At 43.1% G+C, this 138,771-nt stretch overlaps 3 protein-coding genes across 3 annotated transcripts; 2 read left to right on the forward strand and 1 right to left on the reverse strand.

Annotated features, from left to right (window-relative positions):
• Positions 1-6,553: 6,553 nt before the first annotated feature.
• Positions 6,554-118,248, forward strand: LOC132648666 (ribitol-5-phosphate xylosyltransferase 1-like; the record flags this gene model as incomplete). Its single annotated transcript, XM_060370891.1, has 5 exons — positions 6,554-6,644; positions 7,900-8,002; positions 20,967-21,281; positions 23,744-23,914; positions 117,843-118,248. Coding segments are annotated over exons 1-5 (1,086 nt in total), but the record flags the coding sequence as incomplete, so codon positions are not given.
• LOC132648692 (sentrin-specific protease 2-like) lies at positions 56,267-56,986 on the forward strand (the record flags this gene model as incomplete). Its single annotated transcript, XM_060370904.1, has 1 exon — positions 56,267-56,986. A coding segment is annotated over one exon (720 nt), but the record flags the coding sequence as incomplete, so codon positions are not given.
• Positions 118,249-124,352: 6,104 nt separating the features above from the next.
• LOC132648632 (sentrin-specific protease 2-like) lies at positions 124,353-125,072 on the reverse strand (the record flags this gene model as incomplete). Its single annotated transcript, XM_060370854.1, has 1 exon — positions 124,353-125,072. A coding segment is annotated over one exon (720 nt), but the record flags the coding sequence as incomplete, so codon positions are not given.
• Between the last annotated feature and the right edge of the window lie 13,699 nt (positions 125,073-138,771).

Genomic DNA, 138,771 nt, shown 5'->3' on the forward strand with positions numbered 1-138,771 from the left:
CACTGACACCATTCAATTACTTGGCACTGAAGCGAAGCAATGTTTCTATAAGTGACACTGTTTGGCATTACAGAGACCCTGGTGAAATCAAGTGTGTGTAAGGCATTGTCTCTCATTTTTAAAATGTTTCCTGTTAAAGTCTGTTGAAGCTGAGTGTGGTGGTCGAGGAGAGGAGGCACCATGAGTTTGAGGGCAGCTGAGCCACACAGCATCTCTCTCAACAGGAACAGTAAGAGGCACAGAGTATAGCGATGATCAAATGCAGTTGGTGTGTAGAAACTGCTCGGCTGCTGTGGCTGAGGCTGTAGGCCGAATGCTTCCTGTGGTACCTATGCTGGTCTCAACCCCCGGGAGGAAGCACTCCTCCTTTCTTAGCCTCTAGATGCTTCAACTATAGGCCCGAGGTGGTTTGAATTTGTCCCCATAGGCTCTGCTGTTTGAGTGTTTAGGCCTCTTTCTGTTTGTCTCTCGGTGGTTGCTGTCTCAGTATGGAAGCCCTCACTGCTGCTCCACCCCCATACCTGCCTGCCACCCTGTGTGACACCGTGGTGGCCATGGACTCAACCTCTGAACCTGTGAGCAAGCCCCTGGGGAAAGGCTTTCTTTTGTAAGCTGCCTTGGTCATGGTGTCTCTTTACAGCAACAGAAGAGTGACTAAGACAAGGCCTAAGCCAGAGGCCCTTCTGTTAAGCAATTTTAAATAATCATCTCAATAAGAGTTTATTCCATTCCAGGGATCTAAGAACTAACACATTTTAAAGATGAGGAAACTGAGGCCTAGGTAGGTAGTGATTTTTTTTTAATATACTATTTAGCAGCAGAGCTAGGATTCACCCCTGAGTCCTCTGTACCTCCGACTCCATTCTGGGCTCAGGCAACAATTCCTCTCTAGTAGTTCAGTCTCTTCTCTCACATTGCTTTTCTCAGGTACAAATACAGAATAAGCCCCAACAGCACCATGGGTGATAGGAATCCCAGGTCCAGGCTAAAGAGATGGCTCAGAGTTCAAGAGCACTGGCTGCTTTTCTAAAGGTCCTGAGTTCAATTCCCAGCAATCACATGGTGGCTCACAACCATCTATCATGAGATCTGGTGCCCTCTTCTGGCCTGCTGGCACACATGCAGGCAGAATACTGCATAATAGATAAATAAATAAATCTTTTTTACAAATGGGGTATTCACATTACATTAAAAAATATGAAACGAAGAATTCCAGTTCCATTTAAATGAGTCCCACTTAAATGTGACTTTGATTGTGACCCCTTCAGGCTGCCTGTGTCAGCTCTTGCTCTCCCCAGGCTGACCCATCCTTTCTCTGTCAGTTATCATTACAGGACACCAATCTCTTCATGGCACTTCTCTGCTTAAAAGGCTCCCGGTGCTCTGCATGGCACAGGAGGGCTCCCCTGGGTGGCTCTGACCTTCCTTTCTGGATTCTGCACTGGGCATTCTGGAGCTTCTCTGTACACCGGCTCCTTCTTCAGATCCACATGCCATCAGGGCAGCACAGAACTGAGTTTCAGACCCCGAGGGCTCAGTAGTGAGTCTTAGCCCGCCCCCACTTCCTAGCATCAAAAAAATCACAGTCTAATCTCATGTGCAGTACACAGAAAAACAAGTCCTTTGGTGCTGGAGCCCAGCTGCCAGAGAGCTTAGCTAGAATGCCCCAAAGCCTGGGTTTGTTCCCCAGAACTACAGAAAACCAGTTGTGGAGGTATCTGCTTATAATCTCACCATTTAGTGGGTAAAAACAGAGGCATCAGGAGTTCAAGGTCATTCTTTCCTACTTTGCAAATTTGGGGCCATCTTGGGCTCCATGAGATCTTTTCTCTATAAACAAGTTCAAGGCCAGCCTGGTCTACATGAGACCTGATGTCCAAAATAAAAGAGCCGTACTCTTACATCCTATTCTGATATAGAACAGAACATTGCTAAAAATTAAATTGAGGCAATTAGCAAGTTAAAAAATGCCAGCTCAGTGAACCTGTGTATGTTTAAAAAATGTGGATCTTTGAATGGATCTCTGGAAAAGTTATTTGCAGTGACAGAGGGTAAAATCTGTCTTTTCTCTGGAATGCATTTTCCTCTCTCATAGATGGCCAAATACTTACTATTCAACCTTTAAATGCAGGAACAGGGGGCTGCAGAGTGATGGGTGGGAGGTGGGTAGAGAGGTGGAGGAGGGGTGGTGATGGCTCAGGGATAATCTTGCATGTATGAGGCCTTGGTTAATTCCCCACCACTGCAAACTAACAATCAATTGTTGAAGAGCTGTTTTTCTATAACACCTTATTCCCCAACCTGCCTCACACACAGTCTGCTTTTCCTCCCGTCCATCTCCCCAAGTCCTGAACTTGGATAACAGTATTATTCCCACAGCCTGCAACTCTTTATTTATGAAATACACGGTTAAGATATTTCAGGACAGCTGCCTAACGCCGACTCCCCGTTCTTGGTTTATGTTTGTTCACCAAGGTAGCAGTCTAAAAGTCTCTCAGACCCTTAGATCTTGCAGTGAAAACATTTTGGCATCAGACACGCCTTTGCTATCTATCACTCAGCATTTGATAAACTGGTTGAGAGGAGCCAGAAAAGGTCCTAAAGGGTAAACACAGCCGGATGAAAGCCAGCGACACCTAAGTGTGAACTATGCCAAGTATACTGCTCTTTCCCTGTCATCCTAGTACCTGAGCTACATCTGGGATCGAGAGGGCGATGGTGCTTAGGCAGTTTTCCTCCCTGCCTCAACTGGACAGCTTCGCCCTCTTGTGCTTTTTGACAGGCAGGTCCTTCACAATCCAATGTTCAGTTGACTCCTGGTGTCTAGCATCTTGGATTCTTTAAGGGCGACACCCAACTCTGGACTTCCTCCACCGGAAAAAAACTGTGGAGGGCCCACACAGAAGGGGGCAAGAAAGTCTGTCCCTAGGTTCAGAGGAGTCTCTGGGCGCAGACCACCACGTGGAGCCCAGGAGGAGCCAGGCTCAGCGGGCTCCGCCCAGGGCGGTCACCACTGGTGCGCGGGCCCCACTCGGATTGGCCACAGGGGCCTCTATCTTCCAGAACGAGCTCGGAACCGGGACCGGGGCGAGGGCAGGGAAAGGGTCGGCCCGGAGCGTGGTCCCCTCGGGCGACAGGGCCCCACCTCGCCAAAGTGCGGGGGCCCCTGCAGCCACGGCCGTCCCTCCAGTGCCGCGAGCTCATGGATGAGCACGCGCCAAGGGCTGGGCGGCCGCCGGGCGGGGCGCGGCTCTGCATGCGCGTGTGGCTGCGGCCTCCAGGGGGCAGCAGCGGGCAGTAGGCGGCGGAGACCGAGCCCAGGCGCCAGGCGACCTAGGCAGCAGAGGACCCTCTTGGCGCCCGCTCCGGAGACGCGTTCCTGGCTGGCGCTGAACTGAACGCGTCAAAACAAGATTAAAGAGTTTTGTTTGTAATGAAATGAGTTGATTAGTTTTTAAAAAAAAAAGAAAAAAAAAGGAAAAAAAAAGCTGTTACATTTTATTTATTCACTTTCCTGCCAATTGTAGCTCCCTTCCTCCTCTCCTCCTGATCCCACCCCCTCACTCTTTCCCTTGCCCCCTTCCCCTTCTCCTTAGAAAGTGGGAGCCGCCACCATCACCAACCCACGCCAGCATATTGAGTCGCCCTAGGGCCGCATGCATGTCCTATCAGCAGAACTGACAGTGCCACGTGACTTTTGGCATCCACATCACTGTGGCAGTGTACACGTCTCCCACAGCGAGGAACAGTGCTATTTGTCTGGGTTTAGCCAGGTGTGACAAGTGGAAGACATTAGCACAGCCAACCATGATGAAGGAGGAGGTCACTCGCACTTCAGAGAGCAGGAAGAGTAGGGAGGGGACAAGCCTCAGTGCACAGCTGATGGGGCCAACACAGAGAAATCTTTCTTTTTATCATCTTTATTCCATTTGTTCCCTCAGTTGGAGTGACCTAGAAACAGCTTGCTCATAAAAGATTAGCCACATTTACGAACACAGATATCTTTAATAAGAAACCCAGAATGCTCTTTGTAACATTCTTTTTTTTAACTCAGAACAAACATCACAAATTCACTGATACATAAGCACCCAACTTCTATAATCTATTTTTTTAAAGAGTGTTACCATTTGTTAGACTAGATCAGAAATCTCTAATACAGTGGTCATATATTTTAAAAGTCTGCCTGCAGTGCCCTCTTCTGTTAACTATAGGTAAGTGCAGTTTCCCATCTGCCTTTTAGAAGATAGTTATTTTGGCAGAACTGTTCAGCTGCAAAAATTTTGCAAATTTTGGACAGTTTATTTCTACTGACTTCTTTTGTATTAATTAAGGTTTACTCATTTTGTTCTACTGACTTCTTTTGTTGCTATGCTAAGAAGCTATAGCATTGAAGAAATGTATTACAGAGATTGAGTTCTTTTGTAAACCCGCAAGATTTATGATTTGTAATAATGTTTCTCCAGGTTGACTATGTTACCATCTTCCAGGAATGGTGCCTGTTTGTAGGATGACCTATGCCACTCAATATTAACCAGTACCTGCTCGTGGTAGCCGTCAGTCACACACAGGGGTCATCTACAAGACAGAGGTGGCCACACACTGCATTTGACAAAACCAAGTTTCTGTTTGCTCTGCCACATTGCTAAAACAAGTGATGAGGATGTAGGGTGCTAAATAACTACTCGCTGCCTGCACATGTGTTTAAGAACATGCTTCAGATTCCAATAGTTTTCTAAAGAGAGATGCAAGTCAGTTTTACTGGACACTATCCATGAGACAAAAAAACAAAACTTAACCAAGCAATTTTAGATGGCCAGAGATCAGACCAAACAACAGGAAAAGTACATAAGATTCTTCTGTGGGGATGAAAAAAAAATGTTAATAACTAATTAACACTCCTCAGGTACTAATAACAGGGGATTAATAACACCACAGGTACTGAAAAATAGAATGTATGGTATCATAAATTTTAGATGTTCTCTGGGTCAAAATACCAGTAGTTTATTATGAAGAGGATAAGTAAAAAAAAAAAAAAATTAATGTATGATTTAAAATTTAAACTAAAGAACCTTTGTACTCTTATCAACATTTATAAAAGTTTTTGTGCTACTAAACCTGCCCAGGTTTCTCAGAAATCACAATAGAAAATAACTAAGTTCACATGAAAAAAAATAAAAAATGAAACAAAAAGATCCAATATGCATATAAATAAAGAGTTTAATTAAAGACATTAGAAGATCCAGGCTGGAGAAAAGGCTCAGTCAGTAAAGTACTTGCAAAGAAGAACAAGATCCAAAGGTCCCAGTTCTGTCCCAGGACACAGTAATCCCAGGGATGGAAAGGCAGAAGCAGAAAGATCCCCAAGGTCCCTTCGTATCTGTCCTGGCTAGTCTTTTGTTAACATGAGCTAGAGTCATCTCAAAGGAGGGAGCCTCAATTGATACATAAGCTACAGCTGTAGGTCATATTCTTAATTAATGATTGATGAGGAAGGGCCCAGCCCATCCTGAATGGTGCCATCCCTGGGCTGGTGGTCCTAGTTCTCTAAGAAAGCAGGCTGAGCAAGCCATGAGGAGCAAGCCAGTAAGCAGCACCCCTCCATGGCCTCTGCATCAGTTCCTGCCTCCAGGTCCCCGCCATGCTTGAGTTCCTGTCCTGACTTCCTTCAGTAATATGTAAGTCAAATAAAGCTTTTCCTCCCTGACTTTCTTGTTGGTCACAGTGTTTCATTGTAGTAATAGCAGCCCTAACTAAGACAAGTTGGTACCAGGATTGTAGGGTGTTGCTGTGAGACTGAGCTGACCTTGATGTTTTGGGAGGATTGCAGAAGGACTTAAAACTTTGGATGAAAAAACCATTGAGTGTTGACAGCTTAGTGGGCAGCTGTTGGAGCTTGGAAGATAAGGATGTTGAGAGCGGTGCTGACAATAGAGGCCTGGCTTGTCCAGTTTCAGAGGAAAGCAAAGACTCTGCTGGGCCATTTCTGTGAGGAATCTGTAGTGTCTGAACAGCTGGAGCTGAAGAATCAGCTGTGATTAACAAAAGACCAGCAAGCACCGTGGAAGAGAAATCTTTGTGTGACTGAGACAATCAGTGATCATCAGCCCCAGCTGAGAAACTAGCAGTGCTTAAGAGCCCAGCATCATTAACGTAAAGCCTTCTGGAAAGTGTTTTCTCCGGGTCAACACACAGGTGCTGTGTTCCAGAGGTGGCCAAGCCTGTTGGCAACAGAACTTGGTAGTGTACGAGTCACCCAGGTGGTACTGGTTTTGAAGGCATGAAGGAGTGTTGAGATCAGCTGAGACTTGGCTCTGTAGGAAGCCAGGAGAGGCCACTGCTGAAGGTGCAGACTCACAGGCAGTTGAAGACCCAGGATTAAAGGGACCATGCAGAGAGCCTTTGAGAGGCTATTGGGGAAGTCCATCCCACTTGCAGTAACATAAGATGACCACCAAGAAGAGCAACAGCAATGGAATAGAGCCTTCTGGAGCTTAGAACACAAGCTGTGTGTGCTGCAGGGGGTGGGGCTGGAGAAGTGACCCAAGCCCCGTGGATGAGCCCAGGAGATCGTCTGCAAATATTAAACAAACCCACAAAAGAGAAACACGAACACAGTGTACAAATCTGGGGCAAAGTAGCCATTGGTATGTCAGTGTAAGAGGAAAAGCTTGAGAAGACAGTGTAAACTGTGTCCTGTCCTGGTTTGGAATTCGCTAGATTGTGTATTTCCTTTAACGAAGTCAGTTTCGGGGAGTCTGTTCTTAAGGCAATGTAGGTTTTCTCTAGTGTGTTCCTTGCTCTCTTCTGAGTCTTGCTCACTAAATGAACTGTGAGCATCTGAATTATTCTGCAGTCTGTTTCAGGCAATCTAAAGTAGACTTTGCTTATAAAAATAAAAAAAAATTACTCTTCAGAGTTCTTCTAGCCCCACCAGTTCCCAGTTTCCAAGCCCCTTCCACATGTAACTGTTTGTTACAGTGGCACCTGCCTTCCAGGTACCATGTTCTACCCACATAGCACAGTTTGCTGAGGCTGCTGTGGTGAACTGCCCATGGAGCGATTGAGAATGTTACAGTTTCTGCCTTCCTCAAGGCGGGAGTCTGTGTCTCTGGAAGGCTCTGCACCTCAGCAGCTAGGTCACATTGAGACACTCTGCTGTGTAAGACAATAGTCACAAGATCTAGAGATTAGGGTATGACCTGGAGAAGCGGGGCATTATTTAGCCTGACACATTTGGATGTTTTATCCAATGGCCCACATTTTCACACTGGTTGTTAGTGTGGCTTTAAGAGCATGGCATAATGGAAATGGACCAAAGAATATCTTTCAAAATAACTGACAAGGGGTTCTCAGAGGTTGTAGGCCTGCATATTAATGTTACCTCATTTAACAAAACAAAGCATCGTGATTGCCCTTAGGAGACAGGATGAAGTGTCAGCTTGCAGAACAGATCATGCCTTCAAGGACGTCTGAGCAAATGGGGAGGTGATATCTATCCCCTTGACACACTGAATGCTTTGGTGTACCTGTGGCTTCAGCGCAAGACATTTAGTCTCTCCACTCACGATATTAAATTAATTCTAATAATGATGGTATTTTAGTTTATAATATACATTTTGCTTCAGAATATGATTGGTAGCCAGTGTTCAGTGACATTTTGGGTTCCTTGGTATAAGTAAAATGTCCTGTCATCTTTACAACTACAGCCACTGAAGTCTACCCCGCATACAGTAAGCTGCCACACAGGACCCAGGATTGTCTCAGTCACAGCCTGCAAGGACCATGGAGAGAAACGTCTCAGCTCAGAGTCAAAAGAGAAAAGAATAAAACATACATTTTCCTAACATTCTAAAACGGCTAAGACAGCAGAATTGTCTGGTTTTGTTCTTTGTCTACCAGGTTTGTATCTGTGGGAACATGTTTTCGAAGGCACTCTTGATCCCCCGGACGTGACTGTGCAATGTAGGGAAGGACAGTTGATTGTAGGAAGAACACAGTACAGGTACTGTTAGACAACACTGACCTTGCCTGCTGGGTGAGGCCTCATGGACCTACCAGAGGGAATATACTCTCATAAGTGTGCTCTATATTTTATCATATAGTATGCACAGTATATTTATACTTCTATAAACCTATTTTATATATTTATGCTTTAGGTTGGGAAGAATACAGAAATCTATCCTGGGAATGAATAAATAAATAAATAGGTCCTGCTTACACTTTAGTAAAGGTTGTCTTATTAAATTAGACATTTCAAGGTAATTTTGGAGGGAAAGCTGGAGACCTGTCTCAGTGGAAGATCAGTTGCCTGGCATGTGCCAGGCCCTGGGTTCAGTCCCCAGTGCAGAGAAGAGAGAAACTAAAAGTCTGTAAATAAATCCTGGGGAGTCTTATTTCACCTTGGTTTTAGCTGATGATATGGAAAACTTCATGTTCCACATTTCATACACTTGACTGGTAAATGAACACAGTGTTCTATGCCTTAGAGGACGAAAGTAAACATTACTTTCATGATTTTCTTTTCATTCGTAGTTAGGTTAACCTGGAAATACTCAGAGTCCAACTTTTACTTATGAAAACTTTTTATGTCATATCTACTATGATTTATGTAATTATGTAGGCTCTCTTTTTTTCCAAAATTCAAAATGTTTCTGTTTTGATTTTTAGATTCTAAAAAACCAGTGCATTGGCAAGACTTTCAAGGATTTTACTTTTATTTAACGTACTTATCACTGTATAATTTCTTAATTTTCAAATAGAATTAAGATGACTTTAATTAAAAAAACATAGTTTTATCATGAAGGTACTGTTTCCAGTTGGCTTTTAATGGAAATAAATATTAGTTGTTTTTATATTAGTTGTTTTACTTCTTTTGTTATTGTTGTTGTTTCAAGACAGTGTTTTTCTGTGTAGCCTTGGCTGCCCTGGACTTGCTTTGTAGACCAGGCTGGCCTCAAACTCACAACGATCTGCCTGCCTCTGCCTCCTCAGTGCTGGGATTACAGGTGCATATCACCGAACCCGGCTTGTCCCAGTTTGTCTTCAATTAAATATTTTATATAATGTTAGTACATGAGGACATGAGGACATGAATACATGTTAGATCATGAATATTCTCTCTCTTAACTAGATGCTCAGGCATCTTTACCCCTTCTCTCTCAGGCCTTCCCTCACCCTGAGCTCTCTGGGAGGTGATCTCCCTACTCCAGGATGTTCTGTGCAATCCATCCTTCTCTTCTCAGACCATGTTCTGTCAGGTGCCGCCTCTCTCTCCTTCATTTTCCACCCCCACTACTTTCCGTTGATCCTCATCCGGAACTTCAGAACGGTTGTCCACACTCACTGTTTTCACTTCCCAACTGCTCATTCCCTTGCACTTTGACTCCCAAAGTTCAGAACACTTCTGCGGCAGTGATTGCTTGGGGCAGCAGATGACAGTGTGAGTTATGGAGCATGTCTATTCCTTTTATGAAGACTCTTAAAAATATATTGCAAAGAAGAAAATACAACATTCTCCCACTTGCTAACCACTCAGACTTAATATATCTCAGCTGTCAGGAATTCTTTATGTTTAACTTTCCTCCTAACAGAATTGGTTCCAATAAAAGCCTTTTCTTTGTTTCCTACTCTTTTTATTCTTCACTAAAGAATTGCTATTAGGAATTTAATGTATAATCTCACTCACATTTTTATATTTCCACTGATGGAAGATATATAAGTATTTTTCAATACTTATTTTTATGTGTTGGGAGCCGCATGATAGTCTCGCCAGCAGAAACACATGCGGACACAGGAATCCTCCTGCAACAAAATCTTTATTACAGTCACGTGATGGAAAGAGGAGAGGACAGAGAGCCGGATGTGGTGCTGTTTATATAAGCCCAGGTCGCACCTAAGTGACGTGTCAATATCCTGATTGGCTGCTCACTCTTTACCCTGCCTGGTGACTCGGGCCCAGCATGCTTAGCGTGCTTACACAATTTGCGCATGTGTACTGGAGGCTGTTTACAGTTTTGAGGGTGGAATGTCAACGCCATCTAGTGGCATCTGAGTCTCAGCTCTCCACATCCCCCTTTTGTTTTAATAAATGAAAACTGCCTTAAAGCCTATATAAGCATGGTACAAGAGGGCCCTAAGTTCGATCAAGCGAACTCTTTTTTTGGGGAGTAAGTGATCAAGAGCTTTAGATTACTCCCTTACCCCACCACGTGCAATGGAGAAAGGTCCTCTGGGTGCAGGGGCTAAGGGAGAAGATTAAAGAAGGAGGTGACACCCATTCCCGTGCAATGGAATAAAATTCCAGGGAGTGCAAGGGCTGTCATTCTCCTATTTAGGTACCATAGCCGCTTAGGCAAAGGCAAACATTGAGACTTGGATCACTCATCGACTCAGTGCAATGGGTAAAACCCCTGAGGTACATCGACTGAGTGTCACAGTCTGTTTTAATTTTTTAACATGGATAACCAAATTTTTGGGAGATGATCCTTGTTCCAAGGCTGCTAGTACTTGCGTGATTGCGACCTAGTCAGGTTTGTTTTGGGTATTGAGTTTGCAGAACAACCAGAGTAAAAAACACTAAGCCACGACATAGCGCTGCACCAAACGTTCCAACCCCCACCCAATCTTAAATTAAGAAAAGGCAGAAGAAACCCAGGGTAAAGCCAATCTGTGGGCAATGAATCCACTCGAGTAGAATTAGTGGTCATCCTCACCGCCCTTGACTCTTTAAGCAGTAGCAGGTGTATCTGTTGAAATATCATCTGCAGCTGTCACGAGCTTTCGCGTGAGGCACTCCGGTACCCAGAATGGATTGTTTTCTTCCTGTGGGAAAACACAGACAGCTCCCCTGGATCTTATTAAAATAGGATCCGGGCCTTTCCACTGACCAGTTAAGACATCCTTTCATTTAATCATTTCCTTGGGCCTATTAGGCCCTGAGTAGTGGCGATCAGCCGCCGAATGGCCTTGACTGTCCAAATTTAAAAAATTGAGTGTGAAGAGTGCTAAGGAAACGGTCACTCGTGGCACTGAGGGCAGAGCCTCCTGGACTCCTCCCTTTTGTTTTATTAAGTAGGATTTTAGGGTGCGGTGAGCACGTTTAATAATACCCTGACTTTGAGGGTTTTATGGGAGACCGGTTAGATGGGTTATTTCCATCTGATGACAAAACTGTCTAAATTTTTGAGAAGTATAGGCTGGCCCATTGTCAGTTTTTAGAATTTTGGGCTTTCCCCAGGCACTCCATGCCTCTAGGCAATGTTGAATAACATGGGCTGCCTTTTCTCCAGTCAGGGAAGAAGCAAACATAACTCCAGAGCAAGTATCAACAGAAACATGCAAATATTGAAGTTTACCAAAAAATGAAATGTGGGTAACATCCATCTGCCACACTTGTAGTGGACAGATTCCTCTGGGATTAATCCCAACATGAGGCATAGGTAAGAACTGACAGCAATTTTGACATTGGGTAACAATATCTCTAGCTTTTTTTCTAGTAATGTCAAATCGATGACACAATGTCTCAGCTGTAACATGAAACCTTTTATGAAATTCCTTAGCCAATTTTAAATTTGAAAGGAGGGCAAATGCAATCATCTTTGTGGCTCGATCTGCCAGGTCGTTTCCATGGGACATGGGCCCCGGTAGACCGGAATGAGCCCTAATATGTGTAATAAAAACAGGGGATCTTTTGGTAATTAAGGCAAACTGAATCCTTTGAAAAATTTTTGCAAGCTTGCTAGACGCTTTAATTAATCCAGCAGCCTCTAAGATTTTGGTTGCATTTACCACATAACTAGAATCAGAAACAATATTTAAAGGACCTGGAAATTTTTTAAAAACTTCTAGCACTACTAAACATTTCACAATTTGAGGCAAGGTCTCATGATATTGCTTAGAAATAACTTTATTATTAACCACATAAGCTCTTATTCCTGTTTTTGACCCATCTGTATAAACTACCAATCCATCCCGAAGTGGTTTTTGTGATGTTACATGCGGGAAGACTACCTCCTGAGTTAAAGCAAATTGCAAAATAGGATGTCTTGGGTAATGATTATCAATTGAACCACTAAAGGAGGTAACTAGCACCGCCCAAGTATCAGAGGTAGCAGTTAATACCTGAACTTGGTGAGCCCTATAAGGCACTATTAAAGACTTTGGCTCCTTCCCAAAGTATGTAATGGCTGTTTTTAACCCACGAAGTGCGAGTTGAGCGACTGCATCTGGATACCATTCAATAATTTTTGTAGGAGAAGCATTGGGATGAACCCACACTAAGGGTCCATCTTGCCATAATACAGCAGTTGGTAAATGTTTAGTTTTAATGACACACAGGTCAATGGTCTTAGTTTTATCTACACGTTTTAATTGGGCATCCTGTAAAGCAATTTTTACCACTCGCAGGGCGTGGCTTGCAGCCGGTGTTAAGGCTCTGGGTGAAGAAATATGAGCATCCCCTTCCAAAATATCAAATAGCGGTTTTAATTCAGCAGAAGGAATCTTTAAAAACGGCCTAAGCCAATTTATATCACCTAATAATTTTTGAAAATCATTTAAGGTATGTAAATGATCCCTGTGAATTTCTATTTTTTGAGGAACAATTTGTTCTGGATAAATAACAGTCCCTAGAAAGGAACCCACTTTTGAAACTTGGACCTTTTCAGTGGCAATATGCAATTCCCATTGTTGCAGGGTTTTTTGCAACAAAGGATACGCATCTTGTAAGATGGCTAACTCCTCATGGCACAAGAGAATATCATCCATATAATGAATCAGCAACAAGGAAGGAAATTGCTGTCTAACTGGTTCAAGAGCCATCTGCACATACAATTGACACATGGTGGGGCTATAAGCCATGCCTTGAGGTAGGACTGTCCACTGATATCTTTGGTCTGGCTCATTGTGATTAACAGCAGGTAGGGTAAAGGCAAATCTCTGTCTGTCTCGTGGGCACAATGGAATAGAGAAAAAACAATCCTTGATGTCTATTATTATAATTCTCCATTGCTTAGGCAGGGCTGAAAGCAGAGGCAAGCCTCGTTGCACTGTTCCAAATAATCGCATCTGTGGATTAATAGCCCTCAGGTCATGGAGAAGCCTCCACTTTCCTGATTTCTTTTTTATAACAAAAATGGGTGTATTCCAGGGGGAAGTAGATGGTTCCAAATGACCAAGCTGTACCTGTTCTTTAACCAGCCTTGTAGCGGCTTCTAGCTTTTTAGAGGAAAGGGGCCATTGAGGAACCCATACGGCTTCCTCTGTGAGCCAAGATATGGGCATGGAACCCTCAATGGCAGTTAATGAAAACCCAGGCCTTGTTTTCCTGTATTATTTTCCTGTGAAATCGGGTGCAATCTCCCTTGTTCCTGTTTACCAAGGCCTTTTCCTTCCTTATAACCCATCCTTTTTATTATATCAATTGCCTGTTGAAAGTACTCATTGGTCAATGTTAATCCTAAATCCTGCAAAATATCTCTTTCCCAGAAATTGACAGGGAGAGGAAGAACATATGGTATGAAACTTCCTGTTTGACCTTCCGGTGCTTGCCACCTCAAAGAGCATGAACTAACTGCAGGGCTGGCCTCATATCCCAACCCTTGTAAGGAGTGGGATGATTGTGTAACAGGCCACGCCTTAGGCCACCAGGTGGAAGAGATAATGCTTTTATCAGCCCCTGTGTCCAAAATACCAGTAAAACCTTTTCCTTCTATTTGTAATTGTAAGGTAGGTCTGGTCTAAAGATCAACTACCAAATGAGCAAAATCTGTTCCTGTGGAACCGAGTCCTCTTGTGCCCCTTGGTGTTTTGGTAGATGGAAAACAGTCATGAAGACTTGGGAGGAGGACTAATTGAGCAATCCTTTCTCCAGGAGAAATAGAAAATATGCCTTGGGGGCAGGAACAAAGCACCTGGAGCTGTCCCGTAAAATCCTGATCTAAAATTCCAGGATGGACCATAAGCCCTTTTAAAGTGAGAGAAGAGCGACCCAGAATAAGACTGACACTTCCTTCAGGCAGGGGACCTTCAAACTCCACTGGGACAGGTTGCACCCCCATGTGTGGCATTAATAAGAATTAGGAGGTGGAACGGAGGTCCAGGCCTGCTGATCCTCTTGTTGCTCTATAGCTGGATAAGCCCTCCTGCTGTCTGTCTGTGTCCCATTTTTTGAGACTTGGAGCCCTGAAATCCGTTTTTTGGAATATTTTCATTTCTCTCATTAGGGGGGGGTTTCATGCTGGATAAGCTTTCCCTGAATATCTCTAATTGAACGGCACTCATTAGCCAGTGATTGCCCTTTTTACACTTTGGGCAAAGTCCAGGAACCTTCTTTTGCACAGACACACGACAGTCTCTCTTAAAATGACCCATTTGCCACAATTAAAACAAACATTATTATTTTCAGAACTTGGGCGGTTATTGCTCTGTAATATAGCTTCCGCCAGCCCGGTGTTGGTAAGCGGGCCTCCGAGTCCTCGGCAAACTTTTATCCAGTCTGTCAGTCCTTTGTCCCTTCTGGGGGTAATGACTGCCTTGCATTCTGGTGAAGTATTTTTATACACCAGTTGTTCTATCATTGGCCGGACCCTTTCCGGGTCTCCAAATATCCTGCCTGCTGCATCCGTCATTCTGGCCACAAATTTTGGGAATGACTCCTGAGGACCCTGGATAATTTTTGTTAAATGGCCCTCGGTCCCACCCTTCTTTGAAAGGGCCTTCCATGCTTTAATTGCAGCAGCAGATATTTGGCCATACGCTCCCCAATCATAATGTGTCTGTTGCTGGACATGCGGACCTTGTCCTGTTAGTAGCTCAAATGTCCAGCGTCGTTGATTGTCTTCTGCATTGGCATTAGCACTAGCTTGGGATTGACAGGCATCATACCATAGGGCTTTCCATTCCAAATACACTCCCATATTAGGGAGGGCAGCTTTCACTACAGTCTGCCAATCATTTGGGGTCATTGCTGTAGAGCCTAGCCTCTCAAGCTGCGTAATTGTGAAATTAGCATCCACCCCGTACTTATTAACTGACTCTGCCAGTTCCTTGACTAGAGGGTAATCTACAGGTACGTGGACACGGCCTCCCTCCACATCTTCAAATACTGGAAAATCTGAAAAATTTTGTGTCTATCTTCTGTTGAAAAGAAGGAATCAGGACAGTGCCTCCCGGTGTAGGATGGGGGAGCACTAGAGACAACGGGAGCGGCCAACTGAGAAAGTGCGCCCTTCCTGTTCCTCATACTACTTTGCTTTTGATATAATAGTAACGGCCGCTCATCCGGATGGTATCGTTTTTCCTCATAGCGGGCTGCTTCCCCCTCCAAATCCTCTTTGCCAGAGGGATATAGCTGCTCAAATCCCAGGGTGTTCTTTCCCTGACCTCTCTCTTCCACGGCTTTAACGTCCACAGAAGGGTCTTTTTTCTTAGAGACGTCTCTATTTCTATCCATTGGGGCCCCTAATCTATTCTCACGTCCTGATTCTGGCATGTCGTCTCGCATCTCCCCTACCATTATTAACCTTTTGCTAATCCCTTTCCTTCCGAGGCAGGCCTCAAGTTTGCACGAAACCAAAAAAAGGAGAGCTATGGCAGCTATCACAGCAGGGAAGGCCATAAGGGCTTCTGCTAGCCGAAATGAGAAACGGGATAAATAAAGATCGAACGTGTCTTTCAAGACAAACCTTAATGTTGCGGATCTGAATTCCTCCCCACTAACGGGGGCTCTCCTTACCCAGCATTGGCGGTAGCAGGCTCCCTGCTCCCGGGTTTCAGCACCAGATGTTGGGAGCCGCATGATAGTCTGTGTGCTGCAGGGGGTGAGGCTGGAGAAGTCACCCAAGCCCCTTGCAGGATCCCAGAAGATCATCTGCAAATATTAAACAAGCCCACAAAAGAGAAACACGAACACAGGGTACAAATGTGGGGCAAAGCAGCCATTGGTAAGTCAGTGTAAGAGGAAAAGCTTGAACAGTGTAAACTGTGTCCTGTCCTGGTATGGAATATGCTAGATTGTGTATTTCCTTTATGAAGTCAGTTTCAGGGAGTCTGTTCTTAAGGCAATGTAGGTTTTCTGTACTGTGTTCCTTGCTCTCTTCTGAGTCTTGCTCACTAAATGAACTGTGAGCATCTGAATTATTCTGCAGTCTGTTTCAGGCAATCTAAAGTAGACTTTGCTTACAAAAATAAAAATAAAAAAAAGTTACTCTTCAGAGTTCTTCCAGCCACCCCCATTTCCCAGTTTCCAAGCCCCTTCCACATGTAACTTTGTTACAGTGGCACCTCCCTTCCAGGTGTTCTACCCACATGGCACAGTTTGCTGAGGCTGCAGTAGCGAACTGCCCATGGAGTGATTGAGAACGTTACAGCTTCCACCTTCCTCAAGGTGGGAGTGTCTGTGTCTCTGGAAGGCTCTGCACCTCAGCAGCTAGGTCACATTGAGACACTCTGCTGTGTAAGACAATAGTCACAGGATCTAGAGATTAGGGTATGACCTGGAGAAGAGGGGCATTATTTAGGCTGACACATTTGGATGTTTTATACAATGGCCCAAATTTTCACAATGGTTGTTAGTGTGGCTTTAAGAGCATGGCATAATGGAAATGGACCAAAGAATATCTTTCAAAATAACTGACAAGGGGTTCTCAGAGGTTGTAGGCCTGCATATTAATGTTACCTCATGTAACAAAACAAAGCATCGTGGTTGCCCTTAGGAGACAGGATGAAGTGTCTGTCAGCTTGCAGAGGGGATCATGCCTTCAAGGATGTCTGAGCAAATGGGGAGGTGATATCTATCCCCTTGACACACTGAATGCTTTGTTGTACTTGTGGCTTCAGCACAAGACACTTAGTCTCTCCACTCACGATATTAAATTAATTCTAATAACGATGGTATTTTAGTTTATAATATACATTTTGCTTCAGAATATGATGGGTAGCCGGGGTTCAGTGACATTTGGGGTTCCTCGGTATAAGTAAAATGTCCTGTCATCTTTACAACTACAGCAACTGAAGTCTGCCCCGCATACAGTAAGCTGCCACACATGATCGAGGATTGTCTCAGTCACCGCCTGCAACTGACCATGGAGAGAAACGTCTCAGCTCAGAGTCAAAAGAGAAAAGAATAAAACATACATTTTCCTGACATTCTAAAACAGCTAAGACAGCAGATGTGTCTGGTTTTGTTCTTTGACTACCAGGTTTGTATCTGTGAGAACATGTTTTTGAAGGCACTCTTGATCCCCCGGAGAAATAGGACCATTCCCTTCGCAATGGAGGGAAGGACAATTGATTGTAGGAAGAACACAGTACAGGTACAGATAGACAACACTGACCTTGCCTGCCGCGTGACGCCTCATGTATCTACTGGAGGGAATATACTCTCATAAGTATGTTCTATATTTTATCATATAGTATGCACAGTATATTTATACTTTTATAAACCTATTTTATATCTTTATGCTTCAGCTTGGGAAGAAAACAGAAATCAATCCTGGGAATGAATAAATAAATAAATAGGTCCTGCTTACACTTTAGTAAACGTTTTCTTATTAAATTAGACATTTCAAGGTAATTTTGGAGGGAAAGCTGGAGACCTGCCTCAGTGGCAGATGAGTTGCCTAGTATGTGCCAGGCCCCGGGTTCAGTCCCCAGTGCAGAGAAGAAAGAAATTAAGTCTGTAAATTAATTCTGGGGAGTCTTATGTCTGTTTTGGTTTTAGCTCATGATATGGAAAACTTCATTACATACACTTGACTGGTAAATGAACACAATGTTCTATGCCTTAGAGGACGAAAATAAACATTACTTTCATGATTTTCTTTTCGTTCGTAGCTAGGTTAACCTGGAAATACTCAGAGTACAACTGTTACTTATTAAAACATTTTATGTCATATCGACTATGATTTACGTGATTATGTAGGCTCCCTTTTTTTCCAAAATTCAAAATGTTTCTGTTTTGAGTTTTAGATTCTAAAAAACCAGTGCATTGCCAACACTTTCAAGGATTTTACTTTTATGTAACTTACTTATCACTGTATAATTTTTAATTTTCAAATAGAATTAAGATGACTTTAATTTAAAAAAAACATAGTTTTATCATGAAGTTACTATTTCCAGTTGGCTTTTAATGGAAATAAATATTAGTTGTTTTTATATTAGTTGTTTTACTTCTTTTGTTATTATTGTTTCAAGACAGTGTTTTTCTGTGTAGCCTTGGCTGCCCTGGACTTGCTTTGTAGACCAGGCTGGCCTCAAACTCACAACGATCTGCCTGCCTCTGCCTCCTCAGTTTTGGGATTACAGGTGTACATCACTGAACCCGGCTTGTCCCAGTTTGTCTTCAATTAAATATTTTATATAATGTTAGTACATGAGGACATGAATACATGTTAGATCATGAATACATGATCCAGTCCAACCTGCATTCCCTCCCCTCCAGTTCCTTCTCTGTACAACCCACCACTTCTCCCTTCAACCTTATGTTCACATGTGTGCCCACATACACACCTCGGCAGCCTGCAGCTACCAGCTGGTTTTGAGAACAGGTTTATGTGGAAGCTCATTGATTAGGCTAGGCTGTCTGGACAGTGAGCACCAGGGATCTGCCTCTCCATCACGACATCAGCCTTTCATCTTAGTTCAAGAATTGTCCTTAGGTCCTCATGCTCACGGCACAAGCACTTTGCCAACCCAGCTAGCTCCCTAGCCTGTCATTGCTGACTCTCTCAAAGGAATCATGCATGCAGTGTAAACAAGTATTTAGCCTCATTGTTCTAATCTCATTGTAGGTTGTGTGTATACTCCTAAGCTTCACACTAGTTAGATTTCACTGCTTGAAAGAGTAAGTGGATCTTAGTGGCAGGAAGGCTGTCATAGAATGTGCAACACCTTGGGTTCAATGGCCAGTACAAAAAAAAAAAAAAAGTGAATGTCTATTGCATGCATAAATTGCTTTCTGTGTTTATAGTTGAGCAGTGAACATGTCAGTGGACTAACATTGCAGAGACGTTTCTGGAATTCAACTAGTCTATAGAATGGAATATGTGAGACTCTCATTTCTTCCCTGAAGGCACAGTCATGCGTGTCATCCTTAAGCGTATAATTACTTGGTATTACCACAGTGATAGAAAACATTGTTAACTACCACGAAGAAAGTCTAAGCCCAGTTTTCCTTTCTGAGGTTTGTACGCAAGATTTTACAATCATGGAAGAAACCTTGTTCTTTCCTCTTAGAGAACTTTGTAGTCAAGTTCTGTGACAGACTTTTGAAATACCTTATTAAAAAATGAAAAGTAGTAGATAATGTATGCAAAGTGAATGAAGTCTCATGGAATCGCAAGTTGTAGTCTCAGTCAAGTTACACTGATGCTAACTTAAGTGAGTTTCAAAACTCTACTGTTTGCACAGTTACTTCGACTGAAATGATTCCTCTGGGCTCGCTATATGGAAGTGCTTACTCTGAAGATATTTTTCAGTTGAAGCAAGCGGTAGAAAAATATATTGAACATTGTAAGTTCTGATGCTTACACATATGCTGAGTAACCCACAAGAGCAAATTAGAATTCTGTACATGATTATTTTCAGTTAATGGATTTTCAGTAATAACCTTAGATAATTAGAACACAAAGAACACAACACTCATTCTGTACATTATACTACTCATACACAAGCCTTATTTTTATAATGTTAGTGTATAGTAGGAAATTTTCATGTTTTAAACTAAGGGTTGGAAATACAGCTCAGTTGGTAGAACTCTCACTGAACATGCGCACATCTGGCCTTGGTTCCCAGCGCCACATGGACAGGGAGTGGGGCGCACATTCTTATTCCTAGCACACTGAGAGTGAGGGCATCTGTAATTCTCTCCCTTAACTAGATGCGCAGGCATCTTTACCCCTTCTCTCTCGAGCCTTCCCTCACCCTGAGCTCTCTAGGAGGTGATCTCCCTACTCCAGGATGTTCTGCGCATTCCATCCTTCTCTTCTCAGACCATGTTCTGTCAGGTGATGCCTCTCTCTCCTTCATTTTCCTCCCCCACTACATTCTGTTGATCCTCATCCGGAATTTCAGAATGGTTGTCCCCACTCACTGTTTTCACTTCCCAACTGCTCATTCCCTTGCACTTTGACTCCCAAAGTTCAGAACACTTCGGCGGCAGTGATTGCTTGGGGCAGCAGATGACAGTGTGAGTTTTGGAGCATGTCTATTCCTTTTATGAAGACTCTTAAAAATATATTGCAAAGAAGAAAATACAACATTCTCCAACTTGCTAACCACTCAGACTTAATATATCTTAGCTGTCAGGAATTCTCTATGTTTAACTTTCCTCCTAACAGAATAGTTTCCAATAAAACCTTTTCTTTTTTTCTTACTCTTTTTATTCTTCACTAAAGAATTGCTATTAGGAATTTAATGTATAATCTCACTCAGATTTTTATATTTCTACTGATGGAAGATATATAAGTATTTTTCCATACTTATTTTTATGTACTTTCATATTTACATAAAATTATCCTTTAAGGGCTGGTAAGATGACTTGCCAGGTAAAAGTGGTTGCCCTTAACTCAGACAACCTGAATTCAACCCCAAGTTCTGCATGGTGGAAGGAGAGAACCAACTCCTCCAAGTTGTCCTCTGGCTGTCACAAGCACGCCTTGGCACGCATGCACATAAATCCTTTTAATTATGCTCAGAATCTCCTGAAGCTTGATGCATTCCTTTACATTGTATCTTAATGCCTTGCCTTCAGTGAAGAAATGAGAGTCCACTCTCATATACTAGCTGAATTTCTACATCCAAAGCTTTCTATTATTCTGTCCCACTTGCTCAGAAGAACTTGCATTATACAAATTGCACTTCCAACAAGAATATTAATTAAATCTTATTCTAGATTTTATATAAAACGATTGAAATTTCCTTTGTTCAGTTTTGTTTATCTCTTGCTTGTGGTGTGTTGTTTTCAACAGCTTCATCACTTGCCCGGGTGTGGTTCCAGGGTACTTCTCCATAGACGTGGACAATGTGGTCCTTGTGTTAAATGGAAGAGAAAAAGCAAAGATCTTCCATGCCACCCAGTGGTTACTTTATGCACAGAATTTAATGCAAACCCAGAAACTGCGGCATCTGGCTGTTGTCTTGCTTGGAAATGAATACTGTGACAATGACTGGATAATGCAGTTCCTCAAAAGAAATGGAGGCTTTGTGGACCTACTTTTCATAACATACGACAGCCCTTGGATTAATGGCGCAGATGTTTTCCAGTGGCCTTTAGGTGTAGTAACGTAAGTACAAGATAAGAAAGGCATCCCTCGGGTGTTCTGAAGAGAACGGGGAAGATGGTGTTTTATTTTATTTTATTTTTAAACTCATAATGTGAATTTGAATTTATTTGGAATTTGCAAATTTGTTTGTAGATTTTATACAGACTTAGATAATTAGTAACATGCTTGACAATTTGGCATAATAGAATTTATGACTTTAGCCTCCCCATGTGCTATTAAGCAGAAATCCAAATCTAGTCAGTTATCTTTTCCTCTGATACACTGTTATATTTGATTATGAAATATTTGCATATTTGAAAGAAAGTGGTAGATTTAATGCATCACACATGAAGATGGTGTTTTAAATGGCAGTAGGTTCACTGGTGATGAAGCAGGCCTATCTTTCCTACCATCAAAAAGAGTGGCCTAGAGCCTCAGTGGCAATAGTAACTACTTTGTTGTATTTTACCGTCTTCTGAGGAGAAATGAAGAGTACTTGTTTGTTCTAAAAATGGATATAGGATAAAAATTTAAGCTTAATAGTGCCCTGAAGAGAGGTTTAGCAGAGAATGAACAAAGACAAAGCCATAATTCTAGTTTAAACAAATACTGTTGTGGCAATATTTTTATATACTGTATAGACTTCCCTTGGGTTTGTGATTGGCTGACTTGATGTTAATCTCAACTGTAAAAGCAGAGGTTAATTAAATGATAGTTTAGGATCCTCAATATATAATCATCCTCCAGTTTAAAAAAAATGGAAAACATTTTTTAAACTTTCTGTGGATAGATTTTTAATAGTAAGAGATAGGCTCTCAGTAGTATATAAACTTTCTGAGGTCAGGAGTTTTCTTCCCAGATTTAAAATAGTTCTGTAGAAATGGGCTATAGAGGTGGCTGGGGCAGTTAAGAACAATTACTGCTCATATAGGAAACTCAGATTCAGTTCTAAGCACCCACATGCTGTGTGTCTCATAGCCATGTGTGATTACAGTTCCAAGGCTCTGAATCCCTGTTCTGAACTCTGTGGGTGCTTGGCTACACATGGAGACAAGCAGGCACACAAATATACTAATATACACATAAATTTAAAAAAAGTAAATTTTAAAATAATGCTTATACACAGTAGGTACTCACATATTTGTTGAGGAAATGAATCATCTCACTGATAGAATTAAATCTGACATTCGTTATTATGTCACTGGTTACCACCATGTCTTAATTCAGACTGCTTTAGCTGTACAAATGTCACTAGAGAAATGCCAGGGACAGGTATTCCCACCCCTATGTGGACAACATTCCAGGCGAACAGGTTTAGGCTGGGACCAGCCTTAAAATTTCAAAAACTTTGTAAGTACACCCAACCTTCAGAAAAATCTATTTATTGAAAAGAGCCTGTATTTGTAGAAATGTTTATACTTTTTCCACATTGTATGACATCACCTACTCGCCTAATAGAAGACAGAATCATAGTCATTTTGGTGTTGCCAACCTCACCCTGTTCCCGATGAGGAGACATTGGGAAGCATCCGGAAACCTTTTGGTTGTCTCAACTGAAGAGGGGGAATTATAACAACTGGTGTCAAGGGGGTAGAGCCCAGGAATGTTATTAAACATGGTGCAGTGTATGGCAGTCTTTAAAACAAAAAGTTATTTGACCCAAAATGCCATAATAATCTTGTGTACAGGATAGACTACAGGCACACATTTATATGCAAACCAGTGCCCATGGAATGAGCCCCCTCTATAGAATAACAGGTTTGTTGTAAGCAGTGATTAATATATCTTCTAGTAAACTGCTGATAGTCCTAACATCTGTATAACCAAATCACCACATAGAGACTGGCTTTATTTAGTTAACCTAGAACACAGTGCTGGGCAATAATTACTCCATCCTAAACATCCAAGCCCTCATAGTTTCCTAACATTTAGATTTCCCATGTTATACTTGCTTTTTGTGAAATATTATGTCCAGGCCATCTCCACGTAGTTCCAAGATCTCTCCTCCAGCTCTCTCTCCTAGCTCTCCTCTCCTCCCACTGCCCTCTGGCTCCTCCCCTCTTTCCTGTCCTCTGGCTCCTTTCAGCTCAATATTGTGTCTAATTTCTTTATTTTGGGATGTTTGCACACAGTTGAGACAGTATGCTTAAAATAAGTATCACAAGGCAATATCCAGATTGAAACCAGACAGATGGGGGGGGGGGGGAATCAGCATTTGAATGAACAAGGGTAAGGTGTATACATTTCAAAAGAATGTTATACCAACACAGGTTTTATTCATTGTTTTATTCTTTGGAATTTTTTTGAAATTAACTCTTCAGAGATCATGATTATAACAGTATATTTTCTTTTTAGTGGACAAATAGGACTGTTTATGTCTATGGTGTACAATGTGCTTAGAAATCATTGTCCTTAACAGATGGCTTAACAAGCCAAGCTGAGGGGCATCCTACCATATAGTAATTCATTACTTGCTTTTATAGATACAGAAAGTTTCCCGTTGTTGAAGCCAGCTGGTTGATGCTGCATGATGAGAGGCCCTACATATGTAATTTTTTAGGAACTGTCTATGAAAACTCATCAAGACAAGCACTGATGAACATTTTGAAACAAGATGGAAGTGATAAACTTTGTTGGGTTTCTGCAAGAGAGCAGTAAGTTCAATGTTTGCATGGTTCCTTCCTGTTGCTCTCCAATCCAAATGTCACCTTGTGTACAAATAGGTTTCCAGAGAAACAGTGGTAACTGCTTATTCCAGCCTCCTGTCTAAAGGTACAGTAGTAACTAAAACGTAGGAAACTGGCTTTTCTCCAGTCTTTCCCATTATAATCAGGAAGCAAGTATTGATGGAGTAATGAAAGTCATTTTGCAATAATTTCTTTTGCTATTAAATAAACACATGGAGTATAAAGCTGAGTGGCCAGGGAATGGATGCCTAAAACATATGCTTCTAGATCTAAAAATTTATTTTTTAATTGTGACAGAAATTGCCTTCTAGATGGATATCACTAATTACTATGAATTTAATACAATTACTGTTAATGTAATTGTATTAAATTCATTTACTCTGAGTTACCAAACAACTTCCAAATGACAAAAACCATCTTACTCATAAAAACAGTGAAAACAAAACAAAAACAGTGCCCTCATAGCACTTGTTGGAGGAGACAAGTAAAACAGTGTGTGTCAGGAGATGGTAATGACGTGTGAGAAGAGAATTAAAGACAAGAAGGCCACAGAGAGGACTGAGGTGGAGGGTAGAACATTTGTTTTCAGGTAGCGAAGGAGAGCACCAGGTGGAGGGCTATATTATATACAGGCCTGAAGAGGGCACAAGAGTCAGCAGGGTCCATTTAGAGAGGGGAGGCAAGGCAAAGGACATAAGGCAGGGGGGTGCTTACACAGCAGCTGAAGGGCTGGTGAGTGAGAGGTGGTATGAGAGAGCAAAGTCTTACTGGAGGACAAGCACTAATAAAATGGTTCTGGTTGAGCTGAGCTAGAGGTCAGGTAGTACCCTCTGTGCTCCTGCTGCTTCTAGACCATTCTGTCCTTCTGCACCCGGAACCCCAGTTCTCAGTCTCATGCCAGTGTGTATAACTGGAACTCTGTAGCCCTGAGCCTTCACCTTCACCTTACCTCCCTGATTCCTTAAAGACTGGAGCTCCATTGCCCCTCTGGCTGACACCAGTCTTGTCTGAATTCTTGGTGACTTCTAAGTCTAGCCAATCCTTCTATCACCTTGGTATAAGGTTTCTTTCCTTTCTCCCCTTCATAGATCATAGGCTTCGATCAGCCATTTCCTGTTATGGTCATTTCCTAAATGACCACTTGCATTTCACATACCACAATGTTTCTCCATGACCTGGAATTCTAGCATTTCTGTTGGTAATCATCCTATCTTGCCATTCCAACTCATTCTCTGTAATGGGACTCCACAGTTCAGCTGGAATTTACAACATGGTTTTTACTATGCCCAGATTGTTCTTCCTGTCCCTGTATCAACTTCTGAATTACACAGCTTAAATTCTACAGTCAACCAGCCCTGCATATATGTTCCCCTTTCTAATTCCCCCATCTAGCGAGCCCTACCTGTCTAGTCTCCCCTTCTGCCCACCCCATAGCCATACTCACGCAGCTGTGCATAAGTTTAGACAGTCTGAAAGCTGAAGAACCCATCACTCCTATATTTCCTAAAGTATCCCCCCTTCGTCCTCAAAGACTGCTTTATACCTTCTGTCCTAACCTCTTGACACCTCCTCAGTCTCCCTTTAGAGATTGGAGCTTATTTCACTAAGAGAATACGAATAGAAAAGAATGCTAGGCTCAGCTTCTGCATGTATGTGGCCTATATATTCATTCCATTCTCAAGACCACAGCCAGATTGATTGTTAAAATGTTTATTGCTTATGTCGTTCCCTCTTCAGAACACTACAGTTGAGTCTTCTGTAAGCAGACTTTATGGTTTTTGACTGCTCACCTAAGTTCCCCTACTTCCACCTTGCTGGCCTCCCTGCCAGTTCTTGGGGCTTCAGACTTTCTAGAAAATGTCCTGACTTAACTCAAAGACCTAATGCCCACCACTGGATAAAGCACAGCTGCATCAGAGTAAGACAAGAGGACACAGCACTCCGGAAATACGATTGAATGAATATTACCCATTCGAAGATTGATCACTGGATATTTTTAAATATAAAGTAATAAAATGTTCAGATTATTTCCAAATGTTCAAAACAAAAAAAAAAACTTTTCTTAGGTAGTCTTACGTAGCACAGGCTGGCCTCAAACTCGGTATTTAGCCCAGGATGATGTTAAACTCCTGATTCTTCCTATGCCTCCCAACTTGTAGAATTAGGGAATTATATACCCAGTTTATGGATAGATGATGATCAATACTAGGTCTGAGTTCTAGCAGCTGGGCTATACCCACACCCCCAAACCTTAAAGAAGTTTTAAGAAATGTGTTTGGCCCAACATTTTCAATGCCTCTCATATTTATCATCTCTCTGATGTGTTCACATTTTTTATAAATGACATTAAAAGATTTGCTTCAAAAAAGATGCCATAGGAAAGTAAAACCTTACAGGGATTTCCTTGTTGTTTGTTTAATTTCCTAGGTGGTAGCCTCAGGAGACAAATGAAAGTCTTAAGAATTACCAAGATGCTTTGCTTCAGAGTGACCTCACTTTGTGTCCTGTAGGAGTGAACACAGAGTGTTACAGAATATATGAGGCCTGCTCGTTTGGCTCCATTCCTGTGGTAGAAGATGTGATGACAGCTGGCCACTGTGGAAACATGTCCAGTCACCACAGCGCTCCTCTGCAGTTACTCAAGGCCATGGGTGCCCCCTTTATCTTCATCAAGGACTGGAAGGAGCTTCCTGCCATTTTAGAAAAGGAGAAGACTAACTTTACAAGAAAAGATTCAAAGAAGAAAAATGTTACTTCACTGGTACCAATACTTCAAAACAGAACTAAAGTGGAAATTTACTAATATTTTAGAAAGCTCATTTTTTAATCAATAATAAAGGTTAATCATACCTAGCTGTAAGTGTGTGTTCCTAAGAGTTAATATGTACAGCACTTGATAAGGTGGCTCCATCAACTCAGTTTCACAGAAGGGACCAAATGTTCTCCTTTTTGGCTACTGCTGTATACAAGATCAAAGAAATGGCGATATTTTACTGAGGCTGACCTGGCAAGATCCTTAAGTGGTTAAAGGTGCTTACTGCCAAGGCTGATGAGCTAAGTTCAGTCCCCCAGAAACTACACGGTAGGGGAGAAGTGAGTCTCATGGGCTGTCATGTGACCGCCCAACAGCATGCACACACAAACACATCAAATAGGTGGATAGATAGATTGGTGGATGGATGGATAGGTAGACAGGTGACTCAGGTTCAATTCTACCGAGATCAAGAAGCCAGCATTTACTGACCGTGCTCAATGACTTTAACCCACTTTAGGGGCTGGAGTGCTGGCTCAGTGTTTGAAAGTGCTCACTATCCTTGCATATAGCCTGAGTTCAGTGCCCAGCATGCATGGCACACACTCAGCCATCTGTAAGTATTGCTCAGTAGGTCCTGACATGTTCTTCTGTCTTCCATGCACACAAGTGCATATGACACATAAAATAAAGAACTAACTTATAGAGTACTATTTAATAGGGCTGACATCTGGTCATGTCAGTAGCAGGATATATGCTGAACAATGGCTGCAAGGTTAGATAGCATCAATGAACTTAATGGCTCTTCTATACAACATGGAAATTATTTTAATATAATTGAAAGGTGCCTGAGTGGGTGTTACATGCTTTCACAAACTGTATCAACTCTGAGGTGATTTGTATGTGAATTAGCAAGTTGTGGCTAGTACACAATGTATACAGTCCCAAAACATTGCACTTGATAACACGTTCTATTTTATGTACCGATATTAGAAATTGCAAACTTTAGGGAAACAGCATTATATGTTAAAACACTGGTTATTGCAGTCAGAAAAAAAAAACATTAAAAACTTCAGTTTCCATGAGGATTTTTCTCAAGCCAACTAACTGGTCATACTCTCTTCTCAGAATGAAAAGCATCTGTGTCCTTAACATAGTAACAAGACAGCCGGCAAGAACAAGTTTGGAAAGTTTATTTTGGCTCATAGTTTCTGACATCTGCAGGGTACCAAGGCCAGAAAGGAGGCAAGAATAGATGAATCCAGGCTAGCAGAACTGTCAGGCATCAACTATTTGCATCATGGCTGACCAGGTAGAAGAACGCCAGACTACAGAGAGGTGTGTAAAAGTCTCACAGGACCTGCTTTGCCAGCCAGTCCCCTTCTAATGGCTCCACAGCCTTTAGAACAGACTCCATGCTGTGACTAGAGTTCAGGACACTGAGTGTTCATCCTAGGAAGATGGCAGGATAGTGTAAGCATGGAAGGTTAGGAGCCAACAGTTGTCAACTTGGCAATACCTGAGACGCCAGGTCATGTTCCTGGAGCTGTTAGCTTACTGCTGCTTGCTGTCTTACAGAAGATGGTTTGATGACACTATCTTAGCTGGTGATTGCTGTGTGTCCCATCAGTCCAGCAGCCAATTACCTTGGATCTCAGGCTGAAAAAAGAAAGAAAGGATTTTCAGTGTTTATTTGTAAGAGTGTCAGGTCTATCCCTTTTTGCAGAATTGAATTTGTGATAAAAGGAGGGAAACAGGCAAAATAGATGCTTTGGGGGAGCTTGAGGAAATTTAAAAGGTGATCTAAAATCTTTTACAACGGGTTCTGCTGAAATCATGCTAAAAGTTCAATAGTACTATTATCCACCGAAATACCTTTCAAAACTTGTCCAGACCAACAGATACAGCTGTGTTCAGTCAACATAAAACAGATACACTGAACTGGATAGGAGAAAGAGCAGGCAACAGCTCTGTACTTAACTGGCACAGGAGATGAATTTCTGAACAGAACACCAATCTCACAGGCACTAGGATAAATGGAACCTCAAGGAACTGTAAACCTTCTGTAATACAAAGAACACTATCAATTAAAGTAGAACCCTACAGAATGCAAAAATATTTTTACCAACTCCACACCTGATGGAGGACTAATATCCAAACTATGTAAAGAACTCAAGAAACTGGATAACAAAAAAAAAGCAAATAATCCAATTAAAAATGGAACGGGGGCTACAGGTTAGTCAAAAGATGGACACAGGCACTAAACCTCTTTGCAAAGGAACTTATTAGGGTCCCAGTTGACAATGTGACCAACTGCTTGAGCTCCAGCTACCAACTAGGTCTTCCTATATATATCAACTATACCCTTGAATTGTGGAATACATTATGAACTCTCTCCTTGCTTTGTCAAAACATTTTTTCATAGTAAACAAGAAAAGGAACTAATACGGAAAATCGGTAATGGGAGTTGGGCTGTTGTTACAATACCCTGACCATGTGATTCTTAATACTTTGGAAGTGAGTTGCAGAAGAAATGTGGAAGATTGGAGAACTTCAGGCAACAAAGCCCTTAAGTACTATAATCAGAACTTGATGTAGGATGCTTGAATGACAGAAATGCTGATGGGTTATCCCCTAGCTATCTGGTCCCTAGGTTGTGTCAGAAAATCTTGAATGCATCATAAAAGTAGCAGTGGGAGCATAATCTTATAAAGTATGTTCTGGACATCTCTGGACTTTATAAAATAAAGACTTCATAATACCATTATAAATTATGCAATGAACAGAAAAGGTTGAACTATTACATGTAAAACTGATTATTATGAAACTGGAACTATTGAGGCTAAATACTAAATCACAGTGAGGATGTGAAGGGGAATAATACTCTTAATGAGTAACAAATTAATTTCAGTTTAATCTGTACCAAAAATGTTAAAGTAGCTTTAAGTTGAGTACCCTTTTTCGAATAAACAGTTTGGTACAGCACTTAAAACAAGGCTGAGACTTATATTTGAAGATACCAGTGTTGAAAATGTACATTTGGAAATACTTCATTCAACTTCCAAAAACACAGATCTCCGTACTTTCAGAAAACAAAGCTTTTTTATTTCTTTATCTATTTATTAAAATTTTAACAAAGAAGAAACTTCATTCAGATGCTAGCACCAGATACCCCCGGTGTGAAGACTGTGCCTGAGAGTGCTCTCAAGATGCAGTCCCAAGGTACAATAATCATGTGTTCCTAAAGGCTCACAGGCTGTGTCCATCCTGGCCTTGTGCACCTAGAGGCAGGAACACTGGCAGACTTCCTGCCTGCATATCCTCAGACACCTCCATCTAGGTGCAGTCAAGGGCAAACAAGCTTATTCACAGGAGTGACCACACACTGTCTGTATCCTCCATGAACAAGACCAGGCAATCACAACAACAACCCCAAGCATTCTGAGACCTCCTCTGTCCTTGGACAAGTAGGACTTACAGGCTAGACATTCTTTTTGTTTGATAGTTCTCTTAAGCACAGTAACTTTAAACATAATGTTCACCATCACTTCCATCCCCCACTTAAGTTGTATCCTGAGTCAAGTTCTTGACCCTGTGGTGGTTACCTGTGAAAGGAACAGGCTAGCTTTACAGGTTTCTTTATGAATTCTGTACCCCATATTAATTAAACTAAGTTCTCCTGGTAGTTTTCCAGAAAGCAGAAGGACACAGACAAAAGGAGAAGTGGGTGAATGGGGACAAGACCCACCCTGCTGCAGAAGAATGTCCAGGCCTGCAGTATGAGATAGGGTGCCTGGCAACTGGTCCGATGGCCACAGCTCCCCCATCCAGGACATTCTGGGTGTAACTTGAAGATCAGATATCCACCAGATGTCGGGGGCAGGCCTGACTGGACGTGGGTGCCTAAAAGGAACCAATGATATTAAAAGTCAACTACCCCATAACCCCATTCACCCAATCATGTACTGCCAAGCTTGCAACCCCCATGCCTCCCTTGCTTTTTCCTTTAAAAACCCCATGCCTTTGTCTCTCGGGGCTGTTCCCTGCTCACTTGCAAAGCAGCCCCATCACTCACTGGCCTGAATAAACCTCTTCTGTTTGCGGCAAAAAATCTCCAAGTTACCTTCATCTGTCTCTCTGGTAATTGGGCTCTCGGTGGGCCTAACATCTGTTCACATGGGGATTTAATAAACATCAGTATACTGGCACCCAGACCAAAATTTCTGTATCTAGTTAAGACATTTATGATACACAAGCCAGCGATGATCAGCAGAAGCAGAAGTGTCTGGTGTTCGGCAGTAGCTGAAGACAGAGTTATCACCCGGAAAATCAAAGAAATGAGAATGGCAACCATGGGCTTGCCCTGTTCTGGGTCATTTTTCTGTCTGCAGTGTACGGGGTTTGTTTGTTTGCTTGTTTTTGTTTTTGTTTTCCTGAGAGTACAGGAATCTCTAATGATTGCTGAGTGGTTTGCATAGAACAACATTTTCTCTTACAGCCACACAATCACATCCTTGTTCTGCAAAGAGTATGGTGAGTGCTCTATCATGTTGCAAAACTGCTTCAGCTAATGGATCAATCTGCTGATGGATCTTGAACTAGTTGATTTTTACAGGTACCTTTTTATTTATTTATTTATTTTTTTCAAACAAGGGAGCCTGGAGGTCAGTATGAGCTAGCCTGGTTTGTTGGGTAGGCACTCCAAGTAGCCATTTGTCTTCCTTGCCAGAGAGTTTCCTTTGGACTGAACTTTTTCAGTCTTTTTTTGAGGATAAGGGTGACATAGATGCTTTTGTAAATGGGCCTCAACTGAAATTAGGATGCCATTGTAGGGGCCCAGGAAGGCTGGAATGTTAATCAAAGCCTGGGAGGGGATTCATTCAGGAAATGGGGCACTCATCAGAAGCATCTGGTTTCCTGATCAAGGTAAAAGACAGGAAGCAATCACGGCAGCTGGACTGGAGCACATCACCTAGCAAGCCCAGGCTCTCCACTTTTGTAGGACTGCCTGGGGCTTGGGTGCTGTAGATCACTTTTGGAGTGCTTTGTTGTCTGATTCTGGTTCCTGGGTGGTGACTGTCAGGTGAGTGGAAATCTGCTGAGACATATTCAGACTAGGAACAGAAGCTAAAGTTAAGGAACTTAAAGGAAACTCTTACATTTGGAGCACCCCCCAAACACACACACACACCTATTCCATCAGGAACAGGCAAAAGTTGGGGAATTTTAGTCTGTTGATTGGAGTTCAATTGACCTGTGACAGGTAGATAGATCCAAGTTGCAAACTCCGTGAGGCTCACATGAATTATTTTAAGTTACAAAAGAGGAACTTCTGGAGCCTTCTACTTTTAAGTCATAATAAAAGCTTGGGGATTTAAAAAAAAATTATCTGGGGTTAAAAAAATCAACATTCTTTTCTTTGTCCAGAGGTCTGGACAGAGGTGGTTTTAACATGATGAGAAGTAATTTTAGGTATCAGAACTCCATTGATTACTATGTTAAAACTTTGAATTTTTGAAGTCTTGATATCACATTTTTTTTTTGTTTTGTTTTGGTTGTTCTGTTTGGTTTTTCAAGGCAGCCGTGGCTGCGATATTGAGCTTCTCCCAGGAGGAGGACAGGTCTTGGCTAAAGTGCCCTGTCTTCAGGTCAGAGGTTTGGAACGAGAGCAATCTCAGCATGCAGATGTATGAACAGGTTCTGGCTTACACTGTTGGATCTGGTCTCGGACATCTGCTTTCCAGTTCTCTCGGAAAACCTCACTACACCATGCAAGGAACAGCAGGCACAGGATCTTGAGAAGTATGTTCAAAAAACTCCAAACGTTATTAAATAAAAACTTTAATGAATAACAACACAAATGTAAGATTTACTGCTAATAAAAAATTAAAGTTTCCTGTATAAAAATAGATTATCATGTAGTTGGCAATATTCACACTAAATATATTAAGTCTATACCAATAGTGGGGCTAAGATGACAGAATATAAATATTAACATGACATATTAAATTTCAGCTTAATATATACAAAGAAAACATCTTAAAAATAGCTTGAGAATATATATATTTATATATATAATATATAAAAGATATTTTTATTTATATATAAATATTTGTTTATTTACATATATATAAATATATATATTTATTTTTTTGGAATAAACAGTTTAGTACAGCCCTCAGGAGGGTGAGGCTTCAAGGAGTCCCGGGTTTACAATGCACATCTAGCATTAGTTACTCCTCTCCGGAGAATAAAATAGGTGTCTTTACTTCCAGGCTGGGAAGTATCTTGAGATGCCTCCGGTGCGTTTCTTACTTCTCCTGGATTGCTCGGGTCCCGTGAACAGCAGCACACTGTGACACTTCTGTGGTAGCACACAGTACCGGAAGCAACCGGAGATTCACTCGGAGACAGGAAACTGGTGGCCTTCCTTTCAGAGATAACTAATGCAAACAAGCAGTCGAGAACGAAAGGCCGAAAAGCACCGGAAGTCGTCCACTGCCAGTTAGCTAAAACTTGTGAACAAGAACAGCAAAATTCAATCCAGCATCGACCTCAGTCACAGATAAATCTTGAAAGCCACATGCTTGTGAGCATGCGCTGTGCAGGCCGGATAGTTTCTGACTTTCGGTGGGCACACGTGTCTTCTGTTGTTGTTGTTTCTGTCCCGACAGGGTTTGTCTGTGCAGCCATGGCTGTCCTGGCCGCAGTCTTTACACTCAGAACTTGTTCAAGGCTCTTCCACACCCAGTACCTGCAGTCCTTAGCCTCACCTGGGAAAGAGCTTGGAGCAGCTGCTTCGCAGTGGCCGCCAGGGGGCGCTGCTACAGTAAGCGCTGGTGCAGGATCTCCCACACCATCTTCTTCCTGAACAGAGGCATGTGCTGCTGGGAGAAGGTGATGGGCTGGCCCCTGGAAATGTAATCTGCATATTTACAGGCGAACACGCCGCAGTCACCCCCGTTCAGCTGCTGAGGAATCTCCTCTGCCAACATGCTACATTACATTACATTACTCAGCAGGGCTCAGGTCGCTGTTCCTTCTCGCTTTGCTCTCCTCCCGCAGATAGCAGAAAAGCAGCTCAAGGATGTCGGGTCTCTTCTGTCCCAAGGAGTCCAGGTAGACAATACTCTTCTTTCTTAGGTCTGTGACCACCAGGCTCCAGTGCATGCCCAGGTGAACTGGGACCAGGAGAAGTTCCTTTGCAAAGATGTTTACTGCCCGGGTCCATCTTCTGACTGACCTGTAGCCACCAGACTTTAACTTGGTGTAAAAGAAGGTATTAAATGCGTGAAGTGCCGGGTAGCCTTGACTTTGATTTCTTTCCATGAGAAGATTCATGTAAAAATTGATGACTTTGTCGTTGAGCCACTGGGTGTTCCTTAGGGTCCACAGGTCTCCTCGAGTCATTTGCAGTTTGAAGACACAGCTCAAGAACTCATCTTTTGACCCAGGGCCTAGAACACTGCCGATTTCTTTCTCCATGTCCACTGTGATATCAGGACCACAGTCCAGCCCTCTGCCCTTCTCTTGGTCTTCAAGAGCCTTTTTCTTGACCTCAGGTGTTGACACTTTGCTGCTGGGCATGCCATTGCTGACACTGTCTGTGTAGATTTGAGGTGTTTCCGATTCATGATTCTGCCCTTCAGCACAACCTTTGAGAGTCTTGGAGGTGTCCATGGTGCTTGTGTGAGTGCTGTGAGGGCCAGAGCTCACGGGGACGTCAGGTTGGAGGAGTTCCAACAGCCCTGGGCACTTTTCATTGTGGTTTTTCTGAACTTCTTCCTCCCTGTTGCTGTGGGGGGGCTTGAGACCCTGGCCTCCACCCACAGACTCCTCAGTCACAGCCTCTTCCTCAGGGCCTTTGGCACACTCTGGGGCCATTAGCTGTAATGGACCCTTTTCCTGGGGTGTCCATATTCGGCTCTTGTCAGGCTCTTCATCCCCAAGCTCTGTTTCATGCTGTTCCTGTTTCAGCTTCTTCCAGGACTGGACTGGCTCTTCGGACCACACATCATCCTCTTTGTCTTCTTGGCATTTCCTCTTCTGGCCTTTCTCTGGCTGTTCAGGGCTCATTCTTTTACCCTGCTTGCAAGGCTGCCTTATAGAGGGACTACTTGGATTGTCTTTGCCCAGGTGTTGGCTGCCGGCCGCAACACAGCTTTCTGATGTCCAAGTCAAAGTGCAGGTCAGCTGGGCGTTCTGTGGGAGTTCTTGGGTTGTCCCCTTGATGGCTGAAGGGTCCTTTAGTCAACTGGGAGATGTCTTATCCACACCAGACATGGTGGTTCAAGGTCAGAATCCACAGGGGAAGAGCACAGGTTTCTTTTGGCGCTGGGGTCAATTAGGCCACCAAGACAGAAGGAGGTGGCAGTGTCAAAGGACATTTCTCACATAGCTGATCTTCTCTAATCTTGTCTTTCAGGTGGCATTTCCTCAGTCCCGCTATAGAAAGGTCTGTGGAGTTCCCACTCTGCGTTTTGTTTTTCCCTACTGAGGGAGAAGGATCGCTCTAGGGCACAAGGAGCCTCTGTAGAACCTGAAATTGTGGAAATCACAATGAGTGTCAGAGACTTTCAGCCAAAGACAGCAGTCAACACACGTTAGAAGCAAGACTACTGTGTGCCTCCCTCCACTGTCACCAAGGCTCTGGAAGGCCAGTTTCCACAAGCTGGTTATGATGTGGTTTTATGCACCAGGGCAACATTCATTGGTGAATGGAGGCCCTGCCCACTATCCCCAGGTCTAGGGTCTTAAAGCTTGTTTTCATTCCTGGAATTCCTGTTGGAACTCCTGCTGGCTGAAGCAAACCCAAGATCAGTAAGAACTCAGAGGAGCAGAAGTTCAGCACATATAATGAATAAATAAATGTAAAAACCCCCAAGTGCTGGGATTAAAAGCAGTAGCACCACTGCTTGGCTGGAGAGATCTTTTTAGGATGACTCAGCAGATATGGCTCCGTGGTAAAGAGTGATGCTTTTCTAGAAGACCACACTTTGATTCCTAGCCCTGTCTTTGCAGCTTACAATCAGCTGTAACTCCAGTGCCAGGGGAGCTGACACTCTCTTCTGGCTTTAAGCAGGAAACCCACACACACACTGCTCTTACACATGTGAAAGTAAAACACTCATACACATTAAAAATAAATCTTAAAAAAATAAAACCTAGGATTTGTACTAAGCCAATTTCTCTCTCTTTTTTTTTTTTTTTTCCAGAGAAACAGTGTACCGGAGAACTAAGTAAAAATCACTGCTAAAATGTACAAAACAAAATTAGAAAAAAAAATGTAATAAATGAAAGATAGTTATCCCTTGTAAAAGCTTTTAGAAATAGTTTGAGAAGCTTCTATGTCCTTAAACCTTGAAAGACGGAGGCCAAACCATGAGTTTAAACCTGCTTGTAGCTGCTTTTCTCACTCCCAAAAATCTAGATACATAACCATATCTCCATAAAACTCATATAACATGTGATTGATCAGTGGCGAAGCTTTGTAGATTATATTTGATTTGATCGTTGCCAAACAGAACTGAGGACCAATGAGATGGCTCAGCCCGGTTAGCTGCTCACTGGCAACTCTGACCAGTTCAGGGCAATTCCTGAGTCACACAAGATAAAAAGACAGAACCCAGTCACCCGAATTATTCTCCGACCTCCACATGTGCTGTGGCAAGCCAGCAGTTGCCGCACCCTCAACACAAATAAATGACCGAACTGCAATAAACTCTGAAAGGTGAGCGAAGACAGCGGCCTTTTATCCTAGTGGATCACTGTGGAATGGCTGTGCCTCTCACCCTGCAAATTCAGGCAACCGCCACAAGAGGGCAGAGAGAAACCACAGAGAAGAGCGCGCCTCTCAGCTCTTTCCTGCCTTCCTCTCTTAACCAAAGGAGCTTCTCAGAGCAGAGAACCGCAAGGGCAGAACCAAAGCATGTGGACAACTGGGCACCCCTTGTTTACAAGGCTGGCAGGCTTAGTCAGGGATCTAGAGAGTAACAGAACACACACACACACACACGATAGATAGATAGATAGATAGATAGATAGATAGATAGATAGATAGATAGACAGATAGATGAGTTTAGATAGATGACTTACAGGCTGAAGTCCAGCTAGTCCAGAGATGGCTGCCTATCAATGGAAGGTCCAAAAGTCCAGTAGTTTTTCAGTCCATGAGTGTGGATGTCTCAGCTGGTCTTGAGTAAAGGCCAGAACTCTACACAAGTAGACTGCAAGGACAGTGAAGGAATGGACTTCTTCTCAGCGAGGCAGTAACAGGCAAATAGCAAAAGCTCCCTAGTTCCAGCGCCTTTTATAGAGGCTTCTAGCGGAAGGTGTGGCTTGGATTAGAGGCACGGCTTCCCTGTTCAAAGATGAGGATTAAAATTAAGCAAGGAATCCCTCACAGGTGTGCCTTTTCATTTTGGGGTTTTACATAATACCAGATAACTGGAATCCAGTTGACAGTCAAGAATGGCCGTCACAGCCGCCTTTCCAAACCCCACTTCATGTTCTGGACACAGTTTGACATTTTTGACATTTAACCTTGTGTTCTTTCTTTCTGTAGCTTCTGGTGTGTGTTTGTCTGTGTTCACGTGTGTACATGTGTGCATATGTGTGTGTGTGCCTGTGTGCAGGCTTGCTCAAAAAAGTCAGCATGTGTGGGCTGAGTTGTGGGGCAGCAGACCTGGGCTGGAGTGGAGTGGAGCTCACTTGGTGGAACGCTTGGCCCAGCAAATAAGAACCCTCGGTTTGCTTCCCAGACCACACACAAATGCATGTGATGGGGCACGCCTCTTCTCCTAGCGCTCTGGAAGCAGAGGCAGGAGAACCACAAGTTCAAGGTCATCTTAAGCAACGTGGGGATTTCACAGTCAGCCTTGGATACAAAGAGCCCCGAATGATAAAATACAGGATATAGGAAAGGAGGTTGTAGATCAGCAATTACTGAGTGTATGCCTTGCATAAACAAAGGCCACGGTTTAATCCCTACCACCTACAAGATCCCCGTAGTTTGTTCAGTCTACAAAGCTGGCTGTCTAAGCTGGTCCTCAGTGTATGTTGAAATCCCAAAGAAGTAGGCTGTAATGCCAGTGAAGAAATGCCTCAGCAGCAAGATGGATGAACTTGCCAGAGAAAGGGAGGGTGAGTGGACAAAAGGCAAAGACTCCCTTCTTCCAGGATCTTTTATGCAGGCTTCCACTGGAAGGTGTGGCCCAAATTTAGGGTGGGTCATCTGACCCCAAAGGATCCCTCTCAAATGACCCAGTCCAGGAAAATCCCGTTTGACCGGGGCCAGCTTCATGGAGGGTACACCGATTAGATGCCCAGTGCAGAACAGCCTCCTGGAAGCTCCTCACACCAGCAATGTTTTATGGACTTAGCAGGTTATATTTGGGAATATGCATACTGATATACATATTTGCAATGCCATAACAATTAATGAAATGAGAGGAGGCCATGGATCTGAAGCACAGTAGGGAGGGGAAATGCCAGGGTGTGGAGGGAGGAAAAGGAAGGGAGAAATGTAATTATAGTATAATTTCGAAAATCTTTTTAGAAAGTTAAAAAAAAAAAGAAAAAGAAGGTTCTAAAATAAAAAAAGAAAAGAAAAGAAAATTCCTGACAGATGTGCCCAGGTGTTTGAGTTTTAGTTGATTCCAGATGTGATCAAGATGACAACCCGAGATTACTCATCATACATGACATACACACAATGGAAGAATTTTCATATGAAGAAAAATTATGGCTGAACATGGATAAGGTATGTCAAGTGAAATAAACCTGATAAATGTTGTATTATCTCACCTCTGTGAGATAAGATAATCTGAAAATCTCTGGTTCATGGAAGAGAAGAAAACAATGATGGTTTCCCAAGTCTGGGATGCGAGCAAAAGGAGGGGAAGACAGACCTCAGACACAGGTTATGGGTTTTGTGCTTAAAAGCTCACCTTGAGAAAAGCTGAGGGCTACCCTAGGATCCTGAGTGCTCACTGTAGTTGCCAGCTCACTAATATTTTCTATCAGCTTGAACCCTGTGTCCAAGCAGTTTTTCCTGGTGGACACACCACAATTCTACAAGCCTGATTTAATTTTAAGTTTTTCTATTTTAAATTATCATTTAGCAAGAGAGAGAGTATGTGTGTGGACAGAGTATGTTTGTAGAGAGCATAGGTGTGTACAGTGTGTGTGTGTGTGTGTGTGTGTGTGTATACATGTATGAGTGCATGAATGTGTCCCATTGTGTATTTGTGGAGGCCAGAGGACAAGCTTTAGAAGCTGAGCCTCATTGCATGCTGGATCCCAAGGCTACATCTCAGGTTCATAGGCTCACCTGACCAGCACTATTACCCAGTGGACAATCCTGCTGACCCCAGGCCTGCTGTAGCAACAATGAAACAAAAAGTTAGGAAGGCATGAGATAAGGGCAATGCCACCTGGTGCTTGTAATCCCAGCTTTATCTGTACCTGCCCATTTACTTTATCTTTTTTTTTTCTGTCTTGTACTGAAGAAACAATTAGTTTTTAGAGATGTGTTCAATGAAAAATGTCTTGTCAGCACCATCACGGGCACTCAGGTAGTAAAACTCTTGATGTGCTTTAGTTCTGAGCTTCACATAAGTAGACTCACCTGGAGAAATTTTTTCCCCAGTCAATATTTGGAACTTATGGTGTCTTTGCTCCTCAGAATGGCCTTCGTAGCACACCTCCTCAGAGCTTACTGGAACTTCAGCATCTCAGTCTTTCCTCTGAAGAAGGACGAGATCTCCCTGTGCCCCATATGCGCATTGGTCCTGAGAAGTGTCGTCTTAAGTGTAAAGTGGTGTGTCTGAGTCTAAGACAGACTCTAAAGTGCTCTGATGTTGGTTATGACATGTCCCAGGACTGGATCCCAGACACTATCACTGAACGTGTAAGTGCATGCAGCCCTAAGGCGACTTGATATGCTGGCGTGGGTCGGTGATGGTGGGGGCTCCCACTTTCCAAGGAGAAGGGGAGGGGGGCAAGGGAAAGAGTGAGGGGGTGGGATCAAGAGGAGAGGAGAAAGGGAGCTACAATTGGCAGGAAAGTGAATAAATAAAAAGAAACAGGTTTTTTTCCCTTTTTTTCTGTTTTTTTTAAACATCAACTCATTTCAGTACAAACAAAACTCTTCAATCTTGTTTTGATGAAGCCTCAAAATGTGCCTGGCCTTGCCTATATTCTAGAAGAAAGACATTTTGGAATCAAACTTGCAAAGGGAGGGGGCTGTGTGATCTCCTGCTGGTCCGAGGCTTGAGCTCACTCAGGCAGGGCAAGATGAGAATTAGCACTAGCAGAGCATTTCCATGAAAATTTCTGCTCCTTTCATGACAAAGAGGGCTGTGCTACCCTGCACTCAGTCTTAACTGCAGCTCGGCTGTGCATGTCTGAACGTGTATGTGAACTTGGCACCAACGGTGCATTTCCATTTGCTATTTTAAAATTTGTTTCAGAGTCTGGAAAGATGGGTCAGTTGGTCAAGCGCCCACCGTGAAAGCATGAGTTTGGATCTCCAGCAAATGTAAAAAGTCCTCAGTGTGATGGGGTGAGTCTGTAGGTTCCCATCTGGGAAGGCGGCAGGAGAACACCTGGGCCCCACTGCCTAATCAACCTAGCCAAATGGGTGCACCCCAGGTTAGGAGGGAGACCCTGACACAAGAGCTGAGGTGGAAAGGGGCTGAGGATCACGTGATATCAGCCTATTTCCTTCACATGTATAGAAGCATATATACACATGCAAGTGCACACACAGACACACACACACACACACACACACACACACTGACACCATTCAATTACTCGGCAATGAAGCAAGCAATGCTTCTGTAAGTGACAATGTTTGGCCACAGGCCCTGGTGAATACCCCTACTTCCACCAAGGGTAAAGGGTCACATGGGACAGGAAGCTCTGCTTCTGGAAACTTGGACTATCCAGAGAGGGCTGGAATCTCACCAGCAGGCAAAGTTCTCATCACATACCTCTGAAGAGTGAAAAGATGTGAATTAGGAGGCGGTAGAAAGGAGCAGAGGGCTAAGAAAACAGCCACCACAAGGTGGAGCCAAGTCACACAGGACTGATGTGGGAACCAGCCTTCAGGTGGCCAAGACTTTAGCTGTCCACCATTTTCAAATTTGGGAGTCGGTTTGGTTCTTAAGTCTGAGAAAGATGATGGCACTGAAGGCCAGGTGAGGAACAAGATCCATCTGTATAAAGCCGTGATCAGAAGTGCTCATCTTGCGTGCGTGAACCTGCTTCCCAGTGGCAAGGAGTTACAGGTCCACAGGAAACAGCAGACAGCGGGAAAGAAGAGTCAATCCGGGTGCAGGAAGATGTGTGTTGGGATTACATCCTCGTTATGTCTGATTTACAGAATCTTTAGCCTCCAGATTCCATTATAGGAATATTAGGGCAATATTGGTGTCATCTTATGGGGTTCTTGTGAGAATGTGTGCAAAATGCTCACTTTTAGCGATTAATTCCCAACTTGGAAATATTAAGCCACAAACACTCAACATGTCATATTGATTGCTGAGTGAACACAGTGGTAGTTAATGTTGTCAACTTGTGGGGGGCCAGAGGCATCCGGAGACAAACCTGTAGGCACGCCTGTGAAGGATTACCTACATGGGAAAGCCCACCTTAACCTTGTATGGGGCTCTATTCCATAGGCTGGGCTCCTGGACTGAATAAAAAGCTAAGCAAAACTGACTATGAGCATTTAATTCTCTCAAGATCAAACAGAATACCCCAGGTTCCCCCTGAAATCCCTTCCCCAGGATGGACTGGAATTCAGAATAAAACCTGTTATCTCTTGTACTCTTTCTCACGGCATACCTTATCACAACTTCCAGGTAAGTTTGCATTACAGAGACCCTGGTGAAATCAAGTGTGTGTAAGGCATTGTCTCTCATTTTTAAAATGTTTCCTGTTAAAGTCTGTTGAAGCTGAGTGTGGTGGTCGAGGAGAGGAGGCACCATGAGTTTGAGGGCAGCTGAGCCACACAGCATCTCTCTCAACAGGAACAGTAAGAGGCACAGATTATAGCGATGATCAAATGCAGTTGGTGTGTAGAAACTGCTCAGCTGCTGTGGCTGAGGCTGTAGAACTATGCTTCCTGCGGTACCTATGCCGGTCTCAATCCCCGGGAGGAAGCACTCCTCCTTTCTTAGCCTCTAGATGCTTCAACTATAGGGCCGAGGTGGTTTGAGTTTGTCCCCATAGGCTCTGCTGTTTGAGTGTTTAGGCCTCTTTCTGTTTGTCTCTCCGTTGCTGTCTCAGTATGGAAGCCCTCACTGCCGCTCCACCCCCATGCCTGCCTGCCACCCTGTGTGACACCGTGGTGGCCATGGACTCACTCTCCGAACCTGTGAGCAAGCCCCCGGGGAAAGGCTTTCTCTTGTAAGCTGCCTTGGTCATGGTGTCTCTTTACAGCAACAGAAGAGTGACTAAGACAAGGCCTAAGCCAGAGGCCCTTCTGTTAAGCAATTTTAAATAATCATCTCAATAAGAGGTTATTCCATTCCAGGGATCTAGGAACTAACACATTTTAAAGATGAGGAAACTGAGGCCTAGGCAGGTAGTGATTTCTTTTTAATATACTATTTAGCAGCACAGCTAGGATTCACCACTGAGCCCTCTGTACCTCCGAGTCCGTTCTGGGCTCAGGCAACAATTCCTCTCTAGTAGTTCAGCCTCTTGTCTCACATTGCTTTTCTCAGGTACAAATACAGAATAAACCCCAACAGCACCATGGGTGATAGGAATCCCAGGTCCAGGCTAGAGAGATGGCTCAGAGTTTAAAAGCACTGGCTGCTTTTCTAAAGTTACTGAGTTCAATTCCCAGCAATCACATGGTGGCTCACAACCATCTATTGTGAGATCTGGTGCCCTCTTCTGGCCCACTGGCACACATGCAGGCAGAATACTGCATAATAGATAAATAAATAAATCTTTTAAAAAAATGGGGTATTCACATTACCTTAAAAAAATATGAAACGAAGAATTCCAGTTCCATTTAAATGAATCCCACTTAAATGTGACTTTGATTGTGACCCCCTCAGGCTGCCTGTGTCAGTATCTTGCCAGGTCAGCCTCAGTAAAATATCACCATTTCTTTGATCTTGTATACAGCATTAGCCAAAAAGGAGAACATGTGGTCCCTTCCGTGAAACTGAGTTGATGGAGCTGCCTTATCAAGTGCTGTACATATTCACACTTATGAACACACACTTACAACTAGGTATGATTAACCTTTATTATTCATAAAAAATGAGCATTCTAAAATATTAGTAAATTTCCACTTTAGTTCTGTTTTGAAGTGTTGGTACCAGTGAAGTAACATTTTTCTTCTTTGAATCTTTTCTTGTAAAGTTAGTCTTCTCCTTTTCTAAAATGGCAGGAAGCTCCTTCCAGTCCTTGATGAAGATAAGGGGGGCACCCATGGCCTTGAGTAACTGCAGAGGAGCGCTGTGGTGACTGGACATGTTTCCACAGTGGCCAGCTGTCATCACATCTTCTACCATAGGAATGGAGCCAAACGAGCAGGCCTCATATATTCTGTAACACTCTGTGTTCTCTCCTACAGGACACAAAGTGAGGTCACTCTGAAGCAAAGCATCTTGGTAATTCTTATGACTTTCAGGCCTATCTCTCTTATGAACATTGACGCAAAAATACTCAATAAAATACTTGCAAACCGAATCCAAGAACATATCAAAGATATCATCCACCATGACCAAGTAGGCTTCATCCCAGGCATGCAAGGGTGGTTCAACATATGGAAATCCATCAATGTAATCCACTACATAAACAAACTGAAGGAGAAAAACCACATGATCATCTCCTTAGATGCTGAGAAAGCATTTGACAAAGTCCAACACCCATTCATGTTTAAAGTCTTGGAGAGATCAGGGATACAAGGAACATACATAAACATAGTAAAGGCAATATATAGCAAGCCTATAGCTAACATCAAACTCAATGGAGAGAAACTTAAATCAATCCCACTGAAATCAGGGACAAGACAAGGCTGTCCATTGTCCCCATATCTCTTCAACATAGTACTTGAAGTCCTAGCCAGAGCAATAAGACAACTAAAGGAGATCAAGGGGATACAAATCGGAAAGGAAGAGGTCAAAGTGTCACTATTTGCAGATGATATGATAGTATACTTGAGCGACCCCAAAAATTCAACCAGAGAACTCCTTCAGCTGATAAACACCTTCAGCAAAGTGGCAGGATACAAAATCAACTCAAAAAAATCAGAAGCCCTCCTATATACCAAAGACAAAAAGGCTGAGAAAGAAATTAGGGAAACAACACCCTTCACAATAGCCACTAATAACATAAAGTACCTTGGTGTGACTCTAACCAAGCAAGTGAAAGACCTGTTTGAGAAAAACTTCAAGTCTCTGAAGAAAGAAATCGAAGAAGATATCAGAAGATGGAAAGATCTCCCGTGCTCATGGATTGGTAGGATTAACATTGTGAAATTGGCCATCCTGCCAAAAGCAATCTACAGATTCAATGCAATTCCCATCAAAATACCAACTCAATTCTTTACAGGCCTTGAAAAAAAGATTCTCAGCTTCATATGGAGAAACAAAAAACCCAGAATCTCCAAAATGATCCTGTACGACAACAGATCATCTGGAGGTATCTCCATTCCTGGTCTCAAGCTGTACTACAGGGCAAAAGTAATAAAAACTGCATGGTATTGGCATAGAAACAGAAAGGAGGATCAATGGAACCGCATAGAAGAACCAGAAATAAATCCACACACCTATGAATACTCGATATTCGACAAAGAAGCCAATTCCATTCAATGGAAAAAAGACAGCATCTTCAACAAATGGTGCTGGACCAACTGGATGTCTACATGCAGAAAAATGAAATTAGATCCATATTTATCACCCTGCACAAAACTAAAGTCAAAGTGGATCAAGGACCTCAACATAAAACCAGATACCCTAAATCAATTGGAAAAAAAAAGTGGGGAACAGCCTAGAACTCATTGGCACAGGAGACAACTTCCTGAACAGAACACTAACAGCACAGGCTCTAAGAGCAACAATCAATAAATGGGACCTCATGAAACTGAAAAGTTTCTGTAAAGCAAAGGATACCGTCATCAAAACAAAACGACTGCCTACAGATTGGGAAAGAATCTTCACTAACCCTTTATCTGACAGAGGACTAATATCCAGTATATACAAAGAACTAAAGAAGCTGAAAAGCAGCAAACCAAGTCATCCAATTAAAAAATGGGGAAAAGAGCTAAACAGAGAATTCTCGACAGAGGAATATCGAATGGCAGAAAAACACTTAAAGAAATGCTCATCCTCATTAGCCATCAGGGAAATGCAAATCAAAACGACCCTGAGATATCACCTTACACCCATCAAAATGGCCAAGATGAAAAACTCAAGCGATAAGACATGCTGGAGAGGTTGTGGAGAAAGGGGAACCCTCCTCCACTGCTGGTGGGAATGTAAACTGGTACAACCACTCTGGAAAGCTATCTGGCGCTTTCTAAGACAAATAGGAATAGTGCTTCCTCCAGACCCAGCTATACCACTGCTAGGTATATACCCAAAGTTTGTTCAAGTACACAAACAGGACACTTGCTCAACCATGTTTATAGCAGCTCTATTTGTAATAGCCAGAACCTGGAAACAACCCAGATGTCCATCAACGGTGGAATGGGTACAGAAATTGTGGTATTTTTATACAATGGAATACTACTCAGCAATCAAAAAGGAGGAAATCATGAAATTTGCAGGCAAATGGTGGGATCTAGAAAAGATCATTCTGAGTGAAATATCCCAGAAGGAGAAAGACAAAAATGGGATATACTCACTTATATAGACCTATAAGATATGATAAACATAATGAAATCTATACACCTAAAAAAGATAATCAATTGAGCGGACATGGGGTAAGATGACCAATCCTCATTTAGAAAGACAGATGGGATGTGCATTGAACGTATGACAGAAGTCTACTGAGTGCATCTGAAAGACTCTAACTAGCAGTGTTTTCAAAGCAAAGACTCATGACCAAACCTTTGGCAGAGTACAGGGAATCATAAGAAAGAAGGGGAGTTAGTCTGATGGGGAAAGGATAGGAGCTCCACAAGGACCAAATATATCTGGGCACAGGGTCTTTTCTGAGACTGACATTCAACCAAGGACCATGTATGGATATAACCTAGAACCTCCACTCAGATGTAGCCTGTGGTAGCTCAGTAACCAATTGGTTTCCCAAAGTGAGGGGAACAGGGACTATTTCTAACAGGAACTCAATGACTGGCTCTTTGGTCTCTCCACCCCCGAAGGGAGGAGCAGTCCAGTTAGGCCACAGATGAGGGCTTTGCAGCCAGTCCTGAAGATTCCTAATAAAACAGGATCAGATGAATGGGGAGGAGGTCCCCCCTATCAGTGGACTTGGAAAGGGGCACGGTGGAGATGAGGGAGGGAGGGAGGGACTGGGAGGGAATGAGGGATCGGGACACGGCTGGGATACAGAGTTAATAAAATGTAACTGATAAAAAAAAAACACAAATAAATAAATAAATAAATAAATAAAAGAAAAAAAAAGAAAATAACTAAGTTCACATGAAAAAAATAAAAAATGAAACAAAAAGATCCAATACGCATATAAATAAAGAGTTTAATGAAAGACATTAGAAGATCCAGGCTGGAGAAAAGGCTCGATCAGTAAAGTGCTTGCAAAGAAGAACAAGGTCCAACGAGGATGTAATCCCAGCACACATCTTCCTGAGCCCGGATTGACTCTTGTTTCCTGACATAAGGGCTTTGTCGCCTGAAGTTCTCCAATCTTCCACATTTCTTCTGCAACTCACTTCCAAAGTATTAAGAATCACATGGTCAGGGTACAACAGCCCAACTCCCAGTACCAATTTTCCGTATTAGTTCCTTTTCTTGTTTACTATGAAAAAATATTTTGACAAAGCAAGGAGAGAGTTCATTCTGTATTCCACAATTCAAGGGTATAGTTGATATATATATATATAGGAAGACCTAGTTGGTAGCTGGAGCTCAAGCAGTTGATCACATTGTCAACTGGGACCAGAATAAGTTCCTTTGTGAAGAGGTTTAGTGCCTGCATCCATCTTTTGACTAACCTGTAGCCCCTGCTCCATTTTTAATTGGATTATTTGCTTATTTTGTTATCTAGTTTCTTGAGTTCTTTACATATTTTGGATATTAGTCTTCCATCAGATGTGGAGTTGTTAAAAATCTTTCTGCATTCTGTAGGGTGCTAATTTAATTGATAGTGTCCTTTGTATTACAGAAGTTTTCCAGTTTCATGAGGTCCCATTTATCCTATTGCCTGTGCGATTGGTGTTCTGTTCAGAAATTCATCTCCTGTGCCAGTAAGTACAGAGCTGTTGCCTGCTTTTTCTTCTATCTGGTTCAGTGTATCTGATTTTATGTTGACTGAACACAGCTGTATCTGTTGGTCTGGACAAGTTGTGAAAGGTATTTACTTGAATAATAGTACTATTGAACTTTTAGCATGATTTCAGCAGAACCCGTTGTAAAAGATTTTAGATCACCTTTTAAATTCCCTCAAGCTCCCCCAAAAATCCTCATGGAAACAAGTTTTTTATTTTTTTTTTCTGACTGCAATAACCAGTGTTTTAACATATGATGCTGTTTCCCTAAAGTTTGCAATTTCTAATATTGGTATATAAAATAGAACGTGTTATCAAGTGCAATGTTTTGGGACTATATACATTGTGTACTAGCCACAACTTGCTAATTCACATACAAATCACCTCAGAGTTGATACAGTTTGTGAAAGCACATAACATCCACTCAGGCACCTTTCAATTATATTAAAATAATTTCCATGTTGTATAGTAGAGCCATTAAATTCATTGACATTATATAACTTTGTACCATTGTTCAGCATATATCCTGCTACTGACATGACCAGATGTCAGCCCTAGTAAATAGTACTCTATCAGTTAGTTCTTTATTTTAATGTGTCATATGCACTTGTGTGCATGGAAGACAGAAGAACATGTCAGGACCTACTGAGCAATACTTACAGATGGCTGAGTGTGTGCCATGCATGCTGGGCACTGAACTCAGGCTATATGCAAGAATAGTGAGCACTTTCAAACACTGAGCCAGCACTCCAGCACCTAAAGTGGGTTAAAGTCAGTGAGCACAGTCAGTAAATGCTGGCTTCTTGATCTCGGTAGAACTGAACCTGAGTCACCTGTCTATCTATCCATCCATCCACCAATCTATCTATCCACCTATTTGATGTGTTTGTGTGTGCATGCTGGTGGGGTGGTCACATGACAGCACATGAGACTCACTTCTCTCCTACCGTGTGGTTTCTGGGGGACTGAACTTTGCTCATCAGCCTTGGCAGTAAGCACCCTTTAACCACTTAAGTTTCTTGCCAGGTCAGCCTCAGTAAAATATCGCCATTTCTTTGATCTTGTATACAGCAGTAGCCAAAAAGGAGAACATTTGGTCCCTTCTGTGAAACTGAGTTGATGGAGCCACCTTATCAAGTGCTGTACATATTCACACTTAAGAACACACACTTACAGTTAGGTATGATTAACCTTTATTATTTATAAAAAATGAGCTTTCTAAAATATTAGTAAATTTCCACTTTAGTTCTGTTTTGAAGTGTTGGTACCAGTGAAGTAACATTTTTCTTCTTTGAAACTTTTCTTGTAAAGTTACAGTCTTCTCCTTTTCTAAAATGGCAGGAAGCTCCTTCCAGTCCTTGATGAAGATAAAGGGGGCACCCATGGCCTTGAGTAACTGCAGAGGAGTGCTGTGGTGACTGGACATGTTTCCACAGTGGCCAGCTGTCATCACATCTTCTACCACAGGAATGGAGCCAAACGAGCAGGCCTCATATATTCTGTAACACTCTGTGTTCACTCCTACAGGACACAAAGTGAGGTCACTCTGAAGCAAAGCATCTTGGTAATTCTTAAGACTTTCATTTGTCTCCTGAGGCTGCCACCTAGGAAATTAAACAAACAACAAAGAAATCCCTGTAAGGTTTTACTTTCCTATGGCATCATTTTTGAAGCAAATCTTTTAATGTCAGTTATCAAAAATGTGAACACATCATAGAGATGATAAATATGAGAGGCATTGAAAATGTTGGACCAAACACATTTCTTAAAACTTCTTTAAGGTTTGGGGGTGTGGGTATAGCCCAGCTGCTAGAACTCAGACCTAGTATTGATCATCATCTATCCATAAACTGGGTATATAATTCCCTAATTCTACAAGTTGGGAGGCATAGGAAGAATCAGGAGTTTAACATCATCCTGGGCTAAATACCGAGTTTGAGGCCAGCCTGTGCTACATGAGACTGCCTAAAACAAGTTTTTTGTTTTGAACATTTGAAAATAATATGAACATTTTATTGCTGTATATTTAAAAATACCCGGTGATCAATCTTCGAATGGGTGTATTCATTCAATCTTATTTCCCTAGTGCTGTGTCCTCTTATCTTACTCTGATGCAGCTGTGCTGTATCCAGTGGTGGGCATTAGGTCTTTGAGTTAAGTCAGGACATATTCTAGAAAGTCTAAAGCCCTGTGAGGAAAAGCACAGAGGGGCTTCTGGAGTGACAGGGCTGCATTTTCCTATGGGTGATTACTGAATGTTTCACTGTCAAGGGCTCAGAATCAAGAGCTGTATGTGAACAGGCAGGCTAGTGCAGACGTGGGGAAGAGTAGAGAATAAACAAAGATGAAGGTCATGCTTGTGCTTGGTATGCCCAAGAACTGGTAGGGAGGCCAGCAAGGTGGAAGTAGAGGAACTGAGGTGAGCAGTCAAAAACTATAACGTCTGCTCACAGAAGACTGACCTGTAGTGTTCTGATGAGGGAACGACATAAGCAATAAACATTTTAACAATCAATCTGGCTGTGGTCTTGAGAATGGAATGAGAATGGAATGAGAATGGCAGTTGGGCTCCAGCACCAAAGGACTTGTTTTTCTGTGTACTGCACATGAGGTTAGACTGTGATTTTTTTTGAAGCGAGGAAGTGGGGGGCGGGGCTAGGACTCACCGCTGAGCCCTCGGGGTCTGAAACACAGTTCTGGGCTGCCCTGATGGCATGTGGATCTGACAAAGGAGCCGGTGTACAGAGAAGCTCCAGAATGCCCAGCGCAAGGGAGCCCTCCTGTGCCGGGCAGAGCACTGGGAGCCTTTTAAGCAGAGAAGTACCCTGATGAGATTGGTGTCCTGTAATGATAACTGGCAGAGAAAGGATGGGTCAGCCTGGGGAGAGCAAGAGCTGACACAGGCAGCCTGAGGGGGTCACAATCAAAGTTACATGTAAGTGGGATCCATTTAAATGGAACTGGAATTCTTCATTTCATATTTTTCTAAGGTAATGCGAATACCCCATTTTTTAAAAAGATTTATTTATTTATCTATTATGCAGTAATCTGCCTGCATGTGTGTCAGCGGGCCAGAAGAGGGCACCAGATCTCATGATAGATGGTTGTGAGCCACCATGTGATTGCTGGGAATTGAACTCAGGACCTTTAGAAAAGCAGCCAGTGCTCTTGAACTCTGAGCCATCTCTCTAGCCTGGACCTGGGATTCCTATCACCCATGGTGCTGTTGGTGTTTATTCCGTATTTGTACCTGAGAAAAGCAATGTGAGAGAAGAGACTGAACTACTAGAGAGGAATTGTTGCCTGAGCCCAGAACGGAGTTGGAGGTACAGAGGGCTCAGGGGTGAATCCTAGCTCTGCTGCTAAATAGTATATTAAAAAAAAATCACTACCTACCTAGGCCTCAGTTTCCTCATCTTTAAAATGTGTTAGTTCTTAGATCCCTGGAATGGAATAACCTCTTATTGAGATGATTATTTAGAATTGCTTAACAGAAGGGCCTCTGGCTTAGGCCTTGTCTTAGTCACTCTTCTGTTGCTGTAAAGAGACACCATGACCAAGGTAGCTTACAAAAGAAAGCCTTTCCCCGGGGGCTTGCTCACAGGTTCGGAGGGTGAGTCCATGACCACCACAGTGTCACACAGGGTGGCAGGCAGTTATGGGGGTGGAGCGGCAGTGAGGGCTTCCATACTGAGACAGCAACGGAGAGACAAACAAACAGAAAGAGGCCTAACACTCAAACAGCAGAGCCTATGGGGACAAACCCAAACCACCTTGGGCCTATAGTTGAAGCATCTAGAGGCTAAGAAAGGAGGGGTGCTTTCTCCCGTGGGTTGAGAACAGCATAGGTGCCACAGGAAGCATCAGCCTACAGCCTCAGCCTCTTGCTGTTCCTGTTGAGAGAGATGCTGTGTGGCTCAGCTGCCCTCAAACTCATGGTGCCTCCTCTCCTCGACCACCACACTGAGCTTCAACAAACTTTAACAGGAAACATTTTAAAAATGAGAGACAATGCCTTACCCACGCTTGATTTCACCAGGGTCTCTGTAATGCAAATTTACCTGGAAGTTGTGTTAAGGTATCCCATGAGAAACAGCACAAGAGATAACGGGTTTTATTCTGCATTCCAGTCCATCCTGGGGAAGGGATTTCAGGGGAAACCTGGGGTATTTTGTTCGATCTTGAGAGAATTAAATGCTCATAGTCAGTTTTGCTTAGCTTTTTATTCAGTCCAGGAGCGCAGCCTATGGAATAGAGCCCCACACAAGGTTAAGGTGGGTTTTCCCAGGTAGGTAATCCCTCACAGTCATGCCTACAGGTTTGTCTCCGGATGCCTCTGGACCCCCACAAGTTGACAACATTAACTACCACTGTGTTCACTCAGCAATCCATACGACATGGTGAGTGTTCGTGGCTTAACATTTCCACGTTTGGGGATTACTCGCTAAAGTGAGCATTTTGCACACATTCTAACAAGAACCCCACAAGATGACACCAATATTGCCCTAATATTCCTAAATGGAATCTGGAGGCTAAAGATTCTGTAAATCAGACATAACGAGGATGTAATCCCAGCACACATCTTCCTGAGCCCGGATTGACTCTTGCTTCCTGCTGTCTGCTCTTTCCTGTGGACCTGTAACACCTTGCCACTGGGAAGCAGGTTCAGGCACGCAAGATGAGTACTTCTGATAACCTGTGTCGGAGGTCTGTCTTCCCCTCCTTTTGCTCGCATCCCAGACTTGGGAAACCATCATTGTATTCTTCTCTTCCATGAACCAGAGATTTTCAGATTATATTATCTCACAGAGGTGAGATAATACAACATTTATCAGGTTTATTTCACTTGACATACCTTATCCATGTTCAGCCATAATTTTTCTTCATATGAAAATTCTTCCATTGTGTGCATGTCATGTATGATGAGTAATCTTGGGTTGTCAACTTGATCACATCTGGAATCAACTAAAACTCAAGCACCTGGGCACATCTGTCAGGAATTTTCTTTCCTTTTTTTTTTTTTTAATTTTTTTTTTTTTTTTTTAGTTTAGAACCTTCTTTTTTTTCTTTTTTTTAACTTTCTAAAAAGATTTTTGAAATTATACTATAATTACATTTCTCCCTTCCATTTCCTCCCTCCACACCCTGGCATTTCCCCTCCCACTCTGCTTCAGATCCATGGCCTCCTCTCCTTTCATTAATTGTTATGGCATTGCAAATATGTATATCAGTATGCATAATCCCAAATATAACCTGCTAAGTCCATAAAACGTTGCTGGTGTGAGGAGCTTCCAGGAGGCTGTTCTGCACTGGGCATCTAATCGGTTTGCCCTCCATGAAGCTGGCCCCCTTCAGACGGGATTTTCCTGGACTGGGTTATTTGAGAGGGATGCTTTGGGGTGAGATGACCCACCCTAAATTTGGGCCACACCTTCCAGTGGAAGCCTGCATAAAAGATCCTGGAAGAAGGGAGTCTTTGTCTTTTGTCTGCTCACTCTCCCTCTGTCTGGAAAGTTCATCCATCTTGCTGCTGAGGCATTGCTTCACTGGCATTGTAGCCTACTTCTTTGGGATTTCAACATATACTGAGGACCAGCTTAGACAGCCAGCTTCGTAGAGTGAACAAACTTCGGGGATCTTGAAGCTGGTAGGGATTAAACCGTGGCCTTTGTTTATGCACGGCATACGCTCAGTAATTGCTGATCTACAACCTCCCTTCCTATATCCTATATTTTATCATTCGGGGCTCTTTGTATCCAAGGCAGACTGTGAAAGCCCTATACTGCTTAAGATGACCTTGAACTTGTGGTTCTCCTGCCTCTGCTTCCAGAGCGCTAGGAGAAGAGGCGTGCCCCATCACATGCAGTTGTGTGTGGTCTGGGAAGCAAACCCAGGGTTCTTATTTGCTGGACCATGCGTTCCACCAACTGAGCTCCACTCCACTCCAACCCAGCTCTGCTGCCCCACAACTCAACCCACACATGCTGACTTCTTTGAGAGAGCCTGCACACAGGCACACACACACATATGCACACACGTACACACGTGAACACAGACAAACACACACCAGAATCTACAGAAAGAAAGAACACAAGGTTAAATGTCAAAAATGTCAAACTGTGTCCAGAACATGAAGTGGGGCTTGGAAAGGCAGCTGAGACGGCCATTCTTGACTGTCAACTGGATTCCAGTTATCTGGTATTATGTAAAACCCCAAAATGAAAAGGCACACCTGTGAGGGATTCCTTGCTTAATTTTAATCTGCATCTTTGAAGAGGGAAGCCGAGCCTCTAATCCAGGCAACACCTTCCGCTAGAAGCCTCTATAAAAGGCGCTGGAACTAGGGAGCTTTTGCTATTTGCCTGTTACTGCCTCACTGAGAAGAAGTCCATTCCTTCACTGTCCTTGCGGTCTACTTGTGTAGAATTCTAGCCTTTACTGAAGACCAGCTGAGACATCCACACTCATGGACTGAAAAACTACTGGACTTTTGGACCTTCCATTCATAGGCAGCCATCTCTGGACTAGATGGACTTCAGCCTGTAAGTCATCTATCTAAACTCATCTATCTGTCTGTCTGTCTGTCTATCTATCTATCTATCTATCTATCTATCTATCTATCTATCTATCGTGTGTGTGTGTGTGTGTGTGTGTGTGTGTGTGTGTGTTCTGTTACTCTCGAGATCCCTGACTAAACCTGCCAGCCTTGTAATCAAGGGGAGCCCAGTTGTCCAGATGCTTTGGTTCTGCCCCTGCAGTTCTCTGCTCTGAGAAGCTCCTTTGGGTCAGAGAGGAAGGCAGGAAAGAGCTGAGAGGCGCGCTCTTCTCTGTGGTTTCTCTCTGCCCTCTTGTGGCCGTTGCCTGAATTTGCAGGGTGAGAGGCATGGCCATTCCACCGTGATCCACTAGGATAAAATGCCACTCTCTTTGCTCACCTGGCAGGGTTTATTGCAGTTCATTATTTATTTGCATTGGGGGTGCGGCAACTGTTGGCTTGCCGCAGCACACGTGGAGGTCGGAGAATAATTCGGGTGACTGGGTTCTGTCTTTTATTTTGAGTGACTCAGGAATTGCCCTGAACTGGTCAGAGTTGCCAGGGAGCAGCTAACCAGGTTGAGCCATCTCCTTGGTCCTCCGTTCTGTTTGGCAACGATCAAATCATATATAATCTACAAAGCTTCGCCACTGATAAATCACATGTTATATGAGTTTTATGGAGATATGGTTATGTGTCTAGATTTTTGGGTGTGAGAAAAGCAGCTACAAGCAGGTTTAAACACATGGTTTGGTCTCTGTCTTTCAAGGTTTAAGGACATAGAAGCTTCTCAAACTATTTCTAATAGCTTTTAGAAAGGATAACTATCTTTTCATTTATTACATTTTTTTCTAATTTTGTTTTGTACATTTTAGCAATGATTTTTACTTAGTTCTCCGGTACACTGTTTTTCTGGGGGGAAAAAGAGAAATAGGCTTAGTACAAATCCTAGCTTTTATTTTTTTAAGATTTATTTTTAATGTGTATGAGTGTTTTACTCTCACATATTTAAGAGCAGTGTGTGTATGTGTGTGTGTGTGTGTGTGTGCGTTTCCTGCTTAAAGCCAGAAGAGAGTGTCAGCTCCCCTGGCACTGGAGTTACAGGTGATTGTAAGCTGCAAAGACAGGGTTGGAAATCAATGTGTGGTCTTCTAGAAAAGCATCACTCTTCACCACGGAGCCATCTCTGCTGAGTCATCCTGAAAAGATCTGTCCAGCCAAGCAGTGGTGCTGCCGCTTTTAATCCCAGCACTTGGGGGTTTTTTACATTTATTTATTCATGATATGTGCTGAACTTCTGCTCCTCTGAGTTCTTACTGATCTTGGGTTTGCTTCAGCCAGCAGGAGTTCCAACAGGAATTCCAGGAATGAAAACAAGCTTTAAGACCCTAGACCTGGGCGATGGTGGGCAGGGCCTCCATTCACCAATGAATGTTGCCCTGGTGCATAAAACCACATCATAAACCACAGTTTTTTGTGGAAACTGGCCTTCCAGAGCCTTGGTGACAGTGGAGGGAGGCACACAGTAGTCTTGCTTCTAACGTGTGTTGACTGCTGTCTTTGGCTGAAAGACTCTGACAATCATTGTGATTTCCACAATTTCAGGTTCTACAGAGGCTCCTTGTGCCCTAGAGCGATCCTTCTCCCTCAGTAGGGAAAAACAAAACGCAGAGTGGGAACTCCACAGACCTTTCTATAGGGGGACTGAGGAAATGCCACCCGAAAGACAAGATTAGAGAAGATCAGCTATGTGAGAAGTGTCCTTTGACACTGCGACCTCCTTCTGTCTTGGTGGCCTAACTGACCCCAGCGCCAAAGGAAACCTGTGTTCTTCCCCTGCGGTTTCTGACCGTGAACCACCTTATCTTGTGTGGATAAGACATCTCCCAGTAGACTAAGGTGCCTTCAGCCATCAAGAGGACAACCCAAGAACTCCCACAGAACGCCCAGCTGACCTGCACTTTGACTTGGACATCGGAAAGCTGTGTCATGGCCGGCAGCCAACAGCTGAGCAAAGACAATACAAGTAGTCCCTCTATAAGGCAGCCTTGCAAGCAGGCTAAAACGATAAGCCCTGAACAGCCAGAGAAAGGCCAGAAGAGGAAACGCCAAGAAGAGGAAGAGGATGATGTGTGCTCAGAAGAGCCAGTCCAGTCGTGGAAGAAGCTGCAACAGGAACAGCATGAAACAGAGCTTGGGGATGAAGAGCCTGACAAGAGCCGAATATGGTCACCCCAGGAAAAGGGTCCGTTACAGCTAATGGCCCCAGAGTGTGCCAAAGGCCCCCCAGAAGAGGCTGTGACTGAGGAGTCTGTGGGTGGAGGCCAGGGTCTCAAGCCCCCCCACAGCAACAGGGAGGAAGAAGTTGAGAAACACCACAATGAAAAGTGCCCAGGGCTGTTGGAACTCCTCCAACCTGACGTCCCCGTGAGCTCTGGCCCTCACAGCACTCACACAAGCACCATGGACACCTCCAAGACTCTCAAAGGTTGTGCTGAAGGGCAGAATCATGAATCGGAAACACCTCAAATCTGCACAGACAGTGTCAGCAATGGCATGCCCAGCAGCAAAGTGTCAACACCTGAGGTCAAGAAAAAGGCTCTTGAAGACCAAGAGAAGGGCAGAGGGCTGGACCGTGGTCCTGCTGTCACAGTGGACATGGAGAAAGAAATCAGCAGTGCGCTAGGCCCTGGGTCAAAAGATGAGATCTTGAGCTGTGCCTTCAAACTGCAAATGACTCGAGGAGACCTGTGGACCCTAAGGAACACCCAGTGGCTCAACGACAAAGTCATCAATTTTTACATGAATCTTCTCATGGAAAGAAATCAAAGTCAAGGCTACCCGGCACTTCACGCATTTAATACCTTCTTTTACACCAAGTTAAAGTCTGGTGGCTACAGGTCAGTCAGAAGATGGACCCGGGCAGTAAACATCTTTGCCAAGGAACTTCTCCTGGTCCCAGTTCACCTGGGCATGCACTGGAGCCTGGCGGTCACAGACTTAAGAAAGAAGAGTATTGTCTACATGGACTCCACGGGACAGAAGAGACCCGACATCCTTGAGCTGCTTTTCTGCTATCTGCGGGAGGAGAGCAAAGCGAGAAGGAACAGCGACCTGAGCCCTGTGGAGTGGAAGCAACACAGCATGTCGGCAGAGGAGATTCCTCAGCAGCTGAACGGGGGCGACTGCGGCGTGTTCGCCTGTAAATATGCAGATTACATTTCCAGGGGCCAGCCCATCACCTTCTCCCAGCAGCACATGCCTCTGTTCAGGAAGAAGATGGTGTGGGAGATCCTGCACAAGCGCTTACTGTAGCAGCGCCCCCTGGCGGCCACTGCGAGGCAGCTGCTCCGAGCTCTTTCCCAGGTGAGGCTAAGGACTGCAGGTACTGGGTGTGGAAGAGCCTTGAACAAGTTCTGAGTGTAAAGACTGTGGCCAGGACAGCCGCGGCTGCACAGAGAAACCCTGTCGGGACAGAAACAACAACAACAACAGAAGACACGTGTGCCCACCGAAAGTTAGAAACTATCCGGACTGCACAGCGCATGCTCACAAGCACGCAGCTGTCAAGATTTATCTGTGACTGAGGTCGACGCTGGATTGAATTTTGCTGTTTTTGTTCACAAGTTTTAGCTAACTGGCAGTGGATGGCTTCTGGCGATTTTCGGCCTTTCGTTCTCGACTGCTTGTTTGCATTAGTTATCTCTGAAAGGAAGGCCACCAGTTGCCTGTCTCCGAGTGAATCTCCGGTTGCCTTCCGGTACTGTGTGCTACTATAGAAGCGTCGCAGTGTGCTGCTGTTCACGGGATCCGAGCAATCCAGGAGAAGTAAGAAACGCGCCGGGGACATCTCAAGATACTTCCCAGCCTGGAAGTAAAGACATCTATTTTATTCTCGGGAGAGGAGTAACTAATGCTAGATGTGCATTGTAAACCCGGGACTCCTTGAAGCCTCACCCTGCTGAGGGCTGTACTAAACTGTTTATTCCAAAAAAATAAATAAATATATATTTTATATGTATATATGTAAATAAACAAATATTTATATATAAATAAAAATATATTTTATATATTATATATATAAATATATATATTCTTAAGCTATTTTTGAAGATGTTTTCTTTGTATATATTAAGCTGAAATTTAATATGTCATGTTAATATTTATATTCTGTCACCTTAGCCCCACTATTGGTATAGACTTAATATATTTAGTGTGAATATTGCCAACTACATGATAATCTATTTTTATACAGGAAACTTTAATTTTTTATTAGCAGTAAATCTTACATTTGTGTTGTTATTCAATAAAGTTTTTATTTAATAAAGTTTGGAGTTTTTTGAACATACTTTGCATGATCCTGTGCCTGCTGTTCCTTGCATGGTGTAGTGAGGTTGTCCGAGAGAACTGGAAAGCAGATGTCCAAGACAAGATCCAACAGGGTAAGCCGGAACCTGTTCATACATCTGCATGCTGAGATTGCTCTCATTCCAGACCTCTGAGGGCACTTTAGCGAAGACCTGTCCTCATCCTGGGAGAAGCTCAATATCGCAGCCAGGGCTGCCTTGAAAAACCAAACAGAACAACCAAAACAAAAAATATGTGATATCAAGACTTCAAAAATTCAAAGTTTTAACATAGTAATCAATGGAGTTCTGATACCTAAAATTACTTCTCATCATGTTAAAACCACCTCTGTCCAGACCTCTGGACAAAGAAAAGAATGTTGATGTTTTTAACCCCAGATAATTTTTTTTTAAATCCCCAAGCTTTTATTATGACTTAAAAGTAGAAGGCTCCAGAAGTTCCTCTTTTGTAACTTAAAAGAATTCATGTGAGCCTCACGGAGTTTGCAACTTGCATCTATCTACCTGTCACAGGTCAATTGAGCTACAATCAACAGACTAAGATTCCCCAACTTTTGCCTGTTTCTGATGGAATATGTGTGTGTGTGTGTGAGGGTTGGGGGGGGGCTCCAATTGTAAGAGTTTCCTTTAAATTCCTTAACTTTAGCTTCTGTCCCTAGTCTGAATATGTGTCGGAAGATTTCCACCCACCTGACAGTCACCACCCAGGAACCAGAATCAGAAAACAAACCACTCCAAAAGTGATCTACAGCACCCAAGCCCCAGGCAGTCCACAAAAGTGGAGAACCTGATGTGCTCCAGTCCAGCTGCCATGATTGCTTCCTGTCTTTTACCTTGATCAGGAAACCAGATGCTTCTGATGAGTGAGTGCCCCATTTCCTGAATGAATCCCCTCCCAGGCTTTGGTTAACTTTCCAGCCTTCCTGGGCCCCTACAATGGCATCCTAATTTCAGTTGAGGCCCATTTACAAAATCATCTATGTCACCCCTTATCCTCAACAAAAGACTGAAAAGGTTCAGTCCAAAGGAAACTCTATGGCAAGGAAGACAAATGGCTACTTGGAGTGCCTACCCAACAAACCAGCCTGGCTCATATTGACCTCCAGGCTCCCTTGTTTGAAAAAAAAAAAAAAAAAAAAAAAGGTACCTGTAAAACCCAACTAGATCAAGATCCATCAGCATGTTGATCCATTAGATGAAGCAGTTTTGCAACATGATAGAGCACTCACCTACTCTGTGCAGAACAAGGATGTGATTGTGTGGCTGTAAGAGAAAATGTTGTTCTATGCAAACCACTCAGCAATCATTAGAGATTCCTGTACTCTCAGAAAAACAAAAACAAAAACAAGCAAACAAACAAACCCTGTACACTGCAGACAAAAAAATGACCCAGAACAGGGGAAGCCTATGGTTGCCATTCTCATTTCCTTGTTTTTCCGGGTGATAACTCTGTCTTCAGCTATTGCAGAACACCAGACCCTTCTGTTTCTGCTGATCATCGCTGGCTTGTGCATCATAAATGTCTTAACTAGATACAGAAATTTTGGTCTCGGTGCCAGTATACTGATATTTATTAAATCCCAGTGTGAACAGGTGTTAGGCCCACCGAGAGCCCAATTACCAGAGAGACAGATGAAGGTAACTTGGAGATGGATTGCCACAAACAGAAGAGATTTATTCAGGCCAGTGAGTGATGGGGCTGCTTTCCAAATCATCAGGGAACAGCCCCGAGAGAAAAAGGCATGGGGTTTTTAAAGGAAAAAGCAAGGGAGGCGTGGGGGTGGCAAGCTTGGCAGTGCAGGATTGGGTGAATGGGGTTATGGGTAGTTGACTTTTAATATCATCGGTTCGTTTTAGGCACCCACGTCCAGTCAGGCCTGCCCCCGACATCTGGTGGATATCTGATCTTCAAGTTACACCCAGAATGTCCTGGATGGGGAGCTGTGGCCATCTGGACCGGTTGCCAGGCACCCTATCTCATACTGCAGGCCTGGACATTCTTCTGCAGCAGGGTGGGTCTTGTCCCCATTCACCCACTTCTCCTTTTTCCTTGTCCTTCTGCTTTCTGGAAAACTACCGGGAGAACTTAGTTTAATTAATATGGGGTATAGAATTCATAAAGAAACCTGTAAAGCTAGCCTGTTCCTTTCACAGATACACACCACAGGGTCAAGAACTTGACTCAGGATACAACTTAAGTGGGGGATGGAAGTGATGGTGAACATTATGTTTAAAGTTACTGTGCTTAAGAGAACTATCAAACAAAAAGCATGTCTAGCCTGTAAGTCCTACTTGTCCAAGGACAGAGGAGGTCTCAGAATGCTAGGCGTTGTTCTTGTGATTGCCTGGTCTTGTTCATGGAGGATACAGACAGTGTGTGGTCACTCCTGTGGACAAGCTTGCTTGCCCTTGACTGCACCTAGATGGAGGTGTCTGAGGACATGCAGGCAGGAAGTCTGCCAGTGTTCCTGCCTCTAGGTGCACAAAGCCAGGATGGGCACAGCCTGTGAGCCTTTATAAACGCATGAGTAATGAACCTTGGGACTGCATCTTGAGAGCACTCTAAGGCACAGTCTTCACACCGTGGGTATCTGGTGCTAGCATCTGAATGAAGTCTCTTCTTTGTTAAAATTTTAATAAATAGATAAACAAATAAAAACATTTTATTTTCTGAAAGTAAGGAGATCTGTCTTTTTGGAAGTTGAGTGAAGTATTTCCAAACGTACATTTTCAACACAGGTATCTTTTAATATAAGTCTCAGCCATATTTTAAGTGCTGTACCGAACTGTTTATTCGAAAAAGGGTACTCAACTTAAAGCTACTTTAACATTTTTGGTACAGGTTAAACTGAAATTAATTTGTTACTCATTAAGAGTATTATTTCCCCTTCACATCCTCATTGTGATTTAGTATTTAGCCTCAATAGTTCCAGTTTCATAATAATCAGTTTTACATGTAATAGTTCAACCTTTTCTGTTCATTGCATAATTTATAATGGTATTATGAAGTCTTTATAAATCCAGAAATGTCCAGAACATGTTTTATAAGATTATGCTCCCACTGCTGCTTTTATGATCCATTCAAGATTTTCTGATACAACCTAGGGAGCAGATAGCTAGGGGATAACCCATCAGCATTCCTGTCATTCAAGCATCCTACATCAAGTTCTGATTACAGCACTTAAGGGCTTTGTTGCCTGAAGTTCTCCAATCTTCCACATTTCTTCTGCAACTCACTTCCAAAGAATTAAGAATCAAATGGTCAGGGTATTGTAAAAACAGCCCAACTCCCAGTACCGATTTTCCATATTAGTTCCTTTTCTTGTTTACTATGAAAAAATGTTTTGACAAAGCAAGGAGAGAGTTCATTCTGTATTCCACAATTCAAGGATATAGTTGATATATATAGGAAGACCTAGTTGGTAGCTGGAGCTCAAGCAGTTGGTCACATTGTGAACTGGGACCAGAATAAGTTCCTTTGCGAAGAGGTTTAGTGCCTACATCCATCTTTTGACTAACCTGTAGCCCCTGCTCCATTTTTAATTGGATTATTTGCTTTTATGTTATCTAGTTTCTTGAGTTCTTTACATTTTTTGGATATTAGTCCTCCATCAGATGTGGAGTTGGTAAAAATCTTTTTGCATTCTGTAGGGTGCTACTTTAATTGATAGTGTCCTTTGAATTACAGAAGGTTTCTGTAATTTATTCTGTAATTTATCTGTAATACAGATAAATGAGGTCCCATTTATCCTAGTGCCTGTGCGATTGGTGTTCTGTTCAGAAATTCATCTCCTGTGCCAGTAAGTACAGAACTGTTGCCTGCTTTTTCTTCTATCTGGTTCAGTGTATCAGGTTTTATGTTGACTGAACACAGCTGTATCTGTTGGTCTGGACAAGTTGTGAAAGGTATTTACTTGAATAATAGTACTATTGAACTTTTAGCATGATTTCAGCAGAACCCATTGTAAAAGATTTTAGATCACCTTTTAAATTCCCTCAAGCTCCCCCAAAGCATCTATTTTGCCTGTTTTCCTCCTTTTATCATTAATTCAATTCTGAAAAAAGGGATAGACTTGACATCCTTACAGATAAACACTGAAAATCACTCTTTTTTTCTTTTTTCAGCCTGAAATCCAAGGTAATTGGCTGCTGGACTGATGGGACACACAGCAATCACCAGTTAAGATAGTGTTATCAAACCATCTTCTGTAAGAAAGCAAGCAGCAGTAAGCTAACAGCTCCAGGAACATGACCTGTTGCCTCAGGTATTGCCAAGTTGACAACTGTTGGCTCCTAACCTTCCATGCTTACACTACCCTGCCATCTTCCTAGGATGAACACTCACCATCCTGAACTCTACTCACAGCATGGAGTCTGTTCTAAATGCTGTGGAGCCATTAGAAGGGGACTGGCTGGCAAAGCAAGTCCTGTGAGACTTTTACACACCTCTCTTTAGTCTGGCGTTCTTCTACCTGGTCAGCCGTGATGCAAACAGTTGATGCCTGACAGTTCTGCTAGCCTGGATGCATCCATTCTTGCCTCCTTTCTGGCTTTGGTACCCTGAAGATGTCAGAAACTATGAGCCAAAATAAACTTTCCCCACTTGTTCCTGCCCGCTATTTTGTTACTATGTTAAGGACACAGATGCTTTTCATACTGAGAAGAGAGTATGACCAGTTAGTTGGCTTGAGCAAAATCCTCATGGAAACTGAAGTTTTTAATGTTTTTTTTTTTCTGACTGCAATAAGCAGTGTTTTAACACATAATGCTGTTTCCCTAAAGTTTGCAATTTCTAATATCGGTACATAAAATAGAACGTGTTATCAAGTGCAATGTTTTGGGACTATATACATTGTATACTAGCCACAACTTGCTAATTCACATACAAATCACCTCAGAGTTGATACAGTTTGTGAAAGTATGTAACATTCACTCAGGCACCTTTCAATTATATTAAAATAATTTCCATGTTGTATAGTAGAGCCATTAAATTCATTCACACTATCTAACTTTGCAGCCATTGATCAGCATATATCCTGCTACTGATATGATCAGATGTCAACCCTACTAAATAGTACTGTATCAGTTAGTTCTTTATTTTATGTGTCATATGCACTTGTGTGCATGGAAGACAGAAGAACATGTCAGGACCTACTGAGCAATACTTACAGATGGCTGAGTGTGTGCCATGCATGCTGGGCACTGAACTCAGGCTATATGCAAGAATAGTGAGCACTTTCAAACACTGAGCCAGCACTCCAGCCCCTAAAGTGGGTTAAAGTCAGTGAACACGGTCAGTAAATGCTGGATTCTTGATCTCGGTAGAACTGAACCTGAGTCACCTGTCTACCTATCCATCCATCCACCAATCTATCTATCCACCTATTTGATGTTTTTGTGTGTGCACGCTGGTGGGGTGGTCACATGACAGCCCATGAGACTCACTTCTCTCCTACCGTGTGGTTTCTGGGGGACTGCACTTAGGTCATCAGGGTTGGCAGTAAGCACCTTTAACCACTTAAGTATCTTGCCAGGTGAGCCTCAGTAAAATATCGCCATTTCTTTGATCTTATATACAGCAGTAGCCAAAAAGGAGAACATGTGGTCCCTTCTGTGAAACTGAGTTGATGGAGCCACATTATCAAGTGCTGTACATATTCACACTTATGAACACACACTTACAGCTAGGTATGATTAACCTTTATTATTCATAAAAAATGAGCTTTCTAAAATATTAGTAAATTTCCACTTTAGTTCTGTTTTGAAGTGTTGGTACCAGTGAAGTAACATTTTTCTTCTTTGAATCTTTTCTTGTAAAGTTACAGTCTTCTCCTTTTCTAAAATGGCAGGAAGCTCCTTCCAGTCCTTGATGAAGATAAAGGGGGCACCCATGGCCTTGAGTAACTGCAGAGGAGTGCTGTGGTGACTGGACATGTTTCCACAGTGGCCAGCTGTCATCACATCTTCTACCACAGGAATGGAGCCAAACGAGCAGGCCTCATATATTCTGTAACACTCTGTGTTCACTCCTACAGGACACAAAGTGAGGTCACTGTGAAGCAAAGCATCTTGGTAATTCTTAAGACTTTCATTTGTCTCCTGAGGCTGCCACCTAGGAAATTAAACAAACAACAAAGAAATCCCTGTAAGGTTTTCTTTCCTATGGCATCTTTTTTGAAGCAAATATTTAATGTAAGTTATCAAAAATGTGAACACATCAGAGAGATGATAAATATGAGAGGCATTGAAAATGTTGGACCAAACACATTTCTTAAAACTTCTTGAAGGCTTGGGGGTGTGGGTATAGCCCAGCTGCTAGAACTCAGACCTAGTATTGATCATCATCTATCCATAAACTGGGTATATAATTCTCTAATTCTACAAGTTGGGAGGCATAGGAAGAATCAGGAGTTTAACATCATCCTGGGCTAAATACCGAGTTTGAGGCCAGCTTGTGCTACATGAGAATGCCTAAAACAAGTTTTTTGTTTTGAACATTTGAAAATGATCTGAACATTTTATTGCTGTATATTTAAAAACATCCGGTGATCAATCTTCGAATGGGTGTATTCATTCACTCCGTAATTCCTGAGTGTTGAGTTCTCTCGTCTTACTCTGATGCAGCTGTGCTGTATCCAGTGGTGGGCATTAGGTCTTTGAGTTAAGTCAGGACATTTTCTAGAAAGTCTGAAGCCCTGTGAGGAAAAGCACAGAGGGGCTTCTGGAGTTACAGGGCTGCAATTTCGTATGGGTGATTACTGAATGTTTCACTGCCAAGGGCTCAAAATCAAGAGCTGTATGTGAACAGGCAGGCTAGTGCAGACGTGGCTGTGGTCTTGAGAATGGAATGAATATATAGGCGACATACATGCAGAAGCTGATCCTGGCATTCTTTAAGTCTAAACTTATGCACAGCTACGTGAGTATGGATATGGAGTGGGCAGAAAGGGAGACTAGACAGGTAGGGTTCGCTAGATGGGGGAATTAGAAAGGGGAACATATGCTTCTGTCTTCTATTAGGTGAATAGGTGATGTTATACAATATCAAAAAAGTATAAATATTTCTACAAATGCAGGCTCTTTGCAATAAATAGATTTTTCTGAAGGTTGGGTGTACTTACAAAGTTTTTGAAATTTTAAGGCTGGTCCCAGCCTAAACCTGTTCGTCTGGAATGTTGTCCATGTAGAGGTGGGAATACCTGTCCCTGGAATTTCTCTAGTGACATCTATACAGCTAAAGCAGTCTGAATTTACAAATGGTGGTAACCAGTGACATAATAATGAATGTTGGATTTAATTCTATCAGTGAAATGATTCATTTCCTCAACAAATATCTGAGTACCTACTGTGTATAAGCATTATTTTAAAATTTCCTTTTTTTTTAATGTGTATATTAGTATATTTGTGTGCCTGCTTGTCTCCATGTGTAGCCAAGCACCCACAGAGTTCAGAACAGGGATTCAGAGCCTTGGATGGCTATGAGACACAGCATGTGGGTGCTTAGAACTGAATCTGAGTTTCCTATATGAACAGTAATTGTTCTTAACTGCTGAGCCACCTCTATAGCCCATTTCTACAGAACTATTTTAAATCAGGGAAGAAAACCCCTGACCTCATAAAGTTTATATACTACTGAGAGCCTATCTCTTACTATTAAAAATCTATCCACAGAAAGTTTAAAAAATGTTTTCCATTTTTTTTAAACTGGAGGATGATTATATATTGAGGACCCTAAACTATCATTTAATTAACCTCTGCTTTTACAGTTGAGATTAACATCAAGTCAGCCAATCACAAACCCAAGGGAAGTCTATACAGTATATAAAAATATTGCCACAACAGTATTTGTTTTCACTAGAATTATGGCTCTGTCTTTGTTCATTCTCTGCTAAACATCTCTTCCGGACACTACTAAGCTTAAAATTTTATCCTATATCCATTTTTAGAACAAACAAGTACTCTTCAGTTCTCCTGAGAAGATGGTAAAATACAACAAAGCAGTTACTATTGCAACTGATGCTCTAGGCCACTCTTTTTGATGGTAGGAAAGATAGGCCTGCCTCATCAACAGTGAGCTTACTGCCATTTAAAACACCATCTTCCCTGTTCTGTTCAGAACACCCGAGGGATGCCTTTCTTATCTTGTACTTACGTGGCTACACCTAAAGGCCACTGGAAAACATGTGCGCCATTAATCCAAGGGCTGTCGTATGTTATGAAAAGCAGGTCTACAAAGCCTCCATTTCCTTTGAGGAACTGCATTATCCAGTCATTGTCACAGTATTCATTTCCAAGCAAGACAACAGACAGATGCTGCAGTTTCTGGGTTTGCATTAAATTCTGTGCATACAGTAATCACTGGGTGGCATGGGAGATCTTTGCTTTTTCTCTTCCATTTAACACAAGGACCACATTGTCCACGTCTATGGAGAAGTACCCTGGAACCACACCCGGGCCAGTGATGAAGCAGTCGAAAACAACACACCACAAGCAAGAGATAAACAAAACTGAACAAAAGGAAATTTCAATCATTTTATATAAAATCTAGAATAAGATTTAATTAATATTCTCGTTGGAAGTGCAATTTGTATAATGCAAGTTCTTCTGAGCAAGTGGGACAGAATAATAGAAAGCTTTGGATGTAGAAATTCAGCTAGTATATGAGAGTGGACTCTCATTTCTTCACTGAAGGCAAGGGAGTAAGATACAATGTAAAGGAAAACATCAAGCTTCAGGAGATTCTTAACATAATTAAAAGGATTTGTGTGCATGCGTGTGCCAAGGTGCGCTTGTGACAGCCAGAGGACAACTTGGTGGAGTTGGTTCTCTCCTTCCACCATGCAGACCTTGGGGTTGAATTCAGGTTGTCTGAGTTAAGGGCAACCACTTTTACCCGGCAACTCATCTTATCAGCCCTTAAAGGATAATTTTATGTAAATATGAAAGTACATAAAAATAAGTATTGAAAAATACTTATATATCTTCCATCAGTAGAAATATAAAAATGTGAGTGAGATTATACATTAAATTCCTAATAGCAGTTCTTTAGTGAAGAATAAAAAGAGTAGGAAACAAAGAAATGGCTTTTATTGGAAATAATTCTGTTAGGAGGAAAGTTAAACATAAAGAATTCCTGACAGCTGAGATATATTAAGTCTGAGTGGTTTGCAAGTGAGAGAATGTTGTATTTTATTCTTTGCAATATATTTTTAAGAGTCTTCATAAAAGGAATAGACATGCTCCATAACTCACACTGTCATCCGCTGCCCCAAGCAATCACTGCCGCCGAAGTGTTCTGAACTTTGGGAGTCAAAGTGCAAGGGAATGAGCAGTTGGGAAGTGAAAACAGTGAGTGTGGACAACTGTTCGGAAATTCCAGATGAGGATCAAAGGAGAGTAGTGGGGGAGGAAAATGAAGGAGAGAGAGGTAGCACCTGACAGAACATGGTCTGAGAAGAGAAGGATGGAATGCACAGAACATCCTGGAGTAGGGAGATCACCTCCCAGAGACCTCAGGGTGAGGGAAGGCTTGAGAGAGAAGGGTTAAAGATGCCTGAGCATCTAGTTAAGGCAGAGAATTACGGATGCCCTCACTCTGAGTGTGCTAGGAATAAGAATGTGCGCCCCACTCCCTGTCCATGTGGCGCTGGGAACCAAGGCCAGATGTGTGCATGTTCAGTGAGAGTTCTACCAACTGAGCTGTATTTCCAACCCCTAGCTACTACACTTAAAACACGAAAATTTCCTACTATACACTAACATTATAAAAATAAGGCTTGTGTATGAGTAGTATAATGTACAGAATGAGTGCTAGGTTCTAACTATCTAAAGTTATTACTGAAAATACATTAACTGAAAATAATCATGTACAGAATTCTAATTTGCTCTTGTGGGTTACTTAGCATATGTGTAAGAATCAGAACTTACAATGTTCAATATATTTTTCTACTGTTTGCCTCAACTGAAAATGTCTTCAGAGTAAGCACTTCCACATAGAGAGCCCAGAGGAAACTTTTCAGTCTGAAATAACTGTGCAAACAGTATAGTTTTGGAATTCACTTAAGTTAGCCCCTGTGTAACTTGAGACTGAGACTACAACTTGCGATTCCATAAGACTTCATTTATTTTGGATAAATTATCTACTACTTTTCATTGTTTAATAAGGTATTTTAAAAATCTGTCACAGAACTTGACTACAAAGTTCTCTAAGAGGAAAGAACACGGTTTCTTCCATGATGACATAAAATCTTGCATACAAACCTCAGAAAGGCAAACTGGGCTTAACCTTTCTTGGTGGTAGTTAATGATGTTTTGCTTTAATCCCTTTTCTATCACTGTGGTAATACCAAGGAATCATAAGCTTAAGGATGACGCGCATGACTGTGACTTCAGTGAAGAAATGAGAGTCTCACATATTCCATTCTATAGACTAGTTGAATTCCAGAAACGTCTCTGCAAAGTTAGTCCACTGACATGTTCACTGCTCAACTACAAACACAGAAAGCAATTTATGCATGCAATAGACATTCACTTTTTTTTTGGACTGGCCATTGCACCCAAGGTGTTGCACATTCTATGACATGCTTCCTACCACTAAGATCCACTTACTCTTTCAAGCAGTGAAATCTAACTAGTGTGAAGTTTAGGAGTATACACACAACCTACAATGAGATTAGAACAATGAGGCTAAATACCTGTTTACACTGCATGTATGATTCCTTTGAGAGAGTCAAGCAATGATAGGCTCGGGAGCTACCTGAGTTGGCAAAGTGCTTGTGCCGTGAGCATGAGGACCTAAGGACAATTCTTGAACTAAGATGAAAGGCTGATGTCGTGATTGAGAGGCAGATCCCTGGTGCTCACTGTACAGACAGCCTAGCCTAATCACTAAGCTTCCACGAGAAACCTGTTCTCAAAACCAGCTGGTAGCTGCAGGCTGTTGAGGTGTGTATGTCGGCACACATGTTAACATAAGGTTGAAGCTAGAAGTGGAGGGTTGTACAGAGAAGGAACTGGAGGGGAGGGAATGCAGGTTGGACTGGATCATGTATTCATGATCTAACATGTATTCATGACCTCATGTACTAACATTGTATAAAATATTTAATTGAAGACAAACAGGGACAAGCCAGGTTCGGTGATGTACACCTGTAATCCCAGCACTGAGGAGGCAGAGGCAGGCAGATCGTTGTGAGTTTGAGGCCAGCCTGGTCTTACAAAGCGAGTCCAGGGCAGCCAAGGCTACACAGAAAAACACTGTCTTGAAACAACAATAACAAAAGAAGTAAAACAACTAATGTAAAAACAACTAATATTTATTTCCATTAAAAGCCAACTGGAAACAGTAACTTCATGATAAAACTATGTTTTTTTAAATTAAAATCATCTTAATTCTATTTGAAAATTAACAATTATACAGTGATAAGTAAGTTAAATAAAAGTAAAATCCTTGAAAGTGTTGGCAATGCACTGGTTTTTTAGAATCTAAAACTCAAAACAAAAACATTTTGAATTTTGGAAAAAAAGGGAGCCTACATAATCATGTAAATCATAGTAGATATGACATGAAATGTTTTAATAAGTAACAGTTGGACTATGAGTATTTCCAGGTTAACCTAGCTACGAACGAAAAGAAAATCATGAAAGTAATGTTTATTTTCGTCCTCTAAGGCATAGAACATTGTGTTCATTTACCAGTCAAATGTATGAAATGTGGAACATGAAGTTTTCCGTATCATCAGCTAAAACCAAAACAGACATAAGACTACCCAGAATTAATTTACAGACTTTTAATTTCTTTCTTCTCTGCACTGGGGACTGAACCCGGGGCCTGGCACATGCCAGGCAACTCATCTGCCACTGAGGCAGGTCTCCAGCTTTCACTCCAAAATTACCTTGAAATGTCTAATTTAATAAGAAAACGTTTACTAAAGTGTAAGCAGGACCTATTTATTTATTTATTCATTCCCAGGATTGATTTCTGTTTTCTTCCCAAGCCGAAGCATAAAGATATAAAATAGGTTTATAGAAGTATAAATATACTGTGCATACTATATGATAAAATATAGAGCACACTTATGAGAGTATATTCCCTCCAGTAGGTCCATGAGGTGTCACGCGGCAGGCAAGGTCAGTGTTGTCTAACAGTACCTGTACTGTGTTCTTCCTACAATCAACTGTCCTTCCCTCCATTGCGCAGTCACGTCTGGGGGATCAAGAGTGCCTTCGAAAACATGTTCCCACAGATACAAACCTGGTAGTCAAAGAACAAAACCAGACACATCTGCTGTCTTAGCCGTTTTAGAATGTCAGGAAAATGTATGTTTTATTCTTTTCTCTTTTGACTCTGAGCTGAGACGTTTCTCTCCATGGTCGGTTGCAGGCAGTGACCGAGACAATCCTCGATCATGTGTGGCAGCATAATGTATGCGGGGTAGACTTCAGTGGCTGTAGTTGTAAAAATTACAGGACATTTTACTTATACTGAGGAACCCCAAATGTCACTGAACCCTGGCTACCCATCATATTCTGAAGCAAAATGTATATTATAAACTAAAATACCATCATTATTAGAATTAAGTTAATATCGTGACTGGAGAGACTAAGTGTCTTGTGCTGAAGCCACAAGTACACCAAAGCATTCAGTGTGTCAAGAGGATAGATATCACCTCCCCATTTGCTCAGATGTCCTTGAAGGCATGATCCCCTCTGCAAGCTGACAGACACTTCATCCTGTCTCCTAAGGGCAACCACGATGCTTTGTTTTGTTACATGAGGTAACATTAATATGCAGGCCTACAACCTCTGAGAACCCCTTGTCAGTTATTTTGAAAGATATTCTTTGGTCCATTTCCATTATGCCATGCTCTTAAAGCCACACTAACAACCAGTATGAAAATGTGGGCCATTGTATAAAACATCCAAATGTGTCAGGCTAAATAATGCCCCGCTTCTCCAGGTCATACCCTAATCTCTAGATCCTGTGACTATTGTCTTACACAGCAGAGTGTCTCAATGTGACCTAGGTGCTGAGATGCAGAGCCTTCCAGAGACACAGACACTCCCGCCTTGAGGAAGGTGGAAGCTGTAACTTTCTCAATCGCTCCATTGGCAGTTCACTACAGCAGCCTCAGCAAACTGTGCTATGTGGGTAGAACACCTGGAAGGGAGGTGCCACTGTAACAAACAGTTACATGTGGAAGGGGCTTGGAAACTGGGAAATGGGGGTGGTTGGAAGAACTCTGAAGAGTAACTAATTTTTATTTTTATTTTTATAAGCAAAGTCTACTTTAGATTGCCTGAAACAGACTGCAGAATAATTCAGATGCTCACAGTTCAATTAGTGAGCAAGACTCAGAAGAGAGCAAGGAACACAGTAGAGAAAACCTACATTGCCTTAAGAACAGACTCCCTGAAACTGACTTCGTTAAGGGAAATACACAATCTAGCATATTCCATACCAGGACAGGACACAGTTTACACTGTTCAAGCTTTTCCTCTTACACTGACTTACCAATGGCTGCTTTGCCCCACATTTGTACCATGTGTTCATGTTTCTCTTTTGTGGGCTTGTTTAATATTTGCAGATGATCTTCTGGGCTCCTCCAAGGGGCTTGGGTCACTTCTCCAGCCCCACCCCCTGCAGCACACACAGCTTGTCTTCTAAGCTCCAGAAGGCACCATTCCATTGCTGTTGCTCTTCTTGGTGGTCTTCTTATGTTACTGCAACTGGGATGGATTTCCCCAATAGCCTCTCAAAGGCTCTCTGCATGGTCCCTTTAATCCTGGGTCTTCAACTGCTGCTGAGGCTGCACCTTCAGCAGTGGCCTCTCCTGGCTTCTCACAGAGCCAAGTCTCAGCTGATCTCCACACTCCTTCATGCCTTCAAAACCAGTACCACCTGGGTGACTCATACACTACCAAGTTCTGTTGCCAACAGCCTTGGCCACCTCTGGAACACAGCGCCTGTGTGTTGACCCCGAGAAAACACTTTCCAGAAGGCTTTGAATTAATGATGCTGGGCTCCTAAGCACTGCTAGTTCCTCAGCTGAGGCTGACCAGCACTGATTGTCTCAGTCACACAAAGCTTCCTCTTCAACGGTGCTGGTCTTTTGTTAATCACAGCTGATTCTTCAGCTCCAGCTGTACAGACACCACAGATTCCTCACACAAATGGCCCAGCAGAGTCTTTGCTTTCCTCTGAAACTTGACAAGCCACGCCTCTGTTGTCAGCACCGCTCTCAACATCCTTATCTTCCAAGCTCCACCAGCTGCCCACTAAGCTGTCAACACTCAATGGTTTTTTCATCCAAATTTTAAGTCCTTCTGCAATCCTCCCAAAACATCACAGTCAGCTCAGTCTCACTGCAACACCCCACAATCCTGGTATCAACTTGTCTTAGTTAGGGCTGCTATTATTACAATGAAACACTGTGACCAACAAGAAAGTCAGGGAGGAAAAGGTTTATTTGACTTACATATCACTGAAGGAAACCAGGACGGGAACTCAAGCAGGGCGGGGACCTGGAGGCAGGAGCTGATGCAGAGGCCATGGAGGGGTGTTGCTTACTGGCTTGCTCCTCATGGCTTGCTCAGCCTGCTTTCTTAGAGAACTAGGACCACCAGCCCAGGGATGGCACCATTCAGGATGGGCTGGGCCCTTCCTCATCAATCACTAATTAAGAATATGACCTACAGCCGTATCTTATGGATCAATTGAGGTTCCCTCCTTTGAGATGACTCTAGCTCAGGTTAACAAAAGACTAGCCAGGACAGATACCAAGGGACTTTGGGGATCTTCCTGCCTCTGCCTTTCCATCCCTGGGATTACTGTGTCCTGGGACAGAACTGGGACCTTTGGACCTTGTTCTTCTTTGCAAGCACTTTACTGATCGAGCCTTTTCTCCAGCCTGGATCTTCTAATGTCTTTCATTAAACTCTTTATTTATATGCATATTGGATCTTTTTGTTTCATTTTTTATTTTTTTTCATGTGAACTTAGTTATTTTCTATTGTGATTTCTGAGAAACCTGGGAAGTTTTAGTAGCACAAAAACTTTTATAAATGTTGATAAGAGTAGAAAGGGTCTTTAGTCTAAATTTTAAATCATACATTAAAAAATGTTTTCACTTATCCTCTTTATAAAACTCCTGGTATTTTGACCCAGAGAACATCTAAAATTCATGATACCATACATTCTATTTTTCAGTACCCGTGGAGTTATTAATCCCCTGTTATTAGTACCTGAGTAATGTTAATTAGTTATTAACATTTTTTCCATCCCCACAGAAGAATCTTATGTAATTGTCCTGTTGTTTGGTCTGATCTGTGGCCATCTAAAATTGCTTTGGTTAAGTTTTGTTTTGTTTTTTGGTCTCATGGCCAGTGTCCAGTAAAACTGACTTACATCTCTCTTTAGAAAACTGTTGGAATCTGGAGAATGTTCTTAAACACATGTGCAGGCAGCAAGTAGTTATTTAGCATCCTACGTCCTCATCACTTGTTTTAGCAATGTGGCAGAGCAAACAGAACCTTGGTTTTGTCAAAATGCAGTGTGTGGCCACCTCTGTCCTGTAGATGACCCCTGTGTGTACCTGACTGCTACCACTAGCAGGTGCTGGTTAATATTGAGTGGCATAGGTCATCCTACAAACAGGCACCATGCCTGGAAGATGGTAACATAGTCAACCTGGAGAAACATTATTACAAATCATAAATCTTGCGGGTTTTGGCAAAAGAACTCAATCATTGTAATACATTTCTTAGATGCTGTAGCTTCTTAACATAGCAACAAAAGAAGTCAGTAGTACAAAATGAGTAAACTGTAATTGATACAAAAGAAGTCAGTAGAAATAAACTGTCCAAAATTTGCAAAATTTGGCAGCTGAACAGTTCTGCCAAAATAACTTTCTTCTAAAAGGCAGACAGGAAACTGCACTTACCTATAGTTAACAGCAGACGGCACTGCAGGCAGACTTTTAAAATATATGACCATGGTATTAGAGATTTCTGATCTAATCTAACAAATTCTTTAAAAAATAGATTATAGAAGTTGGGTGCTTATGGATCAATGAATTTGTGATGTTTGTTCTGAGTTAAAAAAACAGAATGTTACAAAGAGAATTCTGGGTTTGTTATTAAAGAGATCTGTGTTCTTAAATGTGCCTAATCTTTTATGAGCAAGCTGTTTCTAGGTCACTCCAATTGAGGGAACAAATGGAATAAAAACGATAAAAAGAAAGATTTCTCTGTTTTGGCCCCATCAGCTGTGTACTGAGGCTTGTCCCCTCCCCACTCTTCCTGCTCTCTGATGTTCCAGTGACCTCCTCCTTCATCATGGTTGGCTGTGCTAATGTCTTCCACACGCCACACCTGGCTAAACCCAGACAAATAGCACTGTTCCTTGCTCTGAGAGACGTGTACACTGCCACAGTGATGTGGATGCCAAAGGGCACTTGGCACTGTCAGTTCTTCTGATAAGGCATGCATGCGGCCCTAAGGCGACTTGATATGCTGGCGTGGGTTGGTGATGGTGGGGGCTCCCACTTTCTAAGGAGAAGGGGAGGGGGCAAGGGAAAGAGTGAGGGGGTGGGATCAGGAGGAGAGGAGGAAGCTGGCTACAATTGGCAGGAAAGTGAATAAATAAAAAGAAACAGCGTTTTTTTTCTTTTTTCTTTTAAACATCAACTCATTTTCATTACAAACAAAACTCTTTAATCTTGTTTTGATGAAGCCTCAAAATGTGCCTGGCCTTGCCTCCATTCTAGAAGAAAGACATTTTGGAATCAAACTTGCAAAGGTAGGGGCCTGTGTGATCTCTTGCCGGTCCGTGGCTTGAGCTCGCTCAGGCAGGTCAAGATGAGAATTAGCACTAGCAGAACATTTCCATGAAAATTTCTGCTCCTTTCATAACAAAGAGGGCTGTGCTACCCTGCACTCAGTCTTAACTGCAGCTGGGCTGTGCATGTCTGGAGAAGCCCAACCTTGAACTCTAGAAGATATATTTATCTGTGTGCTGTGTTCTCACACAATAGGAGTAGGACAGTTGGGATCTCTGGGCACTAATTCACTTTCACACCACACTGCACCAGGACTCACCTTCCTCTGTCAGCTGTTTATTTATTTTTGACACGCTGCTTTAAAAGACAATGGTTTGAAAACTCCCAGGTTGGTGATGCGGCTTGATTTCCATGTTAGTATTCTGGGGCTTCTGACTAAACTTCCCTGTTATTAACCAACATCTAGACTTACAGGTTAGTTCTATAATTTCATAGTGGGCAGGAGAAGTTTCACTTCTGATCCCTACCAAAATGTCGCCAATGTTTGGCGCTCCTAGCTCACACAGTTTGTCTTGTTTGCCCAGGTCTTCTACTAGTGTGACAACATTTCCGGTTCCTTGAACTGTACCTCTTGTGACACAATGTCAAATCATTCCCCTAATACTTTCAGAGAGAGCCACTGTGGAAAACAGCATGTCATTTTCCTACAGCCTGGCAATGTAGAGTTGCCAAAGAAAATAAAGTTTCCATCTTACTATAGTTCCAAAAATGGAAATTAACATAAGTCCAATAGAAGTATGCACAGAATCTTTATGATAAAATACAATGAGAACAAAATGAAAAGGAAAGACCCAAATTGCTGAGGATGGATAGCACATGTATTCATCAGAGAATATGTGCTTGAGGTAACAATTATTCCCTAAATTATTGATGGACTTCAGTAAATCCAAATAGATAACGAATCTTGAGGCTTTAGAAACACGGACAAGCAAAAGCACATGAGGGAAGCACAAGAATGACAACAGTCTGGAAAAGTGAAAGAAATATGGAGGAGGTACAGTACTCCAGACAGATTAAACCACAGCGACCAAGGCACTGTGTTGTCAGTGAGCCCAAGCATTCAACAGAACATCTTAATGTCGATGTGCTTGTGAACAGTTAGTTGGTTTTTGACACTGGTATAAAAACAATGAAGAAAAGGTGATTTTTTTTCAAGAAATGGTGTTTGAATAATTACATATCCATGATCAAAATAGTTATAATTTTCACAGCCTATGAAAAGTTACCTTGAAGAGGACTGTAGATTAAACATAAAATTATTATAAAGTGTTTAAAAGAAATCATAGAAAATGATCTCCATTCCCTTGAGGATTGATGATAAGTTTCCATATATGACTCCAAATCAAAATCTCTGAAAAAAATATCAACAGCAGCAGATTGAAAGAAAATGTTAGCGAGTCATATACACGAACAATGCAAAATGTAGTCTCAGTACAAGAAAACCAATGCCAGGTAGAAAAAATGGGCAAAATACTGGAAGATATTTGTGTCATTTTTTTCTTTGATGTGAAAAACAAACAAACAAACAAACAAAGCAGTGGACAAAAGCAAGCTAAGAGCAGCAAGGTGTCTGTTGGGTCCTGGTCTGCAGGTCCTGGCGAGAGGGAGCCCCAGCCCGCGAAGCCGGCCATGCCAACTCGGGCAAGCGATGGGTGGGGGGTCCGGGGTGGGGGCGGGTCCCGGCCGCTTCCTCTACGGCCGCGGAACGGACGCGGGGACCGCGCCAGCGCCGCGCACCATTGTTGAGACCCTCACGGGGGTCGCGCCCCGCCGGCCGCCGCCGCCTCCTCCCTTCCTGCCGGAGCCCCGGGGCTAGGACGCCGCCGCCGCTGCCGACGCCCGGCAGGCCGAAGGGATGGCCGTCCCCGCGCGAGTCCGATCGGCGGGGCTCGAAGGGCGGCGGCGGCGACGCTCCTCGGACGCGCCCGGTTCAGCGCCGGCGGGGAACGCGTCTCCGGAGCCAGCGCCGCGAGGGTCCTCTGCTGCCTTGGTCGCCCAGCACCTGGGCTCTTTCTCCGCCGCCCACCGGTCGCTGCTGCCCCCTGGCGGCCGCGACCACACGCGCACCCGGAGCCGCGCCCCGGCCGCCCAGCCCTCAGCGCGCGCTCAGCCCTGTGCTCGGGGCACCGGGAGGAAGGCCGCAGCAGCCCCGGCCCCCGGAACTTCGGCGAGGCGGGGCCCTGTCGCCAGATGGGACCGTGCTCCGGGCAAACCCTTTCCCCGCCCTTGCCCCTGTCCCGGCTCCGAGCTCGTCTTGGAAGATGGAGGCCCCTTGTGGCCAACCCGAGTGGGGCCCCCGCACCAGCGGTGACCGCCCTGGGCGGAGCCCGCTGAGCCTTGCTCCTTCACTGGGTGGTCTGCGCCTGGAGACTCCTGTAAACCTCGGGACAGACTGTCTTGCCTCCTTCTGTGTGGGCCCTCGATAGTTTTTTCCAGGGGAGGAAGTCCAGAGTCGGGTGTCCCCCTTAAAGAATCCAAGATGCTAGACCCCAGGAGGCAACTGAACATTGGGCTGTGAAGGACCTGCCTGTCAAAAAGCACAAGAGGGCGAAGCTGTCCCGTGAGGCAGGGAGGAAAACTGCCTGAGCACCATCGCCCTCTCAATCCCAGATGTAGCTCAGGTACTAGGATGACAGGGAAAGAGCGGTATACTTGGCATTGGTCACACTTAAGTGTCGCTGGCTTTCATCCGGCTGTGTTTACCCTTTAGGACCTTTTCTGGCTCCTCTCAACCAGTTTAGCAAATGCTGAGTGATAGATAGCAAAGGCATGTCTCATGCCAAAATGTTTTCACTGCAAGATCTAAGGGTCGGAGAGACTTTTAGACTGCTCCTTAGTCGGTGAACAAACATAAGCCAAGAACGGGGAGTCGGCATTAGGCAGCTGTCCTGAAGTATCTTAACCGTGTATTGCATAAATAAAGAGTTGCAGGCTGTGGGAATAATAGTGTCATCCAAGTTCAGGACTTGGGGAGATGGACAGGAGGAAAAGCAGACTTGCATGAGGCAGGTTGGGGAAAAAGGTGTTATAGAAAAACAGCTCTTCAACAATTGATTGTTAGTTTGCAGTGGTGGGGAATTAACCAAGGCGTCATACATGCAAGACTATCCCTGAGCCATCACCACCCCTCCTCCACCTCTCTACCCCACCTCCCACCCATCACTCTGCAGCCCCCTGTTCCTGCATTTAAAGGTTGAATAGTAAGTACATGGCCATCTATGAGAGAGGAAAATGCATTCCAGAGAAAAGACAAATTTTACCCTCGGTCACTGCAAATAACTTTTCCAGAGATCCACTCAAAGTTTAGGTATGATAGAAGACAAAAAATATTTCACATTTTTTAAACATATGCAGGTGCACTGAGCTGGCATTTTTTTAACTTGCTATTTGCCTCAATTTAAGTTTTAGCGATGTACTGTTCTATATTAGAATAGGATGTAAGAGTAAGGCTCTTTTATTTTGAAGATCAGGTCTCATGTAGACCAGGCTGGCCTTGAACTTGTTTATTGAGACAAGATCTCATGGAGCCCAAGATGGCCCCAAATTTGCAAAGTAGGAAAGAATGACCTTGAACTCCTGATGCCTCTGTTTTTACCCACTAAATGGTGAGATTATAGGCAGATGCCTCCACAACTGGTTTTCTGTAGTCCTGGGGAACAAACCCAGGCTTTAGGGCATTCTAGCTAAGCCCTCTGGCAGCTGAGCTCCAGCCCAAAGGACTTGTTTTTCTGTATACTGCACATGAGGTTAGACTGTGAGTTTTTTGATGCTAGGACGTGGGGGGGCTAGGACTCACCGCTGATCCCTCTGGGTCTGAAACTCAGTTCTGGGCTGCCCTGATGGCATGTGGATCTGACTAAGGAGCCCGTGGACAGAGGAGCTCCAGAATGCCCAGTGCAGAAGCCAGGAAGGAAGGTCAGAGCAACCCAGGGGAGCCCTCCTGTGCCGTGCAGAGCACCAGGAGTCTTTTAAGCAGAGAAGTGCCATGAAGAGATTGGTGTCCTGTAATGATAACTGGCAGAGAAAGGATGGGTCAGCCTGGAGAGAGCAAGAGCTGACACAGGCAGCCTGAGGGGGTCACAATCAAAGACACATTTAAGTGGGATTCGTTTAAGTGGAACTGGAATTCTTCATTTCGTGTTTTTTTTTTTTAAGGTAATGTGAATACCCCATTTTAAAAAAGATTTATTTATTTATTTATCTATTATGCAGTATTCTGCCTGCATGTGTGCCAGCGACCCAGAAGAGGGCACCAGATCTCATGATAGATGGTTGTGAGCCACCATGTGATTGCTGGGAATTGAACTCAGTAACTTTAGAAAAGCAGCCAATGCTCTTAAACTCTGAGCCATCTCTCTTGCCTGGACCTGGGATTCCTATCACCCATGGTGCTGTTGAGGTTTACTCCATATTTGTACCTGAGAAAAGCAATGTGAGAGAAGAGACTGAACTACTAGAGAGGAATTGTTGCCAGAGCCCAGAAGGTACAGAGGGCTCAGGGGTGAATCCTAGCTCTGCTGCTAAATAGGATATTAAAAAAAAATCACTACCTGCCTAGGCCTCAGTTTCCTCATCTTTAAAATGTGTTAGTTCCTAGATCCCTGGAATGGAATAAACTCTTATTGAGATGATTATTTAAAATTGCTTAACAGAAGGGCCTCTGGCTTAGGCCTTGTCTTAGTCACTCTTCTGTTGCTGTAAAGAGACACCATGACCAAGGCAGCTTACAAAAGAAAGCCTTTCCCCGGGGGCTTGCTCACAGGTTTGGAGGGTGAGTCCATGGCCACCAGGGTGTCACACAGGGTGGCAGGCAGGCATGGGGGTGGAGCGGCAGTGAGGGCTTCCATACTGAGACAGCAACAGAGAGACAAACCGAAAGAGGCCTAAACACGCAAACAGCAGAGCCTATGGGGACAAATTCAAACCACCTCGGGCCTATAGTTGAAGCATCTAGAGGCTAAGAAAGGAGGAGTGCTTCCTCCCGGGGAAGGAAGGAAGAGACCAGCTTAGGTACCACAGGAAGCATCGGCCTAAGCCTCAGCCACAGCAGCCCAGCAGTTTCTACACACCAACTGCATTTGATCATCGCTATACTCTGTGCCTCTTACTGTTCCTGTTGAGAGAGATGCTGTGTGGCTCAGCTGCCCTCAAACTCATGGTGCCTCCTCTCCTCGACCACCACACTCAGCTTCAACAGACTTTAACAGGAAACAGTTTAAAAATGAGAGACAATGCCTTACCATGCTTGATTTCACCAGGGTCTCTGTAATGCAAACTTACCTGGAAGTTGTGATAAGGTATCCCGTGAGAAACAGCTCAAGAGATAACAGGTTTTATTCTGCATTCCAGTCCATCCTGGGGAAGGGAATTAAGGGGGAACCTGGTGTATTTTGTTCGATCTTGAGAGAATTAAATGCTCAAAGTCAGTTTTGCTTAGCTTTTTATTCAATCCAGGAGCACAGCCTATGGAATAGAGCCCCACACAAGGTTAAGGTGGGTTTTCCCATGTAGGTACTCCCTTACAGGCATGCCTACAGGTTTGTCTCCGGATGCCTCTGGACACCCACAAGTTGACAACATTAACTACTACTGTTTTCACTCAGCAATCAATATGACATGTTGAGTGTTCGTGGCTTAACGTTTCCAAGTTTGGGGATCACTCGCTAAAAGTGAGCATTTTGCACACATTCTCACAAGAACACCACAAGATGACACCAATATTGCCCTAATATTCCTAAATGGAATCTGAAGGCTAAAGATTCTGTAAATCAGACATAACGAGGATGTAATCCCAGCACACATCTTCCTGCACCCGGATTGAATCTTCTTTCCCACTGTCTGCTGTTTCCTGTGGACCTGTAACTCCTTGCCACTGGGAAGCAGGTTCATGCACGCAAGATGAGCACTTCTGATCATGGCTTTATACCAATGGATCTTGTTCCTCACCTGGCCTTCAGTGCCATCATCTTTCTCAGACTTAAGAACCAAACCGACTCCCAAATTTGAAAATGGTGGACAGCTAAAGTCTGGGCCACCTGAAGTGTGGTTCCCCCATCAGTCCTGTGTGACTTGGCTCCACCTTGTGGTGGCTGTTTTCTTAGCCCTCTGCTCCTCTCTACAGCCTCCTCATTTACATCTTTTCACTCTTCAGAGGTATGTGATGAGAACCTTGCATGCTGGTGAGATTCTAGCCCTCTCTGGATAGTCCAAGTTTCCAGAAGCAGAGCTTCCTGTCCCATGTGACCCTTTACCCCTGGTGGAGGTAGGGGTATTCACCAGGGCCTGTGGCCAAACATTGTCACTTACAGAAGCATTCCTTGCTTCAGTGCTGAGTAATTGAATGGTGTCAGTGTGTGTGTGTGTGTGTGTGTCTGTGTGTGCACTTGCATGTGTATGTATGCATCTATACATGTGAAGGAAATAGGCTGACATCACGTGATCCTCAGCCCCTTTCCACCTCAGCTCTTGTGTCAGGGTCTCCCTCCTAACCTGGGGTGCACCCATTTGGCTAGGTTGATTAGGCAGTGGGACCCAGGCGTTCTCCTGCCGCCTTCCTAGCTGGGAGCCTACAGACTCACCCCATCACACTGAGGACTTTTTACATTTGCTGGAGATCCAAACTCATGCTTTCACGGTGGGCGCTTGACCAACTGACCCATCTTCCCAGACTCTGAAACAAATTTTATAATAGCAAATGGAAATGCACCATTGGCGCCAAGTTCACATAGTTTTTAGATATAATTGTGGCTTTAATGAATTTCCTGTCTGATGGGCCGTCCTGGCACCCCCTTAAATGAAAGGGTACATTCTTTTGCCCCCAAGGGGACTGATTACAAATGAAGCAGGGGAAGCCAGCATGCTCCCTTGTGTTTAAGGATCAGACCAGAGCATTGCAGCACACATCAGACTCTCAACACACGTCCAGCACTGTCTAGATTCCCAGTGACCCCTGACCTCACAAAGTGCTTGCACTTACACGTTCAGTGATAGTGTCTGGGATCCAGTCCTGGGACACTTCATAACCAACATCAGAGCACTTTAGAGTCTGTCTGAAACTCAGACACACCACTTCACACTTAAGACGACACTTCTCAGGACCAATGCGCATATGGGGCACAGGGAGATCTCCTCCTTCTTAGGAGGGAAGCCTGAGATGCTGAAGTTCCAGTAAGCTCTGAGGAGGTGTGCTAAGAAGGCCATTCTGAGGAGCAAAGACACCATAAGTTCCAAATATTGACTGGGAAAAGAATTCTCCAGGTGAGTCTACTCATGTGAAGCTCAGAACCAAAGCACATCAAGAGAGTAACCTTATAAAAGTTTTACTGCCTGAGTGCCAGTGACGGTGCTGCCAAGGCATTTTTCATGGAACGCATCTCTAAAAACTAATTGTTTCTTCAGTACACTTTTCCTCTTCACCTGCTCACCTGTAAGAGCATCGGGCTTGTACTCAGGTCCATCTGTTTCCATGCTGCATGAGGAGTCACAGTTCATTATCAATGGATCAGCCTTCTTTCCACTCATCTCAGTAATTCTGAACACATACCCCAACCAGCCTCTCATTAGGATAACTGTTTTCTGCTCTTAGAATCCTACTAAGGTTTCCCATGTGTCTGATGCACAGTGTAGTCAGAATATGAATATTCCAGGAGCCTATACCGATGAAAATATTAAATCCCATCCCTTATTTTAACAAGATGGTATTAGCACTCCAAGGAACACAGCAAGAGTTTGGCCAGACAAGAACTGTCAGATGCAACTCAACAGTCAGGGTGAAAGGTGGGATAGTAAGTATTCAGAGCAAAGAGTGACAAAAAGATCTCTTAGCAGCTACAGATCTCTGCCCATATTCTAGAAGGCAAAGGTCAGGCTCTCTTTTCCTTACACTACGGTAGAAGGTATTAAGAGGGTGCCTGTTTTTCTAGCCTCTTCCCTAGAGACACAGGCTGTGGCATTAGTCCTGACTTGTTGATAGATATGTGCCCAGGGAGAACAGTCTAGGGTTGGTGAATGGCACATAACCTCCCCCTGAACCCCAGAAAAAGAAGCCCCATACTAACTGGGGCACTGTGTACCCTCACTTGTACAGGCTTATTTTCACTCTTCCGTCACTGACTTTCCAGACCGTTTGATTTTTATACTCATGAGGAGACAACATGGAATTGCACCCATCCCCGTGCAATGGGAATAAGTCCCCGGGAGTGCAAGGGCTGCTAATCCAGTCTCATCCAATTTTGTGGCACTACAACTAGAAAGGCAGAGGTAACCTTGCTCTTTATCAGCCAAACCTCGGGAGACGAGCCTTGCTCTAGGGCTGCTAGTGCTTGTGTGATCACCACCTTGTCACGTTTTTGTTGGGTTTTGAGTTTGCAGAACAACCAGAGTAAAAAACACTAACCCACAACATAATGCTGCACCAAACATTCCAACCACCACCCGTTCTTTAAAATAAGAAAAGGCGGAAGAAACCCAGGATGATGAGCCATCTGTGAGCAATAAATTCACTCGAGTAGAATTAGTGGTCACCACCGCTGCCCTTAGTTCTTCAAGTAGTTGCAGGTGTATTTGTTGAAAGATCATCTTCAGCTGTAACGAGCTTTCGCGTGAGGCACTCCGGTACCCAGAATGGATTGTTTTCTTGCTGTGGGAAAACACAGACAGCTCCCCTGGATCTTACTAAGATAGGATCAGGGCCTTTCCATTGACCAGTCAAGACATCCTTCCATTTGACCATTTCCTTAGGCCTATCAGGCTCTAAGCAGTGGTGATCAGCCACCGAGTGGCCCTGACTGTCCAAATTTAAAAAATTGAGAGTAAAGAGTGCCAAGGAAACAGTCACTCGTGGCACTGAGGGCAGAGCCTCCTCGACTCCCCCTTTTTGTTTTAAGTAGGATTTTAGAGTGCGATGAGCATGTTCAATAATACCCTGTCCCTGAGGGTTATATGGGAGACCCGTTAGGTGGGTCACTCCCATTTGATGACAAAACTGTCCAAATTTCTGAGAAGTATAGGCCGGCCCATTGTCAGTTTTTAGAATTTCGGCTTTCCCCAGGCACTCCATGCCTCCAGGCAATGTTGAATAACATGGGCTGCCTTTTCTCTAGTCAGGGGAGAAGCAAACATAACTCCAGAGCAAGTATCAACGGAAACATGCAAATATTGAAGTTTACCAAAAGATGAAATGTGGGTAACATCCATCTGCCACACTTGTAGCAGACGGATTCCTCTGGGATTAATCCCAACATGAGGCATAGGTAAGAACTGACAACAGTTTTGACACTGGGTAACAATATCTCTAGCTTCTTTTCTAGTTATGTCAAATCGATGACGCAATGTCTCAGCTGTAACATGAAATTTTTTATGAAACTCCTTAGCCAATTCTAAATTTGAAAGGAGGGCAAATGCAATCATCTTTGTGGCTCGATCTGCCAGGTCATTTCCATAGGACATGGGCCCCGGTAGACCGGAATGAGCCCTAATATGTGTAATAAAAACAGGGGATCTTCTGGTAATTAAGGCAAACTGAATCCTTTGAAAAATTTTTGCAAGCTTGCTAGATGCTTTAATCAATCCAGCAGCCTCTAAGATTTCAGTTGCATTTACCACATAACTAGAATCAGAAACAATATTTAAAGGACCTGGAAATTTTTTCCAAAACATTTAGCACTACTAAACATTCCACAATTTGAGGCAAGGTCTCATGATATTGCTTAGAAACAACTTTATTATTAACCACATAAGCTCCCACTCCTGTTTTTGACCCATCTGTATAAACCACCAGTCCATCCCGAAGTGGTTCCTGGGACGTTACATGAGGGAAGACTACCTCTTGAGTTAAAGCAAATTGCAAAACGGGGTGTCGAGGATAATGATTATCAATCAAACCACTAAAGGAGGTAACTAGCACCGCCCAAGTATCAGAGATAGCAGTCAATACCTGAACTTGGTGAGCTGTATAAGGCACTATTAAGAACTTTGGCTCCAACAGAACAAGAAAATTTGAACACAGGGAACTTACCAGAGACTCAATACTCCAACCAAGGACTATTCATGGAGATAACCCAGAACCCCTGCACAGATGTAGCCCAGGGCAGTTCAGAGTCCAATTGGGTTACATAGTAATGGGAAGAGGGACTGCCTCTGACATAATCTGATTGGCCTGCTCTTTGATCACCTCCCTCTGGGGGGGAGCAGCCTTACCAGGCCATAGTAGAGGACAATGCAGCCACTTTTGATGTGAACTGACAGACTAAGATCAGAAAGGAGAGGAGAACCTCCCCTATTAGTGGACTTGGGGAGTGGCATGCAAGCAGAGGGAGGAGGGAGGGTGGGATTGGGAGGGGAGGAGGGAGGGGCTTCTGGGGGGATGCAGAATGAATGAAGTGTAATTGATGAAAAATTAAAAAAAAAAAAGAACTTTGGCTCCTTCCCAAAGTATGTAATGGCTGCTTTTAACCCACGAAGTGCAAGTTGAGCAACTGCATCTGGATACCATTCAATAATTTTTGCAGGAGAAGCATTGGGATGAACCCACAATAAGGGTCCATCTTGCCATAATACAGCAGTTGGTAAATGTTTACTTTTAATGACACACAGGTCAAAGGTCTTAGTTTCATCTACACGTTTTAATTGGGCATCTTGTAAAGCGTTTTCTACCACTTGTAGGGCACGGCTTGCAGCCGGTGTTAAGGCTCTGTGAAGAAATATGAGCATCCCCTTCCAAAATATCAAATAGGGGTTTTAATTCAGCAGAAGGAATCTTTAAAAACGGCCTAAGCCAATTTATATCACCTAATAATTTTTGAAAATTATTTAAGGTATGCAAATGATCCCTGCGAATTTCTATTTTCTGAGGAACTATTCCTTCCGGATAAATAACAGTCCCTAGAAAGGAACCTACTTCTGAAATTTGGACCTTTTCAGTGGCAATATGCAATCCCCATTGTTGCAGGGTTTTTTGCAACAAAGGATACGCGCATCTTGCAAGATGGCTAACTCCTCATGGCACAAGAGAATATCATCCATATAATGAATCAGCAACAAGGAAGGAAATTGCTGTCTAACTGGTTCAAGAGCCATCTGCACATACAATTGACACATGGTGGGGCTATTAGCCATGCTTTGAGGTAAAACCATCCATTGATGTCTTTTGTCTGGCTCATAGTGATTAACAGCAGGTAGGGTAAAGGCAAATCTCTGTCTGTCTCGTGGGCACAATGGAATGGAGAAAAAACAATCCTTGATGTCTATTATTATAATTCTCCATTGCTTAGGCAGGGCTGAAAGCAGAGGCAAGCCTCATTGCACTGTTTCAAATAATCGCATCTGTGCATTAATAGCCCTCAAATCATGGAGAAGCCTCCATTTTCCTGATTTCTTTTTTATAACAAAAATGGGTGTATTCCAGGGGGAAGTAGTACAGGTTCCAAATGACCAAGCTGTACCTGTTCTTTAACCAGCCTTGTAGCGGCTTCCCACTTTTCAGAGGAAAGGGGCCATTGAGGAACCCATACGGCTTCCTCTGTGAGCCAAGATATGGGCATGGAACCCTCAATGGCAGCTAATGAAAACCCAGGCCTTGTTTCCCTGTATTACTTTCCTGTGAAATCGGGTGTAATCTCCCTTGTTCCTGTTTACCAAGGCCTTTTCCTTCCTTATAACCCATCCTTTTCATTATATCAACCACTTGTTGAGAGTACTCATTGGTCAATGCTAATCCTAAATCCTGCAAAATATCTCTTTTCCAGAGATTGACAGGGAGAGAAAGAACATATGGTATGAAACTTCCTGTTTGACCTTCCGGTGCTTGCCACATCAAAGAGCGTGAACTAACTGCAGGGCTGGCCTTATATCCCAACCCTTGTAAGGAGTGGGATGATTGTGTAACAGGGCACGCCTTAGGCCACCAGGTGGAAGAGATAATGCTTTTATCAGCCCCTGTGTCCAAAATACCAGTAAAACTTTTTCCTTCTATTTGTATTTGTAGGGTAGGTCTAGTCTTAAGATCAACTACCAAATGAGCAAAATCTGTTCCTGTGGAACCGAGTCCTTTTGTGCCCCTTGGTGTTCCGGTAGATGGAAAACAGTCATGAAGGCTTGGGAGAAGGACTAATTGAGCAATCCTATCTCCAGGAGAAATAGAAAATATGCCTTGGGGGCAGGAACAAAGCACCTGGAGCTGTCCCGTAAAATCCTGATCTAAAATTCCAGAATGGACCATAAGTCCTTTTAAAGTGAGAGAGGAGCGACCCAAAATAAGACCGACACTTCCTTCAGGCAGGGAGCCTTCAAACTCCACTGGGACAGGTGGCACCCCCATGTGTGGCATTAATAAGAATTGGGAGGTGGAATGGAGGTCCAGCCCTGCTGATCCTCTTGTTGCTCTACAGCTGGATAAACCCTCCTGTTTTCTCCTGTGTCCCATTTTTGGGGGGGCCCTGAGACCCGTTTTTTTTTTAATATTCTTATTCCTCTCATTAGGGGGGGTTTCATGCTGGATAAGTTTTCCCTGAATATCTCTAACTGAATGGCATTCATTAGCCCAGTGATTGCCTTTTCCACACTTAGGGCAAAGACCAGGAACTTTCTTTTGCACAGACACATGACAGTCTCTTTTTAAATGACCCATTTTGCCACAATTAAAACAAACTTTATTGTTTCCAAAACTTGGGCGGTTATTGATCTGTAATATGGCTGCCGCCAGGCTGGCGTTGGTAAGTGGGCCTCCGAGTCCTTGGCAAACTTTTATCCAATCTGTTAGTCCTTTGCTCTTTCTGGGGGTAATGACTGCCTTGCATTCTGGTGAAGCATTCTCATACACCAGTTGCTCTATCATTGGTGGGACCCTTTCCGGGTCTCCAAATATTCTGCCTGCTGCGTCTGTCATTCTGGCCACAAATTCTGGGAATGACTCCTGAGGACCCTGGATAATTTTTGTTAAATGGCCCTCGGTCCCACCCTTCTTTGAAAGGGCCTTCCATGCTTTAATTGCAGCAGCAGATATTTGGCCGTACACTCCCCAATCATAATCTGTCTGTTGCTGAACATGTGGACCTTGTCCTGTTAGTAGCTCAAATGTCCAGCATCGTTGATTGTCTTCTGCATTGGCATTAGCCCTAGCTTGGGATTGACAGGCATCATGCCATAAGGCTTTCCATTCCAAATACACTCCCATATTAGGGAGGGCAGCTTTCACTACAGTCTGTCAGTCATTTGGGGTCATTGCTGTAGAGCCTAGCCTCTCAAGCTGCGTAATTGTGAAATTAGCATCCACCCCGTACTTATTAACTGACTCTGCCAGTTCCTTGACTAGCAGGTAATCTACAGGTACGTGGACACGGCCTCCCTCCACATCTTCAAATACTGGAAAAGTCTAAAAAATTTTGTGTCTATCTTTTGTTGAAAAGAAGAAATCAGGACAGTGCCTCCCGGTGTAGGGTGGAGGAGCACTAGAGACAACGGGAGTGGCCGACTGAGAAAGTGCGCCCTTCCTGTTCCTCATACTACTTTGCTTCTGATACAACAGTAATGGCTGCTCATCCAGGTGGTATTGTTCTTCCTCATAGTGGGCTGCTTCCCCCTCTAAGTCCTCTTCCTCAGAGGGATTTAGCTGCTCAGATTCAGAGCTATCAAGCCCCAAAGCCTCCAATTCTTTTATCGGATAAAGAGGCTTCTCTTTTGGGTTTCTCCTTCCCTTCTCACCTTTCTCCCCCAGGGCGTTCTTTCCCTTACCTCTCGCTCCTGCAGCTTTAACATCCACAGAAGGGCCTTTTTTCTTAGAGACGTCTCTATTTCTATCCATTGGGGCCCCTAATCTTTTGTCACGTTCTGTTTCTGACATGCCGTCTTGTATCTCCTCTAACACTCCCTTAGTGCCTACTCTTAGCTTTTTGTTAATCTCTTCCCTTCCAAGGTCACCCTCAAGCTTGTACGAAACCAAAAGAAAGAGGACGAGGGCAACGATCACAACAGGGAAAGCAATAAGGGCTTCTGCTAGCTGAAATGAAAGATGAGATAAATCAAGACCAAACATGCCTCTCAGAACTAACCTCGATGCTGCAGTTCTGAATCCTCCCCGCAAACAGGGCTCTCTTGGGCACCGGGGATGGCAGGCTCCCTGCTTCTCGGGTTGTTCAATCCCGGGTTTCGGCACCAGATGTTGCGAGCCTCGTGATCATCTCACCAGCAAGAACGCACACTGACAACAGGATCCTTCTGCAACAGGCTTTATTACAGTCAAGTGATGAAAGGAGGAGAGACCGAGCCCCGAAGTGGTGCTGTTTATATAAGCCCTGGTCCCACCTAAGTGACGTGAAGTGACGTGTCATACCCTGACTGGCTGCTCACTCATCACCCTGTCTGACGGCCCGATCTCGGGCAGTGGCTTGGCGACTTTTCGACTGCTCCCTTAGTCAATGAACAAACATAAGCCAAGAACAGGGAGTCGGCGTTAGGCAGCTCTCCTGAAGTATCTTAACCGTGTATGGCATAAATAAAGAGTTGCAGGCTGTGGGAATAATAGTGTCATCCAAATTCAGGACTTGGGGAGATGGACGGGAGGAAAAGCAGACTGTGCGTGAGGCAGGTTGGGGAATAAGGTGTTATAGAAGAACAGCTCTTCAACAATTGATTGTTACTTTGAAATGGTGGAGGATTAACCAAAGCCTCATACATGCAAGACTATTCCTGAGCCATCACCACCCCTCCTCCACCTCTCTACCCCACCTCCCACCCATCACTCTGCAGCCGCCTATTCCTGCATTTAAAGGTTGAATAGTAAGTACTTGGCCATCTATGAGAGAGGAAAATGCATTCCAGAGAAAAGACACATTTTACCCTCGGTCACTGCAAATAGCTTTTCCAGAGATCCACTCAAAATTTAGGTATGATAGAAGACAAAAAATACTTCACATTTTTTAAACATATGCAGGTACATTGAGCTGGCATTTTTTAACTTGCTAATTGCCTCAATTTAATTTTTAGCGATGTTCTGTTCTATATCAGAATAGGGTGTAAGAGTAAGGCTCTTTTATTTTGGACAGCAGGTCTCATGTAGACCAGGCTGGCCTTGAACTTGTTTATTGAGACAAGATCTCATGGAGCCCAAGATGGCCCCAAATTTGCAAAGTAGGAAAGAATGACCTTGAACTCCTGATGCCTCTGTTTTTACCCACTTAATGGTGAGATTATAGGCAGATGCCTCCACAACTGTTTTTCTGTAGTCCTGGGTAATAAACCCAGGCTTTGGGGCATTCTAGCTAAGCCCTCTGGCAGCTGGGCTCTAGCCCCAAAGGACTTGTTTTTCTGTGTACTGCACATGAGGTTAGACTGTGATTTTTTTTTTTTTTTTTTTTTTTGATGCTAGGAAGTGGGGGGGGGGCTAGGAATCACCGATGAGCCCTCGGGGTCTGAAACTCAGTTCTGGGCTGCCATGATGGCATGAGGATCTGAAGAAGGAGCCGGTGTACAGAGAAGCTCCAGAATGCCCAGCACAATGGAGCCCTCCTGTGCCGGGCAGAGCACCGGGAGCCTTTTAAGCAGAGAAGTGCCATGAAGAGATTGGTGTCCTGTAATGATAACTGGCAGAAAAAGAATGGGTCAGCCTGGGGAGAGCAAGAGCTGACACAGGCAGCCTGAGGGGGTCACAATCAAAGTCACATTTAAGTGGGACTCATTTAAATGGAACTGGAATTCTTCCTTTCATATTTTTTAAGGTAATGTGAATACCCCATTTTTAAAAAAGATTTATTTATTTATCAATTATGAAGTATTCTGCCTGCATGTGTGCCAGCAGGCCAGAAGAGGGCACCAGATCTCATAATAGATGGTTGTGAGCCACCATGTGATTGCTAGGAATTGAACTCAGGACCTTTAGAAAAGCAGCCAGTGCTCTCAAACTCTGAGCCATCTCTCTAGCCTGGACCTGGGATTCCTATCACCCATGGTGCTGTTGGTGTTTATTCCGTATTTGTACCTGAGAAAAGCAATGTGAGAGAAGAGTCTGAACTTCTAGAGAGGAATTGTTGCCTGAGCCCAGAATGGAGTCGGAGGTACAGAGGGCTCAGGGGTGAATCCTAGCTCTGCTGCTAAATAGTATATTAAAAAAAAAATCACTACCTGCCTAGGCCTCAGTTTCCTCATCTTTAAAATGTGTTAGTTCCTAGATCCCTGGAATGGAATAAACTCTTATTGAGATGATTATTTAAAATTGCTTAACAGAAGGGCTTCTGGCTTAGGCCTTGTCTTAGTCACTCTTTTGTTGCTGTAAAGACACACCATGATCAAGGCAGCTCATAAAAGAAAGCCTTTCCCCGGGGGCTTGCTCACAGTTTCTGAGGGTGAGTCCATGGCCCCCACGGTGTCACACAGGGAGGCAGGCAGGCATGGGGGTGGAGTGGCAGTGAGGGCTTCCATACTGAGTCAGCAACCGAGAGACAAACAGAAAGAGACCTAAACACTCAAACAGCAGAGCATACGGGGACAAATTCTATGGGGCCTATAGTTGAAGCATCTAGAGGCTAAGAAAGGAGGAGTGCTTCCTCCCGGGGGTTAAGACCAGCATAGGTACCGCAGGAAGCATCGGCCTACAGCCTCAGCCACAGCAGCCGAGCAGTTTCTACACACCAACTGCATTTGATCATCTATAATCTCTGCCTCTTACTGTTCCTGTTGAGAGAGATGCTGTGTGGCTCAGCTGCCCTCAAACTCATGGTGCCTCCTCTGCTCGACCACCACACTCAGCTTCAACAGACTTTAACAGGAAACATTTTAAAAATGAGAGACAATGCCTTACCATGCTTGATTTCACCAGGGTCTCTGTAATGCAAATTTACCTGGAAGTTGTGATAAGGTATCCCGTAACAGCACAAGAGATAAGGGGTTTTATTCTGAATTCCAGTCCATCCTGGGGAAGGGATATCAGGGGGAACCTGTGGTATTTTGTTCAATCTTGAGAGAATTAAATGCTCATAGTCAGTTTTGCTTAGCTTTTTATTCAGTCCAGGAGCACAGCAAATGGAATGGAGCCCCCCACAAGGTTAAGGTGTGTTTTCCCATGTAGGTAATCCCTCACAGGCATGCCTACAGGTTTGTCTCCAGATGCCTCTGGACACCCACAAGTTGACAACATTAACTACCACTGTGTACACTCAAAAATCAATATGACATGTTGAGTGTTTGTGGCTTAACATTTACAAGTTGGGAATTAATCGCTAAATGTGAGCATTTTGCACACATTCTCACAAGAACCCTACAAGATGACACCAATATTCCCCTAATATTCCTATAATGGAATCCGGAGGCTAAAGAGTCTGTAAATCAGACATAACGAGGATGTAATCCCAGCACACATCTTCCTTCACCCGGATTGACTCTTCTTTCTTGCTGTCTGATATTTCCTGAACATCCTTGCCACTGGGAAGCAGGTTCACGCAAGCAAAATGAGGACTTCTGATCACGGCTTTATACCAATGGATCTTGTTCCTCACCTGGCCTTCAGTGCCATCATCTTTCTAAGACTACATGTGAAGGAAATAGACTGACATCACGTGTTGCTCAGCCCCTTTCAACCTCAGCTTTTGAGTCAGGGTCTCCCTCCTAACCTGGGGTGCACCCATTTGGCTAGGTTGATTAGGCAGTGGGGCCCAGGCGTTCTCCTGCCGTCTTCCCAGCTGGGAGCCTACAGACTCACCCCATCACACTGAGGACTTTTTACTTTGCTGGAGATCCAAACTCAAGCTTTCACGGTGAGCACTTGACCAACTGACCCATCTTCCCACCTTGAAAAAATTTTAAAATAGCTAATGGAAATGCACCATTGGCGCCAAGGTCACATACTTTTTATCTATAATTGTGGCTTTAATGAATTTCCTGTCTGATGGGCCGTCCTGGGAACCCCTTAAATGAAAGTGTACATTCTTGTGCCCCCAAGGGGACTGGTTACAAATGAAGCAGGGGAAGCCAGCATGCTCCCTTGTGTTTAGGGATCAGACCAGACCATCGCAGCACACATCAGACTCTCAACACACGTCCAGCACTGTCTGGACTCCCAGTGACCCCTGACCTCACAAAGTGCTTGCACTTACACGTTCAGTGATAGTGTTTGGGATCCAGTCCTGGGACACTTCATAACCAGCATCAGAGCACTTTAGAGTCTGTCTTAAACTCAGACACACCACTTCACATTTAAGACGACACTTCTCAGGACCAATGCGCATATGGTGCACAGGGAGATCTTGTCCTTCTTCGGAGGGAAGCCTGAGATGCTGAAGTTCCAGTAAGCTCTGAGGAGGTGTGCTACGAAGGCCATTCTGAGGAGCAAAGACACCATAAGTTCCAAATATTGACTGGGGAAAAGAATTCTCCAGGTGAGTCTACTCATGTGAAGCTCAGAACTAAAGCACATCAAGAGAATAACCTTATAAAAGAGTTTTACTACCTGAGTGTCAGTGACGGTGCTGCCAAGACATTTTTCATTGAACGCATCTCTACAAACTAATTGTTTCTTCAGTACACTTTTCCTCTTCACCTGCTCACCTATAAGAGCATCGGGCTTGTACTCTGGTCCATCTGTTTCCATGCTACATGAGTCACAGTTCAATTACAGTGGATCGGCCTTCATTCCGTTCATCTCGGGAATTCTGAACACCTACCCCAACCAGCCTCTCATTAGGACAACTATTTTCTGCTCTTAGAATCCTACTAAGGTTTCCCATGTGTCTGATGCACAGTGTAGTCAGAATATGAATATTCCAGGAGGCTATACCGATGAAAATATTAAATCCCATCCCTTATTTTAACAAGATGGTGTTAGCACTCCAAGGAACGCAACAAGAGTTAGGCCAGACAAGAACTGTCAGATGCAATTCAACAGTCAGGGTGAAAGGTGGGAGAGTAAGTATTCAGAGCAAAGAGTGACAAAAAGATCTCTTAGCAGCTACAGATCTCTGCCCATATTCTAGAAGGCAAAGGTCAGGCTCTCTTTTCCTTACACTTCGGTAGACGGCATTAAGGGGGTGCCTGTTTTTCTAGCCTCTTCCCTAGAGACACAGGCTGTGGCGTTAGTCTTGACTTGTTGATAGATATTTGCCCAGGGAGAACAGTCTAGGGTTGGTGATTGGCGCATAACCACCCCCTGAACCCCAGAAAAAGGAGCCCCAAACTAACTGGGGCACTGTGTACCCTCACTTGTATAGGCCAATGCCACTCTTACAGCATGTTTCCTTCTGATCAATACTATCACTTAGCTTTTGAGGAAAGTAATGTTTGCATGGCTTTAGCTCCTTCTTGAGGAAGAGGCCAAGAACCTGAAAACCCTCGGCCTGGCACCCCAAGCACCAGCAGCATTCCTATCAACTGAGTTGCTCGAGGTGTCACACATCCCACAGGCCATCAGAAGTGGGTAGTGGCAGGGAGACAGAATGCTTGGTCTAAACCCTCCTTTCTGTCATATTCAGTCATGATTATTTCTGTCATAAAAGAATGGACAGACATAGAATATATTTGCATACTATGCTTTGGAAATGGATTTGTGGTGGGTCCTAGAGGAAAAATTGAGTCCCCGATGTAAATGAATAGGATGGAGACACCCTTGATTCTCATATGTAATTCCAGAGCTCAGGAAGGGTGTGGTAGAGGGATTGCCTGGGTTAGGGGCCATACTAGGCTACTGTATTAGTCGGGGTTCAGTGAAGAAACAGAACTAATAGAATGAATATGTACAGGAAAGTGTAAAAGGGATTTATTATGGTGGCTTACAGGCTGTGGCCTGACTATTCCAACAATGGCTGTCTCCAAAGGAGTGTCCAAGAGGCTAATAGCTGTTTGGTTAAGGCTGGATGTCTCAGCAGGTCTTCAGCACATTCTGGAATCCTGGAAGAAGTAGGCTCTAATGACAGTGAAGAAGTGGACTTGCCAGTGAGAGTGAGGGCAAGCAGGCAAGGAGAGAGCTTCCTGCTTTCACCTCCTTTGTATGGGCTGCCACCATAAGGAGTGGCCAGATTAAAGGTGGGTCTGTACACTTCCAGTGATTCAATTAAGAAAAGTCCCTTACAGATGTACCCAGAACATCTTGGCGTTTGTTCATTCCAGATGTAGCCAAGTTGACAACAAAGAATAGCTATGGGAGCCACACAGTGAAACTGTCTAAAAAGGGAGAAACTGTGGAAGAAACTGAATTTTTATTTTGACTGTGGTTTTGGGAGACTGGCCCTTTAGAGGGGGTCCTGGGCTATAGCCCCTATGCTTAAACTGGACTGTTTTGTTGTTTTGGTTTTTGTTTTGAATATGGGAAGTCACGATGAGATGGGAAGAGATGTTGCCTACATTAACATACTTTAATTTTTTTATTATATGTGTATGGGTGTTTTGACTGCATGTATATCTGTGCAGCATTTGTATGCCTGGTGACAGCCGTAACAAGGCATTAGAAGCTGGTCTCCTGGAAGCTGTAGGGCACCATGTGGATTCTGCGACTCCAGTGTGGGTCTCAGAGTGTTTTCCACTACACGGCCATTTTCTAGCTACTTTTGTAATGAATACAATAGATATAAGAGAAGTAACAGGGCCAGAAGATATTTTATATTGATGGTAGAAGACAGAAAAAAAAAAAAGATAAAGTAAAAAGGGCAGGTACAGATAAAGCTGGGATTACAAGCACCAGGTAGCCTTGCCCCTTTTTCATGCCTTCCTAACTCTTTGTTCCATTGTTGCTGCACAGCAGGCCTGGGGCCAGCAGGATTGTCCACTGAGTAATAGTGCTGGTCAGGTGAGCCTATGAACTGAGATGTAGCCTTGGGATCCAGCATGCAATGAAGCTCAGCTTCTAAAGGTTGTCCTCTGGCCTCCACAAATACACTATGGGACACATTCATGCACTCATACAGGTATGCACACACACACACACACACACACATATTGCACACACCTATGCTCTCTACAAACATACTCTGTGCACACACATACTCTCTCTCTTGCTAAATGATAATTTAAAATAGAAAATCTTAAAACTAAAGCAGGCTTGTAGAATTGTGGTGTGTCCACCAGGAAAAACTACTTGGACACAGGGTTCAAGCTGATAGAAAATATTAGTGAGATGGCAACTACACTGAGCACTCAGGATCCTAGGGTAGGCCTCAGCTTTTCTCAAGGTGAGCTTTTAAGCACAAAACCCATAACCTGTGTCTGAGGTTTGTCTTCTCCTCCTTTTGCTCGCATCCCAGACTTGGGAAACCATCATTGTATTCTTCTCTTCCATGAACCAGAGATTTTCAGATTATATTATCTCACAGAGGTGAGATAATACAACATTTACCAGGTTTATTTCACTTGACATACCTTATCCATGTTCAGCCATAATTTTTCTTCATATGAAAATTCTTCCATTGTGTGCATGTCATGTATGATGAGTAATCTTGGGTTGTCAACTTGATCACATCTGGAATCAACTAAAACTCAAGCACCTGGGCACATCTGTCAGGAATTTTCTTTTCTTTCTTTCTTTATTTTATTTTAGAACCTTCCTGTTCTTTTTCTTATTCTTTTTTTTTAACTTTCTAAAAAGATTTTCGAAATTATACCATAATTACATTTCTCCCTTCCCTTTCCTCCCTCCACACCCTGGCATTTCCCCTCCCTACTCTGCTTCAGATCTATGGTCTCCTCTCCTTTCATTAATTGTTATGGCATTGCAAATATGTATATCAGTATGAAAAATCCCAAATATAACCTGCTAAGTCCATAAAACTTTGCTGGTGTGAGGAGCTTCCGAGAGGCTGTTCTGCACATGGCATCTAATCGGTGTGCGCTTCATGAAGCTTGCCCCCTTCAGACAGGATTTTCCTGGACTGGGTCATTTGAGAGGGATCCTTTGGGGTGAGATGACCCGCCCTAAATTTGGGCCACACCTTCCAGTGGAAGCCTGCATAAAAGATCATGGAAGAAGGGAATCTTTGCCTTTTGTCCACTCACCCTCCCTTTCTCTGGTAAGTTCATCCATCTTGCTGCTGAGGCATTTCTTCACTGGCATTACAGCCTACATCTTTGGGATTTCAACATTTACTGAGGACCAGCTTAGACAGCCAGCTTTGGAGACTGAACAAACTACAGGGATCTTGAAGGTGGTAGGGATTAAACCATGGCCTTTGTTTATGCATGGCATACGCTCAGTAATTGCTAATCTACAACCTCCCTTCCTATATCCTGTATTTTATCATTCGGGGCTCTTTGTATCCAAGGCTGACTGTGAAAGCCCTACGCTGCTTAAGATGACCTTGAAATTGTGGTTCTCCTGCCTCTGCTTCCAGAGCGCTAGGAGAAGAGGCATGCCCCATCACATGCAGTTGTGTGTGGTCTGGGAAGCAAACCCAGGGTTCTTATTGGCTGGACCATGCGTTCCACCAACTGAGCTCCACTCCACTCTAACCCAGCTCTGCTGCCCCACAACTCAACCCACACATGCTGACTTCTTTGAGAGAGCCTGCACACAGGCACACACACACATATGCACACACGTACACACGTGAACACAGACAAACACACACCAGAATCTACAGAAAGAAAGAACACAAGGTTAAATGGGAAGATGGTGTTTTATTTTATTTTATTTTTAAACTCATAATGTGAATTTGAATTTATTTGGAATTTGCAAATTTGTTTGTAGATTTTATACAGACTTAGATAATTAGTAATGTGCTTGACAATTTGGCATAATAGAATTTATGACTTTAGCCTCCCCATGTGCTATTAAGCAGAAATCCAAATCTAGTCAGTTATCTTTTCCTCTGATACACTGTTATATTTGATTATGAAATATTTGCATATTTGAAAGAAAGTGGTAGATTTAATGCATCACACATGAAGATGGTGTTTTAAATGGCAGTAGGTTCACTGGTGATGAAGCAGGCCTATCTTTCCTACCATCAAAAAGAGTGGCCTAGAGCCTCAGTGGCAATAGTAACTACTTTGTTGTATTTTACCGTCTTCTGAGGAGAAATGAAGAGTACTTGTTTGTTCTAAAAATGGATATAGGATAAAAATTTAAGCTTAATAGTGCCCTGAAGAGAGGTTTAGCAGAGAATGAACAAAGACAAAGCCATAATTCTAGTTTAAACAAATACTGTTGTGGCAATATTTTTATATACTGTATAGACTTCCCTTGGGTTTGTGATTGGCTGACTTGATGTTAATCTCAACTGTAAAAGCAGAGGTTATTAAATGATAGTTTAGGATCCTCAATATATAATCATCCTCCAGTTTAAAAAAAATGGAAAACATTTTTTAAACTTTCTGTGGATAGATTTTTAATAGTAAGAGATAGGCTCTCAGTAGTATATAAACTTTCTGAGGTCAGGAGTTTTCTTCCCAGATTTAAAATAGTTCTGTAGAAATGGGCTATAGAGGTGGCTGGGGCAGTTAAGAACAATTACTGCTCATATAGGAAACTCAGATTCAGTTCTAAGCACCCACATGCTGTGTGTCTCATAGCCATGTGTGATTACAGTTCCAAGGCTCTGAATCCCTGTTCTGAACTCTGTGGGTGCTTGGCTACACATGGAGACAAGCAGGCACACAAATATACTAATATACACATAAATTTAAAAAAAGTAAATTTTAAAATAATGCTTATACACAGTAGGTACTCACATATTTGTTGAGGAAATGAATCATCTCACTGATAGAATTAAATCTGACATTCGTTATTATGTCACTGGTTACCACCATGTCTTAATTCAGACTGCTTTAGCTGTACAAATGTCACTAGAGAAATGCCAGGGACAGGTATTCCCACCCCTATGTGGACAACATTCCAGGCGAACAGGTTTAGGCTGGGACCAGCCTTAAAATTTCAAAAACTTTGTAAGTACACCCAACCTTCAGAAAAATCTATTTATTGAAAAGAGCCTGTATTTGTAGAAATGTTTATACTTTTTCCACATTGTATGACATCACCTACTCGCCTAATAGAATACAGAAGCATAGTCATTTTGGTGTTGCCAACCTCACCCTGTTCCCGATGAGGAGACATTGGGTAGCATCCGGAAACCTTTTGGTTGTCTCAACTGAAGAGGGGGAATTATAACAACTGGTGTCAAGGGGGTAGAGCCCAGGAATGTTATTAAACATGGTGCAGTGTATGGCAGTCTTTAAAACAAAAAGTTATTTGACCCAAAATGCCATAATAATCTTGTGTACAGGATAGACTACAGGCACACATTTATATGCAAACCAGTGCCCATGGAATGAGCCCCCTCTATAGAATAACAGGTTTGTTGTAAGCAGTGATTAATATATCTTCTAGTAAACTGCTGATAGTCCTAACATCTGTATAACCAAATCACCACATAGAGACTGGCTTTATTTAGTTAACCTAGAACACAGTGCTGGGCAATAATTACTCCATCCTAAACATAGTTTCCTAACATTTAGATTTCCCATGTTATACTTGCTTTTTGTGAAATATTATGTCCAGGCCATCTCCACGTAGTTCCAAGATCTCTCCTCCAGCTCTCTCTCCTAGCTCTCCTCTCCTCCCACTGCCCTCTGGCTCCTCCCCTCTTTCCTGTCCTCTGGCTCCTTTCAGCTCAATATTGTGTCTAATTTCTTTATTTTGGGATGTTTGCACACAGTTGAGACAGTATGCTTAAAATAAGTATCACAAGGCAATATCCAGATTGAAACCAGACAGATGGGGGGGGGGGAATCAGCATTTGAATGAACAAGGGTAAGGTGTATACATTTCAAAAGAATGTTATACCAACACAGGTTTTATTCATTGTTTTATTCTTTGGAATTTTTTTGAAATTAACTCTTCAGAGATCATGATTATAACAGTATATTTTCTTTTTAGTGGACAAATAGGACTGTTTATGTCTATGGTGTACAATGTGCTTAGAAATCATTGTCCTTAACAGATGGCTTAACAAGCCAAGCTGAGGGGCATCCTACCATATAGTAATTCATTACTTGCTTTTATAGATACAGAAAGTTTCCCGTTGTTGAAGCCAGCTGGTTGATGCTGCATGATGAGAGGCCCTACATATGTAATTTTTTAGGAACTGTCTATGAAAACTCATCAAGACAAGCACTGATGAACATTTTGAAACAAGATGGAAGTGATAAACTTTGTTGGGTTTCTGCAAGAGAGCAGTAAGTTCAATGTTTGCATGGTTCCTTCCTGTTGCTCTCCAATCCAAATGTCACCTTATGTACAAATAGGTTTCCAGAGAAACAGTGGTAACTGCTTATTCCAGCCTCCTGTCTAAAGGTACAGTAGTAACTAAAACGTAGGAAACTGGCTTTTCTCCAGTCTTTCCCATTATAATCAGGAAGCAAGTATTGATGGAGTAATGAAAGTCATTTTGCAATAATTTCTTTTGCTATTAAATAAACACATGGAGTATAAAGCTGAGTGGCCAGGGAATGGATGCCTAAAACATATGCTTCTAGATCTAAAAATTTATTTTTTAATTGTGACAGAAATTGCCTTCTAGATGGATATCACTAATTACTATGAATTTAATACAATTACTGTTAATGTAATTGTATTAAATTCATTTACTCTGAGTTACCAAACAACTGCCAAATGACAAAAACCATCTTACTCATAAAAACAGTGAAAACAAAACAAAAACAGTGCCCTCATAGCACTTGTTGGAGGAGACAAATAAAACAGTGTGTGTCAGGAGATGGTAATGACGTGTGAGAAGAGAATTAAAGACAAGAAGGCCACAGAGAGGACTGAGGTGGAGGGTAGAACATTTGTTTTCAGGTAGCGAAGGAGAGCACCAGGTGGAGGGCTATATTATATACAGGCCTGAAGAGGGCACAAGAGTCAGCAGGGTCCATTTAGAGAGGGGAGCCAAGGCAAAGGACATAAGGCAGGGGGGTGCTTACACAGCAGCTGAAGGGCTGGTGAGTGAGAGGTGGTATGAGAGAGCAAAGTCTTACTGGAGGACAAGCACTAATAAAATGGTTCTGGTTGAGCTGAGCTAGAGGTCAGGTAGTACCCTCTGTGCTCCTGCTGCTTCTAGACCATTCTGTCCTTCTGCACCCGGAACCCCAGTTCTCAGTCTCATGCCAGTGTGTATAACTGGAACTCTGTAGCCCTGAGCCTTCACCTTCACCTTACCTCCCTGATTCCTTAAAGACTGGAGCTCCATTGCCCCTCTGGCTGACACCAGTCTTGTCTGAATTCTTGGTGACTTCTAAGTCTAGCCAATCCTTCTATCACCTTGGTATAAGGTTTCTTTCCTTTCTCCCCTTCATAGATCATAGGCTTCGATCAGCCATTTCCTGTTATGGTCATTTCCTAAATGACCACTTGCATTTCACATACCACAAGGTTTCTCCATGACCTGGAATTCTAGCATTTCTGTTGGTAATCATCCTATCTTGCCATTCCAACTCATTCTCTGTAATGGGACTCCACAGTTCAGCTGGAATTTACAACATGGTTTTTACTATGCCCAGATTGTTCTTCCTGTCCCTGTATCAACTTCTGAATTACACAGCTTAAATTCTACAGTCAACCAGCCCTGCATATATGTTCCCCTTTCTAATTCCCCCATCTAGCGAGCCCTACCTGTCTAGTCTCCCCTTCTGCCCACCCCATAGCCATACTCACGCAGCTGTGCATAAGTTTAGACAGTCTGAAAGCTGAAGAACCCATCACTCCTATATTTCCTAAAGTATTCCCCCTTCGTCCTCAAAGACTGCTTTATACCTTCTGTCCTAACCTCTTGACACCTCCTCAGTCTCCCTTTAGAGATTGGAGCTTATTTCACTAAGAGAATACGAATAGAAAAGAATGCCAGGCTCAGCTTCTGCATGTATGTGGCCTATATATTCATTCCATTCTCAAGACCACAGCCAGATTGATTGTTAAAATGTTTATTGCTTATGTCGTTCCCTCTTCAGAACACTACAGTTGAGTCTTCTGTAAGCAGACTTTATGGTTTTTGACTGCTCACCTAAGTTCCCCTACTTCCACCTTGCTGGCCTCCCTACCAGTTCTTGGGGCTTCAGACTTTCTAGAAAATGTCCTGACTTAACTCAAAGACCTAATGCCCACCACTGGATAAAGCACAGCTGCATCAGAGTAAGACAAGAGGACACAACACTCCGGAAATACGATTGAATGAATATTACCCATTCGAAGATTGATCACTGGATATTTTTAAATATAAAGTAATAAAATGTTCAGATTATTTCCAAATGTTCAAAACAAAAAAAAAAAAAAAACTTTTCTTAGGTAGTCTTACGTAGCACAGGCTGGCCTCAAACTCGGTATTTAGCCCAGGATGATGTTAAACTCCTGATTCTTCCTATGCCTCCCAACTTGTAGAATTAGGGAATTATATACCCAGTTTATGGATAGATGATGATCAATACTAGGTCTGAGTTCTAGCAGCTGGGCTATACCCACACCCCCAAACCTTAAAGAAGTTTTAAGAAATGTGTTTGGCCCAACATTTTCAATGCCTCTCATATTTATCATCTCTCTGATGTGTTCACATTTTTGATAAATGACATTAAAAGATTTGCTTCAAAAAAGATGCCATAGGAAAGTAAAACCTTACAGGGATTTCCTTGTTGTTTGTTTAATTTCCTAGGTGGTAGCCTCAGGAGACAAATGAAAGTCTTAAGAATTACCAAGATGCTTTGCTTCAGAGTGACCTCACTTTGTGTCCTGTAGGAGTGAACACAGAGTGTTACAGAATATATGAGGCCTGCTCGTTTGGCTCCATTCCTGTGGTAGAAGATGTGATGATAGCTGGCCACTGTGGAAACATGTCCAGTCACCACAGCGCTCCTCTGCAGTTACTCAAGGCCATGGGTGCCCCCTTTATCTTCATCAAGGACTGGAAGGAGCTTCCTGCCATTTTAGAAAAGGAGAAGACTAACTTTACAAGAAAAGATTCAAAGAAGAAAAATGTTACTTCACTGGTACCAATACTTCAAAACAGAACTAAAGTGGAAATTTACTAATATTTTAGAAAGCTCATTTTTTAATCAATAATAAAGGTTAATCATACCTAGCTGTAAGTGTGTGTTCATAAGTGTGAATATGTACAGCACTTGATAAGGCGGCTCCATCAACTCAGTTTCACAGAAGGGACCAAATGTTCTCCTTTTTGGCTACTGCTGTATACAAGATCAAAGAAATGGCGATATTTTACTGAGGCTGACCTGGCAAGATCCTTGAGTGGTTAAAGGTGCTTACTGCCAAGGCTGATGAGCTAAGTTCAGTCCCCCAGAAACTACACGGTAGGGGAGAAGTGAGTCTCATGGGCTGTCATGTGACTACCCCACCAGCATGCACACACAAACACGTCAAATAGGTGGATAGATAGATTGGTGGATGGATGGATAGGTAGACAGGTGACTCAGGTTCAATTCTACCGAGATCAAGAAGCCAGCATTTACTGACCGTGCTCAATGACTTTAACCCACTTTAGGGGCTGGAGTGCTGGCTCAGTGTTTGAAAGTGCTCACTATCCTTGCATATAGCCTGAGTTCAGTGCCCAGCATGCATGGCACACACTCAGCCATCTGTAAGTATTGCTCAGTAGGTCCTGACATGTTCTTCTGTCTTCCATGCACACAAGTGCATATGACACATAAAATAAAGAACTAACTGATAGAGTACTATTTACTAGGGCTGACATCTGGTCATGTCAATAGCAGGATATATGCTGAACAATGGCTGCAAGGTTAGATAGCATCAATGAACTTAATGGCTCTTCTATACAACATGGAAATTATTTTAATATAATTGAAAGGTGCCTGAGTGGGTGTTACGTGCTTTCACAAACTGTATCAACTCTGAGGTGATTTGTATGTGAATTAGCAAGTTGTGGCTAGTACACAATGTATACAGTCCCAAAACATTGCACTTGATAACACGTTCTATTTTATGTACCGATATTAGAAATTGCAAACTTTAGGGAAACAGCATTATATGTTAAAACACTGGTTATTGCAGTCAGAAAAAAAAAAAAACATTAAAAACTTCAGTTTCCATGAGGATTTTTCTCAAGCCAACTAACTGGTCATACTCTCTTCTCAGAATGAAAAGCATCTGTGTCCTTAACATAGTAACAAGACAGCCGGCAAGAACAAGTTTGGAAAGTTTATTTTGGCTCATAGTTTCTGACATCTGCAGGGTACCAAGGCCAGAAAGGAGGCAAGAATAGATGAATCCAGGCTAGCAGAACTGTCAGGCATCAACTATTTGCATCATGGCTGACCAGGTAGAAGAACGCCAGACTACAGAGAGGTGTGTAAAAGTCTCACAGGACCTGCTTTGCCAGCCAGTCCCCTTCTAATGGCTCCACAGCCTTTAGAACAGACTCCATGCTGTGACTAGAGTTCAGGACACTGAGTGTTCATCCTAGGAAGATGGCAGGATAGTGTAAGCATGGAAGGTTAGGAGCCAACAGTTGTCAACTTGGCAATACCTGAGACGCCAGGTCATGTTCCTGGAGCTGTTAGCTTACTGCTGCTTGCTGTCTTACAGAAGATGGTTTGATGACACTATCTTAGCTGGTGATTGCTGTGTGTCCCATCAGTCCAGCAGCCAATTACCTTGGATCTCAGGATGAAAAAAGAAAGAAAGGATTTTCAGTGTTTATCTGTAAGAGTGTCAGGTCTATCCCTTTTTGCAGAATTGAATTTGTGATAAAAGGAGGGAAACAGGCAAAATAGATGCTTTGGGGGAGCTTGAGGAAATTTAAAAGGTGATCTAAAATCTTTTACAACGGGTTCTGCTGAAATCATGCTAAAAGTTCAATAGTACTATTATCCACCGAAATACATTTCAAAACTTATCCAGACCAACAGATACAGCTGTGTTCAGTCAACATAAAACAGATACACTGAACTGGATAGGAGAAAGAGCAGGCAACAGCTCTGTACTTAACTGGCACAGGAGATGAATTTCTGAACAGAACACCAATCTCACAGGCACTAGGATAAATGGAACCTCAAGGAACTGTAAACCTTCTGTAATACAAAGGACACTATCAATTAAAGTAGAACCCTACAGAATGCAAAAATATTTTTACCAACTCCACACCTGATGGAGGACTAATATCCAAACTATGTAAAGAACTCAAGAAACTGGATAACAAAAAAAAAGCAAATAATCCAATTAAAAATGGAACGGGGGCTACAGGTTAGTCAAAAGATGGACACAGGCACTAAACCTCTTTGCAAAGGAACTTATTCTGGTCCCAGTTGACAATGTGACCAACTGCTTGAGCTCCAGCTACCAACTAGGTCTTCCTATATATATCAACTATACCCTTGAATTGTGGAATACATTATGAACTCTCTCCTTGCTTTGTCAAAACATTTTTTCATAGTAAACAAGAAAAGGAACTAATACGGAAAATCGGTAATGGGAGTTGGGCTGTTGTTACAATACCCTGACCATGTGATTCTTAATACTTTGGAAGTGAGTTGCAGAAGAAATGTGGAAGATTGGAGAACTTCAGGCAACAAAGCCCTTAAGTACTATAATCAGAACTTGATGTAGGATGCTTGAATGACAGAAATGCTGATGGGTTATACCCTAGCTATCTGCTCACTAGGTTGTGTCAGAAAATCTTGAATGCATCATAAAAGTAGCAGTGGGAGCATAATCTTATAAAGTATGTTCTGGACATCTCTGGACTTTATAAAATAAAGACTTCATAATACCATTATAAATTATGCAATGAACAGAAAAGGTTGAACTATTACATGTAAAACTGATTATTATGAAACTGGAACTATTGAGGCTAAATACTAAATCACAGTGAGGATGTGAAGGGGAATAATACTCTTAATGAGTAACAAATTAATTTCAGTTTAATCTGTACCAAAAATGTTAAAGTAGCTTTAAGTTGAGTACCCTTTTTCGAATAAACAGTTTGGTACAGCACTTAAAACAAGGCTGAGACTTATATTTGAAGATACCAGTGTTGAAAATGTACATTTGGAAATACTTCATTCAACTTCCAAAAACACAGATCTCCGTACTTTCAGAAAACAAAGCTTTTTTATTTCTTTATCTATTTATTAGAATTTTAACAAAGAAGAAACTTCATTCATATGCTAGCACCAGATACCCCCGGTGTGAAGACTGTGCCTGAGAGTGCTCTCAAGATGCAGTCCCAAGGTACAATAATCATGTGTTCCTAAAGTCTCACAGGCTGTGTCCATCCTGGCCTTGTGCACCTAGAGGCAGGAACACTGGCAGACTTCCTGCCTGCATATCCTCAGACACCTCCATCTAGGTGCAGTCAAGGGCAAACAAGCTTATTCACAGGAGTGACCACACACTGTCTGTATCCTCCATGAACAAGACCAGGCAATCACAAGAACAACGCCTAGCATTCTGAGACCTCCTCTGTCCTTGGACAAGTAGGACTTACAGGCTAGACATTCTTTTTGTTTGATAGTTCTCTTAAGCACAGTAACTTTAAACATAATGTTCACCATCACTTCCATCCCCCACTTAAGTTGTATCCTGAGTCAAGTTCTTGACCCTGTGGTGGTTACCTTTGAAAGGAACAGGCTAACTTTACAGGTTTCTTTATGAATTCTATACCCCATATTAATTAAACTAAGTTCTCCTGGTAGTTTTCCAGAAAGCAGAAGGACACAGACAAAAGGAGAAGTGGGTGAATGGGGACAAGACCCACCCTGCTGCAGAAGAATGTCCAGGCCTGCAGTATGAGATAGGGTGCCTGGCAACTGGTCCGGATGGCCACAGCTCCCCCATCCAGGACATTCTGGGTGTAACTTGAAGATCAGATATCCACCAGATGTCGGGGGCAGGCCTGACTGGACGTGGGTGCCTAAAAGGAACCAATGATATTAAAAGTCAACTACCCCATAACCCCATTCACCCAATCATGTACTGCCAAGCTTGCAACCCCCACGCCTCCCTTGCTTTTTCCTTTAAAAACCCCATGCCTTTGTCTCTCGGGGCTGTTCCCTGCTCACTTGCAAAGCAGCCCCATCACTCACTGGCCTGAATAAACCTCTTCTGTTTGCGGCAATCCATCTCCAAGCTACCTTCATCTGTCTCTCTGGTAATTGGGCTCTCGGTGGGCCTAACATCTGTTCACATGGGGATTTAATAAACATCAGTATACTGGGACCCAGACCAAAATTTCTGTATCTAGTTAAGACATTTATGATACACAAGCCAGCGATGATCAGCAGAAGCAGAAGTGTCTGGTGTTCGGCAGTAGCTGAAGACAGAGTTATCACCCGGAAAATCAAAGAAATGAGAATGCCAACCATGGGCTTGCCCTGTTCTGGGTCATTTTTCTGTCTGCAGTGTACGGGGTTTGTTTGTTTGCTTGTTTTTGTTTTTGTTTTCCTGAGAGTACAGGAATCTCTAATGATTGCTGAGTGGTTTGCATAGAACAACATTTTCTCTTACAGCCACACAATCACATCCTTGTTCTGCAAAGAGTATGGTGAGTGCTCTATCATGTTGCAAAACTGCTTCAGCTAATGGATCAATCTGCTGATGGATCTTGAACTAGTTGATTTTTACAGGTACCTTTTTATTTATTTATTTATTTTTTTCAAACAAGGGAGCCTGGAGGTCAGTATGAGCTAGCCTGGTTTGTTGGGTAGGCACTCCAAGTAGCCATTTGTCTTCCTTGCCAGAGAGTTTCCTTTGGACTGAACTTTTTCAGTCTTTTTTTGAGGATAAGGGTGACATAGATGCTTTTGTAAATGGGCCTCAACTGAAATTAGGATGCCATTGTAGGGGCCCAGGAAGGCTGGAATGTTAATCAAAGCCTGGGAGGGGATTCATTCAGGAAATGGGGCACTCATCAGAAGCATCTGGTTTCCTGATCAAGGTAAAAGACAGGAAGCAATCACGGCAGCTGGACTGGAGCACATCACCTAGCAAGCCCAGGCTCTCCACTTTTGTAGGACTGCCTGGGGCTTGGGTGCTGTAGATCACTTTTGGAGTGCTTTGTTGTCTGATTCTGGTTCCTGGGTGGTGACTGTCAGGTGAGTGGAAATCTGCTGAGACATATTCAGACTAGGGACAGAAGCTAAAGTTAAGGAACTTAAAGGAAACTCTTACATTTGGAGCACCCCCCAAACACACACACACACCTATTCCATCAGGAACAGGCAAAAGTTGGGGAATTTTAGTCTGTTGATTGGAGTTCAATTGACCTGTGACAGGTAGATAGATCCAAGTTGCAAACTCCGTGAGGCTCACATGAATTCTTTTAAGTTACAAAAGATGAACTTCTGGAGCCTTCTACTTTTAAGTCATAATAAAAGCTTGGGGATTTAAAAAAAAATTATCTGGGGTTAAAAAAACCAACATTCTTTTCTTTGTCCAGAGGTCTGGACAGAGGTGGTTTTAACATGATGAGAAGTAATTTTAGGTATCACAACTCCATTGATTACTATGTTAAAACTTTGAATTTTTGAAGTCTTGATATCACATATTTTTTGTTTTGGTTGTTCTGTTTGGTTTTTCAAGGCAGCCCTGGCTGCGATATTGAGCTTCTCCCAGGATGAGGACAGGTCTTGGCTAAAGTGCCCTCAGAGGTCTGGAATGAGAGCAATCTCAGCATGCAGATGTATAAACAGGTTCCGGCTTACCCTGTTGGATCTTGTCTTGGACATCTGCTTTCCAGTTCTCTCGGACAACCTCACTACACCATGCAAGGAACAGCAGGCACAGGATCTTGCAAAGTATGTTCAAAAAACTCCAAACTTTATTAAATGTAAACTTTATTGAATAACAACACAAATGTAAGATTTACTGCTAATAAAAAATTAAAGTTTCCTGTATAAAAATAGATTATCATGTAGTTGGCAATATTCACACTAAATATATTAAGTCTATACCAATAGTGGGGCTAAGGTGACAGAATATAAATATTAACATGACATATTAAATTTCAGCTTAATATATACAAAGAAAACATCTTCAAAAATAGCTTAAGAATATATATATTTATATATATAATATATAAAATATATTTTTATTTATATATAAATATTTGTTTATTTACATATATATATATATATAAATATATATTTCTTTATTTTTTTGGAATAAACAGTTTAGTACAGCCCTCAGCAGGGTGAGGCTTCAAGGAGTCCCGGGTTTACAATGCACATCTAGCATTAGTTACTCCTCTCCCGAGAATAAAATAGATGTCTTTACTTCCAGGCTGGGAAGTATCTTGAGATGTCCCCGGCGCGTTTCTTACTTCTCCTGGATTGCTCGGATCCCGTGAACAGCTTCACACTGCGACGCTTCTGTAGTAGCACACAGTACCGGAAGGCAACCGGAGATTCACTCGGAGACAGGCAACTGGTGGCCTTCCTTTCAGAGATAACTAATGCAAACAAGCAGTCGAGAACGAAAGGCCGAAAATCGCCAGAAGCCATCCACTGCCAGTTAGCTAAAACTTGTGAACAAAAACAGCAAAATTCAATCCAGCGTCGACCTCAGTCACAGATAAATCTTGACAGCTGCGTACTTGTGAGCATGCGCTGTGCAGTCCGGATAGTTTCTAACTTTCGGTGGGCACACGTGTCTTCTGTTGTTGTTGTTGTTCTGTCCCGACAGGGTTTCTCTGTGCAGCCGCGGCTGTCCTGGCCACAGTCTTTACACTCAGAACTTGTTCAAGGCTCTTCCACACCCAGTACCTGCAGTCCTTAGCCTCACCTGGGAAAGAGCTCGGAGCAGCTGCCTCGCAGTGGCCGCCAGGGGGCGCTGCTACAGTAAGCGCTTGTGCAGGATCTCCCACACCATCTTCTTCCTGAAAAGAGGCATGTGCTGCTGGGAGAAGGTGATGGGCTGGCCCCTGGAAATGTAATCTGCATATTTACAGGCGAACACGCCGCAGTCGCCCCCGTTCAGCTGCTGAGGAATCTACTCTGCCGACATGCTGTGTTGCTTCCACTCCACAGGGCTCAGGTCGCTGTTCCTTCTCGCTTTGCTCTCCTCCCGCAGATAGCAGAAAAGCAGCTCAAGGATGTCGGGTCTCTTCTGTCCCGTGGAGTCCATGTAGACAATACTCTTCTTTCTTAAGTCTGTGACCGCCAGGCTCCAGTGCATGCCCAGGTGAACTGGGACCAGGAGAAGTTCCTTGGCAAAGATGTTTACTGCCCGGGTCCATCTTCTGACTGACCTGTAGCCACCAGACTTTAACTTGGTGTAAAAGAAGGTATTAAATGCGTGAAGTGCCGGGTAGCCTTGACTTTGATTTCTTTCCATGAGAAGATTCATGTAAAAATTGATGACTTTGTCGTTGAGCCACTGGGTGTTCCTTAGGGTCCACAGGTCTCCTCGAGTCATTTGCAGTTTGAAGGCACAGCTCAAGATCTCATCTTTTGACCCAGGGCCTAGCGCACTGCTGATTTCTTTCTCCATGTCCACTGTGACAGCAGGACCACGGTCCAGCCCTCTGCCCTTCTCTTGGTCTTCAAGAGCCTTTTTCTTGACCTCAGGTGTTGACACTTTGCTGCTGGGCATGCCATTGCTGACACTGTCTGTGCAGATTTGAGGTGTTTCCGATTCATGATTCTGCCCTTCAGCACAACCTTTGAGAGTCTTGGAGGTGTCCATGGTGCTTGTGTGAGTGCTGTGAGGGCCAGAGCTCACGGGGACGTCAGGTTGGAGGAGTTCCAACAGCCCTGGGCACTTTTCATTGTGGTGTTTCTCAACTTCTTCCTCCCTGTTGCTGTGGGGGGGCTTGAGACCCTGGCCTCCACCCACAGACTCCTCAGTCACAGCCTCTTCTGGGGGGCCTTTGGCACACTCTGGGGCCATTAGGTGTAACGGACCCTTTTCCTGGGGTGACCATATTCGGCTCTCGTCAGGCTCTTCATCCCCAAGCTCTGTTTCATGCTGTTCCTGTTGCAGCTTCTTCCACGACTGGACTGGCTCTTCTGAGCACACATCATCCTCTTCCTCTTCTTGGTGTTTCCTCTTCTGGCCTTTCTCTGGCTGTTCAGGGTTTATCGTTTTACCCTGCTTGCAAGGCTGCCTTATAGAGGGACTACTTGTATTGTCTTTGCTCAGCTGTTGGCTGCCGGCCATGACACAGCTTTCCGATGTCCAAGTCAAAGTGCAGGTCAGCTGGGCGTTCTGTGGGAGTTCTTGGGTTGTCCTCTTGATGGCTGAAGGCACCTTAGTCTACTGGGAGATGTCTTATCCACACAAGATAAGGTGGTTCACGGTCAGAAACCGCAGGGGAAGAACACAGGTTTCCTTTGGCGCTGGGGTCAGTTAGGCCACCAAGACAGAAGGAGGTCGCAGTGTCAAAGGACACTTCTCACATAGCTGATCTTCTCTAATCTTGTCTTTCGGGTGGCATATCCTCAGTCCCCCTATAGAAAGGTCTGTGGAGTTCCCACTCTGCGTTTTGTTTTTCCCTACTGAGGGAGAAGGATCGCTCTAGGGCACAAGGAGCCTCTGTAGAACCTGAAATTGTGGAAATCACAATGATTGTCAGAGTCTTTCAGCCAAAGACAGCAGTCAACACAAGTTAGAAGCAAGACTACTGTGTGCCTCCCTCCACTGTCACCAAGGATCTGGAAGGCCAGTTTCCACAAAAAACTGTGGTTTATGATGTGGTTTTATGCACCAGGGCAACATTCATTGGTGAATGGAGGCCCTGCCCACCATCGCCCAGGTCTAGGGTCTTAAAGCTTGTTTTCATTCCTGGAATTCCTGTTGGAACTCCTGCTGGCTGAAGCAAACCCAAGATCAGTAAGAACTCAGAGGAGCAGAAGTTCAGCACATATCATGAATAAATAAATGTAAAAACCCCCAAGTGCTGGGATTAAAAGCGGCAGCACCACTGCTTGGCTGGACAGATCTTTTCAGGATGACTCAGCAGAGATGGCTCCGTGGTGAAGAGTGATGCTTTTCTAGAAGACCACACATTGATTTCCAACCCTGTCTTTGCAGCTTACAATCACCTGTAACTCCAGTGCCAGGGGAGCTGACACTCTCTTCTGGCTTTAAGCAGGAAACGCACACACACACACACACACACACATACACACACTGCTCTTAAATATGTGAGAGTAAAACACTCATACACATTAAAAATAAATCTTAAAAAAATAAAAGCTAGGATTTGTACTAAGCCTATTTCTCTTTTTCCCCCCAGAAAAACAGTGTACCGGAGAACAAAGTAAAAATCATTGCTAAAATGTACAAAACAAAATTAGAAAAAAATGTAATAAATGAAAAGATAGTTATCCTTTCTAAAAGCTTTTAGAAATAGTTTGAGAAGCTTCTATGTCCTTAAACCTTGAAAGACAGAGACCAAACCATGTGTTTAAACCTGCTTGTAGCTGCTTTTCTCACACCCAAAAATCTAGACACATAACCATATCTCCATAAAACTCATATAACATGTGATTGATCAGTGGCGAAGCTTTGTAGATTATATATGATTTGATCGTTGCCAAACAGAACGGAGGACCAAGGAGATGGCTCAGCACGGTTAGCTGCTCCCTGGCAACTCTGACCAGTTCAGGGCAATTCCTGAGTCACTCAAAATAAAAGACAGAACCCAGTCACCCAAATTATTCTCCGACCTCCACGTGTGCTGCGGCAAGCCAACAGTTGCCGCACCCCCAATGCAAATAAATAATGAACTGCAATAAACCCTGCCAGGTGAGCAAAGAGAGTGGCATTTTATCCTAGTGGATCACGGTGGAATGGCCATTTCTCTCACCCTGCAAATTCAGGCAACGGCCACAAGAGGGCAGAGAGAAACCACAGAGAGGAGCGTGCCTCTCAGCTCTTTCCTGCCTTCCTCTCTGACCCAAAGGAGCTTCTCAGAGCAGAGAACTGCAGGGGCAGAACCAAAGCATCTGGACAACTGGGCTCCCCTTGATTACAAGGCTGGCAGGTTTAGTCAGGGATCTCGAGAGTAACAGAACACACACACACACACACACACACACGATAGATAGATAGATAGATAGATAGATAGACAGACAGACAGACAGACAGACAGATCGATGAGTTTAGATAGATGACTTACAGGCTGAAGTCCATCTAGTCCAGAGATGGCTGCCTATGAATGGAAGGTCCAAAAGTCCAGTAGTTTTTCAGTCCATGAGTGTGGATGTCTCAGCTGGTCTTCAGTAAAGGCTAGAATTCTACACAAGTAGACCGCAAGGACAGTGAAGGAATGGACTTCTTCTCAGTGAGGCAGTAACAGGCAAATAGCAAAAGCTCCCTAGTTCCAGCGCCTTTTATAGAGGCTTCTAGCGGAAGGTGTTGCCTGGATTAGAGGCTCGGCTTCCCTCTTCAAAGATGCGGATTAAAATTAAGCAAGGAATCCCTCACAGGTGTGCCTTTTCATTTTGGGGTTTTACATAATACCAGATAACTGGAATCCAGTTGACAGTCAAGAATGGCCGTCTCAGCTGCCTTTCCAAGCCCCACTTCATGTTCTGGACACAGTTTGACATTTTAGACATTTAACCTTGTGTTCTTTCTTTCTGTAGATTCTGGTGTGTGTTTGTCTGTGTTCACGTGTGTACGTGTGTGCATATGTGTGTGTGTGCCTGTGTGCAGGCTCTCTCAAAGAAGTCAGCATGTGTGGGTTGAGTTGTGGGGCAGCAGAGCTGGGTTGGAGTGGAGTGGAGCTCAGTTGGTGGAACGCATGGTCCAGCAAATAAGAACCCTGGGTTTGCTTCCCAGACCACACACAACTGCATGTGATGGGGCACGCCTCTTCTCCTAGCGCTCTGGAAGCAGAGGCAGGAGAACCACAAGTTCAAGGTCATCTTAAGCAGTATAGGGCTTTCACAGTCTGCCTTGGATACAAAGAGCCCCGAATGATAAAATATAGGATATAGGAAGGGAGGTTGTAGATCAGCAATTACTGAGCGTATGCCGTGCATAAACAAAGGCCACGGTTTAATCCCTACCAGCTTCAAGATCCCCGAAGTTTGTTCACTCTACGAAGCTGGCTGTCTAAGCTGGTCCTCAGTATATGTTGAAATCCCAAAGAAGTAGGCTACAATGCCAGTGAAGAAGTGCCTCAGCAGCAAGATGGATGAACTTTCCAGACAGAGGGAGAGTGAGCAGACAAAAGACAAAGACTCCCTTCTTCCAGGATCTTTTATGCAGCCTTCCACTGGAAGGTGTGGCCCAAATTTAGGGTGGGTCATCTCACCCCAAAGCATCCCTCTCAAATGACCCAGTCCAGGAAAATCCCGTCTGAAGGGGGCCAGCTTCATGGAGGGCAAACCGATTAGATGCCCAGTGCAGAACAGCCTCCTGGAAGCTCCTCACACCAGCAACGTTTTATGGACTTAGCAGGTTATATTTGGGATTATGCATACTGATATACATATTTGCAATGCCATAACAATTAATGAAAGGAGAGGAGGCCATGGATCTGAAGCAGAGTGGGAGGGGAAATGCCAGGGTGTGGAGGGAGGAAATGGAAGGGAGAAATGTAATTATAGTATAATTTCAAAAATCTTTTTAGAAAGTTAAAAAAAAGAAAAAGAAAAAGAAGGTTCTAAAATAAAAAAAAAAAAAAAGGAAAGAAAATTCCTGACAGATGTGCCCAGGTGCTTGAGTTTTAGTTGATTCCAGATGTGATCAAGTTGACAACCCAAGATTACTCATCATACATGACATGCACACAATGGAAGAATTTTCATATGAAGAAAAATTATGGCTGAACATGGATAAGGTATGTCAAGTGAAATAAACCTGATAAATGTTGTATTATCTCACCTCTGTGAGATAATATAATCAGAAAATCTCTGGTTCATGGAAGAGAAGAATACAAGGATGGTTTCCCAAGTCTGGGATGCGAGTAAAAGGAGGGGAAGACAGACCTCCGACACAGGTTATCAGAAGTACTCATCTTGCGTGCCTGAACCTGCTTCCCAGTGGCAAGGTGTTACAGGTCCACAGGAAAGAGCAGACAGCAGGAAGCAAGAGTCAATCCGGGCTCAGGAAGATGTGTGCTGAGATTACATCTTCGTTATGTCTGATTTACAGAATCTTTAGCCTCCAGATTCCATTTAGGAATATTAGGGCAATATTGGTGTCATCTTGTGGGGTTCTTGTTAGAATGTGTGCAAAATGCTCACTTTAGCGAGTAATCCCCAAACGTGGAAATGTTAAGCCACGAACACTCAACATGTCGTATGGATTGCTGAGTGAACACAGTGGTAGTTAATGTTGTCAACTTGTGGGGGTCCAGAGGCATCCGGAGACAAACCTGTAGGCATGACTGTGAGGGATTACCTACCTGGGAAAACCCACCTTAACCTTGTGTGGGGCTCTATTCCATAGGCTGCGCTCCTGGACTGAATAAAAAGCTAAGCAAAACTGACTATGAGCATTTAATTCTCTCAAGATCGAACAAAATACCCCAGGTTTCCCCTGAAATCCCTTCCCCAGGATGGACTGGAATGCAGAATAAAACCCGTTATCTCTTGTGCTGTTTCTCATGGGATACCTTAACACAACTTCCAGGTAAATTTGCATTACAGAGACCCTGGTGAAATCAAGCGTGGGTAAGGCATTGTCTCTCATTTTTAAAATGTTTCCTGTTAAAGTTTGTTGAAGCTCAGTGTGGTGGTCGAGGAGAGGAGGCACCATGAGTTTGAGGGCAGCTGAGCCACACAGCATCTCTCTCAACAGGAACAGCAAGAGGCTGAGGCTGTAGGCTGATGCTTCCTGTGGCACCTATGCTGTTCTCAACCCACGGGAGAAAGCACCCCTCCTTTCTTAGCCTCTAGATGCTTCAACTATAGGCCCAAGGTGGTTTGGGTTTGTCCCCATAGGCTCTGCTGTTTGAGTGTTAGGCCTCTTTCTGTTTGTTTGTCTCTCCGTTGCTGTCTCAGTATGGAAGCCCTCACTGCCGCTCCACCCCCATAACTGCGTGCCACCCTGTGTGACACTGTGGTGGTCATGGACTCACCCTCCGAACCTGTGAGCAAGCCCCCGGGGAAAGGCTTTCTTTTGTAAGCTGCCTTGGTCATGGTGTCTCTTTACAGCAACAGAAGAGTGACTAAGACAAGGCCTAAGCCAGAGGCCCTTCTGTTAAGCAATTCTAAATAATCATCTCAATAAGAGGTTATTCCATTCCAGGGATCTAAGAACTAACACATTTTAAAGATGAGGAAACTGAGGCCTAGGTAGGTAGTGATTTTTTTTTAATATACTATTTAGCAGCAGAGCTAGGATTCACCCCTGAGCCCTCTGTACCTCCAACTCCGTTCTGGGCTCAGGCAACAATTCCTCTCTAGTAGTTCAGTCTCTTCTCTCACATTGCTTTTCTCAGGTACAAATACGGAATAAACACCAACAGCACCATGGGTGATAGGAATCCCAGGTCCAGGCTAGAGAGATGGCTCCGAGTTCAAGAGCTCTGGCTGCTTTTCTAAAGGTCCTGAGTTCAATTCCCAGCAATCACATGGTGGCTCACAACCATCTATCATGAGATCTGGTGCCCTCTTCTGGCCCGCTGACACACATGCAGGCAGATTACTGCATAATAGATAAATAAATAAATCTTTTTAAAAAATGGGGTATTCGCATTACCTTAGAAAAATATGAAATGAAGAATTCCAGTTCCATTTAAATGGATCCCACTTACATGTAACTTTGATTGTGACCCCCTCAGGCTGCCTGTGTCAGCTCTTGCTCTCCCCAGGCTGACCCATCCTTTCTCTGCCAGTTATCATTACAGGACACCAATCTCATCAGGGTACTTCTCTGCTTAAAAGGCTCCTAGTGCTCTGCCCGGCACAGGAGGGCTCCCTTGCGCTGGGCATTCTGGAGCTTCTCTGTACACCGGCTCCTTTGTCAGATCCACATGCCATCAGGGCAGCCCAGAACTGTGTTTCAGACCCCGAGGTCTCAGCGGTGAGTCCTAGCCCCCCCCCCCACTTCCTCGCTTCAAAAAAAATCACAGTCTAACCTCATGTGCAGTACACAGAAAAACAAGTCCTTTGGTGCTGGAGCCCAGCTGCCATTCTCATTCCATTCTCATTCCATTCTCAAGACCACAGCCAGATTGATTGTTAAAATGTTTATTGCTTATGTCGTTCCCTCATCAGAACACTACAGGTCAGTCTTCTGTGAGCAGACGTTATATTTTTGACTGCTCACCTCAGTTCCTCTACTTCCACCTTGCTGGCCTCCCTACCAGTTCTTGGGCATACCAAGCACAAGCATGACCTTCATCTTTGTTTATTCTCTACTCTTCCCCACGTCTGCACTAGCCTGCCTGTTCACATACAGCTCTTGATTCTGAGCCCTTGACAGTGAAACATTCAGTAATCACCCATAGGAAAATGCAGCCCTGTCACTCCAGAAGCCCCTCTGTGCTTTTCCTCACAGGGCTTTAGACTTTCTAGAATATGTCCTGACTTAACTCAAAGACCTAATGCCCACCAATGGATACAGCACAGCTGCATCAGAGTAAGATAAGAGGACACAGCACTAGGGAAATAAGATTGAATGAATACACCCATTCGAAGATTGATCACCGGGTATTTTTAAATATACAGCAATAAAATGTTCAGATCATTTTCAAATGTTCAAAACAAAAAACTTGTTTTAGGCAGTCTCATGTAGCACAGGCTGGCCTCAAACTCGGTATTTAGCCCAGGATGATGTTAAACTCCTGATTCTTCCTATGCCTCCCAACTTGTAGAATTAGGGAATTATATACCCAGTTTATGGATAGATGATGATCAATACTAGGTCTGAGTTCTAGCAGCTGGGCTATACCCACACCCCCAAACCTTAAAGAAGTTTTAAGAAATGTGTTTGGTCCAACATTTTCAATGCCTCTCATATTTATCATCTCTATGATGTGTTCACATTTTTGATAACTGACATTAAAAGATTTGCTTCAAAAAAGATGCCATAGGAAAGTAAAACCTTACAGGGATTTCTTTGTTGTTTGTTTAATTTCCTAGGTGGCAGCCTCAGGAGACAAATGAAAGTCTTAAGAATTACCAAGATGCTTTGCTTCAGAGTGACCTCACTTTGTGTCCTGTAGGAGTGAACACAGAGTGTTACAGAATATATGAGGCCTGCTCGTTTGGCTCCATTCCTGTGGTAGAAGATGTGATGACAGCTGGCCACTGTGGAAACATGTCCAGTCACCACAGCGCTCCTCTGCAGTTACTCAAGGCCATGGGTGCCCCCTTTATCTTCATCAAGGACTGGAAGGAGCTTCCTGCCATTTTAGAAAAGGAGAAGACTGTAACTTTACAAGAAAAGTTTCAAAGAAGAAAAATGTTACTTCACTGGTACCAACACTTCAAAACAGAACTAAAGTGGAAATTTACTAATATTTTAGAAAGCTCATTTTTTATAAATAATAAAGGTTAATCATACCTAACTGTAAGTGTGTGTTCTTAAGTGTGAATATGTACAGCACTTGATAAGGTGGCTCCATCAACTCAGTTTCACAGAAGGGACCAAATGTTCTCCTTTTTGGCTACTGCTGTATACAAGATCAAAGAAATGGCGATATTTTCCTGAGGCTGACCTGGCAAGATACTTAAGTGGTTAAAGGGTGCTTACTGCCAAGGCTGATGAGCTAAGTTCAGTCCCCCAGAAACCACACGGTAGGAGAGAAGTGAGTCTCATGTGCTGTCATGTGACCACCCCACCAGCATGCACACACAAACACATCAAATAGGTGGATAGATAGATTGGTGGATGGATGGATAGATAGACAGGTGACTCAGGTTCAGTTCTACCGAGATCAAGAAGCCAGCATTTACTGACTGTGCTCACTGACTTTAACCCACTTTAGGTGCTGGAGTGCTGGCTCAGTGTTTGAAAGTGCTCACTATTCTTGCATATAGCCTGAGTTCAGTGCCCAGCATGCATGGCACACACTCAGCCATCTGTAAGTATTGCTCAGTAGGTCCTGACATGTTCTTCTGTCTTCCATGCACACAAGTGCATATGACACATTAAAATAAAGAACTAACTGATAGAGTACTATTTACTAGGGCTGACATCTGGTCATGTCAGTAGCAGGATATATGCTGAACAATGGTACAAAGTTATATAATGTCAATGAATTTAATGGCTCTACTATACAACATGGAAATTATTTTAATATAATTGAAAGGTGCCTGAGTGGATGTTATGTGCTTTCACAAACTGTATCAACTCTGAGGTGATTTGTATGTGAATTAGCAAGTTGTGGCTAGTACACAATGTATATAGTCCCAAAACATTGCACTTGATAACACGTTCTATTTTATATACCAATATTAGAAATTGCAAACTTTAGGGAAACAGCATCATATGTTAAAACACTAGTTATTGCAGTCAGAAAAAAAAAATAAAAAACTTGTTTCCATGAGGATTTTTGGGGGAGCTTGAAGGAATTTAAAAGGTGATCTAAAATCTTTTACAACGGGTTCTGCTGAAATCATGCTAAAAGTTCAATAGTACTATTATTCAAGTAAATACCTTTCACAACTTGTCCAGACCAACAGATACAGCTGTGTTCAGTCAACATAAAATCAGATACACTGAACCAGATAGAAGAAAAAGCAGGCAACAGCTCTGTACTTACTGGCACAGGAGATGAATTTCTGAACAGAACACCAATCGCACAGGCAATAGGATAAATGGGACCTCATGAAACTGGAAAACTTCTGTAATACAAAGGACACTATCAATTAAATTAGCACCCTACAGAATGCAAAAAGATTTTTAACAACTCCACATCTGATGGAAGACTAATATCCAAAATATGTAAAGAACTCAAGAAACTAGATAACAAAATAAGCAAATAATCCAATTAAAAATGGAGCAGGGGCTACAGGTTAGTCAAAAGATGGATGCAGGCACTAAACCTCTTCACAAAGGAACTTATTCTGGTCCCAGTTGACAATGTGATCAACTGCTTGAGCTCCAGCTACCAACTAGGTCTTCCTATATATATATATATATATATATATATATATATATATATATATATCTCAACTATACCCTTGAATTGTGGAATACAGAATGAACTCTCTCCTTGCTTTGTCAAAATATTTTTTCATAGTAAACAAGAAAAGGAACTAATACGGAAAATTGGTACTGGGAGTTGGGCTGTTGTTACAATACCCTGACCATGTGATTCTTAATACTTTGGAAGTGAGTTGCAGAAGAAATGTGGAAGATTGGAGAACTTCAGGCGACAAAGCCCTTATGTGCTGTAATGAGAACGTGATGTAGGATGCTTGAATGACAGGAATGCTGATGGGTTATCCCTTAGCTATCTGCTCCCTAGGTTGTGTCAGAAAATCTTGAATGCATCATAAAAGCAACAGTGGGAGCATAATCTTATAAAGTATGTTCTGGACATCTCTGGACTTTATAAAATAAAGACTTCATAATACCATTATAAATTATGCAAGGAACAGAAAAGGTTAAACTATTACATGTAAAACTGATTATTTTGAAACTGGAACTATTGAGGCTAAATACTAAATCACAGTGAGGATGTGAAGGGGAATAATACTCTTAATGAGTAACAAATTAATTTCAGTTTAACCTGTACCAAAAATGTTAAAGTAGCTTTAAGTTGAGTACCCTTTTTCGAATAAACAGTTCGGTACAGCACTTAAAATATGGCTGAGACTTATATTAAAAGATACCTGTGTTGAAAATGTACGTTTGGAAATACTTCACTCAACTTCCTAAAAGACAGATCTCCTTACTTTCAGAAAATAAAATGTTTTTATTTGTTTATCTATTTATTAAAATTTTAACAAAGAAGAGACTTCATTCAGATGCTAGCACCAGATACCCACGGTGTGAAGACTGTGCCTTAGAGTGCTCTCAAGATGCAGTCCCAAGGTTCATTACTCATGCGTTTATAAAGGCTCACAGGCTGTGCCCATCCTGGCTTTGTGCACCTAGAGGCAGGAACACTGGCAGACTTCCTGCCTGCATGTCCTCAGACACCACCATCTAGGTACAGTCAAGGGCAAGCAAGCTTGTCCACAGGAGTGACCACACACTGTCTGTATCCTCCATGAACAAGACCAGGCAATCACAAGAACAACGCCTAGCATTCTGAGACCTCCTCTGTCCTTGGACAAGTAGGACTTACAGGCTAGACATGCTTTTTGTTTGATAGTTCTCTTAAGCACAGTAACTTTAAACATAATGTTCACCATCACTTCCATCCCCCACTTAAGTTGTATCCTGAGTCAAGTTCTTGACCCTGTGGTGTGTATTTGTGAAAGGAACAGGCTAGCTTTACAGGTTTCTTTATGAATTCTATACCCCATATTAATTAAACTAAGTTCTCCCGGTAGTTTTCCAGAAAGCAGAAGGACAAGGAAAAAGGAGAAGTGGGTGAATGGGGACAAGACCCACCCTGCTGCAGAAGAATGTCCAGGCCTGCAGTATGAGATAGGGTGCCTGGCAACCGGTCCAGATGGCCACAGCTCCCCATCCAGGACATTCTGGGTGTAACTTGAAGATCAGATATCCACCAGATGTCGGGGGCAGGCCTGACTGGACGTGGGTGCCTAAAACGAACCGATGATATTAAAAGTCAACTACCCATAACCCCATTCACCCAATCCTGCACTGCCAAGCTTGCCACCCCCACGCCTCCCTTGCTTTTTCCTTTAAAAACCCCATGCCTTTTTCTCTCGGGGCTGTTCCCTGATGATTTGGAAAGCAGCAACATCACTCACTGACCTGAATAAATCTCTTCTGTTTGTGGCAATCCATCTCCAAGTTACCTTCATCTGTCTCTCTGGTAATTGGGCTCTCGGGTGGGCCTAACACCTGTTCACACTGGGATTTAATAAATATCAGTATACTGGCACCGAGACCAAAATTTCTGTATCTAGTTAAGACATTTATGATGCACAAGCCAGCGATGATCAGCAGAAACAGAAGGGTCTGGTGTTCTGCAATAGCTGAAGACAGAGTTATCACCCGGAAAAACAAGGAAATGAGAATGGCAACCATGGGCTTCCCCTGTTCTGGGTCATTTTTTTGTCTGCAGTGTACAGGGTTTGTTTGTTTGCTTGTTTTTGTTTTTGTTTTTCTGAGAGTACAGGAATCTCTAATGATTGCTGAGTGGTTTGCATAGAACAACATTTTCTCTTACAGCCACACAATCACATCCTTGTTCTGCACAGAATATGGTGAGTACTCTATCATGTTGCAAAACTGCTTCATCTAATGGATCAACATGCTGATGGATCTTGATCTAGTTGGGTTTTACAGGTACCTTTTTTTTTTTTTTTTTTTTTTTTCAAACAAGGGAGCCTGGAGGTCAGTATGAGCCAGCCTGGTTTGTTGGGTAGGCACTCCAAGTAGCCATTTTTCTTCCTTGCCAGAGAGTTACCTTTGGACTGAACCTTTTCAGTCTTTTGTTGAGGATAAGGGGTGACATAGATGATTTTGTAAATGGGCCTCAACTGAAATTAGGATGCCATTGTAGGGGCCCAGGAAGGCTGGAATGTTAACCAAAGCCTGGGAGGGGATTCATTCAGGAAATGGGGCACTCACTCATCAGAAGCATCTGGTTTCCTGATCAAGGTAAAAGACAGGAAGCAATCATGGCAGCTGGACTGGAGCACATCAGGCTCTCCACTTTTGTGGACTGCCTGGGGCTTGGGTGCTGTAGATCACTTTTGGAGTGGTTTGTTTTCTGATTCTGGTTCCTGGGTGGTGACTGTCAGGTGGGTGGAAATCTGCCGAGACATATTCAGACTAGGGACAGAAGCTAAAGTTAAGGAACTTAAAGGAAACTCTTACAATTGGAGCCCCCCCCCCAACCCACACACACACACACACACACATATTCCATCAGGAACAGGCAAAAGTTGGGGAATCTTAGTCTGTTGATTGTAGCTCAATTGACCTGTGACAGGTAGATAGATGCATGTTGCAAACTCCATGAGGCTCACATGAATTCTTTTAAGTTACAAAAGAGGAACTTCTGGAGCCTTCTACTTTTAAGTCATAATAAAAGCTTGGGGATTTAAAAAAAAAAATTATCTGGGGTTAAAAACATCAACATTCTTTTCTTTGTCCAGAGGTCTGGACAGAGGTGGTTTTAACATGATGAGAAGTAATTTTAGGTATCAGAACTCCATTGATTACTATGTTAAAACTTTGAATTTTTGAAGTCTTGATATCACATATTTTTTTTTTTTGGTTGTTCTGTTTGGTTTTTCAAGGCAGCCCTGGCTGCGATATTGAGCATCTCCCAGGAAGAGGACAGGTCTTGGCTAAAGTGCCCTGTCTTCACCTCAGAGGTTTGGAATGAGAGCAATCTCAGCATGCAGATGTATGAACAGGTTCCGGCTTACCCTGTTGGATCTTGTCTTGGACATCTGCTTTCCAGTTCTCTCGGACAACCTCACTACACCATGCAAGGAACAGCAGGCACAGGATCTTGCAAAGTATGTTCAAAAAACTCCAAACTTTATTAAATAAAAACTTTATTGAATAACAACACAAATGTAAGATTTACTGCTAATAAAAAATTAAAGTTTCCTGTATAAAAATAGATTATCATGTAGTTGGCAATATTCACACTAAATATATTAAGTCTATACCAATAGTGGGGCTAAGGTGACAGAATATAAATATTAACATGACATATTAAATTTCAGCTTAATATATACAAAGAAAACATCTTCAAAAATAGCTTAAGAATATATATATTTATATATATAATATATAAAATATATTTTTATTTATATATAAATATTTGTTTATTTACATATATATATATAAATATATATTTATTTATTTTTTTGGAATAAACAGTTTAGTACAGCCCTCAGCAGGGTGAGGCTTCAAGGAGTCCCGGGTTTACAATGCACATCTAGCATTAGTTACTCCTCTCCCGAGAATAAAATAGATGTCTTTACTTCCAGGCTGGGAAGTATCTTGAGATGTCCCCGGCGCGTTTCTTACTTCTCCTGGATTGCTCGGATCCCGTGAACAGCTTCACACTGCGACGCTTCTGTAGTAGCACACAGTACCGGAAGGCAACCGGAGATTCACTCGGAGACAGGCAACTGGTGGCCTTCCTTTCAGAAATAACTAATGCAAACAAGCAGTCGAGAACGAAAGGCCGAAAATCGCCAGAAGCCATCCACTGCCAGTTAGCTAAAACTTGTGAACAAAAACAGCAAAATTCAATCCAGCGTCGACCTCAGTCACAGATAAATCTTGACAGCTGCGTGCTTGTGAGCATGCGCTGTGCAGTCCGGATAGTTTCTCACTTTCGGTGGGCACACGTGTCTTCTGTTGTTGTTGTTGTTCTGTCCCGACAGGGTTTCTCTGTGCAGCTGCGGCTGTCCTGGCCACAGTCTTTACACTCAGAACTTGTTCAAGGCTCTTCCACACCCAGTACCTGCAGTCCTTAGCCTCACCTGGGAAAGAGCTCGGAGCAGCTGCCTCGCAGTGGCCGCCAGGGGGCGCTGCTACAGTAAGCGCTTGTGCAGGATCTCCCACACCATCTTCTTCCTGAAAAGAGGCATGTGCTGCTGGGAGAAGGTGATGGGCTGGCCCCTGGAAATGTAATCTGCATATTTACAGGCGAACACGCCGCAGTCGCCCCCGTTCAGCTGCTGAGGAATCTCCTCTGCCGACATGCTGTGTTGCTTCCACTCCACAGGGCTCAGGTCGCTGTTCCTTCTCGCTTTGCTCTCCTCCCGCAGATAGCAGAAAAGCAGCTCAAGGATGTCGGGTCTCTTCTGTCCCGTGGAGTCCATGTAGACAATACTCTTCTTTCTTAAGTCTGTGACCGCCAGGCTCCAGTGCATGCCCAGGTGAACTGGGACCAGGAGAAGTTCCTTGGCAAAGATGTTTACTGCCCGGGTCCATCTTCTGACTGACCTGTAGCCACCAGACTTTAACTTGGTGTAAAAGAAGGTATTAAATGCGTGAAGTGCCGGGTAGCCTTGACTTTGATTTCTTTCCATGAGAAGATTCATGTAAAAATTGATGACTTTGTCGTTGAGCCACTGGGTGTTCCTTAGGGTCCACAGGTCTCCTCGAGTCATTTGCAGTTTGAAGGCACAGCTCAAGATCTCATCTTTTGACCCAGGGCCTAGCGCACTGCTGATTTCTTTCTCCATGTCCACTGTGACAGCAGGACCACGGTCCAGCCCTCTGCCCTTCTCTTGGTCTTCAAGAGCCTTTTTCTTGACCTCAGGTGTTGACACTTTGCTGCTGGGCATGCCATTGCTGACACTGTCTGTGCAGATTTGAGGTGTTTCCGATTCATGATTCTGCCCTTCAGCACAACCTTTGAGAGTCTTGGAGGTGTCCATGGTGCTTGTGTGAGTGCTGTGAGGGCCAGAGCTCACGGGGACGTCAGGTTGGAGGAGTTCCAACAGCCCTGGGCACTTTTCATTGTGGTGTTTCTCAACTTCTTCCTCCCTGTTGCTGTGGGGGGGCTTGAGACCCTGGCCTCCACCCACAGACTCCTCAGTCACAGCCTCTTCTGGGGGGCCTTTGGCACACTCTGGGGCCATTAGGTGTAACGGACCCTTTTCCTGGGGTGACCATATTCGGCTCTCGTCAGGCTCTTCATCCCCAAGCTCTGTTTCATGCTGTTCCTGTTGCAGCTTCTTCCACGACTGGACTGGCTCTTCTGAGCACACATCATCCTCTTCCTCTTCTTGGTGTTTCCTCTTCTGGCCTTTCTCTGGCTGTTCAGGGTTTATCGTTTTACCCTGCTTGCAAGGCTGCCTTATAGAGGGACTACTTGTATTGTCTTTGCTCAGCTGTTGGCTGCCGGCCATGACACAGCTTTCCGATGTCCAAGTCAAAGTGCAGGTCAGCTGGGCGTTCTGTGGGAGTTCTTGGGTTGTCCTCTTGATGGCTGAAGGCACCTTAGTCTACTGGGAGATGTCTTATCCACACAAGATAAGGTGGTTCACGGTCAGAAACCGCAGGGGAAGAACACAGGTTTCCTTTGGCGCTGGGGTCAGTTAGGCCACCAAGACAGAAGGAGGTCGCAGTGTCAAAGGACACTTCTCACATAGCTGATCTTCTCTAATCTTGTCTTTCGGGTGGCATATCCTCAGTCCCCCTATAGAAAGGTCTGTGGAGTTCCCACTCTGCGTTTTGTTTTTCCCTACTGAGGGAGAAGGATCGCTCTAGGGCACAAGGAGCCTCTGTAGAACCTGAAATTGTGGAAATCACAATGATTGTCAGAGTCTTTCAGCCAAAGACAGCAGTCAACACAAGTTAGAAGCAAGACTACTGTGTGCCTCCCTCCACTGTCACCAAGGATCTGGAAGGCCAGTTTCCACAAAAAACTGTGGTTTATGATGTGGTTTTATGCACCAGGGCAACATTCATTGGTGAATGGAGGCCCTGCCCACCATCGCCCAGGTCTAGGGTCTTAAAGCTTGTTTTCATTCCTGGAATTCCTGTTGGAACTCCTGCTGGCTGAAGCAAACCCAAGATCAGTAAGAACTCAGAGGAGCAGAAGTTCAGCACATATCATGAATAAATAAATGTAAAAACCCCCAAGTGCTGGGATTAAAAGCGGCAGCACCACTGCTTGGCTGGACAGATCTTTTCAGGATGACTCAGCAGAGATGGCTCCGTGGTGAAGAGTGATGCTTTTCTAGAAGACCACACATTGATTTCCAACCCTGTCTTTGCAGCTTACAATCACCTGTAACTCCAGTGCCAGGGGAGCTGACACTCTCTTCTGGCTTTAAGCAGGAAACGCACACACACACACACACACACACACATACACACACTGCTCTTAAATATGTGAGAGTAAAACACTCATACACATTAAAAATAAATCTTAAAAAAATAAAAGCTAGGATTTGTACTAAGCCTATTTCTCTTTTTCCCCCCAGAAAAACAGTGTACCAAAGAACTAAGTAAAAATCATTGCTAAAATGTACAAAACAAAATTAGAAAAAAATGTAATAAATGAAAAGATAGTTATCCTTTCTAAAAGCTTTTAGAAATAGTTTGAGAAGCTTCTATGTCCTTAAACCTTGAAAGACAGAGACCAAACCATGTGTTTAAACCTGCTTGTAGCTGCTTTTCTCACAACCAAAAATCTAGACACATAACCATATCTCCATAAAACTCATATAACATGTGATTGATCAGTGGCGAAGCTTTGTAGATTATATATGATTTGATCGTTGCCAAACAGAACGGAGGACCAAGGAGATGGCTCAGCACGGTTAGCTGCTCCCTGGCAACTCTGACCAGTTCAGGGCAATTCCTGAGTCACTCAAAATAAAAGACAGAACCCAGTCACCCGAATTATTCTCCGACCTCCACGTGTGCTGCGGCAAGCCAACAGTTGCCGCACCCCCAATGCAAATAAATAATGAACTGCAATAAACCCTGCCAGGTGAGCAAAGAGAGTGGCATTTTATCCTAGTGGATCACGGTGGAATGGCCATGCCTCTCACCCTGCAAATTCAGGCAACGGCCACAAGAGGGCAGAGAGAAACCACAGAGAAGAGCGCGCCTCTCAGCTCTTTCCTGCCTTCCTCTCTGACCCAAAGGAGCTTCTCAGAGCAGAGAACTGCAGGGGCAGAACCAAAGCATCTGGACAACTGGGCTCCCCTTGATTACAAGGCTGGCAGGTTTAGTCAGGGATCTCGAGAGTAACAGAACACACACACACACACACACACACACGATAGATAGATAGATAGATAGATAGATAGATAGATAGATAGATAGATAGATAGACAGACAGACAGACAGACAGATCGATGAGTTTAGATAGATGACTTACAGGCTGAAGTCCATCTAGTCCAGAGATGGCTGCCTATGAATGGAAGGTCCAAAAGTCCAGTAGTTTTTCAGTCCATGAGTGTGGATGTCTCAGCTGGTCTTCAGTAAAGGCTAGAATTCTACACAAGTAGACCGCAAGGACAGTGAAGGAATGGACTTCTTCTCAGTGAGGCAGTAACAGGCAAATAGCAAAAGCTCCCTAGTTCCAGCGCCTTTTATAGAGGCTTCTAGCGGAAGGTGTTGCCTGGATTAGAGGCTCGGCTTCCCTCTTCAAAGATGCGGATTAAAATTAAGCAAGGAATCCCTCACAGGTGTGCCTTTTCATTTTGGGGTTTTACATAATACCAGATAACTGGAATCCAGTTGACAGTCAAGAATGGCCGTCTCAGCTGCCTTTCCAAGCCCCACTTCATGTTCTGGACACAGTTTGACATTTTAGACATTTAACCTTGTGTTCTTTCTTTCTGTAGATTCTGGTGTGTGTTTGTCTGTGTTCACGTGTGTACGTGTGTGCATATGTGTGTGTGTGCCTGTGTGCAGGCTCTCTCAAAGAAGTCAGCATGTGTGGGTTGAGTTGTGGGGCAGCAGAGCTGGGTTGGAGTGGAGTGGAGCTCAGTTGGTGGAACGCATGGTCCAGCAAATAAGAACCCTGGGTTTGCTTCCCAGACCACACACAACTGCATGTGATGGGGCACGCCTCTTCTCCTAGCGCTCTGGAAGCAGAGGCAGGAGAACCACAAGTTCAAGGTCATCTTAAGCAGTATAGGGCTTTCACAGTCTGCCTTGGATACAAAGAGCCCCGAATGATAAAATATAGGATATAGGAAGGGAGGTTGTAGATCAGCAATTACTGAGCGTATGCCGTGCATAAACAAAGGCCACGGTTTAATCCCTACCAGCTTCAAGATCCCCGAAGTTTGTTCACTCTACGAAGCTGGCTGTCTAAGCTGGTCCTCAGTATATGTTGAAATCCCAAAGAAGTAGGCTACAATGCCAGTGAAGAAGTGCCTCAGCAGCAAGATGGATGAACTTTCCAGACAGAGGGAGAGTGAGCAGACAAAAGACAAAGACTCCCTTCTTCCAGGATCTTTTATGCAGCCTTCCACTGGAAGGTGTGGCCCAAATTTAGGGTGGGTCATCTCACCCCAAAGCATCCCTCTCAAATGACCCAGTCCAGGAAAATCCCGTCTGAAGGGGGCCAGCTTCATGGAGGGCAAACCGATTAGATGCCCAGTGCAGAACAGCCTCCTGGAAGCTCCTCACACCAGCAACGTTTTATGGACTTAGCAGGTTATATTTGGGATTATGCATACTGATATACATATTTGCAATGCCATAACAATTAATGAAAGGAGAGGAGGCCATGGATCTGAAGCAGAGTGGGAGGGGAAATGCCAGGGTGTGGAGGGAGGAAATGGAAGGGAGAAATGTAATTATAGTATAATTTCAAAAATCTTTTTAGAAAGTTAAAAAAAAGAAAAAGAAAAAGAAGGTTCTAAACTAAAAAAAAAAAAAAAAGGAAAGAAAATTCCTGACAGATGTGCCCAGGTGCTTGAGTTTTAGTTGATTCCAGATGTGATCAAGTTGACAACCCAAGATTACTCATCATACATGACATGCACACAATGGAAGAATTTTCATATGAAGAAAAATTATGGCTGAACATGGATAAGGTATGTCAAGTGAAATAAACCTGATAAATGTTGTATTATCTCACCTCTGTGAGATAATATAATCAGAAAATCTCTGGTTCATGGAAGAGAAGAATACAAGGATGGTTTCCCAAGTCTGGGATGCGAGTAAAAGGAGGGGAAGACAGACCTCCGACACAGGTTATCAGAAGTACTCATCTTGCGTGCCTGAACCTGCTTCCCAGTGGCAAGGTGTTACAGGTCCACAGGAAAGAGCAGACAGCAGGAAGCAAGAGTCAATCCGGGCTCAGGAAGATGTGTGCTGAGATTACATCTTCGTTATGTCTGATTTACAGAATCTTTAGCCTCCAGATTCCATTTAGGAATATTAGGGCAATATTGGTGTCATCTTGTGGGGTTCTTGTTAGAATGTGTGCAAAATGCTCACTTTAGCGAGTAATCCCCAAACGTGGAAATGTTAAGCCACGAACACTCAACATGTCGTATGGATTGCTGAGTGAACACAGTGGTAGTTAATGTTGTCAACTTGTGGGGGTCCAGAGGCATCCGGAGACAAACCTGTAGGCATGACTGTGAGGGATTACCTACCTGGGAAAACCCACCTTAACCTTGTGTGGGGCTCTATTCCATAGGCTGCGCTCCTGGACTGAATAAAAAGCTAAGCAAAACTGACTATGAGCATTTAATTCTCTCAAGATCGAACAAAATACCCCAGGTTTCCCCTGAAATCCCTTCCCCAGGATGGACTGGAATGCAGAATAAAACCCGTTATCTCTTGTGCTGTTTCTCATGGGATACCTTAACACAACTTCCAGGTAAATTTGCATTACAGAGACCCTGGTGAAATCAAGCGTGGGTAAGGCATTGTCTCTCATTTTTAAAATGTTTCCTGTTAAAGTTTGTTGAAGCTCAGTGTGGTGGTCGAGGAGAGGAGGCACCATGAGTTTGAGGGCAGCTGAGCCACACAGCATCTCTCTCAACAGGAACAGCAAGAGGCTGAGGCTGTAGGCTGATGCTTCCTGTGGCACCTATGCTGTTCTCAACCCACGGGAGAAAGCACCCCTCCTTTCTTAGCCTCTAGATGCTTCAACTATAGGCCCAAGGTGGTTTGGGTTTGTCCCCATAGGCTCTGCTGTTTGAGTGTTAGGCCTCTTTCTGTTTGTTTGTCTCTCCGTTGCTGTCTCAGTATGGAAGCCCTCACTGCCGCTCCACCCCCATAACTGCGTGCCACCCTGTGTGACACTGTGGTGGTCATGGACTCACCCTCCGAACCTGTGAGCAAGCCCCCGGGGAAAGGCTTTCTTTTGTAAGCTGCCTTGGTCATGGTGTCTCTTTACAGCAACAGAAGAGTGACTAAGACAAGGCCTAAGCCAGAGGCCCTTCTGTTAAGCAATTCTAAATAATCATCTCAATAAGAGGTTATTCCATTCCAGGGATCTAAGAACTAACACATTTTAAAGATGAGGAAACTGAGGCCTAGGTAGGTAGTGATTTTTTTTTAATATACTATTTAGCAGCAGAGCTAGGATTCACCCCTGAGCCCTCTGTACCTCCAACTCCGTTCTGGGCTCAGGCAACAATTCCTCTCTAGTAGTTCAGTCTCTTCTCTCACATTGCTTTTCTCAGGTACAAATACGGAATAAACACCAACAGCACCATGGGTGATAGGAAACCCAGGTCCAGGCTAGAGAGATGGCTCAGAGTTCAAGAGCACTGGCTGCTTTTCTAAAGGTCCTGAGTTCAATTCCCAGCAATCACATGGTGGCTCACAACCATCTATCATGAGATCTGGTGCCCTCTTCTGGCCCGCTGACACACATGCAGGCAGATTACTGCATAATAGATAAATAAATAAATCTTTTTAAAAAATGGGGTATTCGCATTACCTTAGAAAAATATGAAATGAAGAATTCCAGTTCCATTTAAATGGATCCCACTTACATGTAACTTTGATTGTGACCCCCTCAGGCTGCCTGTGTCAGCTCTTGCTCTCCCCAGGCTGACCCATCCTTTCTCTGCCAGTTATCATTACAGGACACCAATCTCATCAGGGTACTTCTCTGCTTAAAAGGCTCCTAGTGCTCTGCCCGGCACAGGAGGGCTCCCTTGCGCTGGGCATTCTGGAGCTTCTCTGTACACCGGCTCCTTTGTCAGATCCACATGCCATCAGGGCAGCCCAGAACTGTGTTTCAGACCCCGAGGTCTCAGCAGTGAGTCCTAGCCCCCCCCCCCACTTCCTCGCTTCAAAAAAAATCACAGTCTAACCTCATGTGCAGTACACAGAAAAACAAGTCCTTTGGTGCTGGAGCCCAGCTGCCATTCTCATTCCATTCTCATTCCATTCTCAAGACCACAGCCAGATTGATTGTTAAAATGTTTATTGCTTATGTCGTTCCCTCATCAGAACACTACAGGTCAGTCTTCTGTGAGCAGACGTTATATTTTTGACTGCTCACCTCAGTTCCTCTACTTCCACCTTGCTGGCCTCCCTACCAGTTCTTGGGCATACCAAGCACAAGCATGACCTTCATCTTTGTTTATTCTCTACTCTTCCCCACGTCTGCACTAGCCTGCCTGTTCACATACAGCTCTTGATTCTGAGCCCTTGACAGTGAAACATTCAGTAATCACCCATAGGAAAATGCAGCCCTGTCACTCCAGAAGCCCCTCTGTGCTTTTCCTCACAGGGCTTTAGACTTTCTAGAATATGTCCTGACTTAACTCAAAGACCTAATGCCCACCAATGGATACAGCACAGCTGCATCAGAGTAAGATAAGAGGACACAGCACTAGGGAAATAAGATTGAATGAATACACCCATTCGAAGATTGATCACCGGGTATTTTTAAATATACAGCAATAAAATGTTCAGATCATTTTCAAATGTTCAAAACAAAAAACTTGTTTTAGGCAGTCTCATGTAGCACAGGCTGGCCTCAAACTCGGTATTTAGCCCAGGATGATGTTAAACTCCTGATTCTTCCTATGCCTCCCAACTTGTAGAATTAGGGAATTATATACCCAGTTTATGGATAGATGATGATCAATACTAGGTCTGAGTTCTAGCAGCTGGGCTATACCCACACCCCCAAACCTTAAAGAAGTTTTAAGAAATGTGTTTGGTCCAACATTTTCAATGCCTCTCATATTTATCATCTCTATGATGTGTTCACATTTTTGATAACTGACATTAAAAGATTTGCTTCAAAAAAGATGCCATAGGAAAGTAAAACCTTACAGGGATTTCTTTGTTGTTTGTTTAATTTCCTAGGTGGCAGCCTCAGGAGACAAATGAAAGTCTTAAGAATTACCAAGATGCTTTGCTTCAGAGTGACCTCACTTTGTGTCCTGTAGGAGTGAACACAGAGTGTTACAGAATATATGAGGCCTGCTCGTTTGGCTCCATTCCTGTGGTAGAAGATGTGATGACAGCTGGCCACTGTGGAAACATGTCCAGTCACCACAGCGCTCCTCTGCAGTTACTCAAGGCCATGGGTGCCCCCTTTATCTTCATCAAGGACTGGAAGGAGCTTCCTGCCATTTTAGAAAAGGAGAAGACTGTAACTTTACCAGAAAAGTTTCAAAGAAGAAAAATGTTACTTCACTGGTACCAACACTTCAAAACAGAACTAAAGTGGAAATTTACTAATATTTTAGAAAGCTCATTTTTTATAAATAATAAAGTTTAATCATACCTAACTGTAAGTGTGTGTTCTTAAGTGTGAATATGTACAGCACTTGATAAGGTGGCTCCATCAACTCAGTTTCACAGAAGGGACCAAATGTTCTCCTTTTTGGCTACTGCTGTATACAAGATCAAAGAAATGGCGATATTTTCCTGAGGCTGACCTGGCAAGATACTTAAGTGGTTAAAGGGTGCTTACTGCCAAGGCTGATGAGCTAAGTTCAGTCCCCCAGAAACCACACGGTAGGAGAGAAGTGAGTCTCATGTGCTGTCATGTGACCACCCCACCAGCATGCACACACAAACACATCAAATAGGTGGATAGATAGATTGGTGGATGGATGGATAGATAGACAGGTGACTCAGGTTCAGTTCTACCGAGATCAAGAAGCCAGCATTTACTGACTGTGCTCACTGACTTTAACCCACTTTAGGTGCTGGAGTGCTGGCTCAGTGTTTGAAAGTGCTCACTATTCTTGCATATAGCCTGAGTTCAGTGCCCAGCATGCATGGCACACACTCAGCCATCTGTAAGTATTGCTCAGTAGGTCCTGACATGTTCTTCTGTCTTCCATGCACACAAGTGCATATGACACATTAAAATAAAGAACTAACTGATAGAGTACTATTTACTAGGGCTGACATCTGGTCATGTCAGTAGCAGGATATATGCTGAACAATGGTACAAAGTTATATAATGTCAATGAATTTAATGGCTCTACTATACAACATGGAAATTATTTTAATATAATTGAAAGGTGCCTGAGTGGATGTTATGTGCTTTCACAAACTGTATCAACTCTGAGGTGATTTGTATGTGAATTAGCAAGTTGTGGCTAGTACACAATGTATATAGTCCCAAAACATTGCACTTGATAACACGTTCTATTTTATATACCAATATTAGAAATTGCAAACTTTAGGGAAACAGCATCATATGTTAAAACACTAGTTATTGCAGTCAGAAAAAAAAAATAAAAAACTTGTTTCCATGAGGATTTTTGGGGGAGCTTGAAGGAATTTAAAAGGTGATCTAAAATCTTTTACAACGGGTTCTGCTGAAATCATGCTAAAAGTTCAATAGTACTATTATTCAAGTAAATACCTTTCACAACTTGTCCAGACCAACAGATACAGCTGTGTTCAGTCAACATAAAATCAGATACACTGAACCAGATAGAAGAAAAAGCAGGCAACAGCTCTGTACTTACTGGCACAGGAGATGAATTTCTGAACAGAACACCAATCGCACAGGCAATAGGATAAATGGGACCTCATGAAACTGGAAAACTTCTGTAATACAAAGGACACTATCAATTAAATTAGCACCCTACAGAATGCAAAAAGATTTTTAACAACTCCACATCTGATGGAAGACTAATATCCAAAATATGTAAAGAACTCAAGAAACTAGATAACAAAATAAGCAAATAATCCAATTAAAAATGGAGCAGGGGCTACAGGTTAGTCAAAAGATGGATGCAGGCACTAAACCTCTTCACAAAGGAACTTATTCTGGTCCCAGTTGACAATGTGATCAACTGCTTGAGCTCCAGCTACCAACTAGGTCTTCCTATATATATATATATATATATATATATATATATATATATATATATATATCTCAACTATACCCTTGAATTGTGGAATACAGAATGAACTCTCTCCTTGCTTTGTCAAAATATTTTTTCATAGTAAACAAGAAAAGGAACTAATACGGAAAATTGGTACTGGGAGTTGGGCTGTTGTTACAATACCCTGACCATGTGATTCTTAATACTTTGGAAGTGAGTTGCAGAAGAAATGTGGAAGATTGGAGAACTTCAGGCGACAAAGCCCTTATGTGCTGTAATGAGAACGTGATGTAGGATGCTTGAATGACAGGAATGCTGATGGGTTATCCCTTAGCTATCTGCTCCCTAGGTTGTGTCAGAAAATCTTGAATGCATCATAAAAGCAACAGTGGGAGCATAATCTTATAAAGTATGTTCTGGACATCTCTGGACTTTATAAAATAAAGACTTCATAATACCATTATAAATTATGCAAGGAACAGAAAAGGTTAAACTATTACATGTAAAACTGATTATTTTGAAACTGGAACTATTGAGGCTAAATACTAAATCACAGTGAGGATGTGAAGGGGAATAATACTCTTAATGAGTAACAAATTAATTTCAGTTTAACCTGTACCAAAAATGTTAAAGTAGCTTTAAGTTGAGTACCCTTTTTCGAATAAACAGTTCGGTACAGCACTTAAAATATGGCTGAGACTTATATTAAAAGATACCTGTGTTGAAAATGTACGTTTGGAAATACTTCACTCAACTTCCTAAAAGACAGATCTCCTTACTTTCAGAAAATAAAATGTTTTTATTTGTTTATCTATTTATTAAAATTTTAACAAAGAAGAGACTTCATTCAGATGCTAGCACCAGATACCCACGGTGTGAAGACTGTGCCTTAGAGTGCTCTCAAGATGCAGTCCCAAGGTTCATTACTCATGCGTTTATAAAGGCTCACAGGCTGTGCCCATCCTGGCTTTGTGCACCTAGAGGCAGGAACACTGGCAGACTTCCTGCCTGCATGTCCTCAGACACCACCATCTAGGTGCAGTCAAGGGCAAGCAAGCTTGTCCACAGGAGTGACCACACACTGTCTGTATCTTCCATGAACAAGACCAGGCAATCACAAGAACAACGCCTAGCATTCTGAGACCTCCTCTGTCCTTGGACAAGTAGGACTTACAGGCTAGACATGCTTTTTGTTTGATAGTTCTCTTAAGCACAGTAACTTTAAACATAATGTTCACCATCACTTCCATCCCCCACTTAAGTTGTATCCTGAGTCAAGTTCTTGACCCTGTGGTGTGTATTTGTGAAAGGAACAGGCTAGCTTTACAGGTTTCTTTATGAATTCTATACCCCATATTAATTAAACTAAGTTCTCCCGGTAGTTTTCCAGAAAGCAGAAGGACAAGGAAAAAGGAGAAGTGGGTGAATGGGGACAAGACCCACCCTGCTGCAGAAGAATGTCCAGGCCTGCAGTATGAGATAGGGTGCCTGGCAACCGGTCCAGATGGCCACAGCTCCCCATCCAGGACATTCTGGGTGTAACTTGAAGATCAGATATCCACCAGATGTCGGGGGCAGGCCTGACTGGACGTGGGTGCCTAAAACGAACCGATGATATTAAAAGTCAACTACCCATAACCCCATTCACCCAATCCTGCACTGCCAAGCTTGCCACCCCCACGCCTCCCTTGCTTTTTCCTTTAAAAACCCCATGCCTTTTTCTCTCGGGGCTGTTCCCTGATGATTTGGAAAGCAGCAACATCACTCACTGACCTGAATAAATCTCTTCTGTTTGTGGCAATCCATCTCCAAGTTACCTTCATCTGTCTCTCTGGTAATTGGGCTCTCGGTGGGCCTAACACCTGTTCACACTGGGATTTAATAAATATCAGTATACTGGCACCGAGACCAAAATTTCTGTATCTAGTTAAGACATTTATGATGCACAAGCCAGCGATGATCAGCAGAAACAGAAGGGTCTGGTGTTCTGCAATAGCTGAAGACAGAGTTATCACCCGGAAAAACAAGGAAATGAGAATGGCAACCATGGGCTTCCCCTGTTCTGGGTCATTTTTTTGTCTGCAGTGTACAGGGTTTGTTTGTTTGCTTGTTTTTGTTTTTGTTTTTCTGAGAGTACAGGAATCTCTAATGATTGCTGAGTGGTTTGCATAGAACAACATTTTCTCTTACAGCCACACAATCACATCCTTGTTCTGCACAGAATATGGTGAGTACTCTATCATGTTGCAAAACTGCTTCATCTAATGGATCAACATGCTGATGGATCTTGATCTAGTTGGGTTTTACAGGTACCTTTTTTTTTTTTTTTTTTTTTTTTTTCAAACAAGGGAGCCTGGAGGTCAGTATGAGCCAGCCTGGTTTGTTGGGTAGGCACTCCAAGTAGCCATTTGTCTTCCTTGCCAGAGAGTTACCTTTGGACTGAACCTTTTCAGTCTTTTGTTGAGGATAAGGGGTGACATAGATGATTTTGTAAATGGGCCTCAACTGAAATTAGGATGCCATTGTAGGGGCCCAGGAAGGCTGGAATGTTAACCAAAGCCTGGGAGGGGATTCATTCAGGAAATGGGGCACTCACTCATCAGAAGCATCTGGTTTCCTGATCAAGGTAAAAGACAGGAAGCAATCATGGCAGCTGGACTGGAGCACATCAGGCTCTCCACTTTTGTGGACTGCCTGGGGCTTGGGTGCTGTAGATCACTTTTGGAGTGGTTTGTTTTCTGATTCTGGTTCCTGGGTGGTGACTGTCAGGTGGGTGGAAATCTGCCGAGACATATTCAGACTAGGGACAGAAGCTAAAGTTAAGGAACTTAAAGGAAACTCTTACAATTGGAGCCCCCCCCCCCAACCCACACACACACACACACACATATTCCATCAGGAACAGGCAAAAGTTGGGGAATCTTAGTCTGTTGATTGTAGCTCAATTGACCTGTGACAGGTAGATAGATGCATGTTGCAAACTCCATGAGGCTCACATGAATTCTTTTAAGTTACAAAAGAGGAACTTCTGGAGCCTTCTACTTTTAAGTCATAATAAAAGCTTGGGGATTTAAAAAAAAAAATTATCTGGGGTTAAAAACATCAACATTCTTTTCTTTGTCCAGAGGTCTGGACAGAGGTGGTTTTAACATGATGAGAAGTAATTTTAGGTATCAGAACTCCATTGATTACTATGTTAAAACTTTGAATTTTTGAAGTCTTGATATCACATATTTTTTTTTTTTGGTTGTTCTGTTTGGTTTTTCAAGGCAGCCCTGGCTGCGATATTGAGCATCTCCCAGGAAGAGGACAGGTCTTGGCTAAAGTGCCCTGTCTTCACCTCAGAGGTTTGGAATGAGAGCAATCTCAGCATGCAGATGTATGAACAGGTTCCGGCTTACACTGTTGGATCTTGTCTTGGACATCTGCTTTCCAGTTCTCTCGGACAACCTCACTACACCATGCAAGGAACAGCAGGCAGAGGATCTTGCAAAGTATGTTCAAAAAACTCCAAACTTTATTAAATAAAAACTTTATTGAATAACAACACAAATGTAAGATTTACTGCTAATAAAAAATTAAAGTTTCCTGTATAAAAATAGATTATCATGTAGTTGGCAATATTCACACTAAATATATTAAGTCTATACCAATAGTGGGGCTAAGGTGACAGAATATAAATATTAACATGACATATTAAATTTCAGCTTAATATATACAAAGAAAACATCTTCAAAAATAGCTTAAGAATATATATATTTATATATATAATATATAAAATATATTTTTATTTATATATAAATATTTGTTTATTTACATATATATATATAAATATATATTTATTTTTTTTTTTGGAATAAACAGTTTAGTACAGCCCTCAGCAGGGTGAGGCTTCAAGGAGTCCCGGGTTTACAATGCACATCTAGCATTAGTTACTCCTCTCCCGAGAATAAAATAGATGTCTTTACTTCCAGGCTGGGAAGTATCTTGAGATGTCCCCGGCGCGTTTCTTACTTCTCCTGGATTGCTCGGATCCCGTGAACAGCTTCACACTGCGACGCTTCTGTAGTAGCACACAGTACCGGAAGGCAACCGGAGATTCACTTGGAGACAGGCAACTGGTGGCCTTCCTTTCAGAAATAACTAATGCAAACAAGCAGTCGAGAACGAAAGGACGAAAATCGCCAGAAGCCATCCA

This window comes from Meriones unguiculatus, chromosome 17, assembly GCF_030254825.1.
Source record: "Meriones unguiculatus strain TT.TT164.6M chromosome 17, Bangor_MerUng_6.1, whole genome shotgun sequence".
NCBI lineage: Eukaryota > Metazoa > Chordata > Mammalia > Rodentia > Muridae > Meriones > Meriones unguiculatus.